Source organism: Nyctereutes procyonoides, unplaced genomic scaffold, assembly GCF_905146905.1.
Source record: "Nyctereutes procyonoides isolate TBG_1078 unplaced genomic scaffold, NYPRO_anot_genome, whole genome shotgun sequence".
NCBI lineage: Eukaryota > Metazoa > Chordata > Mammalia > Carnivora > Canidae > Nyctereutes > Nyctereutes procyonoides.
In genome coordinates this window covers 54027488-54144927 of record NW_026575146.1, presented here as the reverse complement: position 1 = coordinate 54144927, position 117440 = coordinate 54027488, and the positions used below count along the sequence as shown (strand labels likewise).

Below are 117440 nucleotides of genomic sequence, written 5' to 3'. Positions count from 1 at the left end.
CTGGAGGCCGAGCACGTCCCTCCCAACCTCTCTGTAGGCGGGTCGGTCTCCTCGTTGCATTCTGGGAAGTGTAGTTTCTAATTTGTCTTGGAAACCCGGGCAGTTAGGTTTGAGGGATCCGCCCCTCTGCTGGCCCCGCCCCCTCCATTGACCCCGCCCCAGGTTGCTCAGGAGACGAGAGACGCCGAATCCTGGTGAGTGTTGGCGTGGGGAGCCGAATAGGTTCAGAAGGAAATCCTCCGAGGTCTGAATGTGGCCGGCCTCGATGGAGGGTTTTGACAGCTCCTGCCCAGACTGGTGCAGGAGTAGGCAACACTGGTTTGAACTCGGACCCACGGACTTGCTGGAGCGCAAGGGCTCCCTCAGCCTCCGCTCCCATCACAAGAAGTACTCGAAACCCGTGTTGGTGTATTCTTGGTGAGCGAGCTCTCTGCAGTTCCCGGCTGCTGGGGGAAGGAATGGGGGAGGAGAGGAAAGGAGAGTAATAGGGAGTAAGGTGGAGAGGATGGAATAAACAGAGAAGACAGTGAAAGGAGAAGAAGAGAAGAGTGGAGAAAGGAAAAAGGAAGAGGTGAGAAAGAAAAAGATGAGACAAGTGAGAGAACTGGGAGAGGAGACAAGGGAGAAAAAAAAAAAGGGAAAGATCTTCAAAGGAGAGATAAAGAGGGTGGGAGTGAGGAAGAGCTAGGAAAGCCTCCAAGCGCAGCGCCCCAGATGCACTGCGACCTGCTACAGCCAGCTACCTGTCCACCAGGGGTCATAGAGCACCCTCATGGAGGATGGAGGTGAGAGTGTTTGCAGAGGCCTGGAAACCACATTTCTGAGATAACTCATAAAAGGAAGGGTCCATTAGGGAACAGCAGGAGGGAGATGAGTTAATTTGTCTAAATCCTCCTTGATCCCATTCATTTATGTAATATATGTGAACCCTACAGTTTCTGTCTTGCAAACTTTCTACAGCCTACCCACTTTCCTACAAGCCCTCTCCCCCTACTTTTACTTCTCATCTCTGAAACTGACTCTGTGCCTATTTTGAACTCAAAATGAGAGGCTAGATAGATTGGGAAGTAGAAAATCCTCTTTTATCCTCATACAGGGGTTACCTCATAGACCTCAAGCAAAACACTTAGCTTTTCCATGACTTTGTTACTCTATAAAGATGTAGGTCATAATATAAATTGCTATTAGAAATTACTGTTGAAGACAAAGACCTTTTTCAAGTGGGCAGTGTTTCTGCTCTCTTCTGCCCTACCATGACTTTTGGACATCGTGGACGTCAATAACAAGATCACAGAAGAACATGCATGAGAAGGAGATAAGGAATTTGGTGGGGGAGAAGTGTGGTCTAACACAGAAAGTTATTCTGGTCATTGATGAAAATGTAGAGAGTTCTTATGGTGTTGGTTTTAGAAAGAATGTTTGGGAACAGGAAGAAATAAATTCGATTCAACAAACATTCATGTGTCATGCACTTTGCTATGTGTTGGAGACACAGAGACAGATAAAGTGGACTCAATGAATTAATTTATCCAAAGCATTTAACTGCATGTCTGGACATAGTACACAGTCAATAATGTATGGTGGCTAATATTAATTTTTTAGGATAATATAATGGTTAAACATTTGGACTCTAGGATTGAATATCAGTTCTGCAGCATGTGATATGGCAAGTCACATAACTGCTCTAGGCTTCTGTTTCAGCAACTGTAAAATGGAGATGAGAGGATTATCGTAAGATTAAACATGGCATTGTATGTGAAGCCTGGCACATAGTAAGCACAATAAAGGTTGTACATGTATTAAGACATGGTAATGAACCTCAAGGAATTTCATAGATCTGTAAAGGAGAATGCCAGTAAATTCAGTGTAATTTGATCTGTGCAAAACAGAGATGAGTATAAGAAGCAAAGGTAGCATCGAGAGGAAGTTTGTGTATGTGTATGGTTTCCTGAGCAGGGTTTAGGAGGAAGAATAGGAGCTCCATAGATGAACAAAAGAGAACATTTTCCTCATAGGGAAGTGCAATGGCATAGTAAGAAGCAAACTCATAGGGAAATAGAAATAGTTCTCTAGAGTCTGTGATTATAGTTGATCCTCATTATTTGCAGATTCTGTATTTGTGAATTTGCCTGCTTGCTAACATGTATTTATAACCCCAAGTCAATACTGGTCATTTATGGATATGTGCAGAGAGGCAAAGTTTTTTAGTCACTCCTCACCCTCACACCTCCCTCAACACTCCCAGTTGAGATCAGATGAAGTGACAACTCTGCCTTCTTATTTCAGCTCTCATACTGTAACAAGTGTTTCCCCCCCATGATCTATTTAGCATTTTTATTCTTTTTGTTGGTGATTTCATTGTTAATATAGCCCTTATACTGCTGGAGTGCTATCTAGTGTTCTGCACAAGAAGGCTGTGATCTGCCTTGTGGAGAAAATATGTGTCACACAAGCTTCATTCAGTAGTTACGAGTTACAGTGCTGTTGGCTGTGACTTCAATGTGAATGAATCAGCAGAAGATATTAAATAACATATTTAAACAGAAACATACATAAAACCGGGCTATATATTGATTGGTTGATGAAAATGTGAACAGAAGCTACAGGAACCTACTCTTTTATTTCTCCTAGGAGCAATGGTTCAGTATTTGCTAGTTATTTGTGACAATTTTATAGGACGTAACAACCTAAACAATGAGAAATACTTGTATTTCTTTGAGCGGGCTGTACCGTTGGCATCCTTTCTTCCCTTCCATATCCAACCAGTCACCAAGATCTGTCTTAAAAAAAAAAAAAAACTACATAAAGTTCAATTATATACATTTCCAAATGAATAATCTGGTCAACTATTTTGTTTTTATGTATTCTGGTCATAATTGTTTGTTTTCTATTGACTTATTATATATTAAAACTCTTACTAAATTTTAATCTTTTATGAGCGATTTTTATTTAACTGATGAATACTTACTATCTATGATATACCATTCGAATGGCCTCTCAACTGAGTATTTTGATCAATTAAGTGACTGTACCTCTAGGTTTGCGAAGTAGAATATGTAACTGGGAAAAATTCTGATTTAACCTCTGCTTATAGAGTTTAAACATTTGTATGATTTCTGTGTTTCTCTTTATGTTGCAGGTAATACAAGTCTGTCTGACTTCACATAATAAAACAGTTGTATATACAAGAGACCTGATAAAGTGATATGCCCAGAATGGTTGTTAAAAGTATCTCTGGCTCATTACTAGACATTGCCTAGCCACCATATCTTCCTTGCAGCTGGAGTGATAGACACAGCCATATCACCTGCATCACACTGATGCATTTGAGTGAGAGAGGCCTTTTCTAGAAATTATTTTTCTCTGTTCCTTCCTATAGCATTTATGGAACTATGTTATTAGATGATTTCATGAGAAATTTTGAGTTTGGGGGAAATCTCTTGGGATATCTTCCCATTCATTGGAATAACGGAATACTAAGAACCAGAACAACTAGATTTGCCCTTAATAAATTTTCTGATGTGAGGCTACTTCTTATATTTTTAATGTATGTATTTTAACTCATCTCTTCATTGCCCAAATCGACATCAGGTAATAAATGATGATAATTTGAAGCCCAAAAATTCATTCAAGTCTCCATGGAGACAGTTCATGCTCTGGTCTCCATGGTGACACCTAGAGTTTTAAGAGCGCAGGTTAATTTTATGTATATTTCAATTATTTTTCTCCACTATCTAAGCCCTAATTAAAGAGCCTGGGCATTTTACTCTTCCCTTCCTCACCCCCTTCCCTTTAATAAGAAAACAGAAGGAGAAAGGAAGAAAGGAAGAAAAATAAAACGCAGTGTTAATCGTGGGGCAGGGAAGTTCAGTTTTACAGATTTCTACAGGAAAACATTTGGGTTGGAGAAAGAAATTAAAGAGCTTTCTGTGATGCTCTTCAGACTTACACTCTATTGTATTTAGACTCCACAGTCACAGGAGAACCCGCTTCCAAGGCCACAAGATAACATTAGTGTACTTACAAAGAAAATAGAGATGCGTTTTCCAATTTGCTGTATCATTCTTCCTGAATTTAATCAGAGACTTTCTCAGGGACTAACCTGGCAGTATTTGGAGTCTTTCACATGCTCCAGGCCCTGTGCTAGCGTGACACGGACCTTCTCTAGCCATCATCCTTCTCCTCATATCTCCAATACACACTCACAAAACAGGACAAAAAAGTAAACCGGAAAACCTTTAGTAACCACATAGTGCAGCCTGCCTCTTTTTTGAAATCCATAAATGCTTCCCTTCCACTAAGCCACCATCTGCCTACTTTTAACATCTCAGGCCCTCAACTGAATGCTTATTAACTCCTATTTTATGTACATTTTAAATAAGTTTGGTTATGTGGTTTCCATGCACACAACATAAACTTTGGAGAGAAGAGAGAAGAGCCCTTACTTAAAGAGGCTTTTTTTGGTTAATAATGAGAAATAAGAAGAGCAAGTCTCAGGGCAAGGGGTAAGAACACAGTGGGTACTCAATTAATGTTCATCAGAGAAATGAACAAATGAGCAGATAGAACAAACACACACAGAAACCCAAAAGGCACTGGGATGGACCCTCTGTTTAATACTTTAAAAAGGCCCAGAGTAAAAGTCTACAAGATAGCAAAAATTCGTAGTAAAACCAGAGTCGATTCTCACAGCCATGATCCTGATGTAACAGGACGACACGGAAGCATGTTTGCTCACCTCTGTATAAGTGAACTTAGAGGGGGTATAATGTACTCTTCAGATCTGAATGGTGAAGAATTTAAAATTGGGAGCTAAACTTGTCCTCTTTCTACTTGCAGTGCATAACTTACCAAGGACTGACAGATACTAAGAAGATTTTGAGTTTATATAGGGACAAATGAATTTATACTTTAAAGAGGTATTTTTATTTCTTAACTCATGCTTAAAAAAACAGTTCTAAATTATAATATCATGTGACCATTTGAGGTGATGTAATAGTAGACCAATGACATGCAAATATATTCACCATCAAGTGGTTAGCAGAATTAGAAATTTGCACACAACTCAGATGCATATATAAAATTTATTTTCTAAAATTGATCCCCATGGATTTTCAGTTGTTAGTTACCAGGAAAAAATTCAAACTTGCCAATGAAAGGGTATCTGTCTCTTCAAGTTTTAACAGCTTGTTTTAATTTAAAATAGTCTCTTTCAGAATGGCGCCCACTATTTCTGAGTCGTTTGTCCTCTATACTCTCCTTTCCCCAGCAGCATCTGTGTTGTGTGTGTGTGAGGAACTGAGATTTATGTTATTTTGGTGGTGGGGAGTGAAGCCCCCAGGTTATGTGTGGGTTCTTGTTCTTGCTCACCTCATCCTTTGTCCAATGTCTTGGACCTGCTTCTGGCGAATTCGTGACTAATCCACTTTGTTGAGGATGAACTGCTTATAGACTTAGTTCCACTTTGGCTCTTGCTAGCCCTATGGATTCCCATGTCATGCTTATCCTCCCCATGTTCCTGACTTAGGCTCATCACCCTGTAGCCACTGTGGTAGGGGCCCCTCATTCCTCAACACACCAGCCCTGTAGCTGGCACTCTCACAGGTTCCATCAAATACCCTATGCAGAGTGTGTCACACTGTGGTTTGCCCAAGAGAGTTTACTCCCATTGGCTTGGGAATTATCTAGAGCCGTTTCTTTCACTTTCTAAAGTGATTTGCTCATAAAGATAAATTGTAAGGTCACCCTATCTGAGCTATGTTTGGAAGCTTCTGGGTCTTGTGAATAGAAGTTGAAGAAATTTAGACCTTTTATTTCTCCACAATGACTTTCAAGAAAAAGATCTCACTTAGTACTTGGAAATTCCTTTTTATTAGTCAGAAGTTAATCAGCCATGCTTTATTTCCCTTCATATTCCTGTCAAAACAATCCTAAATCCTTCCAAGACAGATGTGGATGCCTCTGATTTATTAGAGCAAAGGTTATTCTACAGAGTTAAGCAAAGAAAACTGAAAAGATGAATATTTGCCAATTCAATCTCACTTTAAGTAAAAAAAAGAACCAGGATGTAATGAATTCCTTTATTAAAGGTATATATTCATATGCACTGAAAAGTGATTGAAAGGACATTCACCATATAACACAAAATACTTATTACTCCATAGGTACATTTGTGCATTATTTGTCTTTTCTTTTTTCCTCTTCACCATTTCTACATTCTCTATAATGAACATGTATTATCCTCATAATAGGAATAAAGTAAAATTACTTTTAAAAATTTGATGTCATTTGCTACAGCTCTTCCCCTGAAGCAAACATTCTCTAAATGATCAGAATGTAGACACAGTGCTTCATCTCTTTTGGAGTCTGAGTCACTCTTCATGGTTTATTATGAGTCTTTTTAAAATATCTTTTTAATTGCTAGTTTTATATTGGGTAAAAAGGATGATGTTATTCACATTCATTCGGATTAACCACCCTTTCATTCTTGTCTCTGTTCTATAATGGTAGCTTCTATGCCACAGTTATTTTTAATCTAGCCCTACATTCTTGCTCCTCAACATACGCACATACCCACAAATGATTTTGAATGTAGTAGTTTTGGGGAAAGCACCTTATTTTCTATTTTTAAGATGAAATCCAGGACACACTGCATCCTTTTGCGCTGACTGAATTTTTCTTTCAGTGCTATTCTCCTTTATGAAATTCCAATCAAATTCTCTTCCTGAAAACTAGTGGTTATAGAATTCTTGTGCCTTGACCTTTATGTGAAGTTTTGCTTAACTTAACTGATGGCCAAAATAAAACATCTTGCAAGTTTTGCTTGCAAGATGAACCCTTGTAAGGTAGAGTATTATGGGACAGATGTTTCCACATGTGCATGCACGTGGGTTAGGAAAGATCATTGCAGTATACAAGTACCTCTGCCTGAGCCTACCCTCTACTTACTCTTGGGACCATGTCCACCTGGGCCATAGAAGCCACCAAAGATCACATCATAGGTAAGGGTGTGGGGCATGGGGGAGAAGATAAGAAGATTGTGGGGCCTACTGACATTTTGATAAGATGAGGTTCAGTCTGTGGACACTGTGATACCCAGGCTCAGGGCTCAAGCTTTTGTTGTTGTTGTTGTTGTTGCTGCTGCTGTTGTTACATAAGCTCCCTGCCCAGTGTGGAGGTCAGCATGGGGCTTGAACTCACCACACTGAGATCAAGACCTGAGCTGAGATCAAGAATTGGTCACTTAGCCAGCTGGGCCATCCAGATGCCATGGGTTCAAGCTTTTTAAAGCACTACACCTAATATTATTAGATAAACTACTCTGAATTGGCCAGGGAAGCCACCTATTGGTACTATTGTCTGTGTGTACTGGTCAGACTCTTTTTTTGATTCCAAGTCACAGATACTTACCTTGCACTAGCCTGAGGAAGGAAGAGAATGAATCAGCTCGTTATATTCATAGAATGGTTGATTACGAGATGAGAAGGAAGATAAGGGTGCAGCTATACCTTAGGAATAACTGGAATAAAAAATGCTAATGCAACCAGGTCTTGTTTAATTTCTCCTCTCTCCTCCTCTTTGTGTGTTTGCTTCATCTTGTCGTGGAAAACATGGTTGCTGCAGTTCTGGTATTTGTATCATATCTTTATCCTACAAAAAAAGGAAAAAGGTTGGTTTTAAGATATTTTCAGTTCTGCATTCAAAATTTCAGGTTAGGGGATCCCTGGGTGGCGCAGCGGTTTGGCGCCTGCCTTTGGCCCAGGGCGTGATCCTGGAGACCCAGGATCAAATCCCACGTCGGGCTCCCGGTGCATGGAGCCTGCTTCTCCCTTTGCCTGTGTCTCTGCCCCTCTCTCTCTCTCTCTCTCTGTGACTATCATAAATAAATAAAAATTAATAAAAAAATTTAAAAAAACAAAAAACAAAATTTCAGGTTAGATGTGCATTCTTGGGCCAGGTATCTATTTGGGGTCATCCAAAGAGTCAAGGTTAGGTGGAAATATGTCAACTCTCCAGCAACCATGGGATAAGATAGTTATACCCAGGAGAAAGGAGTGCTGAACTCAAAATCTTATATGTATCTACTATATTCCATTCTTTCCTAAAGATATCTATCTGCTATATCCTATAGATTGCTACTTCATGGAGAATGAATTCCATGTTCCAAACACCCAATTTTATAGCAAAAGTTTAGAATATACATATTAATATATTAAGGATTTCCTGCATTGGCTGTTATTTTGACTTTAAACTTTCACCACTCCACCCAACCGGCACTTAACACAATGCACTTTAAAAAATTGATCTATGGTATAATGGACAGAAAACATAAATCTCTGTTGACATTAAATATATTTTTACAATGTTTTGAAAAAGTTCTGAGTAGATTTGAATATTGTATTACTGTTTTTGCTAGACACTGATCTTTTACTACTGTTTATCTTATTTCATTTTTAAATACAATTACATTTTAATTGTTATTAGTCACACTGTATTTTCTTTATTTTAACTTAACTAAGTTTTGATGTATTAACCATTAATTGGCAGAAGAAATATATGTTTCTTTAGTAAGATGCTAGATCCCCAATCAGATTGTTCTAGGTTCAATCAAATGGAAGAATTAACATATTATTTATTTATTGCAAAGAATTTAGCTTTCTTTTATAGAAAATGGTAGGAAGAAGGGATCTGCTTTTGGCACAAGTCATGATCCCGGAGTCCTAGAATAGAGCCCTGTATCCAGCTCCCTGCTTAGTGGGGAGCTTGCTTCTCCCTCTCCCACTGCCCCTCCCCACTGCTGGTGCTCTTTCAGTCTCTCTCTCAGCCAAATGAATAAATAAAATCTTAAAAAAAAAACACATTAAATTAAAAAAAAGAAAGTGGTAGGAAGAATATTTTGAAATTAAAATGTATGAATGACTCGTCAGATTTTTTTAAACACTTGGAAAAATACTGAGATACTCAAGCAGGAGCCAGAAGCATTAAATCAGCTTTTTAAAAAAATGACCTAAAAATATCTTTATTTCTAAATAGCTCTTTTTTTGAATAACATTTGTTTAAAAATATATATTTGTTATTAAACCACTGCTATGTTGCAGGCACTCTACTAAGTCTGGGATTTGACAGTGAGGTCAAGATTACTTATCAGATCAGAGTGGTGAAGGCTGACCAGGCAAATACCATGCACTGTGTTACATGGCAGGATTAGGGTAAACTGGATGCCCTGGGAACATCCAAGAGGAGTACTTAGGCCTACTAAAAGGGGCACATTAGTTAGTTGTCAAGTGAAAGCGTTGCTAGCCCTTCCACAGGAGTGTTTGGTAATAGGTGCGGCCATTTTTGATTGCATAATTACCAGTCCCTAGTGATGTCAAGTATGTGATTACAAGAATTGTGACTTTTAGTTCTAGGGAGGATCACATTATCTTAATAGCATTTTACCATCTGTCCAGATAATACTTAAGTTATGTATCCATAAATCTATAGCCAGATGGATGGAGACAACAGAGCTAATATATATCTAAAACCAACACATTCAGGTTGGCTAATTTACATATGGTCATTCATAGGAAGGGTATAAAAAGGAAAACTAATAGATCATCACAGAAAAGGAATTCTCTATTTATTGTTGTATAATATTTCTGAGCTTTCAGAGCTTAGTGGCACCTGTTATCATTGTAGAGGTGCATACCAACAAAGCAACCAAAATTTCATTGAAGGCAGTTTCCTATTGGTTAACATATTGTGGCCTATCTAGACCTTAAAAGAAGTATATATATATTATGTGATTTATTAGAGAAATCTAGTCTGGATAGATTGTATGTTTTTTTAATTGTTATATATGTTAAACAATTTTTTTTTTTTTTTAAAGATTTACTGATTTATATGAGAGAGAGAGCAAGGGGAGGGACAGAGGGAGAGAGAGAAAGAGAATCTCAAGCAACTCCTCACTAAGCATGGAGACTGATGTGACGCTCGATTTTGTGACCCTGAGATCATGAGCTGAAATCAAGAGTCAGTTGCTTAACTGACTAAGCCACTCAGGCTCCCCTATCTGTTAAATAACCTTATAATAAATATAAATACTTTGGAAAAGCTGCTTGTGGTTTTTTACACTTACATTGAAATGAGTGCAGTGAATGTAACGAGATTCACTCTAGATCTTATGACCCTATCCATGCCCTTCTACCTCTGACATCTGAGTAATTCAAGGCATGTCGAACATCCTGCTAGACATCAAGGTGCAAATAAGAAATCTCCTTCCACACCAAAATCATCTGGGCATGATACTGTTTGACGGATAACTCTTTTATTCTCTGACACCTTTCTCTGTTTCTTCTTTGGACATTGTTTATTTAGATTTTCTGTCTCTACCGAGGACAATTTTGGGTAAATTGCTTTTCATAGAAAGTTTTGTGTGTTACCTAGCTTTCCAAATATATTCGCATAGAGTTATGGAAAGTAGTCTTTAATGCTTTGAAAATTTTTTTTCTATTTTGGTTATTCCTGTTCTTAACCTTATTAAGATATAACTCACTCTACATATCATCATTTAAAGGTATATAATTAAATGGCTTTCGGTATATTGACCAAGTTGTATGCCTATCAACACAGTTGATTTTAGAACATTTTAATAACAGAAGAAATCCTTTTCCTTTTAGCTGTTACTCCTAAATCCCCTCAACCCTCAAGCTCTAAGAACCACTGACCCAGTTTCTGTCTCCGTGAATTTGCCTATTCTGGACATTTCATATGAATGGAATATAATAATATTATGGTCCTATGTGACTGGCTTCTTTCACTTGGCATAATGTTTTCAAGTTTCACCCATACTGTAGCAAGTATCAGTACTTTATTTCTTGTTATTGCCTAATGATATTCCACAGTGTGGATATTATATCCCTCGACTCTGTTTATATCTCTCCTGCTCCTTTTCTTGATTTTTTTAGATGTATCTATTTTGCTTTCTTATTCAGTTATTCTGTTTTCTATCTTATTTAATTCTGCATTTAGCTGCTCTTCTATCTTGAATTGCTATATTGTTCTGGATTCTTTTGGCTTGCTTGTTCTTTTAGATGTTATACTTATTTTCATTGTTTCATTTTTATTGATATAAGTACTTAAAGCTTAGAATTTTTTTCTGGGTACTACTATAGCTATATTCTATGGATTCCTGTAAGTGATATTTCAATTTATTGGTATTTTTTAGAAATTCAACAATTTAAGTTTGTATTTATTTTTGATCTTTGAAGTATTTAAGTATGTTCAGATTGAAGAAGGATATCTTTAAAAACGTGTTAATAAGTTTTCAGTTTTATTGAATTGTCATATCTTTCAAACATATTAAAAATATTTTTCTTAATTTTTATAAAAGTTCCATGTGCCCTTCAAATTGTATTTAGGCAGGTCACCAAATACTGGCTTCACACTTCATGTGCAGTATGTTCACCTATTTATCCAGGGATGATGACCAATTCTAACCACTCACTGGTCAAAATTTCAAGGTCTCCACATGTTAAGCTATTGTCTCTCTCTACTAAGTCTAGTGGTAGCTCTACTTGATTCAAAAAAACATAAAGGAAAAGAAAAAAAATTTTCTGCTCTGAATACACAATGATGGGATGGGGACAGGATAACTGTAATAAACACTCTTGCTCAAAAAAAGGAAGGATGGAAGTGGCAGGGCTGTCATTTGTCCACATTCATTCTGAAGTCCTGTCAGGTACACATTGTTAGTGAGCCCTACACTGGTGTCAGGAATGTTCTTGGTTGGACCCCAATTCTGCTTTCTGGAAGTAGCTTCCCTTTCCCATTGTTCTCTGTGGTCCTTGGCTGTGCCTTGTGTGTGATCTTTTCTATTCTTCTCCTTGGCCGCATATGCAATGGATGCTGTCGACTATGCCTTCCTATGAACTGTTTAGCTCTCTCAGTTCATTTCCTGTTTCCAAAAGTTTGGGGGCCAAAGAATATATTTATTTGGAAGATTTATTTATTTATTTTAGATGGAGAGATAGCACGAAGGGGGAGGAGCAGAAGGAGAGAGCAGAATGTCAAGCAGACCCCCACTTAGTGCAGAGCTTGACAAAGGGCTCGGTGCCACAACCCATGAGATCATGACCTAAGCCAAACCAAGAGTTGCATGCTTAACTGACAGAGCCACTGGCATTTCCCAAAGAATGTTTTAAATATTGAACATTTAAAGGATGGAATTTATTTACTTACTTATTTATTTATTTATTTATTTATTTATTCATTCATTCATTCATTCATTTAAAAGATTTTATTTATTTATTCATGAGAGAGACAGAGAGAGAGGCAGAGACACAGGCAGAGGGAGAAGCAGGTTCCTGATGTGGAATTGGTCTGCATGAGGAACATGATGCGGGACTTGATCCTAGGACCCCAGGGTCATGACCTGAGCCAAAGGCAGGTGCTCAACCACTGAGCAACTCAGGTGTCCCAGTTAAAGGATTTTAAATGCAGACTCCTGGCTTATTTGGAAGAACAGTTTTTAAGAACTTTGTAAGTTTATTTGTTTGAATCCAGTTAGTTCCAACTGATAAATAACTTCACTTTCAATTCATCGTAGACAAAATTCTGCTAGATTTCTTTATTTTTTTTCTCCTTTAATAAATACCTTGAATATCACTTTGAGACTGCTATAGTTACAGAAATCAGAAACCCTGGGAATTTCTGTTTGACTATCTCCTTAGGCAGACATTTGCTTGAATGCTACTTAATGCATTGGGAGCATCTAACAATGGGATGAACTTTGCTGCAAGGCTCAGCTTTTTTTTTTTTTTTTTTAAGATTGTATTTATTTATTTATGAGAGACACACAGAGAGGGGCAGAGACATGGGCAGAGGGGCGGGGACTCCAATGCGGGACTCGATCCTGGGATCCCAGGATCATGACCTGAGCCAAAAGCAGATGCTTAACCACTGAGCCACCCAGGTGCCCTTAGGCTCAGCTTTGATAGAACTTTGTCTGAAAAAGATTTTCTTGAGTTTTCTCTCTTACTGTTTGAGATCTAAAAGTTGCTGGCTCTTCTAACATTTCAGGCCCCAAATTTTGGGACTCTCTCATTTCCCTTGCACATGATGTGATATGGGGATTAGAACTTCTGACTTTGCCAAAAATTTAGTTTGCTTTTAATTTTTCCATTTCCTTTGTTGCATTTTGAAGGATTTCTAGGAAGGCATGGGGAAAATGCTCATTTGTATAAATATGTTCATAATGGAAGAATACTTAAACTTTAGATTCTATTTGTGAAAAAAGGCTTGTTCATTTGTTTCAAATGTGAATGAAATGAATTACTTTGAAACCAGAAAATCTTTTAATATCTAGTCAATATGCATTGCTCATGAGTTCACAGAAATGTACATTAAAATGGGCCTTTAGCTCATATAATAAAGTGTTTTGATGTTATTCTAGAATGGTTAATTGAAATTATTTAAACCAATATTTAAATATTATGACTCTAGGAAAGGAGCTCATACATGTAATCAGGTGTTTGCTTTTTGTTTTGCAGAGGGGCAAACTGGTCTTCATGCCATTCATGTGAGATATATGGTCAAGGTTTTCTTTGGACTACTGTAATTACTAATGTAGAAGACACTTAAAAAAACTCTGTCTTTCGTCTTACTCTTCCATGTCCCAGAGTGTCTTTGGCCAGTTGATATAAGTTGATTCTGAAGGGGAGGATCAAAGAAACCCTGAGAAACATTGTAAGATTTTAAGATCATAGAGGTTCAGTTGTAGAAACATGGAGTAACGGAACGTCCTGATCCTGGTTTGACCAGCACAGTCCTGGTTTTCACCACTCCCAGGGTACTTAGTACCTCATTTCCCTCTGAAAGTGTTCCAGGTAGAGTAATCAATTATAGTGTCACTCTGTCTAATACATGTTCCTTCAGCTGTTTTCAAAATCATGTGTTTGGCAGTTACTCAGACTGACAATATATATTTAACATTTAAACTGTTTAGACACAGGCTCCCACTATAATAATATTTTTTGTTTCCTCCCAATATTCTCTGTAGGGCCTCCTATTTCTGAAGATTTTCTATGATGAAAATCCATAATAATTATGGGTCTTATTTACATGCCCCTCAATATATGTCCAGTGAAGAAAATGACTTCACTTATCTTTTATCAAATGATTTTCTTTTGAGGCTTCAAATTCTGTGGTTTCAGCTTATAGATGCACAAATCATATATGGCATGAGACATTGAAAATGAAAGTCCCTCTTCATAAGTTTGAAATGTCACCATTTCTCCCAAGGACATAGGATTTTCTTTATGACTCTGCAAATATGTCTAAAAGTCTTCATTTGTCAGTTTGATGAATGTGCCACTAAATAACATTAGCTTGGCATGTAAATCATTTTCCCATGAAATCTTTAAAGAGCATTGTCAAGTGTTTCTTTGCAGTTTTTGATTCTATTCGTTTTATGCTTCTGAGGTGTCAGGAAATATAGCTGACTCTCTGGGGTAATTTTCTTTTAAAGTTCTAGATAGCAGATGTTTATAAAACCTAATAGAAAAGTTATCTTTCTCTTCTCATGAGGGTTAGATTTATATCATAAAATACAATAACTGACAGAGTAGTGAACTACTTTGATAATTCTAAAATTTAAAATTAATATATTCTTCCATCTGGAGTCTTAACTAAACATTTTCAACATCTTTGAAATCTGCAAAGAAAATGTGTCTCTTGTCAAGTAACTAGAAGCTAGAAGGGCTGGGATTTTCATTGTTCTCATGTCAGATATTGCTCTGATTCACACCCCCATTGCAATCAGTGTAATGCATATGTATGTTGAGAGCTTTCCCATTCAGCAAGTAGATTTATAATTCTTCTGGAGACACGTTTTTGTTGCAAAGGACTAGCATCTCTATACGCATAATCAATCCTTCTTCATATGTGCTTTTGCAGAGTGAGCCTAGGATGCTCTTTATTTTTATGGACACAGTTGAAAGCCTCTGCTTTCAACATTTACATTAAGGTGACAGTAACACAATGTAAGAACATTCAATCAATCAATCATTTAAGATTCAGTGAGCATTTATGTGTTAGACTAAGCTAGGCATTGAGATCACAAAGATGAATAAAGAATAATTCCTATATTTAATATACTCCTAGTGTAAGGAGAAGGCAAATTCATTAATGCATAATTATAAAGAAAAAATGTGAAAAGTGGAGCAGCAAATAGGTTTTATTGCAAACCCCTACTTCATTTCTCTCACATAGATGTGGGACCACAGAAAATGAGGGTAAACTTTAGTGTAACTTGAGTGTCACTTGGTCCACTAGAGAACACCTTGGTCCCCTTTCCTGCAAGGAGAATCCTATGGCCTATCCCACCCTGTCCTCCACTGGGAGTTGGACCACTGTGGCTTGGGGCAACCAAGGGAAGCAGGTCCTTGCCTGAGGCTGCTCTGGACTCGAGTTTGTTTAGTTCTGCAACTCACTTGAGGATTCATATGTGTTTTCTCAAGGGGGGGCTTGCAGATCCAATTTGTTGTGAAATCATCCAACTCTTATGATAGGAAACCCAAGCTCCCAAAGGACTCCAGAAACAGATTCAGAAAGTTCTTTCGACAAGGCATTACTTGGAACTACATTAGGCCTAAAAAGATAGGAAGAGCAGTATCTTGAGGGTTCAGGTGGTTGTAGAGTTGGTGGCAGGAAGTTATATACCAGCTGTATATATCAAGCATTTGTCTAGAATGGGACCTGCTCATGCTATCTTTGACCTACTAGATTCTATTGACTTCAGTCCCCTCTGAAGCAGTCTAACTGGCATTTTTGACAATAGGGTCATAATTCCTAACTCCTTTTTATACAGTTGGCAACTCTGATCCTGTCCAGTCAGTCTTTCCCCATTCCCAATTCTATTCATATTCATAGTATCTCTCCCACAACAGGGTAGAGAATGCAAGTTTCCTCTGTTGTAATTGAGGATTTCTTACATAAAGATCTCTTACATAAAGAAATAGTCATAGCACTCAGCTCTGGCCTTGATAGATGAAGATCCTAAGCAGAAGCAAGGCTGGTTGTCAAGGAAGATTCTGGTACTGATGGCAGAGAGCCCTGTGGACCCTTCTCCCAGCAAGAAGGTCAGCCAGTACCTGCATGCTTGGCATGGAAGACACAGTTCTTTGTTCAGTCAGCAGCACGGAATACCTGTATTCAAGCAGCTTTGACCTTGAACTGACTGCTGACCAGCTACTGTCAAATTTATGTCTGGACAAATTAGTATCTGCAGAAGCCAGTCAGTAGACTAGACCAGTGCTGGTCAACAATGACCATATTACTAATCCAAGGTGATAAGACTAACTGTAAAGACAGTGTAACAAGTTTTTGGTACCACTAAATTTACTTGGTTTAAAGGACTCTGAGGTTGTTTTTACTTATCTTTGGTGTTAGAGGTCTTCCTATTAAAGGCAGTAGATGATTATTTTATTTTATTTTTTATTATTTTATTTTTAGTGTTTCTGTCAAAACAAAGTTGTCGATTTTATGTTGGTTCCACAAATCTGGGGGGAATGTTTTGCTGCTTCGTTAAAGAGGTTTGAGAACCACTGATCTAAGAGTCTGGTATACACCTGCTCCCTGGAGCTTTCTTAAACTTGATGGTTTTGATATTTTGAGCCAGATCTGTCTTTGTTATTGGGGGGAGGATTATTCTGTATGTGGTGGGATGTTTAGCAGCATCACTGGCCTCTATCCACTGGATACCAGTAACAACCCACCCCACCCTGATGCAACAACTAAAAATATCTTGAGACAATGTCTCAAGATGGGTTGGGGTGGGCTGGGTTGGGGGCTGTGCTCAAAAAGTTTGAAAGTTACTGCTCCAGAGACATTGTCAATTTTATTTATTTTATTTTAATATTTTCTCATAATGGATTTCTATTACAATAAATGACAGATTATTGCCAGTTGTATGGTGACCATTAATAAATTCAGGTAGCAAGGAGAACAAGGCTATATAAAGTATATGTATATATATATGTATAAAATATAAAATATATATATTTTTTACTTTATTATATAATACCTTGATATATGTCTCATAAAGATGCTGTAGGGTTTAATTGACATTAAAAAATATTGAAGAGGGATGTCTGGGTGGCTCAGTGGTTGAGCCTCTGCCTTCAGCCCAGAGCGTGATCCTGGAGACACGGGATTGAGTCCCGCATCAGGCTCCCTGTATGGAGCCTGCTTCTCCCTCTGCCTGTGTCTCTGCCTCTTTCTCTCTCTCTGTGTCTCTTATGGATAAACAAATAAAATCTTAAAAAAATATTGAAGAACACCCAACTAAGTATACAGTAGATAGACACAATATTATTGCACTTAATATTTTGAATTTACGTCACTTTTCACTTGAGACTCTCAATCCATTGATTCATTTGTTTCTTCACTGTAGGATTCTGTTCATCTCAGGGAAACTGAGGCACAAGCCAATGTTCACCTGACAGAATCAAGGAATTAATTAAGTCTCTCATTTTCTTTATAATACCCTAATCACTTTTACTATATTTTTATACATATTAAACAGGAGTTTAGTATGTAATAAATATTTATTTTTATGTTTTACATTATATTTTATATATCTTATAATTTTTAAACATGTATACTTCTCTTTGCTAGGCTGGCAACCTCTTAGAAGTAGGGGGCAACCTCATAGATGTAGGGGCAGGTATCTCTCAGAACCTGTAGACCGTGGGCACATATGTGGGCAACTGGCAGGCATTAGGAGATGCCAGTTGTATTAGTTCAGTTCTCCCCAGAAGGTCTTTCATTATAGATTCATGTTTTCAGTGCTGGACTTTTAGTACTGATATTGCTATAAGTAAAGAAATGTATCTGCATCTTTTGTAATAATCTAGTTATAATACAACTTAAAATAGTACATTCTGACTTTCATGGACACTAATTATCTTTGCCTTCATGGGCTCCTTCCTCCATTAAAAGAAAAGTTAAAAAAAATGATAGTTTATAGTTACTTTGACATAAAGATGGATACAATCTAAGATGAATTATATTCTTTATTTGCTGATTAAAAAATACTTAAAACACTCTGTGTACCCTGGCAATGTGCCCATGGTGAATAGTAAAAAAAGTGAGCACTAAGATCACACATTGAAATGTTAACTGTGCTTTTCCTCATCATTCTTATGCTCCCAGGGAGATAGTCTGGTTTTATTGGCTCAGGAAAGAAAGACCCAGCAGTCAACAAAAACATAAAATTCTTGACTTTGAGGTTCAAAAGCTTGGGTCTTAGGATGATACCATAGATTTGGAAGAATAGATGAAGGGCAGGTTTACCTTGTCCCATGGTAGATGAAGAGTTCATGGAGGGCACCAGAGAAGTTGAGAATGTGTGGGTTTGTCTGGGACCCCAAATTGGAATGAAGGCTTTAGAAATTCTCAAGCAAATGGGACCTATCAAAAAACAACAAAAAAAAAAAAACAAAACAAAAAAACAAAAAACAAAAAACAAATGGGACCTATCACTGCCTAGCCCTCCATTCCCAGGGTAATGGTTTTGAACAGTGGGGTTTCTCTGTGTCCCCCAAGCCCAATGTGGTAGGGACATGAAACCTTCTTGATGGGCCAAACAGCTCAAGGATGACATCTGTTTTCAGGAAGCCTGAGTGGAGAGGGACAAATGAAAGTTCTTGGTGGCCTAGATAATGGCACGCTTGTGGCAGAGTGCCAGTCTAGGCAAGAGTCTGTGTGGCAGGATCAGAAGGGTGTAGCGAGATTTGCATGGATCCATAAGGAGGATGAGGAGGTTTCCATCAATGTCCACAGGGAGAGATCATGACAACAAAGATGGATTCTTGACATTGTGGCAACATACAGTCCCTTGAGAGTTGGAAGAGATCAGAACTGACCCAAGATTAAGGTTTTTCCATCTTGGCAATATGAGCACTTGGGAAAAAAATTAAGTACAGTTTGGAAAAAATAAAGTTGTAATTTTGTACACCAGAGTTTTTAAAAGCTGGATTAGTGTTCACTATACATTGTGATACTTTACAATATTTGGAAGACTTTCTGCTTTTTTTTTTTCATTTTGCAAAAATCTTATTGGTATTTTTTTTTTTTTTGTCCTCATTTTACACATGTGGAAATGGAAATGCAGAAAGGTTAAGTGACTTGCTCAAAGTTACACAGCTAGGACATGAGCAATGACTTAAACCCACAGCCTCATTTGCTCTATTTTTTTAAAATTTTTTTATTTATTTATGATAGTCACAGAGAGAGAGAGAGAGGCAGAGACACAGGCAGAGGGAGAAGCAGGCTCCATGCACCGGGAGCCCGACGTGGGACTCGATCCCGGGTCTCCAGGATCGCGCCCTGGGCCAAAGGCAGGCGCCAAACCGCTGCGCCACCCAGGGATCCCCCTCATTTGCTCTATTACTCCTGGTTCTTGATGTTGGTCAGTATTCCCCCTAAGGACTTAAGTGAGAGCTTCCTTTGAGGCTCTCAAAGAATGCTGTCATGATACCAAAATGCTTTTAGTGTTTTGCAATTTAATGCTCAGATGTGGGGAGGGTAGAGGGTTCATATGCCTGAGCTCTGCAGCTCCACCCTGGACTCCTTTGCTGCTGTGTTCTATGCAGTATTTTGCTCTCATCTCAGAGGTGGAGAGGCAAGGATGTAGCTTGAATGCAGAGCAGGAGCCCGGCCCCAGTACAGTAAGGTGAAGTGGAGGGTCAGGCCCTAAAGGGCCTCCTGACTTAGAGTAGAGTGACCCATCCAAGGTAACTGGATGCTGTTCTGCTTCCATGACCTTGTGTCCACATTGTAGAATTTTCTATTTTGTTTGTATCTCTCACCAGCGTGTGAGCTGAGGGAAGGGACTGCATCAGGCTTGGTCTCCATTGCATTCCCTGCCTGCCATGTAGTAGGTACTTGAAATATTTGCTGGATGAATGGACAGTTGGATAGGTGGCTAGATGGCTAGATGGATGGATGAATGAACTTGGGGGCACCCCAATATCCTTTACACAATCCAAGCCCTGTTTTCCTTTATAGCAAGGCCCCTTCTGAGGGATGTTTGAGTTCATCTTCCTTTATCTCGCCCAAGAAAGCTTTGTTAAAAATAGCTACTTCTGCTGCAGGTCACTCCACTTCCTTTTTCCTTCCCTCTTCCCGAATCTCTCCTTTATTATTATTTCAATACACTCTTTTAGTCAAGACATTTGGAATATTTTTCCTTCTTCTATTTACATGTTTTTCCAGCTTATGTTTAACTTTCAGCTTCCTTTAAACCTTCTTAAAAAAAAGATTTATTTATTTATTCATGAGAGACAGAGAGAGAGGCAGAGACATAGGCAGAGGGAGAAGCAGACTCCCTGTGAGGAACCCAATGCAGGACTCGATCCCAGGACCCCAGGATCATGACCTGAGCCAAAGGCATACACTCAACCACTAAGCCATCCAGGTGTCCCTAAATCTTCTTTAGAAGCAGGAAGCACATGTCATAAATCCATATGAGCAGATAGTTTGCTCTTTCTCATTTTGAAAAAAAAATTTTTAATTAAAATTCATGGTAGAAAAAATTTCTAAAGGCAAGTTGTCTTTCTAATTTATTACCATGTCTTATTTTAGAATTTACTTTTGGTAACTAATCTACATTATTGAATAAAGTTCACCTAATTGGAGTCACTGAGTAATTGCTGTGTTGGATAAGTATTGTTCTTGTGATAGTTTTATCACATGTGCTATATTGTTTTTAGGAAATAGCCTCAGTGTTACATGAAAAGAGATGAAAAATACTTTATATATCCCACATCTAGTGAATTTATAATTAAAACAATGTCACAAATATAGTAGATTTTCATTGGATAATTTAAAAAAATTTTAAAATGCAATACATGATAAATAAGCTTCATCCCTTAACAGACCCTAATTTATTTTTTAAGGCACCATAACAGAGAAGCCGATCCAAAAGATTATGATATAGAGGGTCCTGAGGAAATAAAAAAGCTGTGTAATTCAACATACTGTCGACTTGGAACTGACGAACCCTCTGTAAGTAGTTGCTACTGATTTCTTTAGATCTGGAATCTTCCTTCTGGTGAAATGTGGAAAAATAAAGGGGGGAGTGCCATTTTGGTACCAACCCTCCTATGCTGTGTTGGGTACTTAAGGCAGGTTACTTAGTCACTGCGTGCTTAAGTGACTTTACCTGTAAAATGTGCACGTCATAAGGTTATTGGAGAAATTAAATGAAATAAAGCAAATAAAATGGTTAACTCAGTGCTTGGCACATGGCAAGTGCTCAGTAAGTTATTTGTGCTGTTTTGATGGTATTGCTGCAGCCACAGCATTTTGTTCAATGTCTCCTTTAACCTTCAATAACCCTGTAAAGTAGGTGGTATTATCTCTGTTTTACAGAGGAGGCAAAACTCCTAGAGGTTACTCAAAGTCACACAGTTAGGGAGTGGAAGAGTGAGAGTTTGAGTCTAGTTCTTTGATTTGAAGACCTTTGTTTTTGTCGTAAAGTAGTAGTTGTTCGTTATTAAAGAGATTAAGAGGTATGTCCTGGAACTTAGAGGACATAGAGTCCAGTGTATGACACATGTGAAACAACAAGGCCCATCTGCTGCAGGATTCCACGCCTAAAGCAGCACCCAGCTGGGAAGGTGAGAAGCTTAAATCTAATGCAGTTAGCAGTTTTTATTATTTCACTGGACTGGAAAATTTCATAACTAAAATGAGATCCTTCTCAAGATTGAGGGGCCTAGAAAAGTTACGGGACTTGCCTAAAATTCCCATTAAGCAAAGGGAAAGAACTAGCCATCCATGTGGAATGGAAGAGGCAGCTTGATTAAAAATGAAGTTGCTTCATGATTACATCCTACTAATGTAATAGGATCAATTCAATAAGATGGTTGCATGAACACTGCCTCATTTCATCCTCTGGACAGTTCTTCAAGCTAGCACTGTAAGTGACCACACTGTATAAATGGGGAAACCCAGACCTGGTGAAGCTTGATCTCTTGTTCAAAGTCAAAAAGCAAGAAAGTGTAAGAAAAATTAAAATCTATTTTCCCCCTCTGGTTCCAGAGTCTAACATCTTAAATACTTCTCAAACTGTCTCTTGGAGTGCAAATTATTTCACTCCCAGCCCAGGGGCCTTTTTACCCCCCAGCATGCATCCTCTTTGCAGAAAATGAACCTCATTATTTTTTTTTGCTCTGGCTTGGGCATGCATATGTGTTGGGGCATTGGTATCTTTTATCTATCACCTCTGTCCTGTTTCCTGGATTATGTCAGCACACATGCTAGCTAGCTCCATTCCCATCTGTGTCCTCTCCTACATGTCTTTTGAGCATTTTTTGACATTTTGCAATATTGCTGCTGAGTGGTTGTTTTTTGTTTGTTTGTTTGTTTTTGTCCACTAGCATTTCCATTTCACTGTCTGTAGTTCTCCAGAAGCCCTTAATTGCTGCTACTGTGGCTACCGTGAGCATTGTTTATTTGTAACAGGATTTTAAACAGGCCTTTCTTTGTCTACATTCTGGCTGAGACTCCAAAAGGCCACAAACAAATCCATAGTCCCGTGTTCCAAAGTGAAATATTAGGCCACGTAGGCAAAACCCTCAAAGATGGTGTCCTTAGGCCAGTACTCACATGAAAGGATTGAAATCCAAGAAACCAAAAGAAGAGTTTGAGAGTAGAAACAGGGTTTCGAAAAGGTGTACTGTGAGTCTCACCTGCTTGATGAAGTTATAGATATAAAGCTCTGGTGATCTGTCCAAAGTAGCAGAGCAGAAAGAGGAGAACTAGCTACATTGGTGGGACAAGGATAATTGAATACTCAGGCCCAGATGTGGCTTTTGGGGATTGGATGTGGGCTATGTAGAAGAGAAAGATGACAGAGAGCCATTTTAGAACCTGCCCAAGAGCCCCTCATATAGGGATGGGAAGGACATTGATTGGATTCCCAGGGGCTGAGGTAGGACGGTTAAGTACAGACAGTGGCATCCTGTGTCATGGAACATAACCAATGAAGGTTTTCAGAAGGGATCTCAAGGTCTACAGAATACCCTAAGATAGTGAACTTTGAATATCCATCAGTTCCAGAGAGGATCAGACATCAGACATGCCCAGAGGAAACCAAAACAAGATTATACTTCCACCTTTCTTGTAGTTACCTCTCTCCTTTCTCATATCCCCACACTCACAAGTTAAACCCTCAAGAACCAGAGGGAGTTGAGGAGTTGGAAAGAAGTTTAAAGGGGACAATTGAGAAGCCAACTGTGCCTCCTGCTTCCCTACTGAGGTACGCCAGGCCAATGCTGACCCAAACTACAAGAAAGAGTCTTTCATTTCAAATACAGTTTTGACTAGTACACGGTACTGGGTATTTTACTTACTTCAATAAGACTCCTCTTGGGACAGAATTAACCAGAAAGTGTTTTATATTATCTGAGAATGGCCACAGAAATCCTGGCAGTTGTCCTAGATTTTATCAAGGAGCATAAGAAAGAATTTGCCTCTCCAAATGTCTATGGATGGGCAATGATGGCGGAAGAACAGGTTTTCTGATTGTACCTCCTTACAAGCCTCACTTGTTCAATGAGCTACTTCCATTTGTATATAAAAGAGCAGTCCATTCCCACCATCCCTACCTGTCCACTTCCCTTAATTTAGTTTTCTTCATGCTGTTTAAATCACTGGATAGATTTAAGACTTCCTAGTTGTGAATTGTCTGCATCCCTTGGCTAGAATACAAGCTCCATGAGAGGAGGGACTTTGTTTTGTTTTCTGCTGTATTTCCACTTCCTAGAATGGTGCCTGGCACAGAGCAGGTCCTCAATAAATACTTGTGGAAGGAAAGAAGAATGAAGGAAAGAAAGAAGGAAAAAGACAAGAAAAGGCAAGAAGGAAGGAAGGGAAGAAAAGATGAAAGGAGGAGGGAAGGAAGAATGACTATATTCCACAAATATATATTGAGGCCCCATTATTTTGTTAAGTGCTGGGGTAAGAAACATAATTCAGAACAAGGTCACTGTACATTAGGAACTCACAGGCTTGTGGAAAAAGTGCAAGTGTACAACCACAGTGACAAAGTGTATGATGGATGTTATGATAGAAAGAAGAAGATCAAGATGCTGAGAGGGGCACCTGAACTGGAATGGGTTGAGGGGAGGATCAGGGATGGCTTCCTAGTGGAGGTGGCCACAGCAGCCACAGCAAAGCTCTCCAGCTGAGTCTAAAGGAACCATCCTCCATGGAATCTGAAAACATACCAGTCAGGTTTCAGTAGTGGCGTAATTGAATTCCTACCCCTGTGGTCCTTAAAGCTTTAGGAGACCACATGGGGCTGTGTGCATGCAGTTTCACAAACGAGCAGTCATTCAAACCACTGACTTTCTCTGATTGTTTTACTAGTCTAAGCAATTACAGGAAATAGTATGTTAAACTATAGTATTTTGTCTTGGTATTTTGTTTAAACTTTATTCAGACACTGCTTAACTACACCAGAGTGAGTCCCATGCAAACTAAAATGTTCAGGAGCACTTCTATCATTGTTCCTTCATTTGTAAAGTCCCTCACTGAAGGGTCCTCATAACACTACCAAAGGCTCTGTCCCAATTGGCATTTAAGGCTGCTATTGAGGAAGGAAACTTCCTCAAAACTGAGAAGAAATATGTACAGGGTACATTTGATACTATGTCATAGAAGATGAGAACTTGTCAGACATAAAGCAACAAGGAAAACCATGAGTGGTTTTACCAAACAGATTTTTCTTATACAGTCAATGGATCAGTGCCAAGGCATTTTTGGAACTAACAGCAGGATGTGGAGGAGCAAATTAGGCTAAGATTAGTATTAATAGCATTACAGTCATTTTGGACTTTAAATAAATGAACAGTACAAAAGTACGCTTACATTTTTTTAATGAGTTGATAAAGAATAGCCAAGTAGGTCTCAAATATGAGCTTTGTAGTGGCTGAAAATATGACATTTAAAAATTAATGACCCTAAAAGGGATATAAAGGGATATAATTATACCAGATCTGAGAAATTCAATTATCATTTACTTAATTGGTTCAGGTTTTTTTTTCTTTGATTGACACATAGTAGAATAGTGTTTTGGCCATAAGACTGTAGTTACAGATGCTTCTTGTGTTCAGATCTAAGTACCTGAAAGAGACATATGGATCACATTTGTGTAAATGGAATAATTTTAAATGCCATTGGAGGAGAACCACTTAAACCAGAAAAAGGAAGATGTTTGGAGCTTGTGGGTAGTGGAGTCAGGGCCTCCTCTTGCTTATGGTTTCCATAATCTCTGAGCTTGGAGTTGATGCCACTGATCCCAACATCCTTTCAAGGATCTACTTTGAATCATCTTTTCCAACATCAGCACAAGTGCATCTGCCTTTCTGTTTTGGGAATTCTGTATAAATTTAGGCCAATTGAGTGTACTTTCTGTGTCTCTTGATGCAGCCATGGGCTTATTGATTCAAGCGTTTATCTGCTCTGTCATTTCTAGGGATCTGGGACAGGAATGAAAGTAGGCATCTGCCATTTTGATCCGATCACTTTCCTTCACAATTCTTTTTCTATACGAATAGTCATGCCTCATTTAACTCTTAGAGAAACTAGATTTTAATTTTTCAGTATATCAGTTTGCTGAAGCATGTTCACTGTTATGTTGAACAAATGGCACTCAAAAGACGGAATCACACAGACGCACACACACCTGTATTCTTTGTCTCCACTATCTATTCACCCTACTTTGTAGAGTGAGTTCTTTTTTGTACCTCTGGATAAACTGTTGTGCAGATTTTATAATTTTTTTTTTATTTATGATAGTCACACACACAGAGAGAGAGAGGCAGAGACACAGGCAGAGCGAGAAGCAGGCTCCATGCACCGGGAGCCCGATGTGGGACTCCATCCCGGGTCTCCAGGATCGCGTCCTGGGCCAAAGGCAGGTGCTAAACCGCTGCACCACCCAGGGATCCCAGATTTTATAATTTTTATGGTCACTCTCTGATCATAACAAGTTTATTGGTCCCATTTCAATAATTAAAGTATCTCATCAAAATGATGAATTTCACTTAAGGTGAAAGATTTTCTCTTTCTCAGCTAGTCTGCTCCAGGCTAGGGAAGTCTGTAGAGGGAAGTGTGTCTGTGTGGGGAGGGTTGGCTGGTTTTCTAGTTCTTCACTTGCTCTGTTCTTTCCTTCCTTCAGATAATAAGACAACTAAAAGGCCATCTTGTGATTATTCTACTAGTATTCATTAGTTAACTGAGACTGTTTTGGTTAAAAGAGAGTTTTGATATCTGAGATGATTATAAGAAAAGATAAAAAAACAGAATGAAATCATTTTTCTGATCATACCCTATGAGTTCCATTTGTTCAAAATAATGATAGAGAGGGAACCGAATTGATTCTCTGAGGTCCTTTAAATAATCTCTATATGGAACTACTACTGAGTTCTCCTAGACATGAAAACAGAACCAGAATTTCCAAGAGCAAAACTGCTGCTGAGAAATAACAATCATCCTTTTTTAAAGATAGACTTTCTATAAGTCTGTATATTACTTGTTGATGATTATGACCTTTTGGCAAGGGCACAAAAAAGCTACAGTTGGTAGAGGAAGTGCTATTTAACACAGTAAAATAAAATTCTTCAGTTGTGACTGAAGATCTAATAAAATAGATGCCAACTTCTTTATTCCAAAGTGAGATGCTAAATCTGTCACATAGAACAGGCAAAGCATTTGGGCAGTAACTGATTCCAAGCCTCTTGGTCTGTCATCCACCTTGAAGATTAATAAAAGAAAGAAAAGGTTGAAATTGAAGAGACCTGGCTGAGAGTATTTGGAATTTGGAGGAGTTATTTGGAGAGAATTTCCATGCTGAGCTCCACTCCCTTTCCCCAGGGGATAAGCTATTTCCTGCTGTAGTTGGGGCCTTGAGGATATTGGGCAGGGAGTTTGAGTATTACCCTGAAGTTGGGGAACATGGTTGACTGAGGTCTGATTACTCCTGAAGCAGCCCTGTGGCATCACAGAGGGAACTTGACCCAGAACATATCTGTACTTCCTTCAGTATGCAACAGAGGAGTCTGCTTTCTAGGGGTCCTATAAGCAACACCAGAAAGAAATGTTAATTAGTGGGACACCTGGGTGACTCAGTGATTGAGTGCCTGCCTTTGGCCTAAGGCATGATCCTGGAGTCTTGGGATTGAGTCCCACATTGGGCTCCCTGCACGAAGCCTGCTTCTCCCATTGCCTATGTCTCTGCCTCTCTCTCTGTGTGTCTCTCACGAATAAATAAATAAAACCTTTTTTAAAAAAAGAAATATTAATTAGTGATCAATTAAAATGAATCTTTTAGAGGTAAGTTATCCTCAGCAGAGTCTGGTTACCCTCAAATGTGGAACTTGAGGGGGAATTACAAATTTCTCTTTTCCTGCACCAGTCACTATTCCACTACTGGGATTTCTCAAATACCACACAGAGAGGAAGAGTTCATATTGAAAGATCAGAAGTTGGAACTTTAAGAAAAATTGGTACTTAGGAAAATGGGGAATAAGAATGATGTTATGAGGTGAACTTCCTAAACACACATTAGACTTTTTTTATATTACCATTTGAGTCAAGCTAGATCTTATTATGCAAATTTAATGGAAGTTTTAGTGGTTATCCGGGGAGTTTGTGCTATGTTAATTTAGCTATCTCACAAACCAAATTGCCAATCTCCAGTTTGTGATAAAAATACACACATATATGTATATATATGTACACACACGTATATATATAAAGCCCCAAAGACTTTTAAACATATGGCAGTGCTTTTATAAATTATCCACCCTTATGTCAGGTTATGAACATTTCTAGACCAAAGTGATTTTTCACATTAAAATGGTGTAGGATTAGGTTTGCCCACATGCAACAGGAACCACAAATCAACAGTGGTTCTTTACATAAGGTTTTATTCTTTCATGTAAAAAGTCTGGATGATAGTAGGTCAGGACTAGTATGAAAGTTTGTCAGAAACCTGCTCCTTCCAGCTCTCTATCCTGCCATCCCTGTGCAGAGCCCAAGATGGCTGCCAGATACTTGTCTATGTCCACATTTCATGCAGCAGGAAAAAGAAAAACAGAAGCAGGACCTTTCCTGGAGGTTGTATAAATTACTTCTATTTATGCTCATTGTTCAGAATCAGTCACTGGTCATATTTAAGTATAAAGGAGACTAGACGTGCACTTGCTGTGATAAGCACCAGGTGTCATGTGCAAGTGTTGAGTCACTATATTGTACACCTCAAGCTAATAGTACGCTGTATGTTAACTAACCGGAATTTTTTTTTAAAGATTTTATTCATTTATTCATCACACACGGAGAGAGAAAGAGAGAGAGAGAAAGAGAGAGAGAGAGAGGCAGAGACACAGGCAGAGGGAGAAGAGGCTCCACACAAGGAGCCTGACTCGGGACTTGATCCCAGGTCTCCAGGATCAGGCCCTCGGCTGAAGGTGGTGCTAAACTGCCGAGCCACCAGGGCTGCCCAACTAATTGGAATTTAAATAAAAACTTAAATTGTTTTTTTAAGTAAAAGAGACTAGAAAATGTAGTCTGAAACACCAAGTGCCCAGCTAAAATTTTGGGGTTCTATTACTGATGAAGATGGGAGATCCAATATTGAGGGACAGCATTTGCCCCTGGCACAGGAAACAGGTTAAGAGTGGGTCCTGGAGACAGATTCTTGGCTCTACCACTCACCAGGTTGCAATTTTGATCAAGAGTCTGAAACTTTCCATGTCTTTATTTCCTCAGGTGTGAAGTGGGAATAATAGAATTTTCATGAACATTTGGTATGAAGACATTTGGAATAGTGTCTAGCCGTGTGCTGTTGTTATGACCATTATCCCATGAGTTACAGCAACTCACTGAGCTATGGTCAGTCAAGCCTCTGGAGTTTGTTTACAACATTAGCCTGACACTTCACAGATACGGGTCGATGAATGAAGGAGTCAGACTTGCATGTTTTGAATTGTGGAACATCTCCTTTCTCACTGGTCTAGCTGGGTCTAGCTTATTTTGTTTCAGCCTCAGTTTTTCCTTCCTTAAAATGAAGATGAACTATTCCAAGTGTTTTTTTTTTTTTTCTTTCTCCCTTCAGATCTACTTTCCCCCCTTCTCAACTCTGCTCTGTACCATGGAGGCTGACCTTTATGGACAGCTTCAGTGAGTTTCCTTACCTTCTGCCTTTTGGTTGGGATTAGTCTGTAGAAGGTACTGCCAGGTGAACAGAGGTGGTAGGACTGTTAGTTTGGACATTTATTCCTGTGGTTTTCTCCCTGCAGGGCCATAGTTTGGCACTGGTTATATGCTATAGACTGAATGTTTGTAACCCCCCACCCCCAAATTCAAATGTTGAAATCCTAACCCTCAGGATGATGAAATTAGGAAGTAGGCATTTGGGGGATGATTAGGTCATGAGGGTGGAGTCCTCAGAAATGGGATTAGTGCCCTTATCGAAGAGACCCCAGAGAGTTTCCTCTGACCTGCCATGTGAGGGCAGATGATGGCTGTCCCTCAACCAGGAAACAGGCTCTCACCAGGCACTGCTGAGGCCTTGATCTTGGACCTCCCAGCCTCCAGAACTGTGAGAAATACATTTTTGTTGTTTATAAGTCACTCAGTCTATGGCATTTTTGTAAGGGCAATCCAAATGGACTAAGATACTATGTATCTGTTCTGAAACTCCAAGTGACCTTCTTGTTACAGTTATAGGCCTTTCTAGGTTCTAGTAACTACTCTACCCTATGGCTCTCCACAATTGCTACCCTTGAGGTGTTTCAACGTTGTTGAGTTTCTGAATGCTGAGAACACTTTATAAATAGATCCTTCATTAAACCCTACTCGGTTCCTCATTTGATTGTTCTTTTCTTTCTGTAACCGTAATTGATATACACAACACTCATAGGGTTGCTTTAAGTATTTAATGAAATAATGCATATAAAGTGCTCAATACAGTGTCTGATAAATTTAAATCCATTAATGCTATTATCTGTTTTTCTAACTCCTCATTATATCATTTGAAAATATCTTTGATTCATATAATTTTCAAAGATGTTAATTGATTATTAAAATATTTTACTGCTGAAATGATTGGAACATTATCTCAGGTTAATTTTTCAGTCAGTCTTACACATTAAAACAAAATGGTGCCTAGTAATTTGTTCCCAAAAGAAATGTCTTATTTTTTATTAAAGTATATAATATGAATCTTAATACAGTGTCCCTCACCATTGACTTGTGAACCTGGGAATCTATGAGAAAGAGTAGTTGAGCAGAGGGTATAGGAGTCAAAGCTGGGGAATTGGGTTGGGTGGCTGATGATTCAGGAGGTTGAGGTCTTAGGAGTTGTTAGAGAAGCCAAGGATCTATAGAGCCATGGAGTAGACCAGGGAACCAGGGCCAGAGACTATAGTTAAAATTGCTTTGAATAGGGTAGTTTCCTAGTTGTAGCAGAACTTTATTATACCAACCCAAAGTGGACCAAAGGTGTTTGACTACAGCTATGATACTCTTACAGCTGAAGTTTTCAAATATCTAAACAGAGATTTCTCTCTCTTTTTAAACAAAATCTGATGGGATTAATATGATCTAGGGCTTCATTGGATGTCTTAGGGAAGTTAGTCTTCAGGTTTTGGGAAGAAATGGGTTGTCTTGGTGGTGGTGAGTTCTGCTTCTCTGCTGTGAACCTCCACACTTATGATCTTCTAGAGTTTAGAATGGGAAAAATATTGAATCCACAGCATCCATTTTTGTTCATAAGATTTCCAAGATAGTACTCATGAGGCTTCTTCAATTGGTTTGAGTATATCTTAAAATTTGTAGGTCTTTCTCATAGTAATAATCACTTGATAATTTATTGAGTAATTCTCTGATAGAGATTGGATGATGTAGGTAGTGGTGGTGCTGGTATCTGAGTCCGATGTGATTTACAAAGTGATTGCTACAAAGATTTCTTACTTAGGGAAGTTAAAATATACTAACCTTGAGAAAAAAGTAAAAAGCACAGAGAGTTAGTATTTAGTTGAATGCATTTCATAGAAACAACCAATTTGATTTTTTTATTTTCCAATAACGCATAGTAATGAATGGCCATTTTCACATATTTATGATGGAATAGTTGAACTGCTATGAGAGAGTACTTTTTTTTTTTTAATGTCAACAGCATCAATAATTACAATCAGAATGTACTTCAACAAAAATATTTCAGTAACTGACCATTTTTTGGGCAATATATTTGTTTTTCTCATAATGTCATTTCTATTTTTCCAGGTTTGGATATCAGAAACACATGAACAAATGGCACAAGTTTATTTAAACAGAGAATTGGCTAACATAAAGAGAAAGGCTTTATTGAATGATGAAACAATGAGCTCTGGGATTATTGAAAGGTATCCTTGATACTTTCCTTTGCTTACAGAACATATACACGCAGGAAAGGATTTGTATGAGTGAGTAATGAGGATGCATAGTGGCCCCAGATACACATGGGAGGAACACATTGATCAAAATGAATATATCTCAAGCTTCCATGCTTTCTGTTCATGCCATTTCTTCTGTCTGGAATTCCCTTTCCCTCAATTATTTGCCAATCAGCATTACCCATTCTGGATCCAGCTAAAATGTTACTTCCTCTTTATGCATTTTTTTCTGGTCAGTGTTCTATTTAGGTTTGAACACCAACTCCACAATTTTCTTGTGAAATAGTGTCTACAGTATTCAGTTTGTCAGCTTATAGAATGGGAATTATAAAAGTATCTGCTTCATAGGTTGTTCTGAAGTTTAGGTGAAAAGAAGTATGAAATGCACATAGAAATATTACTTAATAAGCAGTAAGAATTAGGTAAGCTGTCATTGGTCAAGAGAAATTGCTCTTATATTCTTGCCCTCTGAGCATTTTGTTTATGTTCTACATAACAGTTGGATTACCTTCTAATTATTTATATGTATGTGTGTTTCCTCCAAAATAGTTCTGTGAGAGTAGGAACTGTTTCTTACTCCTATCTGTAGTCCTGCAGCATGGCGCCTTGCAATTCCATGGAAAAGTCTTACCATAAATTTTTGTCTTATGTTGTAATTGTTGGAAAATGCAGTCAAAACAATGAAAAAATGCTGATATTTTCATTTACTATTGGGACATTTTATTTTGCAAAGTGCATGAAAGTTGCAAACATGAATGTCCTTTAAAAATTATCATAAAAATTCAGCCCCAGCTGTAATCACCCATGCATTTGTAATAATTTTCTTCATGGTTATACAAGTTACAATTGGAGGGAGGATTCAGAAACTGACCAATCCCATTAATAACTGTTGCTCCTGATAGCATCTTCTCAAGTAAATAAGTTTCTGACTACTCCCACCTTCATGGTTATTCTTACTCACATAATCAACAGTTGAAGCAAGTACTTGACTTGTTACTGCTGGAGCAATTTGAATTGTACCCACCTCCAGCCAGTAATCTAGTTCATGCAGGAGCTCTGTTGACCTATTTTTTCCCCTACATTTAGCAGATATATCCTCAATTATAGGTAATATCAATTTTATTACTACAATTATTAATATAAAACCACAAGCTATTTCCCAATACCAAGTGCCATCATTTGTTTGATCAGTCCAACCTAAAGCTATATATGTACTACTGTCACTCCCTGTCTTAGCAGCCTGAACAAGATTATGAGCCAACTACAATCTAAATAGTACTTTCTTTGTACAGAACTATTGAATCACTATATTGTGTATCTGAAACTAATATGACGCTGTATGTTAACTACACTGGAATTAAAATAAAAAATAAAAAAAATTTAAAAAGGATGAAGAATTTCAAGCCCAAATTAGTTTTACATGGCTTTGAAAGTTTATAATGTCACCTGACATATTTTTTTAAAAATTTCTGTCTTGTTTCCAGGGACACTGGATTGCCTGCTACAGGCTTTGGAGCTCTCTTTACTAGACATCCACCGGATCAGTACAAAATGTTAGTAGATCCTAAACTACTGCAGACTGCACAAAACGTTTCTTTTTATTTTTTCCTTTATCCTGAGAAAATAATTTTTTGTACCTTTTTTTATTAGAGTTCGATTCGCCAACATATACTATAACACCCAGTGCTCATCCCGTCAAGTGCCCCCTCAGTGCCTGTCACCAAATGACCCCCCGCCCACCTCCCTTTCCACCACCCCTTGTTCGTTTCCCAGAGTTAGGAGACTCTCATGTTCTGTCACCCTCTCTGATATTTCCCACTTATTTTCTCTCCTTTACCCTTTATTCCCTTTCAATATTTTTTATATTCCCCGAATGAATGAAACCATATAGTGTTTGTTCTCCAATTGACTTACTTCACTCAGCATAATACTCTCCAGTTCCATCCACATTGAAGCAAATGGTGGGTATTTGTCGTTTCTAATGGCTGAGCAATATTCCGTCGTATACATAGACCACAGCTTCTTTAGCCATTCATCTTTCAATGGACACCGAGGCTCCTTCCACAGTTTGGCTATTGTGGACATTGCTGCTATAAACATTGGGGTGCAGGTGTCCCGGCATTTAACTGCATCTGAATCTTCGGGGTAAATTCCCAGTAGTGCAATTACTGGGTCATAGGGTAACTCTATTTTTAACTCTTTGAGGAACCTCCACACAGTTTTCCAGAGTGGCTGTACCATTCACATTCCCACCAATGTGCAAGAGGGTTTCCCTTTCCCTTTCTCCACATCCTCTCCAACATTTGTTGTTTCCTGTCTTGTTAATTTTCACCATTCTCACTAGTGTGAGGTGGTATCTCATTGTGGTTTTGATTTGTATTTCCCTGATGACAAAGAATGCAGAGCATTTTCTCATGTGCTTGTTGGCCATGTCTAGGTTTTCTTTGGTGAAATTTCTGTTTATGTTTTATGCCCATTTCACGATTGGTTTGTTTGTTTCTTTGCTGTTGAGTTTAAGAAGTTCTTTATAGATCTTGGATGCTAGCCCTTCATACCAATGTCATTTGCAAATATCTTCTCCCATTTTGTAGGTTGTCTTTTAGTTTTCTTGACGGTTTCTTTTGCTGTGCAGAAGCTTTTTATCTTGATGAAGTCCCAATAGTTCATTTTTGCTTTTGTTTCCCTTGCCTTCATAGAGGTACTTGCAAGAAGTTGCTGTGGCCAAGTTCAAAAAGGATATTGCCTGTGTTCTCCTCTAGGATTTTGATGGATTCTTATCTCACATTTAGATCTTTCATCCATTTTGAATTTAGGAGAATGGTCTAGTTTCCTTCTTCTGCATGTGGCAGAAGAATTTTTCCAGCACCATATATTGAAGAAACTATCCTTTTTCCAGTGGATAGTCTTTCCTGCTTTGTCAAATGTTAGTTGCCCATAGAGTTGAGGGCCCATTTCTGGGTTCTCTATTCTGTTCCATTGATCTATGTGTCTGTTTTTGTGCCACTACCACCACACTGTCTTGATGATCACAGCTTTGTAGTACAACCTGAAATCTGGCATTGTGATGCGCCTGGCTCTGGTTTTCTTTTATAATATTCCCCGGGCCAATCAGGGTCTTTTCTGATTCCACACAAATCTTTTTTTTTTAAGATTTTATTTTATTTATTCATAAGAGACACACACACACAGAGAGAGGCAGAGGCAGAGGGAGAAGCAGGCTCCATGCAGGGAGCCCAGTGTCCACACAAATCTTAAGATGATTTGTTCCAACTCTCTGAAGAAAGTCCATGGTATTTGATAGGGATTGCACTGAATGTGTAAATTGCCCTGGGTAGCATTGACATTTTCACAATATTAATTCTTCCAATTCATGAGCATGGAATCTTTTTCCATCTCTTTGTGTCTTCCTCAATTTCTTTCAGAAGTGTTCTGTAGTTTTTAGGGTATAGATCGTTTACCTCTTTGGTTAGGTTTATTTCTTGATATCTTATGCTTTTGGATGCAATTGTAAATGGAATTGACTCCTTAATTTCTTTTTTTCCAGTCTCATTGTTAGTGTATGGAAATGCCACTGACTTCTGGGCATTGATTTTGTATCCTGCCACACTGCCGAATTGCTGTATGAGTTCTAGTAATCTTGGGGTGGAGTCTTTTGGGTTTTCTATGTACAGTATCATGTCAACTGGAAAGAGGGAGAGTTTGACTTCTTCTTTGCCAATTTGAATGCCTTTTGTTTCTTTTTGCTGCCTGATTGCTGAGCCTAGGACTTCTAGTACAATGTTCTAGGACTTCTAGCAGTGGTGAGACTGGACCTCCTTGTTGTGTTCCTGATCGTAGGGGAAAGGCTCCCAGTGTTTCCCCATTGAGAATGATATTTGCTGTGGGCTTTTTGTAGATGGCTTTTAAGATGCTGAGGAATGTTCCCTCTACCCCTACACTCTGAAGAGTTTTGATCAGGAATGGATGCTGCATTTTGTCAAATCCTTTCTCTGCATCTATTGAGAGGATCATATGGTTCTTGTTTTTTTCTCTTGTTGATATGATCTATCACGTTGATTGCTTCACGAGTGTTGAACCAGCCTTGGATCCCAGGGATAAATCCCACTTGGTCATGGTGAATAACCTTCTTAATGTATTGTTGGATCCTATTGGCTAGTATCTTGTTGAGAATTTTTGCATCTGTGTTCATCAGGGAGATTGGTCTATAATTCTCCTTTTTGGTGGGGTCTTTGTCTGGTTTTGGAATTAAGGTGATGCTGGCCTCATAGAATGAGTTTGGAAGCATTCCATCCCTTTCTATCTTTTCGAACAGCTTTAGTAGAGTAGGTATTGTTTCATCTTTAAATGTTTGATAGAATTTGTCTGGGAAGCTATCTGGCCCTGGACTTTTGTGTCTTGGGAGGTTTTTGATGACTGTTTCAATTTCCTCCCTGGGTATCGGCCTGTTCAGGTTTTCTATTTCTTCCTGTTCCAAATTTGGTAGTTTGTGGTTTTCCAGAAATGCGTCCATTTCTTCTAGATTGCCTAATTTCTAACTTATTGGCGTATAGTTGCTCATAATATGTTTTTTAAATTGTTTGTATTTCCTTGGTATTGGTTGTTTGCTCTCCTTTTTCATTCATGATTTTGTTAATTAGAGTCTTTTCTCTTTTGTTTTTAATAAGGCTGGCTAATGGTTTATCTATCTTATTAATTCTTTCAAAGAACAAATTCCTGGTTTTGTTAATCTGTTCTACAGTTCTTCTGGTCTCTATTTTATTGAGTTCTGCTCAGATCATTATTAACTCTCTTCTGCTGGATGTAGGTTTCACTTGCTGTTCTTTCTCCAGTTCCTTTAGATGTGAGGTTAGCTTGTGTATTTAAGTTTTTTTCAATTTTTTGAGGGATGCTTGTATTGCGATGTATTTCCCCCCAGGACTGCTTTGCTGTATCCCAAAGATTTTGAACAGTTGTATCTTCATTTGTATCTCATTTTTATTAGTTTACATGAATCTTTTAATTCTTCTCCAATTTCCTGGTTGGCCCATTCATCTTTTAGCAGGATGGTCTTCAACCTCCACGTGTTTGAATTTCTTCCAAATTTCTTCTTGTGATTGAGTTCCAGTTTCAAAGCGTATGGTCTGAAAATATGCAGGGGACAATCCCAATCTTTTGGTATCAGTTAAGACCTGATTTGTGACCCAGTATGTGGTCTATTCTGGAGAAAGTTCCATGTGCACTTGAGTATAATGTGCATTCGGTTGTGTTCGGATGTAAAGTTCTGTAAATATCTTGAAATTCATCTGGTCCAGTGTATCTTTTAAAACTCTTGTTTCTTTGGGGATGTTGTGCTTAGAATATCTGTCATTTGCAGAAAGCACCATGTTCACCAGTATAAGTGTATTATTATCTAAGTATGTTTTAACTTTGGTTATTAATTGATTGATATACTTGGCAGCTCCCACATTCGGGGCATAAATATTCATGATTATTAGGTCTTGTTGTTGGATAGACCCTTTAAGTATGATATAGTGTCCCTCTTCATCTCTTACTATAGTTTTTGGGATACTTTAATTTATCTGATATGAGCATTGCTACCCCAACTTTCTTTTGAGGACCATTTGAATGGTAAATGGTTCTCCAACCTTTTATGGCTGTAGGCATCCTTAGGTCTAAAATGAGTCTCTTGTAGACAGCAAATAGGTGGCTCTTTCTTTTTTATTAGGGCTGAAACCTTGTGTCTTTTGATGGGATCATTAAGCCCATTCACGTTCAGAGTTACTATTGAATGATATGAATTTAGCGTCATTGTAATACCTATTCCGTCCCTGTTTTTGTGGATTATTTCTTTGGGCTTCCTCTTTCTTTTACAGAATCTTCCTTAATATTTCTTGCAGAGCTGGTTTGGTGGGCACATATTCTTTCAGTTTCTGCCTGTCTTGGAAGCTCTTTATCTCTCCTCTATTTGAATGAGAGCCTTGCTGGATAAAGTATTCTTGGCTGCATGCTTTTCTCATTTAGTACCCTGAATATATCCTGGCAGCTCTTTCTGGCCTGCCAGGTCTCTGTCGAGAGGTCTGCTGTTAATCTAATATTTCTCCCCATATAAGTTAGGGATCTCATGTCTCTCACTGCTTTAAGGATTTTCTCTTTATCTTTGGAATTTTCAAGTTTCACTATTAAATGTTGAGATGTTGAATGGTTTTTATTGATTTTTGGGGGGAGAACCTCTCTATCTCCTGGATCTGAATGCCTCTTTCCCTCTCCAAATTAGGGAAGTTCTCAGCTATGATTTATTCAAATATGCTTTCTGGCCCTCTCTCCCTCTCGGTATTCTCTGGAACCCCAATTATATGTAGATTTTTCCTTTTGAGGCTGTCATTTATTTCCCTTAACCTTTCCTCATGGCCTTTAATTGTTTTTCTCTTTTTTCCTCAGCTTCCTTCCTTTCTATCAACTTGTCTTCTATGTCACTCACTCTTTCTTTTACCTCATTAACTGTCGTTGTTAGGACCTCCAGTTTGGATTGCATCTCATTTAATTGTTTTTTAATTTAGGCCTGATTAGATCTAAATTGTGCAGTCATGAAGTCTTTTGATTCCTTTATACTTTTTTCCAGAGCCACCAGTAGCTTTATAATTGTACTTCTGAATTGGCTTTCTGACATCAAATTGTAATCCAAATTCTGTAACTCTGTGGCAGAGAGTATTGTTTCTGAATCTTTCTTTTGTGGTGAGTTCTTCTTTCTAGTCATTTTGCTCAGGCTGTATGAGGGGGCTGAGTCAAGAATATCAACCACGACCTAAGAAAATTTCACCCTAGATGATTCTGCTGAGGTCAGAGACCAGAAATTGAAAACAAAGATCAAAACGATATACAAAAAAGGACCACTAGAGTGAAAAACAAATTTTATTTTTTATTTTTTTTAATTTTTTAAAATTTATTTACGATAGTCATACAGCGAGAGAGAGAGGCAGAGACACAGGCGGAGGGAGAAGCAGGCTCCATGCACCGGGAGCCTGATGTGGGATTCGATCCTGGGTCTCTGGCAGGAGGACCAAACCGCTGCGCCACCCAGGGATCCCAAAAAACAAATTTTAAAACAAAGTAATAAAAAATAAAGGGCCAAAATCCCAGAGGAGAAGAGAGAAAAAAAAAAAAGAAAACAAAGGAGAAGAAAATAAAAGGGGGCGTCTGGGAGATGGTGGTGGTGATGAAGTTATAGTGGAGGGAGAATATACTCTACCTGAGGGGCTCTAGAGGGTGATCCTCTTGTTTCTGAGTATATTAAGTTCTGTATGTTAAAAGATGCTCAGTCCCAAATTATATAAACCAGAAATACTTGTAGAAGACCCCAACATTGACCACCAAAACATAAATGAGGTAAAAGAGGGGGACAGAATGGGAATAAGGAATCTCAGAGAATGAACCAGCACAGTATACCACTTGGTTCTGGGTGCATGCTGGTCATGTTTTAGAAGGTATTAACTTCTGCCATTGTAGAACAAAATGAGACAGAGAAAACAAAAACAGAAAACAAACAAACCAAAAAAAAAAAAAAAAACATATCTTGATATCTCCCAAAATTAAGTTGAGTATGTTGAAGGGAATCTAGAAGTGGAAAATATATCTAGGACCTGTAATTGTAGAAATATGAAAGTCAAAAAGGAAGAATCTTAAAAATGAAGAGATGGTAAAATATTGTAGTTAAGGTGGGAAAGGAGAAAAAAAATTGGAAATTTACAGTCTGATAGAAAAACGAGTTGTACTGGAAAAAGGAAGAGGAAAAAAAATAGGAGGGGTATCCTCTCGTTCTATATACTGTAAATCCCTCGACTTCCCCTGGAGCTTTCCAGCGCTGCTTGGTCAAGAACTTGCTCTTTCCCTGTCCTTCCAGCTGGCCTTCTGGGAGAGGGGCCTGCTGTGCTGATTCTCAGGTGTGTGCACCTGGGGGCGCTGCCCCGCCCCCTGCCAGGTGCACGACTCAGTGGGAGCTGTTTGTCCTGTGAGGTCTCTGTTCCCTGGCGGCCCCACCCCTCCCAGGCACAAGGTGACACAAGGAAGAATAACAACACTGGTGGCGGCCAGCTCTCCAGCTCTGGAGTCAGCTCACCCAGTAACTACCGTAGTCTCCCAGCCGCACTGGCCTGGATGCTCTGGGGGCGGGGCGCTGACCTGCACAGCAGGAGAGTCCTGGCTGTCCTGTGCCCTCCCTGCCTCTGCCTGTCCCCGGGGGGAGTGCATAATCCTGGGCCGTGTCCCCCAGCACCCTGGGATCCGGGGCCTGTGCTGCTGGAAACGTGCTCCCGGGCTGCGGCTCCCAAAGGCAGCAGGGTGCAGTGCCCTCCCCCTGGAGCCTCTGCCTGACCACCACCGGCTTCTCCGAGGCACCGCCGGGGGTGCACTCCAGCCCTTTACGGAGCTCGGCCCACAGTCTGTGGCATGCTCTCTCCCCCGGGCGCACTTCCTCTATTAGTGACCCCGGGAGACTGGAGGCTTCACTGCCCTCCTGTGATTCTGTCCAGTTTCCCTGCTGAGCGCCTTTCCATCCAGGAAGAATCCAGTGCAGATTTTTAAAGTTCCTGCTTCTCCGGGGCTGGGCTTTACTGTAACCAAGACTTTCTCTGCCTAGCCTTAGCACGACTCCTCTTCGTGGGGCCCCTCCCCCACTCGATTCTTTTTTATCCACCCCCCCCCACCCCCCACCCCCGCTTTCCTACCTTGAAGGGGAAGCAAAAACCCTTCTCTCTGTAGTGTTCTAGCTGTTCTCTCTTTAAATCTCAGGTCGAATTTGTAGGTTTTCAGGATGATTTGAAAGTTATCTAGGTAAGTTGGTGGGGCAGGTGAGTTGAGGACCCCTGCTCCTCTGCCATGGTCTCCCTCACAAAATGTCTCTTAATTAATCAAGAGATTTGTCTGTGGAGGTGGAGAGGATGAGGGGTATACCAGGGTCAACAAAATACCCTGTAACATGGCATTTTACAAACTCCTTTAATAACTAGAGTTTTTCCCCATCAGAGTGCAAGCACTAACAATATCATCAATCCTCATTACTCAATGAATTCCATATTTGCAAGTTCTCCTACTTGCTAAAATTTAGTTGTAACCCCCCAAATCAGTACTCACAGTGTCATTCACGGATACACACTGAGTGGTGAAAAATGTGAGCCACCTCATGTGCACATTTCCAGCCATGATGTAGTAAAGCACAACTCTGCCTTCTTGGTTCAGCTCTCATACTATACACATGTGTCCTTTTCACAGTCTATTTAGTACCATGATTTTTGCATTTTTGTTGGCCATGTTCATTGTTAATGAATAACAGTATATATTAAATAAAATGTCTTTAATCAGAAACACACTTAAAACCAAATATTGTGACCAGAGGCTCTCAGGAACCTTAACCCCATGTTTTCCCTAAGAACAATGGTTCAGTATTTGCTAATTCAGTGTTTGCGGCAACTTTATAGAACATTACTATGACTAATGAGAATTGACTATATAGCAATAGACTGCTATTTTTTTTACTGGTAAAATATATATTTATTTTGGGGCAGCATGACTTGTTACTATAGAAAAATTTGTCTTCCAATCATTTTCCTAAAGCAGACAAACTTTCGTAATTTCTGTAATGATGTTGTAGATAGATACGTGACACAGAAATATAGGTACTTACAAGCATGATGAAATTCTAAGTATTGAGTTGTGCATTATATAGATATGAGTACATGTCATCATTACCAGAAATTTGAATGTCTTTGCTTCCTTTGAAAAATGTCTAGCATTAGAATGAAGCTACTTTGCAGTCGGCCTGGGGTTAGGGTGGGAGGTGTCCTAAATGATAATGCCCCACCCCATTTCACTCATCACTTGTAATTCTGGCCTGGTGTTTTAACAGTGCAGGTCCTAACCTTGACTCCTCTGTGAGGCTGGACTGGCCTATGTCTTCCACAACCTGCTGTAGCATACTTAAATGGACTGGAAGGTCCATACTGAGTATCCCCAGGATGATCTCTAAGGATGGTGGACTTCTGGCTTTCATGAAGGTGTAAACATTCTGCTGATTCCCTTCCCTGCACTGAAATCTGGAAATTCCAGCAAAGACATGGAAAGGCAGAATGAATCCGGAGGCAGACTTGAAAACTGAGTCAATACTTTGAGAAACTCTAAAGAAAATGATAGGCTTGGAGGAGAAGAGGGCTGGGAGATGGGAAGGGAGAAGAGAGAAGGCAAAAATTGGCCTCTGGATGGAGCCTTGGGCTAGTCCAGAGTGGGAACTGTGATCTCAGTCGACCAGGCTTACACAGGAGCTGAATAAGACTTGTCTATTGTGTTTGCAAACTTGGAGTATATGCTCCGGTTGGATATTTCTGAATTGACTTTGCCTGTTGGTTTCAGTCCAGGACAGAAAATAAGACACTAGGGTTTTGCCTAGTAGATGATTTGATGCTAGTAGTCTACCTCCCTGAAACTGATCTCAGCACTGAAATATGTAATGCCAGCCACAGATGGCCAACGAGGCCCTGAGTTGTCTCTCCCAACTCCAATTTGAGAAAGCAGCCTTGGATATGGAGGAACTAGGCAGTGCATTAACAGAAAAAGAAATGCCAGGGAAAACAAGTGCAGTTAAGTCCCGAGACCTGCAGTAGAGGAGCTTAACTCCCCTCTCCCTCCCTCACAGTGAAGATACCAGCTGAGCCTCTCTTATTAATGGGCCACCTTTGTAGTCATCAAAGTAGAGGCAGCCGATGGTCTTAATACAGATGAAGTCCCAGTTAAAAAATATCATGACACACCTAAAGAATAAAAGTATCATGAAGAACAACAAGCCATAGGCACCCTATCCCAGAGGAAGCAGACCTGATGCAACAAATGGAACAGGAATTTAAAGCTGTATTATTTGGGGGAAATAAAGGAAAAGGTTGGCAAAAGTAAGGAAAATAATAAAAATCAAGTTGATGTTCATTTTCCAGCATCAACACTGGATGCAAGAGCCTAACATTGAAGTGTTGAAGGAAAAGAATTTTGAATCTAGAACTATTTAAATGGGAGGGTCAAATAAAGGTATCTTCAGGCACACAAGGACTGGTTTCAGACTTACTATCCTGCCATGCATAACTATAGAACCCATAAAAAGTAGTAGGCAATAGTTGTCATGTGTTGGGTAGCAACTGTGTGGCTCTGTGCTCCTTGAGAGAGAGAGGAGCCTCTCATTCTCCACTGACTTACTCTCCAAGGACACATCTTTCAACTTCAGTGCAGGGAGGTGACCTCAACTATAAAGCGGTATTCTTGTGGATCTGGGAAGGAGGAATAGGAATTTAGAGCTTCTGATGTGACTCAAATTCAGAGGCCAGGGTATTGGAAGGAAGAAAGTTGTGTATGGAGGTGGGAACAGGAGTCTACATGGGGTCTCCCCTCAGGTTTCTTGGTCAAGGATGAGGCTCTGTATGCACTATGGAAATAATAGCTAACTCTGGTTTTAAAAAATCATATAGAACTGTCTGCAGTGTATTCTGAAATTTTCCAGTGGTGCTGCCTCCTGCATGGGAGTATTGTGTAGTGGATTCCAGGGCTGTGTTACTTGCCTTCAAATCTTGGCGCTGCCACTTACCAGCTGTGTGATCTTGGGCAAGTTTCCTAGCCATTTTGTACCTCAGTTTATTCATTTGTAAAATGAAAATTATAAAGGTGTCCATGTTCTGGGGTTGCCGTGATGACTAAGTAAGTTAATATGCATAAGATAATTAAAACAGTAATTGATGTATACATGTTATATACATGTTAAGTGCTGTGCAAATTGGCCAGGCTGGACACTTAGCAAACTCTTTCAGTCTAGAAACCCCTATCAATTCAACAAAGTCTTCTTAATTTATTTCATTGATAATTTATACCTTCTATTTTTGCTATTCTTTGTTTTTGGAAATCCTTTGTTTGGATGTTGAATTGCTTGGCCTGGTCTTCTAATTTTCTTGTCTGTCTTATTTTTGGCTTCTACTATCTACTCTCTGTTTCTTCAACCCTACTGTTGAGTATTTTTGGTTTTGTTTTTATAGAATCATTTTTTAAATTTTATGGCTGTAATATCATCTATCTAGGAATGTTAATGATAGCTTGTTTTTCTTAAATTTTTTCTCCATGTATAGTCTTTATTTCCTCTAAAATGATTTGTTGTTTCTGTTTTTGTTTTTTTTTTTTGTTTTTTTTTATTGTATGGTATCTATCTTCCATGCTATAGGCTTTCTTGAGATGTCTGATAATTTTTGCCTTTCTGCTCATGATTAAGAGCCTGAGAGTGAAGCTTACTGACTTGGAGCTTTACTGGAGTGATCTAGATGAGTCTTTTTTTTTTTTTTTTTTTCCCACCAGAACCCCTGATGTCAGTAGGGGCTGATCAGATTCCCCAGAGGAAGCACCGTTACTTGACCATCTGACAGGTAAAAGTCTTGGAGCGAGCAAGATATTTTGCTGGAACATCGCTATTCATCTTTCATTATGTATGGGCACTGAACCATGTTGTTGATCAATGACTTTCTCTTTTACCCTTTCTAGTGAATAAATTTCCAGCTTTTTGCTGGAAGAGAGGAGGGTCAGTTACCCAGCAGTGGGGAATGGCAGAGGGGCCTGGAGCTCTAACTGCTTCTCAAGTAGTGCTAACCCAATCCTTCCTTCCTGGTTTAGGATTTATTTAGGTTTCTGCTAAGTCATAGACTACTTGTTCATTTTCTCTTAAGCTTCTAAAATGTGGTTCTCTTTTCCCTTTTCCTGTTTTCCTTATTCTTATAGGTTTATTTTTTAAAGCCTCTTTGATACGGTTTTAGTGGAGCTTTTTGAAGAAGCAAAATGCAATGTGTACATTTAATCTTAACTCTGAAGTTGTCAAGTCTCATCTGAAATGTCATCTCCTCCAGAGGACCTTCCCTTCCTACTGCCACTTCCAGCCCCCACGATTTGGTAGGTCCCTTGTGGGTGTCCATAACACTCTGTGCTCCTTTCATCCTAACACTGTTCATCTTGATTGCAATTACTTGCATTCCTGTTTACCTTTCTTGCTAAACTCAATGCTCTAAAGGGCAAGGCTGTCACAGCTCTATCCTCAGTGCCTCACAGAGAACTTGACCTATAGCCACTGCACAGTAATCATTTCTTGAATGAATAAATTATTTCTGATGTTGAACAGAAAATTCTAATGAAGAGAGGTATTGCTGTTTCTTATCTTATTTGATTTAGGGCTTCGAGGCCTGTAGAACCAAAAGTTGTTCCAGTTCTATTTCTGATAAATGCATTAGAAGACATAATCTTTTAGAAAATCAGTCCTTATTAGTTGAATTGCTAAATTACCTGTTTGCCTTATTTGATTATTATCAAGGAAATAAATACATGAGCACCTTCAACTGTCCTTCACTAATTCCATATGTAATTTCTCCTTTAAGTTAACATACACTAATTGCAGGGTGTTCCATACCATAGAATGCTGTTATGTTTTAGAATCTTCTCTCTTTAATATTAAATATTCCTTTGCTTCTTGCCAACTGTACAGCTGTGGAAGTTAAATGTCAACTTTAAAAGGCAATGAATAAGAATGAGTTTGCTTAATGGACCAAAGTAATGTGCTTCAACTTATAAAAGAAAGGCTGTAATCATAATGTAAATTTAAACTTCTAGTTACCTCTTAACAAAAAAATCAGAATATAGGAATAGCTTTGTTAAGGAGACATTAGTCAGATGCATTTACCTTAGGTTTTAGATAACATCTATTATATTGTGATGGCATATGACAGTCTGTTTCTTTTCTCGTAACTCAACTGATAGCCAGCCCACTTTATTTTGGACCAGTGTGAAGAAGACACACATCTTTCCTCCTTAAATTGCCAGCAAACATCTCTGGAACATACTGAAAATCAGAAGAACTAGAATGTTTGGACACCACTCCTGACTCTGTGGATATATCCTTCTATGTCACAGACTGAGATAATTTTTTTTTTCTTTTAGAGAGACAAAGAGAAAGAGTGCAAATTGTGAGGGAAGGGGGACCTCGGAGGGTCAGGGAGAGAGGAAGAGAGAGATTCCAACAGGCTCCATGCCTAGCACATGGAGTGTGACACGGGGCCCAATTCCACAACTCTGAGACAATGACCTGATCCAAAATCAAGAGTCAGACACTTAAACATACTGAGCTACCCAGGCACCCCAAATGAGAAATTTTTAAAAATTATAGTATAGAGAGCAATAAGGTCGAGACTAAAAGTGGTATCAATGATATAACTTTAAAAATGAGATGTATATACATTGAGGGTAGATTGAACTTGTCTAGAACTAGAGTTGTTGTTACTCTTGAGAGTTGGTTACATTTCTCTCAGTAAGTTTCCAAGGAATTTACACCGACCAGGGACGGAAGGGGTGAGAGTCAGGAAGGTTTGAAGACCTCAGCCATCAACAGTGTTCTTCTGGTCTCAGATGGGGACAGTTGTATGTGTAGAGTGTCTCTGACATACACTTCTTTTATTACATGGGCGGAGATATTAAAAGCACAGAAACGTAACGAGAGACACATTTCCTTTAAGGCACATAGAAAATATGGATAAGAGCATGAATATAATAGTTAAGAGGCCTTTTTTGTGCTCCTATTTTGTTCTCAAGAATTCTGAAGCAACTCATTTAATTTGAAAGCTCTCTACAGCAGGCTAGTTCACTGATTATCTTATACAAAATCATCTTATGGTTGCCCATAGGAACCGACAGTTGTAGCTGCATCATTCTAAGGAGCAAAGTTTTCCATATATAATGTTTGGACTGCATCTGTGACCATTAAACAACCAACCAACCAGAAACCAAAACAACAAAACAGACAAACGAAACAACGACAAAAGCTGTATCAAGCAGATCCAATATTGCAAATGAGATTTAGTATAAATATAATTTTAAGACCTTATTCCTCAGAAGCCCTTATTTAAATATGCATATGTAACCATGCATGGTCCTGGAATAATGGTTCATAGGAAAAGCTAGTTTTTTTTTTTTTTTGACAGGGAAAGGCCAACTCTGGCATAGAATACATGCTGCGTGAGAAGCATGCCCATAGGAGCCTGTGTCAGTTTGAGGGCAGCCAAGAAGTACTGACTACCTACTGGAGGATGGAGAAGTATGAAAAGTAGACCTCTTACAAAGACAGCTGCAACTACTGTGTCTTATCATTTTTACCAAATTTCATTGTCTCCCGGTGGTAGTGATTAGTGTATACTGTCAAAATTTTATAATAAATGTGTCTTGTTTCCAGAAATTATCCAAATGTTTATGTGATTCACATGACTGGAGAAGAAAGAAATTAATAGTGTTTTGGACCACTGGGTAGCTATTGGATTTAGCGTGGTTTTTCAGAAAAGGCCTGGTATGGGAAAATAGGAGATGTGTTCTACTTCTAGACCTGCACTAAACCTGCTATGTGACCTTGTGCTGGCTAATAAACCTCTCTGAGTTCCAGTTGTTTCCATCTGTAAAATGAGGGGATTGAACCAAATGATCTGTAAAGTCCTTTCCTGCTCTAAAATGTTATGGTTCCAAGGAGAAAAGCATCTGTAGTCACATAAATGGACAAGTTAAATGAGGCCAAAAAGTAGTTCAGGCAGTTAAGTTTTCATTGTTGGCATAGAGCACTTATCCATATGTGTGTGGAGTGAATACTTCACAGTAGCCATAGTGAGCTCAGGCCGCAGCTTAAACTCTTTCAATTTATTTCTCTCACTGGGGCATTTAGCATCTGTAAAACCTTTGGCATTCTTCAGAAGAAAGGAACTTAATATGAATAGTAAGAGGTGTTTTTTTTCTTTTCTTTTTTTCTCTTAAAGTACAGTTCAAGGCATTTGCTTTCTTTTCTAGTCAGGCACTTATGTGGTGGGGCCTGTCTCTTGGTAGATATCATCAAGATGTTGAACATTTTTCTAGAAGGAAAAAAGTTTTTTTAAAAATGCCCTATGATGATGGTGATGAAGATAACAACAAAGAAAATGTGAAGTGGAGAGTGATAGGGTGAAAATACCAGGAGTGAGACAGACCAGAATCCCATGCTTGATTCCCCATCTTACTCATTGTAGGACCTTTTGTTTCCCATTCAGTGTAGTTTTGCTAGGCTGTACGCTAATGGGCTAATTCTCCTTACTCTCACCTCCCACAAGCCCACATGTGAGCCATAGGTCCCAGGCCAAGCCACTCAGAAACCATTCTAGAATAGTAATTGAAGTTTGGGGCAAAATGCCCTAACATTTTCCAGGTGGCAAGTTACAGAGGGCATCTTTCTGCTGGGGGATCATCTATCTATAAATGAAGCTAAGCAGAGGTATGGAAAAAGCTCTGATGGTATTTTTATTATATGTGCTGTTAATTTCCCTCTTTTTTTTTTCTTGAGTTTGGGTTCTGTAACTTATAACTTTAATATTAATAATAGAAAATACTTCTATGGTACGTATCATATGCCAGGCACCATTCTAAGGGTGCTAACTCATTTATTTCCTACAAAACTCTGTGACTTTGTTCCATCTTCATTATCTACATTCTATGGTGGGAAAAACAAAAGCATAGAGTAGTCAAGTAACATGCTCGAACTCAGAGCAGGTAATGGAGGAGCCAGGTTTTGGACTGAGATTGTCTAAAGACAAGGCTCATGGTTTTACCCACTCTTCTATGCTGCATGTCTGAGTGATAGGCTAACTAAGAGAACTCTGAACATGGAGATGTTAATTGCTGCATTTAGGCAGGCCAGGCCTTGAGCACCAAGCCATTAAAGGAAATACTGGTTCTTCTCTTGGAATATTTGAATTAAAAATTTCCATTTTTCAAATAATGTGGCTGCTGGTTCCTAAGACATGCCTTGGTCTTGGCTTGGTACTTTTCCCCTGTGAGGCAGGAATCCTGTCTGAGTGCATGTCACCTTGCCTGGACTCCCTAGACTGGGTGGCTTGGTTGGTGCTGAGTGATGCTGGCTTTTCTAGTTGGCCATATTTGCTGAAATGATTTCAAAGTCAACCTAAATGCTATTACTTTTTGCAGAATTCCTGCATTTAAGGTTTCTTCCTTTAGCTGATGTACATTGAAACCAAATGGTGAAATAGGTAGGATGCTTTCCATTTGTTAATATTTGGGGGTATGGCTCAGATCCTACTTGGCTTGTGTGCCTTGGCACAGGAGTGTTTTAATGGTGGATAACAATAACCTTTTCTATTGCTATCCTTGCAAAGTAACTCAAGTAATTTGATACAAAAATTTATGTGAGGGATCCCTGGGTGGCGCAGCGGTTTGGTGCCTGCCTTTGGCCCAGGGCGCGATCCTGGAGACCCGAGATCGAATCCCACGTCGGGCTCCCATGCATGGAGCCTGCTTCTCCCTCTGCCTGTGTCTCTGCCTCTCTCTCTCTCTCTGTATGACTATCGTAAATTTAAAAAAAAATTTTTTTATGTGAAAGTACTTGGTATAGTATTTACTAGAGTTTTGGTATCATGGCAGATTAATGGCTGACTTTAGATCATCCCTATAAGTTATTATAGACTCTAATTTCATTAGAATAGTCCTTTTTTTTATTGGAGTTTAATTTGCCAACATACAGCATAACATCCAGTGCTCATCCCATCAAGTGACCCCCTCAGTGCCCATCACCCAGTCACCCCAACCCCCTGTCCACCTCCCATTCCACCACCCCTTCTTCCTTTCCCAGAGTTAGGTGTCTCTCATGTTCTGTCACCTTCACTGATATTTCCCACTCATTTTCTCTCCTTTCCCCTTTATTCCCTTTCACTATTTTTTTATATTACCCAAATGAATGAGACCATATAATGTTTGTCCTTCTCCAACTGACGAATTTCACTCAGCATAATACCCTCCAGTTCCATCCATGTTGAAGCAAAAGGTGGGTATTTGTCATTTCTAATGGCTGAGTAATATTCCATTGTATACATAGACCACAGCCTCTTTATCCATTCATCTTTCGATGGACACCAAGGCTCCTTCCACAGTTTGGCTATTGTGGACATTAGTGCTATAAACATTGGGGTGCAGGTGTCCCAGCGTTTAACTGCATCTGAATCTTCGGGGTAATTCTCCAGCAGTGCAACTGCTGGGTCGTAAGGCAGTTCTATTTTTAACTCTTTGAGGAACCTCCACACAGTTTTCCAGAGTGGCCGTATCAGTTCACATTCCCACCAACAGTGCAAGAGGGTTCCCCTTTCTCCACATCCTCTCCAACATTTGTTGTTTCCTGTCTTGTTACTTTTCACCATTCTCACTGGTGTGAGGTGGTATCTCACTGTGGTTTTGATTTGTATTTCCCTGATGACAAGTGATGCAGAACATTTTCTCATGTGCTTGTTGGCCATGTCTAGGTTTTCTTTGGTGAAATTTCTGTTCATGTTTTATGCCCATTTCATGATTGGATTGTTTGTTTCTTTGCTGTTGAGTTTAAGAAGTTCTTTATAGATCTTGGATATTAGCCCTTTATGTGATATGCCATTTGCAAATATCTTCTCCCATTTTGTAGGTTGTCTTTTAGTTTTTTTGATGGTTTCTTTTGCTGTGCAGAAGCTTTTTATCTTGATGAAGTCCCAATAGTTCATTTTTGCTTTTGTTTCCCTTGCCTTCATGGATGTATCTTGCCAGAAGTCGCTGTGGCCAAGTTTAAAAAGGATGTTGCCTGTGTTCTCCTCTAGGATTTTGATGGATTCTTGTCTCACATTTAGATCTTTCATCCATTTTGAGTTAATCTTTGTGTCTGGTGTAAGAGAATGATACAGTTTCATTCTTCTGCATGTGGCTGTCCAATTTTCCCAGCACCGTTTATTGAAGAGACTGCCCTTTTTCCAGTGGATGGTCTTTCCTGCTTTGTCAAATATTAGTTGCCCATAGAGTTGAGGGCCCATTTCTGGGTTCTCTATTCTGTTCCATTGATCTATGTGTCTGTTTTTTTTTTTCTGTGTCTGTTTTTGTACCACTACCACCACCCTGTCCTGATGATCACAACTTTATAGTACAACCTGAAATCTGGCATTGTGATGCCCCCGGCTCTGGTTTTCTTCTTTAATATTCCCCTGGCTATTCAGGGTCTTTTCTGATTCCACACAAATCTTAAGATGATTTGTTCCAACTCTCTGAAGAAAGTCCATGGTATTTGATAGGGATTGCACTGAATGTGTAAATTGCCCTGGGTAGCATTGACATTTTCACAATATTAATTCTTCCAATCCATGAGCACGGAATCTTTGTCCATCTCTTTGTGTCTTCCTCAATTTCTTTCAGAAGTGTTCTATAGTGTTTAGGGTATAGGTCCTTTACCTCTTTGGTTAGGTTTATTCCTCGATATCTTATGCTTTTGGGTGCAATTGTAAATGGAATTGACTCCTTAATTTCTTTTTCTCCAGTCTCATTGTTAGTGTACAGAAATTCCACTGACTTCTGGGCATTAATTTTGTATCCTGCCACACTGCCGAATTGCTGTATGAGTTCTAGCAATCTTGGAGTGGAGTCTTTTGGGTTTTCTATGTACAGTATCATGTCAACTGCAAAGAGGGAGAATTTGACTTCTTCTTTGCCAATTTGAATGCCTTTTATTTCTTTTTGCTGCCTGATTGCTGAGCCTAGGACTTCTAGTACAATGTTCTAGGACTTCTAGCAGTGGTGAGACTGGACCTCCTTGTTGTGTTCCTGATCGTAGGGGAAAGGCTCCCAGTGTTTCCCCATTGAGAATGATATTTGCTGTGGGCTTTTTGTAGATGGCTTTTAAGATGCTGAGGAATGTTCCCTCTACCCCTACACTCTGAAGAGTTTTGATCAGGAATGGATGCTGTATTTTGTCAAATCCTTTCTCTGCATCTATTGAGAGGATCATATGGCTCTTGTTTTTTCTCTTGTTGATATGATCTATCACGTTGATTGCTTCATGAGTGTTGAACCAGCCTTGGATCCCAGGGATAAATCCCACTTGGTCATGATGAATAACCTTTTTAATGTACTGTTGGATCCTATTGGCTAGTATCTTGTTGAGAATTTTTGCATCTGTGTTCATCAGGGAGATTGGTCTATAATTCTCCTTTTTGGTGGGGTCTTTGTCTGGTTTTGGAATTAAGGTGATGCTGGCCTCATAGAATGAGTTTGGCAGTATTCCATCCCTTTCTATCTTTTCGAACAGCTTTAGTAGAGTAGGTATTGTTTCATCTTTAAATGTTTGATAGAATTTGTCTGGGAAGCTATCTGGCCCTGGACTTTTGTGTCTTGGGAGGTTTTTGATGACTGTTTCAATTTCCTCCCTGGGTATCGGCCTGTTCAGGTTTTCTATTTCTTCCTGTTCCAAATTTGGTAGTTTGTGGTTTTCCAGAAATGCGTCCATTTCTTCTAGATTGCCTAATTTCTAACTTATTGGCGTATAGTTGCTCATAATATGTTTTTTAAATTGTTTGTATTTCCTTGGTATTGGTTGTTTGCTCTCCTTTTTCATTCATGATTTTGTTAATTAGAGTCTTTTCTCTTTTGTTTTTAATAAGGCTGGCAAATGGTTTATCTATCTTATTAATTTTTTCAAAGAACCAACTCCTGGTTTTGTTAATCTGTTCTACAGTTCTTCTGGTCTCTATTTCATTGAGTTCTGCTCGGATCTTTATTACCTCTCTTCTTTTGCTGGATGTAGGTTTCACTTGCTGTTCTTTCTCCAGTTCCTTTATGTGCAAGGTTAGCTTGTGTATTTGATTTTTTTCCAGTTTTTTGAGAGATGCTTGTATTGCGATGTATTTCCCTTTCAGGACTGCTTTTGCCATATCCCAAAGATTTTGGGATCTTCATTCTCATTAGTTTCCATGAATCTTTTTAATTCTTCTCCAATTTCCTGGTTGACTCATTCATCTTTTAGCAGCATAGTCTTCAACCTCCACGTGTTTGAATTTCTTCCAAATTTCTTCTTGTGATTGAGTTCCAGTTTCAAAGCGTATGGTCTGAAAATATGCAGGGGACAATCCCAATCTTTTGGTATCAGTTAAGACCTGATTTGTAACCCAGTATGTGGTCTATTCTGGAGAAAGTTCCATGTGCACTTGAGCATAATGTGTATTCGGTTGCGTTCGGATGTAAAGTTCTGTAAATGTCTGTGAAACCCATCTGGTCCAGTGTATCTTTTAAAGCTCTTATTTCTTTGGAGATGTTGTGCTTAGAGATTCTGTCATTTGCAGAAAGCGCCGTGTTCAAGTCTCCCAGTATAAGTGTATTATTATCTAAGTATGTCTTAACTTTGGTTATTAATTGATTGATATACTTGGCAGCTCCCACATTCGGGGCATAAATATTCATGATTATTAGTTCTTCTTGTTGGATAGATCCTTTAAGTATGATATAGTGTCCCTCTTCATCTCTTACTACGGTCTTTGGGATAAACTTTAATTTATCTGATATGAGGATTGCTACCCCAGCTTACTTTTGAGGACCATTTGGTTCTCCAACCTTTTATTTTCAGTCTGTAGGCATCCTTAGGTCTAAAATGAGTCTCTTGTAGACAGCAAATAGATGGGTCTTATTTTTTTTTTTTATCCAGTCTGAAACCCTGTATCTTTTGATGGGATCATTAAGGCCATTCACGTTCAGAGTTACTAATGAATTTAGTGTCATCATAATACCTATTTAGAATAGCCTTTCAAGTTACATCCACAAAACTGAAGTTCAGATATATTTGCATATTCAGGTGTACTCAGTGCTCAAGTTAAAATTATGAAGATAGCTTTATTCAACTTACTTATTTGGTTTCTAGTCTCCAGAAGTAGCCATCAACTATCTTTTCTTTCTCTGTACATGCATTCCACAGCTCCCATGAAGAGGCAGAGGTTATCTGTCTGTCTTATAAATCTGGGCTGGCCATGTGACTCATTGTGATCAATAGAATAGCAGAAGTGATGCTCTGGGACATATGAGTACAGACCTTATGAGACTAGTAGTTCCTATTTTCTGAATCTTGGAATCTAGCCAACATGCTATGAGAAGCCCAAGATACATGGAGGAGAACCAAGGCATTGTGTTTGACAGCTCCAACTGAGCTCCCACACTACAGACAAAACCGACTGCCTGCCATGAAAATGAATAATCTTGGATATTCTAGACTAGTCAAGCACCTGGATGACTGTAGCTCTAATTGACATCACATGGAGCAAAAAACCCTACCCAGCTGAGACCAGTCATCCCACAGAATAACCAGAGATAATAAAATGGTGGTTATTTTAAGCAAGTAAGTTTTACACAACAGCAATAGATAATTGAAGCAACCTTCATGACTCTAACAACAGAGATTCTATGACTACTTCTACCATTATTTGGCCTATGGGTGAATTTTTGTCATTGCTACTCCACTGGGGATATAAGCAGTTCAAACTTTTGGGACTGATGAGAGCTAATATAACAAGTGAGTGGCAAAGATTTTCAAAATGTCAATATCATGGAATTTCTATTTGATCCTGACACTTCCTTTTATTCCATGTATATTAATGATGAGCCTGTGTTACTAATATTACTCTTTATGATGTTGGAAGATTATGTGATTGTCATAATGTTATAATTACTAAAATCTTCAGCAGGTCTCAATGGATAGTGCTATATTATGCATCGTTGAGCTATAGAAATGGTTTCACAGTAACAGGAACTTTCTAGCATTACAAAATCTTTGCTGCTATCTGTATTTAATTTGATTCTGTATTTGGCACTTATATAGTTAAATTATTACCTTAATGTATAAACCTTATATTGTTCATCCAAATGGCTTGCAATAGTTATTAGGCCTGAGAAAATTATGTTTGTCCCCTATATCTGAATGTATTCTTTCAACATAATGAGTGCCTCCTGTGAATTAGGAACAGTTAGGTATTCGGAACATAGAGATAAGACACCTCATTCCTGAAGTAGCTCATTGTCCAATACATGAGCAGAAAAATAACTAGGCAATACATATCAGTAAGAAATACACTTGGCTAAAAGTAACAGGAAACCTACCTAATAGCAACTTGAATAATTAAGAAATTTGTTCAGCTGGCATGAAATGTAAGGGAGTCATGATTGGTGTGGCACCTACTGATGTCATCAAAAATGCAGTATCTTCTTGTCTCTTTTCCCTGCAAATTTTACTAGTAACTTTAATTCTCATAATGTCAAGAGGGTTGCTATGCATCCTAACATCAGTCTGTTCTATGAGGGAAGAAGTGAGATAGTGAAGACGTAGAGAAAGGTGAGGGAGAAGGAAGATTGGAACAGATGTTGAATGAGCCAGCCTACACCCTGCATGCTATGATGAACAGAGGATACAAGAAAAGCACATAACTCAGATTTGGAAGGTTGGGAATGAATTCCAAATAGATGTGAAACCTTAGTTGAGTGATGAAGTTGGAGTGGGAGTTAACCAAATCAGCAGGAGAGAAGGACACCCAAGACAGGATTAATATTGGACATATGAAGGCAGGGGAAGGTGGCACCCATGTTGGGCATTCCTGGTTCACAGAGTACAAGTGTTCAGTGATAGCAGCTAAAGTTGGAGGGAGATGTTTAGGACAAAGCAGGCAGGGCCTAAAAGCTATATTAAGGAGTTTGGACTTTATCATGAAGGCAAGAGTGAATGTTTTGAATGTTTTTCAAGTATGGGATAGAACAATCAGATTGTGTTTAGAAAGTAGAAGGCAGGGACACCTGGGTGGCTCAGTGGTTGAGCGTCTGTCTTTGGCTCAGGGTGTGATCCCAGGGTCCTGGGATTGAGTCCCACATCAGGCTCCCAGCATGGAGCCTGCTTCTCTCTCTGCCTAGGTCTCTGCCTCTCTCGCTCTGTGTGTCTCTCATGAATAAATAAAATCTTAAAAAAAAAAAGCAGAAGGCAGATTGGTAGGTGACTGGAATTGCAGTCAGAAGGCTGTTGAACTAATCAAGACATCTTTAGTGATGGCGATGTAGAGGAAAAGGTTTCATATTTTAGATATTTTAAGAGAGAAGAATAGACATTTACTTGATAACTGATTCATCTTAAGGATAGAGAAGGTTTAACATTGATTCCAAGGCTTCTGGTTTAGGCACCTGAGGGTTAATGGGGCCATTCATTGAGGCAATGAAGGTAAGAGGAGGAGCAAATGCCAGATAACAGGTGGATAGTTGAGACTTGAGCATGAGCAGGGTCACTGACCCAGATCCAATTGCTAATATATGTCCTAACTAGTTCCTCTGCCTCCAGGCTTGTCCCTTTCAATCCATTCACCACACTGCCCCTTGAATATTTTAATTAAAATGCAAAGACAATGAAGTTCTTCCACTGTTTAATTAGTTTCATTGCAATATTATTATTATTATTATTATTATTATTATTTTAAGATTTTATTTATTTATTCATGAGAACACACAGAGAGGATTGAGAGAGAGAGGCAGAGACACAGGCAGAGGGAGAAGCAGGCTCCATGCAGGGAGCCCGACGTTGGACTTGATCCCTGGTCTCCAGGATCACGACCTGGGCTGAAGGCGGCGCTAAACTGCTGAGCCACCCGGGCTGCCCGCAATATTATTTTTTCTTCATGTGTTAATGAGCACATATTATGTGTCTGGTACTGAGCCAGGGGCTTTACGTGATGTATTTCATTTAATTCTCTTTCTTTGAGATAGACACTACAGCTATCTCCATTAAAAAGGGACTCGGAGAGGTAAAGTAACTTCCCAAAAGTTCCTTACCTTTAAGCACCAGAGCTGGGTTTTAAACTCATGTCTGGTTTGACTGCAGAGCTTGTGTTGTTAATCACTATAATACATTTTCTTTCATGCTTAAATGTGTGGAGTGCTCCATCCCTTCAAAGTACTCTTACAATGCATGATCTACTATCTATTTCCTCCTAACATTTATACAAGGTCATATGAATAGGTATCTTTGTAATTGTATAGGTAAGGAAATCAAAACACAGAGATAATCAAAGATTCCAATTTCTCATTAATTAATCTACCCATCTAGTCTGTAAGTATTTATGGTAGAGATACTGATGAGGGTAATTAAAGTGTAAAGGGTTTAAATGACTTACTCAAGGCTCCCTGACCACTTAACCATAACAGCAGAGACTAGACCAGAACCTCTGGGTTTCCAGGTCTGTGTTCTTGAGGGAAGGGGAGAATTACTTTCAAACTTCTGGAGAACTTAGCAAGAGCTTGGCTTGGATCAGGACTAAAAACAGACTCAAATTGTACACCTCTTGCCCCCTAGCCTCCTTAAGGTTGATTTTTAGGATGGACGTCAAGGACCTAATGCTAAGTAAAATATCAGTCAGAGAAGGACAAATATGGTATGATTTCATTCATATGCAGAATTTCAGAAACAAAACAAATGAACAAAGAAAACAAGAGACAAGTAAAAAGCCAGACTCTTAAACACAGAGAACAAGTTAGTGGTTGCCATAGCAGAGAGGTAGGTGGGAGGATGAGTGAAATAGATAAAGGGGATGAAGAGTACACTTGATGAGCACTGAACCATTACAGAGTTGTATCATTGTATTGTACACTTTAAACTAATCTAACACACACACACACACAAAAAAGAAACTAATCTAACACGTATGTTAATTTTTTTTTAAAAAATGAAGGAGTAAACAAAGATAAAGATAAGAGACCCTCCCCCAGAATAGAAAATCCATCTTAGGAGAGCAGGGGAAGTTATCCCCAGGACTAAGGCTTCCCAATGTGCCCGTTGTGCAGCAGGTTGGGAGAGCAATCTCTTGAGACCAGAGCAGAAGTCTCCAAGAGAAATTTTCTAAGAAGTAAAATTAACTGAATATATTGAGATGAGAATTACACAGCTAGGGAAGTTTGAGGGTAGATTAGTGGTACATTAAAAACAGTTCTGCATTCAGAAGATGTTCAACTATCAGATTTGCTCTGTGTGGCTTCATTCTGTAGGTAGAAGGAAGAGGAATCTCTGCTCAATATGAGATTTAAAAAGAATGATGATTTCTGTTAAGAATGAGACAGAATTTCCCAGAGAGGTTGTAAGCTCCTCTTTCCCCTTACCATACAGTCAAATAGGATCCATAGCCATAGGGGCTATGCCCATCCTAAATAATGGGTGCTGCCTCCCCTGCTGCCAGCAATGGAATGAATTAACTCTTTGCTTTTTTGAGTCTTTGCATCACTTACTCAGATTCAGACTCTTAAGAGGGCCATCTGATTTGCTGAGTATATGTCACATGCCCTTGTTCTTGTTGCTGGGAAGCTGGGTAAGAAAATAGCTGCACCTCCTTCAGACAACACAGAAAAGAAGCAGTTGACCTTTAAAGTTTTTCCAAGTCTAAGAAACTATGATTCCATGGGTTTTGGTGTATCATTTTGTCACGGATCCACACATTACCACAGGGGTTAGTGCAGTTGTAAACATTTTAACTAATACCATGGCTTTAATAATAACTTCAAATTCAGACTTCTTTTCCTTTTTCATCTTGCAGAACACCATTAGTTATTTTCTAACTTACAACCATTAAAGGTGGAAGAGGGCATATGTGGCAAACTGTGACTGGTGCTGGGCAAAAGCCAACTGTCCACCTTCCAAGCTTTCTTACAGCATAGCATTATACTGGTAAATTTACCAGCATCTGGTCTTCAGTTTTACATTTCCGGAAAGACCATTTTATCTGTGCTACAGAATTAATCTGAGTCATGGAGATTGACTTTCACTCATTAAACTCACAAGAAAAGCCAATATTCTAATTAGTTAATATATAATGAGAAATAAAATGTTCAAGCACACCAGTCGTATCAGCCTAACAGAAGCATTCTTGCTTGGTAAAAAGAAGGCAAATTATAATCAGAATGTTGTTCAGAGTGTTTGGAATCAGAACAAGGTGAGTTAGTTATAAGATTACAATGATCGATGGACTTAGACTCTGATTACCTGATAATAGGACTCTTTCAGTTAAGTAAAAAATGTACAATTAAAATTTTGAGCCAAAAGGAGGTTTTATTAAAAGAGTTTTTTTTTAATATTTTATTTATTCATGAGAGACACAGAGGGAGAGGCAGAGACACAGGCAGAGGGAGAAGAAGCAGGTTCTACATAGGGAGCCTGACATGGGACTCGATCCCAGGTCTCCAGGATTAGGCCCTGGGCTGAAGCAGCACTAAACCGCTGAGTCACCAGGACTACCCAAGTTAAAAGAGTTTGAATTACCACATGGAACTCTGGAAAAGTCCCTGGAAGAACTGAACTTTGGAAACTACTGGAATTGGGACCAGGATCCTCTTTCCTTTGGCTTTCTTTTCTCCCTTTGAGGAGAGGGACTTTACATCCCAGGGTTCTTAACACAAGACAATGACTGACCCTTTCTCATTCAACTGTAGTAAGAAATTCCATGGTAGAACCCTGATGGAATCTGAGCTGGACCTATCAGCTGTGGGTAGTGATGGAGTGGTACAGCAGGGTACGGACATTTGGCACAGGCTTGTTTAAGATGATTTCAGACAGGGAAGCCCTGGTGGCTCAGTGGTTTAGTGGTGCCTTCAGCCCGGGGTGTGATCCTGGAGACCCAGGATCGAATCCCATGTCGGGCTCCCTTCATGGGGCCTGCTTCTCCCTCTGCCTGTGTCTCTGCCTCTATCTCTCTCTCTGTGTCTCTCGTGAATAAATAAATAAAATCTTTAAAAAAAAAAAGATTTCAGACAATGAGCTAACGTAATAGTTGGCTCTGGTAAATCCGATTGGAACACTGACTTTGGTATATTGCCGCTCTGCTCCCAGAATCTCCCAGAGGGGTCTGTTTATGAGCCAGAGCACTTCTTCCTCATGCCTAGAACCCATATCATACCTTCCTTAATTTTCTCATCTCTGGCTTTCATGAGTTTCTCTGAAGGCCATTTCTCTTCTAATGAATTTATTCTTTCATTATATAGCCTTCAGCTGATATCTAAAAGGAAGATACCTATGTTGATTTTCCATAGCTTTATTTTCAAAAGACCATCTTGTTTCAAATTGGATGAAATATATCACTTGAAGATTTTTGCCCTGGGGTGCCTGGGTGGTTCAATTGGGTAACCATCTACCTTTGGCTCGGGTCCTGATCCCAGGTCCCTGGGATCAAGCCCTGCTTTGAGTAGGGGGCTCCCTGCTCACCAGGGGAGTCTGCTTCTCCCTCTCTTGTTGCCCTTCCTTCTGCTTGTGCACTCTCTCTCTCTCTCAAATAAGTAAAATCTTAAAAAAAAAAAAAAAAGATTTTTGCCATCTGAATTTAATCTTATTTAGATTTAATCTGAATTATTATTCAGATTAAAAAGTGGAAGTGGGAGGGGTGATTACAAATGGTTTATAACTGACTGTCATTCAGTATTGTAAAAGTTTCCATTTTGTTGAACCACATTGCATTTTCAGAAAGATCACTGAATATTTTAACCTTCCACCTTTATTTACTTTGAGTTCTTGTAGTAAATCTATATATTTTTATATTCTGATTTTATTTTTATTGCTTTATGCATTTGATTAATTTCTCAGGGCCTTCCTTGTATCAGACTCTGTGCTGGGAGATGATAATAAAGAGAGGGAGAATGGCTTGAGCTTGGGTAGAATGGGTTTCTGCCTGCTTTAAGTGCATTGAGAGACGCCCAATGCCACCTTGCAAATTTGTCTGCCGAGAGCAACACTCTATTTGACGGGTATAATGATAATTATACCATTTGAGTCATAACTTTGGAGGAGAATAGGGTAGGGAAACAAGTTCACTGTCACCTATTAACACAAACATTTTAAGATTATGGGATATTTCCATATAAAATACTCTTCAGACATCCATCTACTTATTACCCAGTTATAATGTAAGTTAATATTTTTGCCATATTAGCTTATTTTTTTAGAAAGACAATTTATAAAAAAAAAAAAAAGAAAGACAATTTATGATGACTTACAGAGTCATCCAATATATCCACCATCTTGATGGACATTAACTCCCAATTTTTCACTGTTACCAATAAAGCTACATTGAATATCTTTATATATGTCTCCTTAAGTATATATACAAGGATTTCTTAATACACAGAAATATAATTGCTGGTTATTAAGATATATGCACCTTCAATTTTGTAAGATATTGCCATGAGTGGTGTATGAATATGCTTATGCTTTCGTACCCTTATAAACATTGTAGAAATTTTTAATTTTCACCAAATGGATATAAAATGGTACCTTGTTTAACTTTGCATTTTCTACTGAATTTAAGACAATTTTCAGACTGAATTTGCTTTCAAGTATTTGATGGCCATTTCAATTTCTTCTACTGTGAACTGACTATAGCCTTAGGCCATTGTCCCATAGGCTTTTATTGATTTCTAAGAATTTTTTGTTTATTCTGGATACTAATATTATTTCACTTAATTTTATAATAAATATCTTCTTTTTGTCTATGACTTCTCTTGTAACACTGTTTATGGTGTCTTTTGATCAATAGAAATTTTAAATTGTAATTTAATCAACAGTCATACATAAAATTCAGATTGTAAACCTTTTAGAAACTATACATATACACACATGTATGTATATGTAGCATATATTGAGTTGTCATCCATAAATAAAAGGCTATTTTATATCCTTCAGCAAATATTGTAATTTTTGTCATAAATATCTTTTAAATCTTCTGTTAGACGTATTCCTACAGGAACATTAGAGATTTTATTGCAGTTATAAATGGGACATTTCACTTTAATTATACTTTCTAATTTCTTGTTGCTGGTATTTGGTTATGCTATTTTTGTATATTGATCTTGTATCCAACAACCTTCATGAAACTTGCCTGTTGCTATGATTTGTAGAGTCTCTTGGATTATTTTTAATATAGACAATCTTATCATCTGTGGAAGATGAAAATTTTGTTTCTTCCATTCCAGTTATTACACTTATGCGTCTCCTTGTTTTACTACATTTTCTCAAATCTCCAGTATATAGAATAGAATCCAGTTCATTGAATAGAAACACTGGTGAAGGATTTCTGTGATTATTTAGGAATGTTTCTGGAGATGGTTTTCATCAGCTTAGTTTTGATTCTCATTTACTGTTTTCTTCTTATAGTAATGTTGCACTTCTCTGTTCATTTTAAGTATGTTGAATTTTCCTGGACTAGCAGCAATCAGGTAATTCTGAGGAGGGGCAATGAGATGTTTAAGCAGTTTTCTCAAACTCTTAGTTCAAGAGTGCCCTCTACTGTTGGAACAGTGAAGTGAACTTTATTTCATTAACGGTTTCTTTTTTGAAAGTGTGATGCTTCTAGGACCCTTAATTTTGGAACTTGAGTTTTTATTTTTCTTTACCTTGCTAGTTGCCTCCCAATTTCCAAGGGACAGCACCTTCCAAGACTGCCACTGTGATCTTGAATACTATCCAGGCCTCTTTCTTGAAAAGCCAACCTTCAGATCCTCTAGTCTCAAACTTCTCTCAGTATTGTCTCATCAGGGAAGGATGCCTTGCTTTCTGGGGGTGATGCACCTCTGTGTTCCATCCCCATTATGAACTTGCCACCTTCCCTCTCGTGTAATCCCCACCTGATTTTGCTCCAGAATGGGCTCTGGATCAGGTGTTACTGATTCTGAATTGTTCTCTCACCTACATATAAACTGAAATTTGTAGTGTTCTCTAGCCTCTGTTATACTCCGGGCATGGGCATTATATGATTTTTATTTGCTTTTGCTGTTGATCTATATGGTTTGGAAGGATATATGTAGGTATGGGTTAAAGGAACCAAAGGACCTAGGAATGTATAGCATCTTGTCCTGACTATGGATTTATCATTTTATCTTTGTGATTCTGACATTTTTTAACATATATTCTACATGTTGTTAGGTTTATTGACTGATACTTGTTCCTTTAATCAGTAGGTAATCTTATAACTAATAACTTTTGACTCAAAGTCAATTACATTTTAATATAAGAACACTAACTTAATTTGGGTTAATATTTTCTGGATATGTCTTTTTATATGCTTCTACTTTCAAACTTCCTTTGAAAATAATTTTATTCTAGTTATAGAAGCATAGAGTTGTACTATATAATACATATTGACATTCAGTTTAAGTCTGAGAAATACTTTCACTGGTGAGTTTAACCCCTTTACTTTCATTGTGATTGCAAATTTTTATTTTATGATTGTCTTATGAGCAGAAATTATTTTTCTTTCTTCCCTTTATTCTCCTTTCCTTTTTTTTATTAGATTGATCCTTCAAAAAAATATTTGCTAGTTTGAAAATTACACTTCTAACTTTTGTTCTCCTAGTACGCAGTGCTTATTTTTTTTAAAAAAGACCTTCTTCATTCATGAGAGACAGAAGCAGGCTCCATGCAGGGAGCCTGATGTAAGACTCAATCCCAGGACTCCAGGATCACACCCCCAGCCAAAGACAGACGCTAAACCACCGAGCTACCCAGGGATCTCTGAGTAGCTGGTGCTTAAACTTGAGTCTACTTCAGCATCACCTAGTGGTCTTGTTAAAACACAGACTCCTGGGCCCTACCCCCAGTTTTCTAATTCAGCAGATTGGGGATAGGTCCCAGTTGTTTGTATTACTAACAAGTTTCCAGGTAATGCTAATACTATTACTCTGGAAACCACACTTCAAAAGCTTAACAGGAACGGTGGTTACCACTAGGTAAAATATTAGCACCTGTACCCAATGAATTTGACTTCCTTGTTATTTTGGAATTCTTTTACTTGCTGAATTCTCTTTCCCAGTAGCATAGCCATGAATTAAAATGTTTAAATTTCCTTGTGCCCAATATTTTTAGGTGTGCAGTTCTCAGACAAATTTCTTTGATTGTCCCATAATATTGCCAGAAACAGAGCTGTATTTATTTTGTTTAATTATTTCTCATAGAAAACAATTTCTCTCCCACCCTGAGTTCCAAACAGAGAAGCTTTCTTGCAAGTTTCTCTGGATTGGTAGCTGGAGTTTCTTTGGTTTCTTCTGTTTGAGAGTACAGACTTTATAGGCTTCTGGCTGTAAGTAGTAGTTCTTTGTCTTCTGTGAAACTAAGGCTATGTCTCTAGCCCTTCATATGCAGTTCAAACTCTAGCTTCTCACTGTGGCACATCATCTATGGCTTCCCATTCTACTGTGTATTCTCTTCATTTCTAGCACGATAGGGTTTCCCTTTGGAGCTTAGCTGTGCTTGTAGACTTGGGTGAGGGAGGATTTATTTATTCAGTACTGCTATGTGTTTAATGGGGTGGAAGTTGGGAAAGATATATAATCTCAGTCTACCTGGTTATCTTCTGTTATCTTTTTCATATGTCATCTAGCAGAGAACATGGAGCATAGAGTCAAAAAGATTTGAAGGACAGAAAGTAGATGGTAAAGAGAATCCCAAAAGTCTGGAATGCACTTACTCTCAGGGACTTGGCATCGGTAGCATATCATTAGTAAGAAGAGTAGTGAGTGGTACTGAATTGGAAGTAATTGAAGGATGGGCATCCTGTGGTGGTAGGTAATGCTATGAACAAGGTCTGGGACATTGCAGGTTTTAAGAATTTTATTAGGGCCAATTGTCCTTTAATTTTTTTAATTTCATGTAAAGTATATAAGACTAAACATTTTAAGTGTCATTCTTCTCTCAAATACTGACTTATCCTTCATAGGTATGCATTGACAACATATGCTGAAGAATATGCTCCACCATATGCCTATCAGCCACTTGTGAGTATAAAATGGCTGAAAAGCCTTATTCTAATACTTACTTATGTACTTAAAATGATTCTTTACATCTAGTGTAAAGACTGGTACAATAGTCGAGCTTGGGAAGAAAGGACAAATTGCTGAGATTTATGATATTTTATATTTATTTAGAGATATTAGCTATTTGTGGGAGTCAATGGAATGTTTTATGGTTATGATTTATTTTTGGAAGTTTATAGATTTCAGAAAGGAAATATTGCAGTGTCCAGAATATGTTATTTTCTTCTTCGTCTTGTTTTATTCTCTCTTTCCTTGAATTCGATTTATGTGGAATAAAACCCTACCTTTCTAGTCGTTTGTATTGCACTGACACATAAAAGTAAGTGGTTTAATTTAGCTCTGGGAGATGCATGTGTTGATAAAATATGTCCAGTTTATATCTTCATTTCACTTGTACTTAAAAAAATTATACAACAGAAACAAAATAAGGCTGCTTCCTCTTAATCTCGACTGGTACAATGGGTAAGAGATTTAACTATTGAAAAAGAGGAGGAAATAGTCATCTTTATTTCAAGAGCATATGATTATCTTCCTAGGAGAACTAAGATATTAAACTGAGAAGTAGCCCGGCTAGCTCAGTCAGTAGAGCATGAGACTCTTAAACTTGGAAGTAATTAGAAGAAATAAGACCATTTAGTTAGGCAATTGAATACAAAATAAGTATATCAAAAACAATCTTTGCTTCCTATCAGCACTAACTGTTTAGTAAACTATAAAAGAAAAAACACGAATTACTATAGCAACAGAAATTTCAAATACTTTTGTGAAGAAAATTCTAAACCAAATAAAGATCAATGAAGAAGATGTGGTAGTTTGTCTCCAAAGATGATGGCCTTTCCACAAGCCCCTTCCCCGGGACAAGGCGACTGAAGCTCCACCTTTTGAATCTGAGCTGTCAGGTAACTGTTTTGATCAATAGAACATGACAATAGTGACACTATGGCAGGTCTAGGCTAGATTGAAAAAGACTGCTTCCAAGTCTTGGAGCCCTGAGCTACCATGTAAGAAATCCAGGCTACTCTACTGGGAGGAGAGGCCATGAGGAGGAACACTGATGAGCCTGGTTCATGAATGAGGAAGCCTTGAGCATCCAGCCTCGATGAGCCTGAACTATAGCTCCAGCTGCTATCTGACCACAACCCATGAGAGATTCCAAGAAGATAACAATAAATTCTTGTTTGAAGCCATTAAGTTTATTTTTAAAAATGTACTCTTAAAGATAACTGAGACAGAAATCTTGACTGCAAGGAAATAACCATTTTAGAAGACTGGAAAAGTAAATTAATTATGAATTAAATTCATAAATGTAATTATATTAAAAATCCCAATGGATTTTGTTTTCTATTAGAACTCTAATTATAAGAGTTACTTGAAAGAATAAACTGTTGAGAGTAATCAAAAGTTTTTGAAATCATCATAAAACCAACTTAGTGAAGTATAAGATTCATGACACTATACTAAATTTTGTGTTCTTATTTATTTTTTCTCATTAAGAAGAACATTTAAATCATAAAGAAAGCAACTATGATAAATTATGGATTAATGCCTTATAGGTAAAGAATTTATACATATTGGCAGGAAAATTGTTAAGACACTAGAGAAAGAGCAAAGGACAATATATAGATAATTTACAAAATAAGAAATGTAACTAGCTAATAAATATAGGGAAAACCCCAACTGACAAATTAATAAAAAATGTGAATTAAAACAATAAAAAATGTTCTGCTAATAAAATTGGCAATATTTTTAAAAATAATATTATTTAAAGAGTAAAGATGGGATGAAATGAGTACTTTTATTTGTTGCCAGGAAGACTGTAAATTGCTTTAATCCTTCTGGAAAGGAATCTGGCAATACGTATCAAGATACTATTTGATATAATTTTCCTTCTAAGAGACTTCCTCAGAGAAAAATAACTACGAATAAAATTTATATCCAAGGATACTCATCACTGAATTATTTGTAATGGCAAAACTTGGAAAGTATCTAATGTTTTAGCATTAGCAGTAGTACTATTAAATATGTTATAATTGCATGATGAGATATTTTGTAGCCTTTATAATGTTCATTGATGTGTTCTGATAAATCCTGATTTAAGGTTAAGAAAAACATTAGGATACAAAATTGTATACATATAAAATGTATTGTATTAGTATAATATATAAATATCATATATGTATAAACTAGGTAAAAATATAGAAGAAAAAAACCTGAAGAAACTGTCAAATGCTAGTAAGGTTGGCCAATGGAACACATTTTAGAATTTTCCACATACAACAAGCATGATTGCTTATATTCTGAAAAACCACAAGGAAACAAATATTTTTTTAAAAAATGCAATTCAGGCCCATTTCCTTACATACATGGGATCTGGCTGCATCCCTAAGCAAAAGGTAGTTGCAAGACACGTAATTAAAAACCCACAATATGTCAAAGGACTAATTTCTCCACAGACGTAAAGGCAAAGAATGTGAGATATATTCTCAAGCTTTGGCCATTGTGTTGTATATTCATGCTTTTATTTTTTTTTAGCAATACTTGTAACGTTTCTCATGTTGCTTGTTTCCACATTAATAGCACAACACACCATGGCAGTTATTTGGCTTTATTTAGAGTTTTGTTCATTCACCTTCAAGTTCTTTGCCAAAGTAATTGATATTGAGGCATGTTTTTAGCACTACTCCTAGGGCCCCCATTCAATGAATGCTTATGCTGTTACATTGTTATAGGATACCAAAAAAATTAAATCATAATAGCAGCAAATGGTTAAATAATAGTAGAATAGTGACTGAACTCTAACATAAAAGTTACTGTGCACATAAATAAGTGTATGATTCATAAAATACTGACAAAAGAAAGAGAATACTTTTTTCTTGCTAGAGACTTCACCATGTGGACTTAGCATAAATACAGTACACCATTTTCAGGCTATCATGTTTGCAATTATGCAGTTCCTGAAGAAATCTCAAAATATTTGGGCTCATATTTCAAATATTTTGCATGAATTGAAACTATTATTTTTTATATTATCATTTTTAATATTTTTAAATTAATATTTGCACGAAGTGGGATAGCGTTATAGGAATTCTAAAGTGAATGCAAGTTATCATCCCATAGCTCTAGACATGAGTAAATAAATGGAGTATTAGAAAGCTATGGTATCATTTTTAAGGAGAGAAATGAATTATAAGCTATTTCCTTGAAACTCCACCTCTTAAGTTGGATATTTATTATGGCTCACCTCAATTTCAGCAAGATACCTTCTCTTTTTTTTTAATAAATTTATTTTTTATTGGTGTTCAATTTACCAACATACAGAATAACACTCAGTGCTCATCCTGTCATGTGCCCTCCCCAGTGCCCATCACCCATTCACCCCCAACCCCCGCCCTCCTCCCCTTCCACCACCCCTAGTTCGTTTCCCAGAGTTAGGAGTCTTTATGTTCTGTCTCCCTTTCTGATATTTCCCACACATTTCTTCTCCCTTCCCTTATATTCCCTTTCACTATTATTTATATTCCCCAAATGAATGAGAACATACACTGTTTGTCCTTCTCCGATTGAATTGCTTCACTCAGCATAATACCCTCCAGTTCCATACAGGTCGAAGCAAATGGTGGGTATTTGTCATTTCTAATGGCTGAGGAATATTCCATTGTATACATAGACCACATCTTCTTTATCCATTCATCTTTCGATGGACACCGAGGCTCCTTCCACAGTTTGGCTATGGTGGACATTGCTGCTATAAACATTGGGGTGCAGGTGTCCCGGCGTTTCATTGCATCTGTATCTTTGGGGTAAATCCCCAACAGTGCAAGTGCTGGGTCGTAGGGCAGTTTTCCAGAGTGGCTGCACCAGTTCACATTCCCACCAACAGTGTAAGAGCATTCCCTTTTCTCTGCATCCTCTCCAACATTTATTGTTTCCTGCCTTGTTAATTTTCCCCATTCTCACTGGTGTGAGGTGGTATCTCATTGTGGTTTTGATTTGTATTTCCCTGATGGCAAGTGATGCGGAGCATTTTCTCATGTGCATGTTGCCCATGTCTATGTCTTCCTCTGTGAGATTTCTCTTCATGTCTTTTGTTCATTTCATGATTGGATTGTTTGTTTCTTTGGTGTTGAGTTTAATAAGTTCTTTATAGATCTTGGAAACTAGCCCTTTATCTGATATGTCATTTGCAAATATCTTCTCCCATTCTGTATGTTGTCTTTAACCTTTCCTGTGCAAAAGCTTCTTATCTTGATGAAGTCCCAATAGTTCATTTTTGCTTTTGTTTCTTTTGCCTTCATGGATGTATCTTGCAAGAAGTTACTGTGGCTGAGTTCAAAAAGGGTGTTGCCTGTGTTCTCCTCTAGGATTTTGATGGAATCTTTTTTTTTTTTTTAATTTTTTTTAGTTTATTTATGATAGTCACAGAGAGAGAGAGAGAGAGAGGCAGAGACACAGGCAGAGGGAGAAGCAGGCTCCATGTACCAGGAGCCTGATGTGGGATTCGATCCTGGGTCTCCAGGATCGCGCCCTGGGCCAAAGGCAGGCGCTAAACCACTGCGCCACCCAGGGATCCCTTTTTTTTTTTTTTAATTTTTTTTAGTTTATGGATTTTGATGGAATCTTGTCTCACATTTAAATCTTTCATCCATTTTGAGTTTATCTTTGTGTATGGTGTATGGTGAAAGAGAGTGGTCTAGTTTCATTCTGCTGCATGTGGATGTCTAATTTTCCCAGCACCATTTATTGAAGAGACTGTCTTTCTTCCAGTGGATAGTCTTTCCTCCTTTATCGAATATTAGTTGACCATAAAGTTAAGGGTCAACTTCTGGGTTCTCTATTCTGTTCCATTGATCTATGTGTCTGTTTTTGTGCCAGTATCATACTGTCTTGATGACCACAGCTTTGTAGTACAACCTGAAATCTGCATGTGGTTTTCTTTTTTAAAATTGCCCTGGCTATTCGGGGTCTTTTCTGATTCCACACAAATCTTAAAATAATTTGTTCTAACTCTCTGAAGAAAGTCCATGGTATTTTGATAGGGATTGCATTAAATGTGTAAATTGCCCTGGGTAACATTGACATTTTCACAATATTAATTCTGCCAATCCATGAGCATGGAATATTTTTCCATCTCTTTGTGTCTTCCTCAATTTCTTTCAGAAGTGTTCTATAGTTTTTAGGGTATAGATCCTTTACCTCTTTGGTTAGGTTTATTCCTAGGTATCTTATGCTTTTGGGTGCAATTGTAAATGGGATTGACTCCTTAATTTCTCTTTCTTCAGTCTCATTGTTAGTGTATAGAAATGCCACTGACTTCTGGGCATTGATTTTGTATCCTGCCACACTGCCAAATTGCTGTATGAGTTCTAGCAATCTTGGGGTGGAGGCTTTTGGGTTTTCTATGTAGAGTATCATGTCATCGGCGAAGAGGGAGAGTTTGACTTCTTCTTCGCCAATTTGAATGCCTTTAATGTCTTTTTGTTGTCTGATTGCTGAGGCTAGGACTTCCAGTACCATGTTGAATAGCAGTGGTGAGACTGGACCTCCTTGTTGTGTTCCTGATCTTAGGGGAAAGGCTCCCAGTGCTTCCCCATTGAGAATGATATTTGCTGTGGGCTTTTCGTAGATAGCTTTTAAGATGTTGTGGAATTTTCCCTCTATCCCTACACTCTGAAGAGTTTTGATCAGGAATGGATGCTGTATTTTGTCAAATGCTTTCTCTGCATCTAATGAGAGGATCATATGGTTCTCGGTTTTTCTCTTGCTGATATGATGAATCACATTGATTGTTTTACCAGTGTTGAGCCAGCCTTGTGTACTGGGGATAAATCCTACTTGGTCATGGTGAATAATTTTCTTAATGTACTGTTGATCCTATTGGCTACTATCTTGTTGAGAATTTTTGCATCCATGTTCATCAGGGATATTGGTCTGTAATTCTCCTTTTTGGTGGGGTCTTTGTCTGGCTTTGGAATTAAGGTGATGCTGGCCTCATAGAATGAATTTGGAAGTACTCCATCTCTTTCTATCTTTCCAAACAGCTTTAGTAGAATAGGTATGGTTTCTTCTTTAAACGTTTGATAGAATTCCCCTGGGAAGCCATCTGGCCCTGGACTTTTGTGTCTTGGGAGGTTTTTGATGACTGCTTCAATTTCCTCCCTGGTTATTGGCCTGTTGAGGTTTTCTATTTCTTCCTGTTCCAGTTTTGGTAGTTTGTGGCTTTCCAGGAATGCGTCCACTTCTTCTAGATTGCCTAATTTATTGGTGTAGAGCTGTTCATAATATGTTTTTAAAATCGTTTGTATTTCCTTGGTGTTGGTAATGATCTCTCCTTTCTCATTCATGATTTTCTTAATTTGAGTCTTCTCTCTCCTCTTATTAATAACGCTGGCTAATGGTTTATCTATCTTATTAATTCTTTCAAAGAACCAACTCCTGGTTCTGTTGATCTGTTCCACAGTTCTTCTGGTCTCGATTTCGTTGAGTTCTGCTCGAATCTTTATTAACTCTCTTCTTCTGCTGGGTGTAGGATCTATTTGCTGTTTTTTCTCTAGCTCCTTTATGTGTAAGGTTAGCTTTTGTATTTGAGTTCTTTCCAGTTTTTGAATGGATGCTTGTATTGCGATGTATTTCCCCCTTAGGACTGCTTTTGCTGCATCCCAAAGATTTTGAACGGTTGTATCTTCATTCTCATTAGTTTCCATGAATCTTTTTAATTCTTCCGTAATTTCCTGGTTGACCCTTTCATCTTTTAGCAGGATGGTCCTTAACCACGTGTTTGAGGTCCTTCCAAACTTCTTATTGTGATTTAGTTCTAATTTCAAGGCATTATGGTCTGAGAATATGCAGGGGACGATCCCAATCTTTTGCTATTGGTTCAGACCCGATTTGTGACCCAGTATGTGGTCTATTCTAGAGAAAGTTCCATGTGCACTTAAGAAGAATGTGTATTCAGTTGAGTTTGGATGTAAAGTTCTGTAGATATCTCTGAAATCCATCTGGTCCAGTGTATCATTTAAAGCTCTCGTTTCTTTGAAGATGTTGTGCTTAGAAGACCTATCGAGGGTAGAAAGATCTAGATTGAAGTCACCAAGTATAAGTATATTATTATCTAAGTATTTCTTCACTTTGGTTATTAATTGATTGATATATTTGGCAGCTCCCACATTTGGGGCATATATATTGAGGATTTAAGTCCTCTTGTTGGATAGATCCTTTAAGTATGATATAGTGTCCCTCTTCATCTCTCACTACAGTCTTCGGGGTAAATTTTAGTTTATCTGATATAGGGATGGCTACCCCTGCTTTCTTTTGAGGACCATTTGAATGGTAAATGGTTCTCCAACCTTTTATTTTCAGGCTGTAGGTGTCCTTCTGTCTAAAATGAGTTTCTTGTAGACAGCAAATAGATGGGTCCTGCTTTTTATCCAGTCTGAAACCCTGCGCCTTTTGATGGGGTCATTAAGCCCGTTCACGTTCAGAGTTACTATTGAGAGATATAAGTTTAGTGTCACCATGATATCTATTCAGTCCTTGTTTTTGTGGATTGTTCGACTGAACTTCTTCTTAAAGGGGAATTTTAAGAGTCCCCCTTAAAATTTCTTGCAGAGCTGGTTTGGAGGTCACATATTCTTTCAGTTCCTGCCTGTCTTGGAAGCTCTTTATCTCTCCTTCCATTTTGAATGAGATCCTTGCTGGATAAAGTATTCTTGGTTGCATGTTCTTCTCATTTAGGACCCTGAATGTATCCTGCCAGCACTTTATGGCCTGCCAGGTCTCTGTGGAGAGGTCTGCTGTTACTCTAATACTCCTCCCCATAAAAGTCAGGGATTTCTTGTGTCTTGCTGCTTTAAGGATCTTCTCTTTATCTTTGGAATTTGCAAGCTTCACTATTAAATATCGAGGTGTTGAATGGTTTTTATTGATTTTAGGGGGGATCTCTCTACTTCCTGGATCTGAATGCCTGTTTCCCTTCCCAGATTAGGAAAGTTTTCAGCTGGGATTTGTTCAAATACATATTCTGGCCCTTTGTCCCTTTCGGCGCCCTCGGGAACCCCAATTAAACGTAGGTTTTTCTTCCTCAGGCTGTTGTTTATTTCCCTTAATCTGTCTTCATGGTCTTTTAATTGTTTGTCTCTTTTTTCCTCAGTTTCCCTGTTGGCCATCAACTTGTCTTCTATGTCACTCACTCGTTCTTCCACCTCGTTAACCCTCGTTGTTAGGACTTCTAGTTTGGATTGCATCTCATTCAACTGATTTTTAATTTCTTCCTGATTAGCTCTAAATTCTGCAGTCAAGCAGTCTCTTGAGTCCTTTATGCTTTTTTCTAGAGCCACCAGTAGCTGTATAATAGTGCTTCTGAATTGGCTTTCTGACATTGAATTGTAATCCAGATTTTGTAAGTCTGTGGGAGAGAGGACTGTTTCTGATTCTTTCTTTTGAGGTGAGGTTTTCCTTCTAGTCATTTTGCTCAGTGCAGAGTGGCCAAAAGCAAGTTGTATTGGGAAAAGGAGAAAAAGAGAGGAGAGAAAGAAGGAAAGAAAAGAGAAAAAAAAAAGAAAAAAAGGAAGAAAAAAAGAAAAGAAAGAGAAGAAAAAGAAAGAAAGGGAAAAAAAGGGTGTGGGAAGGAAACAAATCAAAAAGCAAAAAAACAAAACAACAACAACAACAACAAAAAAAAAAAAAAAAAAAAACACGGGCGAGTATCTTCTGATTCTGTATACTTTAAGTCCCTTGACTTCCCCTGGAACTTGCCCGTCTAGTTGGTCTTCTGGGGGAGGGGCCTGTTGTGCTGATTTTCAGGTGTTAGCACTTGGGGGAGCTGCTCTACCCCCTGCCTGGCGTGAGGCCCCACGAGGAACAACCCCAGTGGCGGGGCCAGCTCTGGAAGCCTGGAGTCAGCCCCCGCAGTAACTACGGGGCTGTCCATCTGCAGGGCCTGGAGGCTCCGGGGCGGGGCCGCTGATGTGCTCAGCTCGGGGCAGGTGCGTCCTTGCTGTCCTGGGCCCTCCCGGCCTCTGCCTGTCCCGGGGGAGGCCGGATCCTGGGCTGTGTCCCGGCGCCCTGTGCTCCGGGGCCTGCGCTGTGGGATTCGCGCTCCCGCCCCGCAGCCCCCTCCCTGGAGCCGCTCCCGAGCCCCTCCGAGCTGCTCCGGCCCCGCCGTGCGCGCTGCAGCCCTTAGGGAGCTCGGCGCACTCTCCTGCGCACGCAGGTGTTTGTTAGTGTCCCAGGGAGCCCGAGGGCATCCCCCGCTCTCCTGGGTCCTGCTCTAACTCCCTGTGAGCCCCTTTCCGCCCGGGAAGGTTGGTGCAGCTCCTGCTCCTCCGGGACGGGGCTCTCCTGTCCTGGGGACACTCGCCCCGGCCTCAGCCCGGCTCCTCGCGGGGCCCCTCCCCCTCGGAGGCCTTTTGTGTCTTTATTTCTTTTTCCCCGTCTTCCTACCTTGATAGAAGCGCGGACTCTTCTCACTGTAGCATTCCAGCTGGTCTCTCTTTACATCTCAGGCCGAATTCGTAGATTTTCAGGATGATTTGAAGGTTATCTAGGTAATTTGGTGGGGACAGGTGATTTGGAGACCCTACTCTTCCGCCATCTTGCCCCTCCTCAAGATACCTTCTCTTAAAAGCTTCCCCATCCTTATCTCAAATAACCAAAATGAGGAAAAGTTAGAGAGAGGGTACATTAGACAATTGGTCCAAGGCTGCCTGTTTAAAGGATACATAAACTTTTGGGAGAAGGGACAAGTGAGCTGAGTTTAATGATGGAGACTTGAATGACACACTCAGGATGAGTAAGGAAAAGAATTAATTCAGGCAGAAAGCAAACTCAGGAAGTTGAAGAGTCAAAGGTATGAGAATGTTGAGAAAAAAAAAAAAAAACCCAAGCATGGCAATAGTAAAGAGGTGTGAGAGCTGGAAGAATTAGATGTAATGAGCAAAGGAGATATATGGGAATTTATTGGAATTTCAGATGTAGAACAATTCTGGGGAATGATAGAACCCAGGATGTGGACATGGGACTGAATTTCTATAATGGAATCAAAGCCATTGACTTGAGAGGATGAAAAAAAATGGTAAGCCAGAGTGTTGGCTGGATTGTAAATAAGGCTGTTGGAAATCAACCTACAGGACAGCAGGAAAGAAAGGTAATGCCAAGGACTGAATCAATCAAATGACCAAGCTCTCAGTGGGAGCATTTTGGAGTTAACCAGCTCTTCCCAGTCATGCAGCTGCCATTTGGGTACATCTGATGGGTCATTATCAAGAGTGAGGTACCATTGTATTTTCCTAAGTAGAGCAGCCTGTTGAATTATCTTTCCAGACATAGGGGTAGCTTGAACCCCAAAATGTTCTATATCTTAGTTCACTCAGAGACAGAAAGCTGAGGAAGTTTTTAATAGAGAATTATGTTTTAAAGTTGGCATGCATTCCAAACTAACTTTGAGGAATCCCTGCCATGTTGCACAGTAGGTATGATGAGGGGCTGTATGTATTTAACATTATTCTCTGCAAAAGCAGGATTGACCTGTCCTAGCACTGGGGCTCAAGGCACTGGTACAGTTATAGTATTTTTAAAATACTATATTTCTGTGCTGATGGGAAATTTTCTCTCACTTTGAGTTCCCCAGAATCCTGCTTCCTGAGTGGCCCTGGCCCCTTGCCTGGTCTCCTAGGACCCAGGACTGCATTGTGACTTCCTGGCCCCTGGGATTTTTGCCATCATGGGCTCCTTCTTCCATTAAAACAAAACAATATAGGTTGTACAACTGCATTGGTCAAAAGACCAATATAATCCAAGTTGGATCATATTTACTTTTGGTGGCAGGGAGTGGACTTAAAAGCGTATTAAAGAAATATATTTCTTAGGCCATTTGTTTTCTTGCCTATTTATTACTGTATTATTGTATTTTATGGCCGTGTTCTATGACCATGTTATTATTAACCCTTTTGAAATTATTATCAATGTACGAATGGGTGTTTTTAAAAATTTTATTTAAATTCAATTAGCCAACATAGAGTATATCATTCGTTTCAGATGTAGTATTCAACAATGGGTGTTATTACACAAAATTAAAGCATACAATACTCATTTTTTTTTCCTGGGAAGTACTTTTGGAGTTTTGTATGTACCTTATTTTAAGCAAAACTTTCTGTATAATAGCTACCATCAGTTCCTGCCCTAAGATGTCTATAAATATTAAATGGCTCACAACATTTCCTGGCTTAGCTATGAGTTGCTACCATTTAATAGAGTTAGTTTTTCAAAACGGCATCTGCATTTTTTATTATGGTTAAATATACATAATATAAATTTACAATTCAGCCCTTGTTTAGTGTAGAATTTAGTGGCACTAAGTACTTTCACACTAGATGCATCCTGAAAATTCTGATTTTAAAAGCAATGAAAGCATTTTTGTGAGTCCCCAAAAGTACTGTGGGCTCTATGCCCTAGGCTTCCTGTGCTTCATGGTTGAGTGGGCCCAATCTGGACCTTCTGGAAGTTTAATACTTGCCTGATAAGTTGCCTCTAGGACTTGCTCAGTCTGAGTGACTGTACTGATTGGTAAATACTTTGAATATCATTCAAGACCAGAATGCACCTTGGCTAGGAGTCAGAGGTGGACAGCATCTTTAAGAGCTTTTTATTGTTTAGTTAGGCTCATTCACATGCAGGAATACCCCAAAGGCTGGAATTGCCTTTAGTTTTTTGCTTCCTGGGAAGGGATGTCGACCAGGGCCCTTAAAAAGAAGAGGAGGGAAAGAAGGACTTGCAGAAAACATCCCAAAACTGAGACAGAAAGTGAATCTAAAACAGGTTGGGAACTAGGGATGGTGGAAGGGGAGGAGAGTGGGGGTGACTGGGTGGCAGGCACTGAGGGGGGCACTTGACAGGATGAGCACTGGGTGTTATTCTGTATGTTGGCAAATTGAACACCAATAAAAAATACATTTATTATTACAAAAAATAAAATAAAAAAATAAAAATAAAACAGGTTGGGGGTTCTGTAGGAAGTATCATTTCTCTGAACTGAATTAGCTTTGGTTCCCTCTTCAAAATCTTCTCTTTGTATCTTTGCTCCATTCTGTACCCCCATGACCTTCCATAATTTCACTCCGTATACAGTCCTTTTCTTTTTCAGGTTCTCTTTTAAAAACATAACAACAACAACAACAACAACAACCACAACAACAAAATAATAACATGCAAAGCTGTACCATCTAAATTGGCCACATGGAATAATCTCATAGAAGCGTTTAGTCCAGAACAAGAGTGTAGCGTTTTAACTAGATAATGTCCCAGGTTCAATGATGTGTTTTTTATGACTTTTATTTTAGAATTTGCCTTGAATCTTAACATATCTATTGTTTAATTTTCTCTTTTTTGTCCTATTAATGTTCTAATTCAGTATCTACTGAACAAAGAATAATGGCCGTTTGCTGAATATCCTTGTTTATCTTATTATATTGACTGTTGACCAAAATAAGAAAGAGTTTTAGATTATTCTGCAAATGAAGTAGGGGTGGGAGGTGAATTTAGAGAAGAGAGAAGGGCTCATGGGGCTCTCCCTAATATTTTTTTGGTTTATGTCAGGGTGTTCTAATATATAGCTGTTAGCCAACCACAGGAAAAGCCCTCTATTACTTGGGCTCAGAAAGAAATGGTGGCTTTCTTCAATCTAAAACAAGGCCTGAAAGATTGCATTTTGTGTTATATGTGTGTGCTGACTTTATACATATACACATAGAATGATTTTGTACCTTATGGGCAAAACAGTTCAGGTTCTGAGTCTTATGGTGTTCTGCCAGCATTAAGGGACTACATTTCCTAGGCCCCAATGGCAATTTTAGGACATGCTGGCATTTGCTTATATAGCTCCACACGGCTTCACAGCTTTTCACATCCCACAGGTTGGGATACAAGAGCATTTGCTTATTGAGGGGAATATATAGTTGCTAGTAGGTAAGAGAAAGGAAGGAAGGAAGGAAGGAAGGAAGGAAGGAAGGAAGGAAGGAAGGATCTCTTTCTCTCTGTCAACACACACACACACACACACACACACACACACATATACTCATATATACAGAGTTCATCCTTGAATAATGTGGGAATTAGGGGCACTGACCCCCGCCCCACGCAGTCAAAAATCCACATACAATTTTTGACTCACCTAAAATTTAACTACTACTGTTGAACAGAAGCCTCAATGATAACATAAACAGTTGTTTGACACACATTTTGTTATGTGTATTATATACTGTATTATTATAATAAAGTAAGCTAGAAAAAAGAGAATGTAATTAAGAAAATCATAAGGAAGAGAAAATATATTTACAGTACTGTACTATATTTATTTTTTAAAAATCTGTCTATAAATAGACCTGCACAGTTCAGACCCATATTGTTCAAGGGTCAACTCTTGTCCCAAACATATAGAAAATAGAATAGGAGATAGATATGATAGATAGATAAGTAGATATTCTTTGTATGTATGTATCTATCTATCTCTCTATGTTTTTTTTAAAATTTTATTTATTTATTTCTGAGAGAGGCAGAGACACAGGCAGAGGGAGAAGCAGGCTCCCAGTGGGAAGCCTGATGTAGGACTCAATCCCAGGACCCTGGGATCACGCCCTGAGCCGAAGACAGACACTCAACCACTGAGCCACTCAAGTGTCTCTATCTATCTATCTGTCTATCTATCTATCTATCTATCTATCTATCTATCTATCATCTATCCATGTATCCATGTATCCCATGTATCCATTTGTCTATCTATCTCCTGTTGGTTCTGTCTCTCTGGAGAACTCTCAACAATATAGAAATATTCATCTTTATGAGCATTCTGGCTCTCAGATTTTACTATTAAGTATTTGAGGTGATTTGATTCTTTCTCATTGATCCTGTCCCATCCTACTAGTATTTATTTATGATTGCATAATGTTTTTGATGAAGGACTTTAGCAAACATTTAATTTGAGTCTACTTAAAAATTAGGGAATGTATTTTAACTCCTGATAACCTCATATATCACCAACAGTTGAGAAATTGTGATCTTAATTCTTAGGAAACTCAGATTTTCAAGTATTGTTCTGTGTTGTGTCCTTTTAGTAGAAAGCACTCTGTTTTCTCTAAAACTATGCTTTCATTTTATATTGCCTTCTGAAGCTAAGTAACTATGATATTCTTTTGTTTGTGGGTCAAGCCATAAAAGCTTAGTTCTAATTTCTTTCTTTTAATTAGGTTTAACTTCTACAGCGAACATATAAGACTTCTGTAGAGAATAAAAAAATGTAAAAATTGAGAACCTTGGGCCTCAAATTTATAACTAACAATGCCATTATAAGTATGAAATAGTGGCAATTGCCCTTGCATAATGTAGACTAAGGAATAAGAAAAATGATATTTATTTTTTCTATGATTAAAGTGATAGGACCAATCAAAATTCATGTATAAAAAAGAAAAATGTGTCAGTAGCTAAAGTTTAATACTGTATTGTGTAGTTTGTCTGATATTGTTTAAATTCAGCTTGGTTTGTGATATGGTTATTCATATACATCTCCATATTTTTCTTTATGATGACCAAACATATTAATGATATATATTTATATTTATACCCACAGCCTAACCTTCCTTGTTACTTCCTATGACTATGTTTCTTTAGTTGAATACCTCTACTGGTTACAAATACTTTTCCTTTGTAAAATTTTATCAAATAAAAAGGGAGTGTAAATGTTTTGTAGATACCTAACAAAAATATATCCCACTAGTAATATGTTTGTTATAGCTACATTTGCCAGTTACTCTTAAGTCTGTAATGCAATCACTGAGAGAAGAAAATATCTAATAGAAATGAAATCATTTTTAAAGTAGGGAGGAAGTGAATGTCTGAGATGCCTATCCTCCATGATCCCTAGGGTTGGTAAAGTAGATTTGGCTGTATAGAAATTGTTCTTTTCCTCCCACATCATTCTGCATATGTGTATGAGAGGCAGCCTTATTAGGAGATGACAGGTCTTCAGTCAAGTGCATGTAACAGCTAAAGATTTTTATACATTATGTATACTGAAAATAATGAAATATCACAGTAATCTGCCTCTATATTTATTTACTTCTACTCCATCCAATGTGACATTCACATAAATAAGCTTTGCTGCCTCATATACCTTTTTAAGACTATATGGAGTATCCCAAATGAGCTACTTACAGCCATGCTAGGGAAGAATGGTCTTTGCTGTATAAATGCCAGGTGGCTAATAGTTATCTATAATAATGGACACAAGGTTAGTTCACAGTGACTGATCTGGCCAGGAAACCTAACACATTATGCATTTTTATGGATGATCTGGATGAAGAAATTGAGATGATGTTTTCAAATTATTATATGATATTAAATTAGGCAGAGTTACTGATGTTCCAGAAAGCAGGCTGAAAGCTGAAAATGACCTTGAAAAATAAAACTATAAAGAACAAAAGATCCCAAAGAAATTAGATGAAATCAAATAAGACTAAGTATAACCAAAACTGGGTGAGGACTGAGTATCCAGTTGACTAAGAAACAGTAATGCTATTTTATTCCAAAGAAACTTCTGGAGATAAGAGTGCTCAGAGTAAGAATATAGTACTCAGGGGGTGAGGGGGGTGGGGAGGGGATTGGGGTCTAGGAATAAGATATCTGCTTCTTAAAGATATGCTGATAGATTTTATTGATCTAGGTGGCAAAACCACATGCAGTTTGTCCTTCCATAATGAGAGAAGGTCAAGTGGGAGGGGGGCCCCAGTCACCAAGAGGACCTTTCTGTAACATCCTGAACATGTCTTTCCATGATTTGTTTTAAAAGAAGAAAGAAAAAGAAGAAAAGAAAGAAAGCTTTCTTCATCTTAAGGCAGATTTTTCCCATGGTGATTCTCTTGCTGCATCTTCAGTGCTTCATATTTCTACAGGGCCTGTTTTCCCTCAGCGTATCTTTCTCTGACACTCTTTTTCTATCTTTAGCAGGATGTTTCATTCGACTTCCTCTATGTTTCTCTGAAACAGCATTATTGTTTGTGTTTTATGAGTTCTTGCCCTCTATGATGTTTCTCTGGAAGTGGACACTTGTTGGCTACCTCTGCATTCCTCCTTGTCCCTCTACCTTCAGAATCTATGACATTGCCCACTTCATATCTCTCCTTCTCTGTCCTCCATGACTTCTTTATGGACCCAACTATGAGTGTCCACAAGACTTAGGATCTAGAACTCTGTGCACTTCTTATTTTATGCAATCTCTGAGAATTCATCCACTCCCATGGCTCCTCAACCATCACCTTTTGAGGGTAACTTATTTCATGTAATTTCAAACTTACAAGAAAGTTGCAAGAATGGCACAAGGAGCTCCCATATAATCTTTACCCAGATTCACAAATTGTTTACCATTTGAGAGTAGGCTAGAGACATTGAGCCCCTTTGCCTATAAACAATTCAGTATGTATTTCCTAAGAACAAGGATACATAGCTATGGTAATGTTTTCAACCTTAGGTATAATTGAGGCAGTATAATTTTATAATTCACAGTTTGTATTCAAATATCATCCATGATGCCAATACTGTTCTTTTTTTTTAACATTTTTTTTTAATTGGAGCTCAATTTGCCAACATATAGCATAACACCCAGTGCTCATCCCATCAAGTGCCCCACTCAGTGCCCGTCACCCAGTCACCCCCCCCACCTCCCTTTCCACCACCCCTTGTTCGTTTCCCAGAGTTAGGAGTCTCTCATATTCTGTCTCCCTTTCTGATATTTCCCACTTATTTTTTCTCCTTTCCCCTTTATTCCCTTTCACTATTTTTTATATTCCCCAAATGAATGAGACCATATAATGTTTGTTCTTCTCTGATTGACTTATTTCACTCAGCATGGTGCCCTCCAGTTCCATCCACGTCGAAGCAAATGGTGGGTATTTGTCGTTTCTAATGGCTGAGTAATATTCCATTGTATACATAGACCACATCTTCTTTATCCATTCATCTTTTTTTTTTTTTTTTATCCATTCATCTTTTAATGGACACCGAAGCTCTTTCCACAGTTTGGCTATTGTGGACATTGCTGCTATAAACATCGGGGTGCAGGCATGGCCAACAAGCACATGAGAAAATGCTCCGCATCACTGGCCATCAGGGAAATACAAATCAAAACCACAATGAGACACCACCTCATACCAGTGAGAATGGTGAAAATTAACAAGACAGGAAACAACAAATGTTGGAGAGGATGTGGAGAAAGGGGAACCCTCTTGCACTGTTGGTGGGAATGTGAACTGGTGTAGTTACTCTGGAAAACTTTGTGAAGGTTCCTCAAAGAGCTAAAAATAGATCTGCCCTATGACCCAGCAATTGCACTGCTGGGGATTTACCCCAAAGATACATATGCAGTGAAACGCCAATACTGTTCTTTATAGATATTTTTCCCCTGTTAATGACTACCATTGTGCAAAGGGCACTGACCTCTCTCTAGATCATCTATACCACAGTACCACCTTACAAATAATAATTTTGTACTGATGTCATCTCACATTAAAAATGTCTAAAATGTGACTCATCATTTCTCTCCTAAAACAAATCCTCTCCCATCTCCATGTCTTATTCCTTTTTGTGGTTTTAGAACTCTCCCAGCCATCCAGATTTGAATCTGTGGATCATCTTTGCTTCTTTATCCCCAGTTGGCCTGCTCAGTACTCAAAGTTCTTTCTGTGAAATGTCTCTTTCAGTCTGGCTCTACGTAAGCCATTGTATACTGATACCCAACCATTCCACACCTCAGACAATTTTTTTCCTGTGATCCTCATCTACCTGAATGGCTCAGAGAAAGCTCATAGTGATTATTCTATCTTAAATAAAGGTTGTCAGCACTCAGGGTCTGTGTAGTACCAGAACAGTAAGCTAGCCAACAACATGTGGTGATTTACATATCTGTTTCTATAGACAATTTCCAAACATTTCTTCCCACTCCCACTAAATAAATATTGAACAGACATGTAAATATTATGTTAGGGTATGGGAATACAACAACTGTCTGCAACTCATGTATGCAGAGGAAAATTGTCCGATAACCGGCCTTCTTCCTGAGCCTATCAGCAGTAGAAAAACACTAACCTCTCCATCCATTTACAGCTTAGTCTGATTCCATAATTTAAATAGTTCCTATAGGAGGTATTCAATCTCCCTTTAAAAACACTTTCTCAGAGATCTTCCATTCTTTGAAGAAAAGAACTAACATAGTAGAACTGAAACTGTTACCTGTTAAAAAGCCTGCTAGCAAAGTTGGCCCTTGGCTGGCATCTAGAAACTTGACTTTTGGGGAATTAGAGGAATGAGACTTTTAGTTTTAGGGAGTCACTCTCATTAGGGAGAGTGGCTCACTGTACCTAAACCATTTGTGCAAACAATATGGTTCATTTAAACTTCTGGGAGTCTGGATATTGCAAGGCAAAGAGTGCCTCTGAGACCAGCCCCCAAGATAAACCTTGGCCGCTGAGGTTCTAATGAGGTTCCCCAGTAAACAGCATTTCACAGTTCTTTGCTGGAGAATTTTAGTGCATTCTGTGTGACTCACTGGGAGAGGACTCTTGGAAGTTTGCATCTGGTTTCCTCTGGACTTTAGCCCATGTGCCTTTTCTCTTTGCTGATTTTGCTTAGTATTCATTTGCTGTAGTAAATCAGAGCCACAAATACAACTATATGTTGAATTCTGTGAGTCCACCCAGCAAATCACTGAATCTAGTGGTAGTCTTAAGAACCCCAACACAGCCTGCCTTCATGTGGCAGATTGTTGTTTTCCCCAAATGGGTACAGCATGTGTGATCATCCCACATGCTCTTGCAATGTTATTTTGAAACTCTTCTCATTGAGAGGCAGAGTCCTTATCATCTCCATTAGAGCTGGGTGAACTGGGACTGTAGTAGAAGTATGCTATGTGACTTCAGAGGCCAGGTGATAAAAAGCAGTGTAGCTTCCTCCTGGTTCTCTCTGTGCCATCGTTATTCTCAGAACCCAGTCACCATGATGTGAGAAAGCCCAAGCAGGCCCACGGAGGGGACCTATATAGTTGTTCCAGTCAACAGCCCCACTGAGGTCTCAGCAGACAGCTGATATTAACCACCAACTGGAGTGAGGGATGTTTTTAACCCCAACCCTCAAGTCACTAACAGCTTTCAAGTCTTCTCCACTGAAGCCTCAATGTTCAGCAGAGGGATGCTGTCTTTGTTATACCATTCCAAATTCCTGACCCAAAATCTAATATGGGTATTGTTTTATACTGCTCTCCATAAGTTGACCTGTTACACAGTAATAATAACTATGACTCTCTCTAAGATGACGTCCAGGTATATGGAAAGGGGGATGTGACGTAGCATTCTGATGCCAAAGGGCAAGGTTAGGATTTTTGAGTGTGCTGTTGTCTGCTTCTTCTGGTCTCTAGAATGATGTCCCTAGTTTACCTGACTGCCCTGTTCCTTGTTAGTATTGGTGGCTATAGTCTGTTGACATTGAACTGTAGGTCTTTTTCTATTTTCTTCTTTTTCTCTGGGTTAGATTGAAGCCTAGATGGCTTGCTTGGGATAACAGCCTTGTTTCTACTCCTATAGATATTGTAGACCCCACAGAAGATTTCTGTGGCTCCCATCCAGTCCCAGTTCCAGTGTTCGGCTTTGAAGCTCCTGTTAGTAACCCCCTTGCAAACTTGCCACAGGATGCCAGAAGTGACCCAGGGTCTCCCTCTGCCTGAGGATGCTGCCCCACCAGCCTGGGTATGATTGTACTCCAGGCAAATGAAAGGGCAGCTTGAGATGCTTAATTTCGAGTTCTCATGAGGGATGGGGACTTCTTATGCCTTTCCACTATTACTCTCATTTATCTCATGCACTTCTCTCTGGCCAGGTCAGAGGGACTCCGAAAGATTAAAGTCTTAAAAAGGGAAAATTGGGAAATATGTTGGCTCTTTTTGCTGTTCTGCTTTTCCCTTTTCCCTTATTTTCTCATTCCTCTAATTCCCCTAAAAGGCTCCTCTTTGTATTATTACTATCCATTCCAACTTTTGGCTAAGCCTTAATACAGAGGATATTTTTCCTCCATATTGGAAGAACTCTATGATCTGAGGTCTTCCAGTTGGACATTGATTTTCTAAAGTTCTCAAGATTGTGAGTTGGATTGCAAGGTATTATTTTGCTGAAAAATCCTATTTTGCATGTTAGAAGCTAATATTACGATGCTTTCTTGTTGCCATTTTTTTTTTTGAAAGAAACTGTGATCTCACTTTGGGCAAATGAATGGTTACACACAGAAAGGGCAAAACTACTTATCATTTTGAAATGATTACCCCCTGTATACTTGGTTTGAGTGGCACACCAAATTACTTAGCTTTTCAAGACTCCCACCATCTCAATTTGGCCTTGGGTCTGAGCTGCAGTCAATATTAAGGTCCTTGAAGGCGAATCATGGAGTAACTGTTTTATTCTATTTTGTGCCATTTGTATTAAACTTTGAAAAACATACTTGCTCTGCTTCTTATAATAATTATGCCTTTCAGGTTCCTATTAGTTAGATATTGTCCTGTTTTGTTTGTTCATCTATCTCATATTTGTGTCCTCCTAATTCCTGATTATATGATTAGTCACAAATATATTGTTTTCCCTTTATTCCTACTATATATATATTTGTCCTGCTTCCTAGTTTTGACCCATTTTTTTTCTCTGATTCTTAGTGCCTCAGTGTTCCAACATTGCAGATTATTAAAATATGCATTAGTTGGGATACTTTTAGTAGGTTGTACAAAACCCAACTCAAGTCAGGCTGGACAATAAAAGCAATTTATTGGTTCATGTTTTTTGAAAAGTCAGGTTTCAGGAAAGGATTGATACAGCAAATGTCATCATGCTTCTTACCAACTCTCAAATTTGCTTTTTATGGTGTTGGTTTCATGCTAAACTGGTTGTAAGAGGGTCGCCAATAACAATCTGGGCTACATACTTCCTCATTTGTGTCCAATAATGGAAAAAGAGTTTCTTTCCTCCAAATCACTGAACAAGTCTTGAGCTTTACTTTGTTTGGACAAACTCAAAACACATGCCCAACACTGTGTCAATCACTGTCACTGACGAAGGAGTGGGATTATTGTGATTGTCATAGGTCAATTAGATTCTGTCCCTACAGTTTGGAATGAGTTCAGTCTACCCAAATTACATGGCTGTCACACAATGAGAAAAGGGAGAATTAAATTTAGGGTGGTTTGGAGTCATGTCTTAAAGTTTGCATGTGTTGATTATGTTCATGTCTTCCCAACTCTGTTCACTGACCTCACTTTGGTAGCTTGAAGTCAACCATATTTCCACCACAGAAATTGGCAAATATTGCAAATAAATTGTATGGGATATTTTGACAGGGAGCTGGTTTACCAATGCACCTCTGATAATGGGACAGTTTCAATTTTCTGTGTATTAATAGGAAACAGTCTCTTAACTAGTTTTCAGGATTGTTCACCTCTGCTATCTACTTTTTAAAAGTAACAACTTTACTGAGATAATTCACATGCCATAAAATTCATCATTTTAAAGTGTACAATTCAGTGATATTTGTATATCCATAGTCACAATCATCAGCACAATCAATTTCACATTTTCATCACCCCTACAAAGAAACCCCGTATGTATTAATAAAGTTTCTCTACAGAAAGAAATATCTGGATCTTGTCTGAATTTGTCTGGATCTTGAAGGGTGGTGGTAGGGGGTGTGGAGGGAAAGAAAAAGAACGTTCCAAGTGAAGGCAACAATGTGAGCAATAATGCAAAGTGAAAAGTGTGAGGGCACTTTTAAAAAACAGTATATATTTCCATTTGGCTAGAATAAAACATTTTGATAGAGTAGATAGGATGAAGTCTGAAAAGAAAAGTAGAAGAGAATTTTGGAGCACTTTGAATGTCAGACTAAAATTTGGGACATCAACCTAGAATTTGATATCCTGTAAAGTTATCCTTCAGAAGTAAAGGAGAAAGACTTTCTCAGATAAACAAAAAATGAAGGAATTTGTCACCAGTACACCTATCTTGCGGGAAATGTTAAAAGAAGTTCTTCAGAGAGAAGGCAAATCACACAGGTCAGAAATTCAGATCAAATTAATTGATACAGTAAACCAGAAAGTAAACACAGACACCATCCTCTCAGAAACTGTACTTAGGACAAGGTAGCACATACTTCTGCCTTTCATACTTTCTTTGTCTTTATTTATTTTAATTCAGTAAAACAAGCCAAACCTGCCTCTCTTTTTTTTTTTCCAGAATGATCTAAGAATGATGTCAGTAAGTGATAAAGGTTAAGAAAACTAGTTTACTTTTCCCAATTCATGAAAAACCTGTAGAAACAGGCAGTTGTTTTTCATCAAAGTATCTGTAAAATGTCTGAATATTGTATAAGATTTCATACAAAGTTAATTAGAAATAAATTATTTCCTTTAAGAATTATAAAAGAAATATATTTTTGTATATATATGTATAGAGAGATATATATTTATATATTATAAATTATATACATATTATTAAATTATAAAATTTATAAATTTTATAATAAATTTTATAATTTTATAATATTATAAATATATAATACAATATATATTATATTAACATATAATATATAATATAAATTTTATAATAATTTTATAAGATTATAAAAAATATATATTTTATATATATATATATATATATATATATATATAGAGAGAGAGAGAGAGAGAGAGAGAGAGAGAGAGAGATTTCTTATAAGGAATTGGCTAATGCAATATGGAGGCTGAGAAGTTCCACAATCTGCTGTCTATAAGCTGGAAACCCAGGAAAGCTGGTGGTGGAATTCAGTCCCTGTCTGAAGGCCTGAGAAACATGAGAATAGGATAAGATTAATGTTGGAGCTCAAGCAATCAGGCAGGAAGGGACTGAGTTCTTATTTCCTCTGCCTTTTTCTTCCATTCAGGCCCTCAATGGATTGGAAGGTACCCACCTACCTACATTGGGGAGAGCAAACTGCTTTACTGAGTCCACGGACTCAAATGCTAATTTCATCTGGACACACTAGACATAACTCAGAAATAATGTTTAGTCAAATGGTTGATGATTTAGCCGTGATCTAGTCAACTTGACACATAAAATTGGCCACTGTACCCATTAACAGGCTCTCCTTGTTTTCCTCCTCCCCCTAGTCTCCTGCAAAGTTACTTTCTGTGTCTGTGGATGCACCTATTTTGGACATTCTATAGAAGGAATAGCACAATGTGTGTCTCTGTTTAGTTTCTTTCACTTAGCACATTTTCGTGGTTCACCTATGCTACAGCATCTGTCAGTATTTTATTCCTTGTGTTGCCGAATAATATTTCACTGTGAGGACAGACCACATTTTGTTTATCCACATTAGTTGATGACATGTGAGTTCTTATTCTAATTCTAATCAGAGTTAGGAATCCAATCCTTTCCACCTCTGTCTTCAGTACCTTCTTTCTGCCAGAATCCTTTTCTTAAAAAACATCACATTTAATCTTGTCACTCACCTGATCAAAAAATAAATCATCCTGTCTGCCTAGGAGATGCTAGAGGAACACACCAAACCTGCATTTGAAGCTCCCTTCATTTTGACGGAAGCTGGTTTAGGAATGGGCAGATCCTGCCTCCCTGTGAGCAGGTGGGTTTGGCCAGTAACGCTCAAATCTCATTGAAAGAGCCTCTACTGGACCAAAACTCAACAGATGAGCCCTAAAGAAATGAGACCCTGACTATGAAAAATAAAAGCCCAAACTATAGAAAGTTACATGGATATAACATATTTGTAGGATTTTGTCATTTCTATGTCTTTTCATCTCTTAATTATTGAAAATTTGATGAGGGTCCTGGAGGGATAATGGATCTTACAAGTAGTTAGTTGGAAGTCCTGGCTGAGTTGCTTAATATTGACATTCTTTAAATCCTCTTTTTCTGAGATTTTAAGCAAATTGTCTTTTCTTATATTCAAAGTGGGAGTAATAATTCCTATGGTGGAGTTCTGCTATGGATTAACAAATATAAACACTCAACTACTGTGCCCAACCCATAATAGACACTCAGTAAATCCATTGCCTCTATAATTATTGTTGTGGTTGAATATATGGTTAAAAATTTCAATTATTTTCAATAAGGCCAATCTAAGATTAGAACTGTTTTGGTGTTCTTTCATTGTTTTATAGCTCTGGTGATTTAATTTCAATATTGTGTTAGTACTTTAAAATTAGTACCAATCTGAAGCAGAAATTAAATAATCAGCTCAAGGGCTTTAATGTTCCTTGTCTACCATTACTCTTGATGTAATCTGAGAGAATCAATATTTTCTTTGGGAAATGGTCAATGAGAATATCTTGCTTTATCAACAGAAGCTTCTGTGAAGTGCTTTAAAGGATAAATACCTTAAACATTATTCTGGGTTATCCTGGGGTAAATTTCTCAGAAGAATGAATCTTTGAGTTCGGCATTTATGACTTGATAGCAACTATTGATTGCAACTAATGATACAGCCCAACATATTATTCTTTGGAATGATTATAATTTGTATTAACTTTTAAAAGGTGTTGAGTGACTATTAAATTATAAGTGTTTTGGTCTTAATGTAGGTGATCATAACATTAAAATTGTTCTTTGTGTCATGTATTTATGGTTTACAAAAATTTAAAATGTGAAACAATTTATCTTTTTAGTTTTATAAAAAAACAACTATGAACTAGTGTTTTCTTTTAGAATTAAAGTATTTATAAATGCAATAGCCATTTCTTCATTGAGGCATTTGTAATTTGATATATTAAATTAATTGTGTGAAAATTAAACTTGGATCAAATAAGATTAATATATTGAAGATCATCTTTTAAAAAAATCTCTTGTTTTTATATATTTTGGTCACTCAATATTATTTCTTTTTCTCCCCTCCCCAATAGGATTATCCTTGTCAAGATGATTATTCAATAGTCCACAGAAAATGCCGTTCTCAGTTCACTGATCTAGATGGTTCCAAAAGATTTGGCATCAACACTTGGCATGACGAGAGTGGGATTTATGCTAATTTATATGTAAAACAAAAACTCTACCCGTTAACTGGTGGTCCTATGGTCCCCTTTTAAAAATAATCTACAGAATCAGATTCTCTAGCTAATGAAAGAAAAATGGATATAACATTTGATTTTCTATGCTAATAAATGCAATGGGAATGTTACTATCATAGGTTCCTTTAGAAACAAAATCTTACATATTCTAGGCCAGCATATATATGTCCTTCTTTTCATAGGCTGCTCTGGTATTTTCCAAAGTTTACTATGTATACTACCTAGGGTGTACAACAGAATTTGAGGTGGAACTTGGTGGAATTTTCTTCTATTTATAGAATATGTATTTATTTCAAGTTTTATTAGAAATATGCATAAAGCTAGAACAATCAAGCTTATGATTGCTTAGTATATGGCTAATTTTTTAAAACATAAGCTAACTTAAATTCAATTTTTAAATGAATAAAAATATAGGTGGTGCTCAGATTTGACATGAAACTCAAATGACTGAAGTTTGGGCAACACTGGTCCTATGGTCATGTTGGGAAGGAGAGAGAGGTAGGTGGGGGAGGGGTAGATGTAATAGAGTGAGGAATGTTCCTATTTACAGACTTTGATTTATCTGTAGTAGTGAAATGCAGCATAATACCCACTAGGTCCATCCATATTGTTACAAGTGGCAAGATTTCATTCTCTTTTATGGCTGAGTGTGTGTATGTGTGTGTGTGTGTGTGCGTGTGCCACATCTTCTTTATCCATTCATCTATCAGTGGACACTTAGGTTGCTTCCATGTCTTGGCTATTATCAATAATATTGCAATAAACGGAGGGGTGCATATATCTTTTTGAATTGGTGTTTTCATTTTCTTTAGGCAAATACCCAGAAGTAGGATTACTGGATTATATAGTAATTCTAATATTTTTATTTTAATTTTTTGAGGATCCTTGACGCTCTTTTCCATAGTAGCTGTACCAATTTCCATTCCCACTAACAGTACACAAGGGTTCCCTTTCTCCACATCCCCATCAACACTTATTATTTCTTATTTTTTTGATGCCATTCTGACCAGTGTGAGGTAATAAATACCTGTGGATTTGCTTTGCATTTCCTTGATGATTAGTGATGTTGAGCATCTTTCCATGTTTCTGTTGGCCATCTGTTTATCTTCCTTTGGAAAAATGTGTATTCAGCTTCTCTGCCCATTTTGCAATCAGATTGTTTGTTTTTTATAGGAGTTGTATAAGATCTTTATATATTTTTGATGTTAATCCCTTATTGGATATATCATTTGCAAGTATCTTCTCTGATTTACTAGACTGCCTTTTTGTTTTGTTGATGGTTTCATTGTACAAAAGCTTTTTTTAGTCTGATATAGTCTCAAATGTTTATTTATTTATTTTGTTTCCCTGATCTGAGAAGACAGAATCAGAAAAATATTACTAGGGTTGTTGTCTAGCAGTTTATATATACCTATGTTTTCTTTTAGCAGTATTATGGTTTCAGGTCTTACATGTAAATCCTTAATCCATTTTGAGTTTATTTTTGTGTATGGTGTACTAAAGTGGTCCAATTTCACTCTTTGGTATTATAATGTTAAATCTTTATATAATATTGCCTATTCTTGTGGATACCTACCTAGGATTACCTTTCCTTCTACAAACTGTAAATTCAAGTTTAATCATCCCTAACACTCAGTAACATAACTAGAGTATACAGCTGTTTGAAGTATGCAAACCTTAATGGCAAGTTACTCATCATAATGACTAACATTACATTTTGCATAATTGACCTGGGTGTGCCATGAGGAATCAATTTAGAAATCCACTTTGGTTTGGTTTAGAAGGAGAGTGAAATAAGAGATTGTATTTGAACTAGTCAAGTAAAATGGTGCATTGAAATAAAGATTACAGCAGAGATTTAGCCCATTCCAAGTATTCAGTTGCCATTTATTAGTGAATGGGTGAATGTTGGATTGAATGAACTCTACAATATTACTCTGAAACCTAGACCTTTTAGCTGTAAGTATTTTGTATTGCTTTGGATTTATTTAGATAACTGTTTCAGTGGTTCATCTTATCAGTGTCAAAGACCATCTCAAATAAAAATTGTAACTTTGATTTCATCATTCATCATTTTATCATTCACTTCCTAAAGAAGAGAATGACTTCTTTAGGAAGTGACCTTGCACCCTTCTTATGGGGTCCACATATATACTTTATAGGATTTCACCTGAGACACCAAAATAACACTATCTCTTGTATGTTATAAAATTAGCATTCTATATATTTATATCTATACAAATTTGTTCCATGTATTTCTTTTGGCCTTTGTGAACCATTTTGTCAAAACTGTTGGTGTAAGCCCACTGTGGCAGAATGCAGACTGCTATTGGGAAAATGGGACGTTGGTTAGAAAGATCCTAAGTAGATCTATCACAATGGTGGTTCTTGCATTAAATTTGGCCTACAGATACATTGTATGTGGTCTTCACAGTGTTTTTTTCATTAATTAACTATAGAAAACAAACTGTTGCTGGAGAGGTGGTGGGGGAGATGGGATAAATAGGTAATGGGCATTAGGGAGAGCACTTGTTGGGATGAGCATAATACCCACTAGGTCCATCCATATTGTTATAAGTGGCAAGATCTCATTCTCTTTTATGGCTGAATAATATTTCAATGTGTAAGTATTGTATGTAAATGATAAATCACTAGATTCTACTCCTGAAACCAACACTACACTATATGTTAACTAACTTTAATTTAAATATAAATAAATAAATAAATAAATAAATAATGAAATTCAGCCACGTTTTATAAATTAGAACATTTTACTTAAATATCTGGATTTCTGTATCCTTGACAAACTAGCAGATCTGGCAAAAATAGGCCTCCTTTTGATACAGTAGCAATCAACAGGGGTAAAGCTCTCTTCAAGTGGCAGCTGAGATTATCATTTTGCTGCATTCTTACCTGGTATACTTCACTCATTTTTGGAGGCCTTGTGACCTTTTACCTAAGGAGAGGGGGGACAAACATGAAATAATAAATTGTGTGGTGGAGGAGAATGGGTGGTAGAAAAGTGGCAAAATGAGCAGCTTCTTGGTGACTTAAGATTAGAACAGTAAAGGTGGAGACTGAATCCCAGTAGCAAGGACATAGCAAATCTGGTTGAGTTCAGTAGAAGCCAAGAAGTAGAAGTCAAGAGCCCAGGGTATGTGACAAAGAAAATAGAGAGGAAGAATGGGCCAGGGGCTTCACTTTTGAAGTACAGAAAAATCAGGCCCATTGGATTATATGGGAAATCCATTTGGTGATGAGGGAGGAAGTAAGCATACTTGACCCAAACCCCAGGATATGAAGCTGGCAGATGAAGATAAGCAAGGCCTAGCCAGCTTACTGGTTTGTTTACAAAGGAAAGCACTGGATACCAGTGTTCCAGAAGAATATGGAAACTCCAGATTCACTAAGACCCTAGGTAGGAATGGTAAAATCCTTCTTGTGGGATCTAGCATAGGTGGTGGGCTGGGAGAGGCCACAGAAGCGCCTAGCATTGCCACCATCAAGAATAGAGCAGTAGAATAATTCTTTCTTAAAGCTATGCTGATCAGCAGTTAACTTTATTTCAATGATAAATGGCAGGACAATGATAAGTGGCAGGACAATTTGCCAATAGCTGGAAGCCCACTCCCAAATAGTTGAGGCAGGGCAAACATGAAGCAACCATTGTATATGGAAAACTCAAAAAGTGGAAACTCAAAATCTCACCTAATTAATTAGTGTTCCTAATTAAGATCATAAACTTAATAAAATTTTTAACAGCTTTATTGAGATATGATTGCCACTATTAACCTCACCCTTTTAAATTGTATGATTCAGTGCTTTTTAGTATTTTCAAAGAGTTGTGCTACCATCACCACAATCAATTTTAGACATGTTCATCACACCTAGAAGAAATTTCATATCTATTAGCTGTCATTCCCCACTCCTTCCCAATTTCTCAGTCCTAAGTAACTAATCTACTTTCTTTTCTAGTACAATCTATCCAGATTTGGCCATTCTGGGTATTTTATATAAGTGGAGTTGTATTCTCTGTGGTCTTTTGTGACTGATTTCTTTCACTTAACATGATGTTTTCAAGCTTCATCCACGTTGAATTAAGTGACAGTACTTCATTTTTTTTTTTGGCTGAATAATCCCAGTATAGTATAGATATACTACAATTTATCCATTCATGAGTTGATAGACATTGGGTTATTTCTATGTTATGAATAATGTTGCTATGAATATTCATGTATGAGTTTTTGGGTGAGTGTATGTTTTCATTTCTCATGGGTAAATATACCTTGGAGAGGAACTGCTGGATCATATGGTAACTCTGTGTTTAACCTTTTGAGGAACTGCCAAATTATTTTCTAGAGTAGCTTCACCATTTTACATTTTCATTAGCAATGCATGAGGGTTCTAATTTCTCATATCCTTGCCAACATCTATTATTTTCCACTGTTTTTATTATAGCCATCCTAGTGGGTGTGAGTGGTGTCTCATTGTGGTTTTCATTTGTATTTCCCTAATGGTTAAAGCTGTTGAATATCTTTCCATGTGCTTATTGGCGATTGTATATCTTCTTTGGAGAAATCTTTATTCAGATCCATTTTCCATTTTCAATTGGGTTATTTATATTTCAAGATCATAACCTTTTGGAACATAATTTTTTAAAACATTGGGACACATAACCTAAAAAGAAAAAAGATTTTTGTTCTGGACTTGAGAAGCAGCCTGGAAGATCTCATTTAGAATCAAATATTGGAATTTCTGTTACAAAGCAACAGTATTAGAAAATGAAGAAAATCCTGGAAAATTTTGGAGGCAGCCACTGTCATGTGAAAATTCAGAATGCACACATGTGTCTTTCATCAATTTTTTTATAAGCTTGATATAGTAAGTCAAAGTAATAATGAGATTATTCATGAAATGCCGGGGAAATGTAGTCTTTAATTTTCCCCACATAGTTCCACTTTTCATCCATCAGGATAGTAACTTAGGCATGTCCTCTAGAAGTCAAACTCATCTCATTTTTCAAAATTCTTCCATCATACTAAAATCTAGCCTTTAAGCAATAGATCTTAACCTGTTGTGTTCATGAGCACTTTTGGCAGTCTAATGAAATCTAGACCTTTTACCCTGGAAAAGTTACAAATATTTCTGTGAAGAGAAGAACATTGGGAAACACTCTGACATCACCGAGTAATAAAGTTTTCCTTCCCTTGGAAGATGATGAAATAAACTGTGAATATTTATCCAGTTAATATTAAGGTCTATGTGCTCATTTCTGGAAGACAAAGTATATACATGGACACACACACACACACAATGTATTTATATTAGGGAAACAAAAAAATAATATGTAATTTTATCAGTTAGCTTTTGCTAACTACCTGAAAACATACTGACTTAAAACAACAAGTGTTATTTCTATTGTTCTATGGTCTACTGGGTGGTTTCTCTTGTCTGGGTTGCTTCTACTGCGGCTGGTGGTTTGGGTTGGTCTCACCTGGTTGGCACTTGGCTCAAAGTCAGCTGGAGGATGCCCTGCAAATTGTTCATTATGTGTAGCAGAATTGTTCTGGGTTTGTTCACATGGTTGTGGCAAGGTTCCTAAGAGCAGCAAGTGTGGAGGAGCCTCTGTGCACAAGGGCTTGGCAAACATCTGCCTGTGTCACATTTACTAAAGCCCAGCTGGAGCAAGTATTGGGCCAACCGAATTGCAGGTTGGTTCTACCAAAGAATATGAATAGGAGGGGATGGTTTGTGTTCATTTTTATAGTCTACCATAGCACTGTTGTACACTTATGAGAAGCCCCGTTTTTGTACAGAAATTATGCCTCTTCTTGTGTAGTATTTCTGTTAGAGAATACAAAGAGACCTTTTCCATTTGTTTTTTTTTTTTAAGATTTTATTTATTCATGAGAGACACAGAGAGAGGCAGAGACACAGGCAGAGGGAGAAGCAGGCTCCATGCAGGGAGCCCGATGTGGGACTTGATCCAGGGACTCCAGGATCACGCCCTGAGTCAAAGGCAGATGCTCAACCGCTGAGCCACCCAGGCATCCCTCCATTTGTCTTATATTGGTAACATTGATAACATAATTCGGTCCTTTTTTTTTTTTTCTTGTCACTTCAGGCCCTTGCTCCTGTCATTGACCATCCTCATGGAGTGTAGTTATGGATTGGGATAGTTCCTCTGGGACTCCTCCACACAGGGAACCTGGATAGCTGAGAATTTTGAAATCCTTTCTTTCATAGAAAGCTGGAAATAGTACAAACAGAGAATAAAGTATCAAGAAAAAATACCTGTTGACTTCTATCACTGGCTGTCCTAGAACTATCTCGTTGCAGTTGAAGGATCAATGCAGTCGGTACATTGTAGGATAGTACCATCCACTCAAAATGCAGCATACCTTTTGAGTTTTAGAGACACTCTGAAGCCAAGTCATTCAGGGTTGGAAGTTGGAGAAGGCAACATTACATGGGTGAGGAGCCTGACCTGAGTTTTCTAGAGATTAAGGTCAGGGGCCAGAGTATAAAGTTTCCAGGTCTAGAGTCAGCTAACAGAGCAGAGGACTAGCATGTGCCAGTGCTTTTAGTTTATTACAAATGTTCTATCATCACAACAACCTAATGGATGTTGTAAACATGTTTGTTCTGGTGCATACATTTGTGTGTGTGTGTGTGTGTGTGTGTGTGCGATTATTATTACCTCTCTTTGGCATTTAAGCCTCCAATTAGTGAAGTGACTGTTGGAATTAGAACCAAGAGCCCTGAAAATAAGCCCAGAACTTTATCTCCTCATTGTTTTGTTGTTGTTGTTGTTATTGTTTTTTTTTTTTTTTAAGATTTTATTTATTTGAGAGAGAGAAAGAGAGAGAGCATCAGGGAGAAGCAGAAGGAGAGGGAGAAGCAAGTTCCTCCACTGAGCAGGGAGCCTGACATGGGACTCATTCCCAGGACCCTGGGACCACAACCTGAGCCATAGGCAGATGCTTGACCAACTGAGTCACCCAGGTGCCCCTATATATCCTCACTGTTAAGTATGATTCAACTCTTAGTGATGAAGGAGATACTGTCTGTCTAGCCCATGGCTTTTCAGTGCTCCACATTGTGGGCATTTTGCGAGGTGGTCACACAATCTGTGTCCCACTGGTTCTCCCAATAGAATGTCAGCTCTGTACTTCTCCCATATCCCACTTTCTGTTTGATGTTATTTGTATGTGGAAGCCCTGTTTTCCCATGTTATTTATTGGCTATTGTTTTTATGACCCAGAGTTAAAGTCTGAAAGATGTAAGCATCTTATGGATTCAAAAACTCTCAAAACATAAAATGTGACCATTTTTTACTGTTTTGAGAAATATTCTCCATCCTCAGTAAAATAGTCACTAATTCTCTGAAGTCTGGAATTAATTGCTTCCAGTATGTATCTTTTATGACACTCACCTATTTGTCTCATAGGCATTTCACAGGAGTTCTTGGAGAGCAAGGATTATTTTAGGGGCCACCTAAAACACAGTGGATACTCAAGAAATGCTGAAGGAATTAGCATAAAGACCTCTGTTTGTGACCATCTGCTGTTATGAATGAGTGCATAGGTAATTGATCATTGTAATCCATAGAATCAGAATGGCTTTGGTTAAAAATATGCAGATAATTAGCATGTTTGTATTACCAAGAGCTTCAGTGATAGTCTTGGGAAATGGAAGAGCTGGCAAAATTGACCTATGAACATTTTATGTACTATATGGCAGGATGGTTTACTAGAGCTTCCATCCATCTGACTGAAATCATCCTTACAGTAAAATAATGTTTGCTAGCAAGCCAGAGCACCAATCAGAACAAATGCGGCTCCTGCCCTAGGTCAGAGTTGAATGCTACAGCATAACAGGTGTGATCTATCTAGGCCGCTGGTGAGCCTGATGACTGAAAAGATGGCATGGATAAAGGGCTGAGAGGAAAATTCTTTTGAGGAAATGCTGCATCAAAGATAAAGCAGTGCACACTGCCTTTTTCAGGTCCACAGCCATTGTACATATTTGGCTTACCTAAAGCCGAACTGCCCATGGAAGCTATAAACTTGGAGAAAAATGGTGCTGAATTGGATGTTTGAGGCTAAATGTTTAAAGTGGTATTAATTGCCTCTTTGTGTTTGTCTCAAGCCCTCCTCACTTAAATTTCTTATTATGGAAAATGAATTTGTTCTATAAGTTCTCTGAAGGTCACTGGTGATAACTCATTATACCCCTGCTCATGGTGCCTTCTTTTTATTTTATGGACTTGAAAAATATTTATCAATAAATGACAGAATTTTGTCATTTTTGTAGTCCTCTGAATACAAACTCCACATGATTCTTTTTTTAAAAGATTTTATTTATTTATTCATGGGAGACACAGAGAGAGAGAGAGAGAGAGAGACAGAGGCAGAGGGAGAAGCAGGCTCGACGTGGGACTTGATCCCCGGTCTCCAGGATCAGGCCCTGGGCTGAAGGTGGCGCTAAACCGCTGAACCACCCGGGCTACCCAAACTCCACATGATTCTTACAAGTCACTTTTATATCACAGACTGGGAATGGACAGCAGCTGTCTCAGTGAAGTAAAACAAGCTCTCTCTTGCCAAAAAGCTGCAATAAATAATGAAAATGGGGTGCAGGAATGACATTCACATTTGGCTTCATGGCGTACCTACTTACAGCACATGGATAACCAAGAATTAACCATGGAAGTAGGTACTCTACAGAGCTGCAAGTAATGATAGGTACCAATTCCCATCCTCCAGGCAAAATGGTTATATTAAAATTCATATTCTCTTTATGAAAGCTTCATTTATGTTAATAATACCAGGATCTTAGAAAATACAGAAGCTGGCCAAATAGTGAAATTTTAACAGAAAAGGTATGCAGTCTGCAGTCTCAGTGTATAGCAATGCCAGGAAGAGGTGTATTTATAGAAAAAAATGATAATTCAACTCTGAAGATTCTAGAGAGAAGGTGGGTCATTCTGGTCTCCTGAGTTCATTAATACTAATGAGCAATCTGGTTAAAACTTACATATGAAATCTCAAAAGTATTGCCTGTCTACAAATTTCATTTCCTAGATCTTTATCCCTCTTGAGTGCTTTCTAGAGAACATCCAGGGTGCTGTCTAGAGAAAAATAGATTACTTATATTGGAAGGGAAGCATTAAAGCAACCCACAATTTGGGAGGAAGAGGGTCTGGTCTCTCTAAACGTGCTCTTGAGTAATCCCGTCTGGATTTAGCCATGTCAGTGATTCACCTCACCCCTTAATCCCACTATTCTTTCAAACCCCTGTTGCCTTCTAAAACAGTGGACTATGCTTATTTGCACTTTCTGCCCATCCACTCCTTCCTGTCTGGCTTCTGCATTCATCTGTATGACATAATGCCTTGAATATGCCCAGAGTGTGATGAAGTCCCAAGAAACTGGTTAGGAACTAAAATGATAGTTGTGATATTGAATTTTATTTGTCAACTCAGCTGGGCTGTGGTCCCCTATTATTTTGTCAAACATTATTCTGCATGTGTTCTGTGGGGATGTTTTTAAATGAGATTTACATTTAAATCAGCGGACTTTGAGTAAACAAATTGCCCTACATCATAACGTGAGTGAACCTCATCCAGTCAGTTGAAGGCCTGGATGGAACAAAAATGCTGACCTCCCCCAAGCAAGAAGGAATATTTCAGTAGGCTTCCTTCAGACTTCAACTGTAACATCAGCTCTCCCCTAGATCTTTACTCTGCATTTTGGACTTGCCAACCTCCATAATCACATGAGATAATTCCTTAAAATAAATCTATCATTCTTCTATGTATCTACACATGCACACACATACTATTGGTTCTGTTTTTCTGAAGAACATTGAGTGATACAACAGTGCATAGAATGCTTTCGGAGGGGGACAGAGGGTGGGCATAGCAGTTACAAAAGCATTTTTAAAAAGTGTATGACATAGATTAGATGGCTGCAGATTATGAACTATTTAGGTCGGACTGGGTTTAATTGCACTGCTTTCTCTCCTACTTGGGAAAGCTTTTTCAGACTGAAATTAGACTGATGTTATTATAAGCATATATTAGTTCACATAAGTTTTGCCTGCCAGAAACAAAATTCTTAAACTGCTTTAAATAATAAGCACATTTATGATATCACATGACAGCAGGAGTAGGGCAGGCCCTTAGTCTACCAATGCCCAGGCTCTGCAGATACCTTGCCTCTGCCTTCCTCAGACTGGCTGCATTATGGTTGAAGTTGTTATAGCTGTCATGTCCAGATATGGAAGTGTCCAGGAGAAAAAGAATGATTCTCTCTTCTTGAGTGCATTTCTCAGGAGTTGGGAAAACTTCCCCAAAAGTCTCCATCACGCAGTCTCAGTGGCCAGAATTGGATCACATGTACATTCCTAAAACCTGGCAAGGGGAATGCCATGACTGGATTAGACAAACCAGAACCTCCTCCTGGGCTGCATGCAAATGGGGTTAGCTTCTTCTGGAGCCTGTTGTTTGGTTACATGAGGCAAAGCAGGGTCCTGTCAGGCAGCCAGAAGGAGGGAAACAGATGTTGGGCAGGTAGCCAACAAAGTCCACCAATGGAGTCACCTGGACCTTGACTGGCCCTTTTCTTTTCATACAAATAGATGTTGTCTTGGTACTCTGCCAAAGAAAAATTTGTTTCTTAAAAAAAAATCAAACTACATTAAGCAAATTATTTTTAACTTATTTCAGTTACTGGGGCATGAGGATGAATTATATTATACAGCATGTGACACTATACTTGAAAATCTTCAGTGTCCCTGCTCTCACATCTCTTCCTCTTCCCCCGTTTCTGTGTCCTTCCTTTTACCCAGACCTCATGAGGTTTCTCTCCCCTTTTATATTTGAAGAATTAAACTCACACTCACATGTGAGGAAAGGTCTGCCTACTACTGTTGATTTGAGGACTGGATGCCCAGTCTCCACCATCAGATTTATCAGAATATTCACTTACTCACCCAATTGCTGAGAAAATAAATTGTCTTTACGTTATTACATACAGAAAAGTCTTTAACACTCTTCATTTTCTTTGAAAGCGTAAATCTTTTGTAGAGTTGGTGTTTTAACTAACATTAGTAAAAGGCTACTTTGATCTCACGAGTGATTGGAATGGATCAGAGTGCTAAGACTGTGTAGTGGAGGAATTTTAATTGATAATAATCCATAACCACAGCCCTGACTTTTCTCCTGAGCTTGACTCTCATATATACTGCTAGTCTCTGCCAGACAGTGAAGGAACCTCACTCTGTTCAGAATGAATCTTCCATTGCACACTTGTCTCTCCTGTTTCCTAGTGCTATTAACAGCACCATCATCCTGCCAAACACTCGTTTTAAATTTCTTTCTCCCCTGCTCTTCAGATTAATGTAGCATTTCCCGAAACTGGTCTGGGAGTATTGGATCCCTTGAAGAAAGTGGTACAAACAACAACATTAAAACATTGAGAAACAGACTCATAAATACAGAGAACAAACTGGTGATTGCCAGAAGGGAGGAGGGTAGAGGGATGGGCAAAGTGGAGGAAGAGGACTAAGAGGTACAAAATCCCGTTATAAAATAAGTCACGAGGGGTGTGTGGGTGGTACAGTCAGTTAAGCATGTGACTCTTGATTTCAGCTCAGGTCATGATGTCAGGGTCATGACTTTGAGCCCCACTTGGGGCTCTGTGCACAGAGCAGAATCTGCTTGAGATCCTCCCTCTCCCTCTGCCCCTTCCCCCTTCGTGTTCACACACATTCTCTCTAAATAAATGAGTAAATAAATAAAATCTTTAATAAGTAAATAAGTCACAAAGATGAAAAGTACAGCATAGAGTATGTAGTCAATAACATAGTAATACCATATGGTGACACATGGTGACTACACTTACCCTGGTGAATGAACATTGAGTAATGTATAGAATTGTCAAACCAATATGTTGTGCACCTGGAACTAATATAATATTGTAGGTCAGTTATACTTCAATAATAATAAGATAAGGAAAATAAGTTAAGCAAGAAAGTGTTCTGTAGTCAAATGTCTTTGGGGAATGTGGTATATACCATATCCTTACTTTAGTGCATTATGATGCACATTCAAATATTAAAGACCCTGCCAATCTAGAAGAAATGGACGCATTCCTGGAAAGCCACAAACTACCAAAACTGGAGCAGGAAGAAATAGAAAACCTGAACAGGCCAATAACCAGGGAGGAAATTGAAGCAGTCATCAAAAACCTCCCAAGACACAAGAGTCCAGGGCCAGATGGCTTCCCAGGGGAATTCTATCAAACGTTTAAAGAAGAAATCATACCTATTCTACTAAAGCTGTTTGGAAAGATAGAAAGAGATGGAGTACCTCCAAACTCATTCTATGAGGCCAGCATCACCTTAATTCCAAAACCAGACAAAGACCCCACCAAAAAGGAGAATTACAGACCAATATCCCTGATGAACATGGATGCAAAAATTCTCAACAAGATACTAGCCAATAGGATCCAACAACACATTAAGAAAATTATTCACCATGACCAAGTAGGATTTATCCCCGGGATGCAAGGCTGGTTCAACACTCGTAAAACAATCAATGTGATTCATCATATCAGCAAGAGAAAAACCAAGAACCATATGATCCTCTCATTAGATGCAGAGAAAGCATTTGACAAAATACAGCATCCATTCCTGATCAAAACTCTTCAGAGTGTAGGGATAGAGGGAACTTTCCTCGATATCTTAAAAGCCATCTACGAAAAGCCCACAGCAAATATCATTCTCAATGGGGAAGCACTGGGAGCCTTTCCCCTAAGATCAGGAACCAGACAGGGATGTCCACTCTCACCACTGCTATTCAACATAGTATTGGAAGTCCTAACCTCAGCAATCAGACAACAAAAAGACATTAAAGGCATTCAAATTGGCAAAGAAGAAGTCAAACTCTCCCTCTTCGCCGATGACATGATACTCTACATAGAAAACCCAAAAGCCTCCACCCCAAGATTGCTAGAACTCATACAGCAATTTGGTAGCGTGGCAGGATACAAAATCAATGCCCAGAAATCAATGGCATTCCTATACACTAACAATGAGACTGAAGAAAGAGAAATTAAGGAGTCAATCCCATTTACAATTGCACCCAAAAGCATAAGATACCTAGGAATAAACCTAACCAAAGAGGTAAAGGATCTATACCCTAAAAACTATAGAACACTTCTGAAAGAAATTGAGGAAGACACAAAGAGATGGAAAAATATTCCATGCTCATGGATTGGCAGAATTAATATTGTGAAAATGTCAATGCTACCCAGGGCAATTTACACGTTCAATGCAATCCCTATCAAAATACCATGGACTTTTTTCAGAGACTTAAAGACCCTGCCAAATTCTGTAGAACAGAAGAAAGTTAAGCCCTGTTTAATCTGGCATTTCCCAGACTTATTTCATCACAGAATCATTTTTGCAGGGAGTATCTCTTCATATATTGCGGGATATTACTATTTTACGGAAAAAAAGGAAAACATTGATCTAAGTAATTTTTAAATAAAAATGAGGGACAAAGTTAATATTTATTTAGTACTTAGTAAGTACCATATACTTCATGTAGGTGAAGCAGATTTTTTATTATATCCCAATGCTAATAATAAGAAAAAAAATTCCTAAAAATAAGGAAAAAAATATGGTACTTAGTAGTACCATATACTTCATGTAGGTGAAGCAGATTTTTTATTATATCCCAATGCTAATAATAAGAAAAAAAGCCCAATGCTAATAATAAGGAAAAAAATAATAAGGAAAAAAAAAGTTCACTACTTCTTTTAGTGAACAAACTTAGCCAGAAATCCAACTTCATGATGAACTAAAGTATAGATGTACCTTAAATGTTAATGGTAACTTGTATGTACATGTGTTACATTTTTCCCCTCATTTTAAAAAATATACTGATTTATTTGAGAGAGAGAGCATGAGAAGGGGGAGGGATAGAGGGAGAAGCAGAGCAGGGAGCCTTACCTGGGGCTTCATCCGAGGACCCTGGGGACCTGAGCTGAAGGCAGCTGCTTAACCAACTGAGCCACCCAGGTGCCCCTCCCTCATTTTTCTTAACAAAGGGTGATGGCTAATTCCTTTGTTGGTTCATAATCCTCCCGGGAGCTTCCCTGGTGTAATCTGAAACTGGCCTGGAAAAAAGCAGAGGGCAGAGAGGGCAGGGTGAGACCAAAGAGGCAGGCCACTCCAGTTTGGTAGATGACAGTTTTATTAACAGCAAATGGAACTTGAATACAAGCTTGTCTTGGATGGTAGCAATGGATCTCCACACCCACCCTCCAAATCTTAAACATTTATAAAGAGACCCTATCTGGGCTCAGTTACATATACCATGCAGGTATTCTCAATACCATATCACCATCTCAAGGCGATGGAGCAGCCTCTGGGAGTGGGAAAGGCAAGCAGAACCCACATTCCAAGGGCAGGAGAGGGATTGAGAAGCCTCTGAGTGCCTGAGTCCAGTTTATGGGTCAATCAGCAGCCATCTTTTTGATACATTCCCCAAAGTCCAGCTTTATAGTCTAAAAACTATTTATGCCACATTTCACTCATTTTCACTAAATACCAATAGAACGTGTGGTCTGTGGCTTCAATAATCACCTTAATAAAGGTGGAATTGAGGTTATAATTCTTTTATTCTATATTATACCACTAGACTAAGGACTTAATGTGTCTTTTTACCTTAATGCACTGAATTCATATAGGTGCCTAATAAGTGTTCATTTATGAGAATGTAAGATTCTATAGATTCTTAGCCTACCCTCAAGAACTATCAGAAAAGAATTTGCATTTTAATTAATAAACTTAAGTTTGTATAAATGAGTAGAATCCCCAAGTAGGAAAATAGATTGAAAGTGATAATCTCAAGCAAATTTGGCAATATTTGGGAGAGGAGAAATTCGAGTTGTAAATGGGGAGAGATAAAGAATGAATTAAAGGTAGAGTATTTTTCAATATTGTATGTTTTACTGCTGTTTAACTCACATTTTTATTAAAAATTTATACAAACTCCCAGTAGATTGAATTCAGGTATTATACTGATAAGATAGATATAATACTGGCAAAGTTGTTGGGCTTTGTTGTTGTTGTTGTTGTTGTTAATGAGACCCAAGAGTTGTCCAGAGAAAAGCCCTGAGTTATGATTTAAAAAAAAACAAACTGTACAGTGTACTTAGTGGCTTTTTAAAAGTTGAGGTACATCAAGCAAAGAAATATTTTGAAAATACTCAGGCAAATACAGGAATCAGAAAATGCTTTTCTTCTGTTCAAGCTAGCTGAAGAAAAGAACATAGGAAAATCATAAAATGAAGAGCATTTCTTTTCAGGATGCCTTTTTCTCATAAGCAGTTTAAAGTCCAGTGGAGTGTGCTAAAAGCTCTTTCATAATAGGGGAAAATAGAAAAAGAAGCTCTTGGCATTTCTGATGTTATTGAATAACTGCAAAACAGTGGCTTTGAAAGAGAAGAAAAAGCTCAAGGAAATGGGTAGTTGAGTGTCATGATAAGACGATAAAAAAAAACAGATGAAACGGGTATGGAGGCAAATGTAATGCCTCTCACTTCAGAGAAATCAGGCAGAGAAAATTATCTCAAGAGATTGCCAAACAGATGGCATGTTAAAGAATCTTGGATCTCTCTGAAGATAGGTTTGCCTCAATTGAAGTCCTGGAGTAATGGAATGAGGTTTTTTGAGGAGAGGATAAGTGGATTGTCTTAGCTTTCAAATGCAGCTAGTGCAAGGAACAAGTGATGATTATTCATGGAAAAATATTATCAATGATGAAAATCTTAAGCATTTCTAAACTTTTAGGACTAAATAGTAGAAAATGTACATTTGCAAAAAAATAGAAAATGTACATTTGCTACTTAGCTTGAGGTGACATTTGTGTGGCACTAGGACTCCTTGATTGATACAAGAGAAGTCTGGAGCATTTTGAAGTTCCAGAAAGTAAGAAAGTATTAAACACACACACACACACACACACACACACACACACACACACACATGCAATGATAAAGATATGTCAAAAGGAGATAGGAATCAACTGAAAGAACTCCAAATGATCATAACTGGAACATAATTTAAAAGCAACACAAGAAATAGAATTATATTGGATTATAAACCAAAGTATTAAATAAATAAATAAGAATAGAGAAATCTGGGGCAGCCCGAGTGGCTCAGTGGTTTAGCGCCGCCTTCAGCTCAGGGCCTGGCCTGATCCTGGAGTCCCAGGATCGAGTCCCACGTCAGGCTCTCTCCATGGAGCCTGCTTCTCTGCCTCTCTCTCTCTCTCTCTCTCATGAATAAATGAATAAAATCTTAAAAAAAAAAAAAAAATAGAGAAATCTCCCTCACAGGAGAATACCAAACAATTTATGTAGATGTTCTACCCTTTGAGGTCATGAGCATAACTTCCAATTTGTTAAGTGTGGGCTTTGCAGTGACTTTCTTCCAAATTATATCATACGGAAATGGGGAAATAGGAATAATTGTAGTGGAGAATCATGATAAACATTACCTCAGCCAGACCAGTGTTACCATCAGCAGTGATAAGTGATGTTGATAGTACATATGCTCAATTGATGTGATGAAAATGGTACTTGATCTTTGTGGTCTTCCTCTAAAACCCCATAACTCCAGTCTAACTATGAGAAAAGCATCAGATAAATCCCCAATGAAGGACATTCTACAAAATATCTGACCAGTATTCATCAAAACTTTCAAGGTCATCACAAATAAGGAAAGCCTGGGAAACGGAGAACTAAGGACAAATGATTACTAAATGTGTAACATCCTGCATGGGATCATGGAACAGGAAAAAAAAAAGGACATTAGGTTAAACTCCAAAGAGATTTGAATAAAGTATGGACTTTAGTTAACAAGAATGTATCCACATTGTTTAATTGTGGCAAATGTACTGTACTAATGCTAATAATAGGGGAAACTGAGTGAATTGTATATGAAAACTCTTTGTACTATGCTCACAATTTTTCTGTAAATCTAAAACTATTCTAAAATGAAATTTTTATTTCAACATTTAGAAAAGTATTTTTGATGAATACTGGCACCTGAATATATGTTGGCTAAGAAATTGTTAATGGGATGTGATATTTGATATTTGATAGCCAAGCCTTGTGATGTTAAATTTGTTTTTTCCCTAAGTTCATTTGCTTGGATTAAATACCTTATTTTTAAATGGTCAAAATATTTCTATACCAACTCAACAAAACTAGTTCCAAGGATGCCTGAGAGGTTCAGTTGGTTGAGTGTCCAACTTTTGATTTCACCTCAGTTTCTGATCTCATGGTTGTGGGATTGAGCCCTGAGGTGAGCTCCATTCTTTTGACAGGGTATCTGCTTGAGATTTTCCCTCTCCCCCTGCCCCTCCCCCACCATTGCTCTCTCACCCTCTCTCTCTCTAAAATAAATAAATAAAACTTTAAAAACTAGTTCCAAAAAGGTCTGGTAGGCAAAAGAAAGAAAGAAAAAGAAAAAGATTAACTTAATCTTGAGAAGTTTGCCAACTTGTTTTTGACATCTATTTAAATAGAACTGTAAATAGTTTCTATTCAGAAACTCTCCTTTCAAAGTGGAAGACCTAATAGTGCTGCTGTTGTTAGAAATTTATATTGTCCACTTACTTATTCACTCATTCTACATATATTTCTTAAACACCTAGGACCACCTTGTCTCTAAAACCATAGATTATATGGGAAGTAGACCTATAAACAGACAGTAATATGATAATTGCAATAATGCATATGTGTACAAATGTAATGGGATTCTAGAGATGTTCTTTTGTGTATCAGAGGAAGTCAGAGGTGGCTTGGCAATATGGAGGGACATGTGAATTGGTACATGATGAAAGAGTACACATTTGCCTAAAAGGAAGTAGGTGTCATTTCATGAAACAAAATGAGATAAGGAGAGAATTTTAAGTGGACATAACGCTGGGGAAAGGTCACGGAGGCAAGATGAAGTTTGGAAAATTTCTATAGTTTGGGAGAATGGCAGGAAGTGGCAGCAACTGAGTGTTAATGATTGAATGTTTGTATCCTCCTAAAATTCTTAAGTTGAAGTCCTCACCCCCAAGTGGTAGTGATACTAGGAGGTGTGGCCTTTGGGAGGTGATTAGATTTAAATGAGGGAATGACAATGGGGTCCTTCTGATGCAATTAGGACCCCATGAAGAAGAGACCAAAGAGCTGGCTTTCTCTCTCCACTCTGTGAAGATCATAATAAAATGGCTGCTTGTAAGCCAGGAACAGTGCTCTCACCAGACACTGAATCTTGATTCTGGATTTCCAGTTTCCAGAACTGTGAGAAATAAATGTTTATTGTTTAAGCCACCCAGTCTGTGATATTTTGTTATAGTAGCCAGAACTAAGACACTGAAGCAATAGAAGAAAACAGGAGTCAAATCATAAAAGGCCATGTATGTCATGCAGAAGAAAATATTTTATCCAGGAGGTGATGAACTTTAAATGGTGAGTAATATGGTAAGAAATAAAATTAGAAGGATAACTCAAAGGCAGTGTTAAGGAATACTTGGAGGGCAATAGCTAGAAGCAGAAGGACCAGTAAAGATGTTACCACAAGAGAGATGATGTCTGTGTGGAGAGCTGCGGACAGAAAAGTTGAAAATTTAGAGTTGGCAGGTCTTAGTGATTAATTAGATGGGGAGGAGGACATGTAGGAGTCCAAGGTGACATCAGTGGTGCCATTAATGAAGATAGAGAACATTAAAGGGAAAGTGAGAATGTGGAGAAAAATGACTTCTGTCTGGGATATGTTGAACTTGGGACACCCAGGTACAGACATTTAGCAGGTGGTTGGATATAATGGGAATGGGGCCCAGAAGAATAGTTTGGAGTTAAGAGGATTTTCTACGGTGAATATATAATTAGTAATTGAAACTAGGGGAAGTCCAAGTTCACTTACAAAGATTAAGTAAATCATCCCAGATAATAGTGTGTAGCTAGGAATTGGGCTGTTAGAGAGTCTCTGAAGTGCTCCACCTGGCATGGGTCTGAACTCAAGAAGGAAAGTGTGGTCAGGTGTAGGTGTGTGGAGTGGCTAGGAGACTGGAGGTCTTATGAAGTGAAATTGTGAGATTTGGAGTAGTGACGGAATGAGAATATGGGAAGGATACGAGCTTGTGGTAAGAGAGCACAGCACTGGAGTTAAAACTTTTCAGGCTGAGATAGTTCTAAGGTATGAATAGAATATAAGTTCCATGAGGGCAGGAGTATTTCACCTCTGTATCCCCAGTAGTCAGGGAAGAATATGGGTTGTGATGGGTGCTCCGTAAATGTTTGTTGAACAGATGAGGGGGGGTTACTGAAGTAGAATTGGATGAGATCAAGGAAGTCTGTTGAAATTCTTAGAAAAGTTGAATAGATGTCTGATTTGTGTTTAAGAGTTCATGTCTCATACATTCCTTTGTAGCAAGCAAATTAATAGTTATAGTTGGGAGGTTTCTATTTCCTGGGATATGATCATAATCAGAAAAGATCTTTATTGTTTTCTGCTTTAGAGAAAATGAATTTCTATAATGTATAAGTATCTATATTATATTCAAGTCAACACATTCTATTTTGAAGATTTCATCAGACCACCAGTTAGAAATGTTTGATACTGAATAGGTAATACCACCTATGTAGTCTAATTAAATGTTTAGCTTTGAATACATTAAGCTATTAATTCTCTTATTTTATAGGAAGTACAAAGACTAGAAGAGCAAGCTAAATGTCATAATGAGGAAATAACCAGACTAATCTAGAAGATAGGACACTGTAGGACTATTGGCCCAATTTATTCAACATGTCAGGAAGATTTAAAATAAATGAAAAAAAAAGAGGAGACTGTCAGATTGATTTGAGTCATAATGTCAGGGTTGTCAGACTGAGCCCTGTATTGGGCTCCATGCTCAGCACGGAATCTACTTGGGATTCTCTCTTCCTCGCCCTCTGTGCCTCCCCCCAGCACTGACGTGCTCTCTTTCTCAAATAAATAAATCCTTTTTTTTTAAAGGCAAGAAATAACAAGTGTTGATAAAGATGTGGAGAAGAGAACCCTTCTGTACCATAGGTAGGGATGTAAAATTGTGCAGCCACTATGGAAAACAGCATGGAGGTTCCAAAAAAAAAAAAAAAAAGCTACCATATTTTCCAGCATCCCACTTCTGGATATATATATATATATATATATATATATATATAAATGAAATCACTATCTCAGAGATATCTGCACCCCCATGTTAATTCCAAAAATATTTATAATAGCCAAGATGTGGAAACAACCTAAGTGCCTGTCAATGGATGAATGCATCCAGAGAATATAGTATGTATATATGCAATAGAATATTATTCAGCCATAAAAAGGAAATCCTACCATTTGTGATAACATGAATAGACCTTGAGGACATTATGTTAAGTGAAATAAGCCCTCACATTTATATGTGAGATCATTTTTAAAAAGATGAAATCATAGAAACAGTAGAATGATGGTTGCCAGGAGCTGAGGGGTGTGGGATATAGGGAGGTGTTGTTAAAGGATACAAATTTCTAGTTATGAGTAATTTCAAGGGAGCTAGTATACAGCATGGTGACTATAGTTAACAGTACTATTGTATATTTGAAAGTTGTGAAAAATGTAAATCTTAAAACTTGTCATCACAAGAAAAAAAATGTAACTGTCAGATGATGGATGTTAACTAAATTAATGAGGTAACCATTTTTGCAGTATGTGTCCTTATGTTGTATATTAAAATTAATAGTGTTATATGTCAATTATATCTTGATAAAAAAGAAAACGACTTTTCCCTTTACCTATAAACAAGTCTCCACTTAAAGGAAATGACCAAGCTGTAGTGACTCCTTTGTAGATCTATAAATTTTATTTGAATTTCAGATATCCACAGGCTCAGTAAATGTTTGTAAAAATCCTACCACTTCTGATAAAACTAATAGATAATTTGTTGGTTTTTTTTTTAAAGAAGAAGAAACGTTTATTACTAGGAAAAATCTTGTCTTTTGGAAAATTAGTGTTGGTCTCTGTGATACAGTTTTTAATGTTGTATGTGAGGCCCAGAAAGGAGGATTTCGAATCAAAATACTTCTCTCTTTCTAGATCAGGTAAATAGTGCCATGGAATTAATTGAGGTCTGGTTAACGCTTAAAATCTGGCTCCCTCTACTGGAAGACATGATACCTCCTCTCCTTTTAATCTGCATCTAAGCTTGTACAGGATGGAGTTCTCAGCTCAGGGTTTTCTGATCTTCATGCATATATGACAATTGTCTCATTGACCAACTTGTAGTTTATAATGGAGAAAAACTTGTAAATTTCACTGTTTATGAATCAGCCACCAACTATCCCCCACTCTCCATTTCAGACAGAACTAATGTTTAATTTAGGGCCTAAAGAAAATGAGAAGATGCCCCTGACACTTAATCTTCCCTTCTTGGGTCATACGCTGTTGGTCCACATTTAGGTTTTCAGAGCTTGGAAGGAGCCCAATTCTACTATTCATTTTCCTGATAGGAAAGTATAGATGCAGAGAGATGAGGTGATTTCCCAAAGTCATACACCTAGGGCAACCGCAATGTGCATATATGACAGTTTACATATGACGCACTTCTCTAACTTTTTATAATTACTAGTGCATCAAATCAAATTAATATATATTTCTTGATTGCCTTCTGTATGTCAGACACCAAAAGATATGTGCAAAGATGTAAGAGACATGATTTTTGCTCCTAAAAGAATTTATAGTTAAATTTTATCAGTGATGATTCCAGATTAGACACAGTTGTCAGGTTTGCAAATCCAAATGGCCAATTAAATAAACTTTTTAGTTTAAAAAGCACCAATTCCTACAGATGATTGATAGTTTTTTTTTTTGCATAGCCAGTTAATTCCCTGATTAGGTGTTGATTCCTATACAACTAGCTTTGGGGTTTGACTGGCTTTCTGAACTGGAAATTAGTAACTTTAATGGAGGAGGGATATATTTGTGTTGAAGAGAAATTAAAAATTTTTGGTTTTGTTGTTAACATAAAAAATGACATTGGATTATCCTAGTGAATTATCTAAAGTTGCTTTTGCATGGAAATGTCAGAATTTCCATAAGTTTATTGATTCCTGGGAAAGCACATTTGCATATCTGGTTCTATTTGGCTGTGTCACATTGGAAAAACTATTTAACCTCTTTGTGCCTTACATGCTTCATGAGGTTGTTGTGATGATTAATGAGTTAATATACATGATGCCATTAGAGCAGATCCTGGTACATAGTGAGCACGTATATGTGTTTGTTTACATTATTATTACTTGAGTTATGTGCATAGAAAGCTAACATGGTGTTTATAAATTCTAAGAAAGGATTCAGAAGATGATTTACAAAATAAGACCCAACTAAATAAATACCATTTATGATGGCTCTGGATACACAGATGTACAAGAAGTTATTCTCTGGGAGAGTGAATCTCTTCAGTAACCATAGGCACCGGGATGAGAAATCTCAGTTCCAACCTAATGAACTAAATGTCAATCCCCTGCTGTTCCCATATTTTATGTTTAGACGATATAAAAGCATTGTGAAAATTATTTTTTAAGTCCATAGACAGAGGGAAAAACCCCTTAGAGGCAAAAGTCAAACAGAGTGTATTTGAGCATACCATCTCTCTTTTCCTGATGAAACATCTTTAGAAAACATGGGTTCTTGTATTTCAACCTCATTGGTAGTTCTTGGGTACTAGGTGTTAGCATCAAAGAAAAGGCAACAGAAGGACTCTGTGTTCTTAATAGTCACAATGTAACAGCAGGTGCTTCTTGCTCAGCACCTCTCTGAAGACTTGAGACAATATGAAATACTTTCCAGAGCTGAGAATCATTCTGAGGCTTAGCAGCACCTCATTTTCATCAAGGTTGATGTAAATGTGATTATTGCAAATGACTAGAGCTTTTCACAGCATTCAGCCTTTAAAACTCAGATAAGACTTAATCAATTGTTTCCTGTTTTATGTCACTGACATCTTTTATTCTCCATAGCCCAGAAATCAAGCTGAGCTTGAATTAAGATCCTGTTTTCCAGGCTGTTCCTGAAAGATAAAAAGACTAATTGGTTTGTAGCCTCTTCAAAGCCCATCCAACAGGTTGAGCTTTAGATGTTTAATCATTCGTGTTACTGTATAGCATTTATCCAATCACTGACAAACCCGCATCTTCCATGAGCTGCTCTTAGTGCCTGTGATCTCACCAGAGCAAAGCATGGTTCCCCATAAACACCTTGTCACTATTCATTAGGGATCTCAAACCATGTCACTAGTTGCTGCAAATGTAATAATAAGTGGACAGCATATATTCCACAGCCATTCTGCTGTAAGTTAGCAATGAATGACTGCATTAAAATGAATGGTTGCTGCACTTCCTGTGTTAGTGTAAGGAGTTTTGCTGACTCAATTCACAGAGAAACTGGTGAAAGTAGTTTTCAAAAATGTAAAGCTCCTTGGAATGGTTCTAAGGGCAAACAAAATGAAAAACCATCTATTCCAGAAAATTCACAAAAATTTGGAAAGAAATATGAGAGTCTGTAGTATCTGAACAAAGACTACTCTCTCCTTCTCCTCTTCCAGCTCCCAGTGGAAGAGCTTTCTTGCCAGGAGGTGCAGGACTTCAGTGTTTCTCATTCCATCCCCAGCTATATGTTGCTGAGGCTAAGTTCTGAGTGAATGCAATCAATAAATAAGTGTGTCCCTTCCCTCAGCCTCACTCATGAAATGGAGAGTCTACCTTGGGCATGACATGCTGAGTGTCCTGGAGTACCCCACCTCATGAAGTTATGGCTCCATGCCAGGGGAGGCAAGCTCAGGCTTCTGCCTCCCCCATCTACCCAAGTCCTCAACTCCTAGAGCACAGGTGTCATTCTGAGAGAAATTTACCTTTGTCCGCATCTCCAGCTCCAAAACCCTGGTTCAGAAACTGCCTGAGGGAGAAGCAGCCATAAACCGATAGTTCTCAATCTCTTCCCAAGAGTACTGACTTCATTTGCAACAGACCTTGGAGAAGTACACAAGCCAAAGGACACTCTTGAGATTAGTGGGGCTAGGGTTAAAATGAAATTTGGAGGCAAATAGGTGGATTTAATGAAGATAGAGCCTACATTGTAGGTAGACTACTTTGCAGGAGAGAACCAGAATAATGCCGTTGGGAGGAGCCCTCCTGGGGGTGAGAACAAATATCTAACATGACATCAGAAATCACTCTCAAAGGAACCACAGTCTGATTGGAGTAATTTGTAGAGCTATTTATGACCCAGGAATTGTTAAAAACAACAACAACAACAACAAAACAAAACAGTCATCAGCTGACAGTTAATAGAGCTTAACAGCTGAGTTGTAGTTGGGGGAAAGAAAGGAGAGCCCTACCAATAGAACCACCATCTCTGGGTTACTGAGAGCATACTCAAAGGCGTGCTTTGCTAAGGAGTAACATTCAAGGTTTAACACTATGGAAGGAGAAAGAAATAGATTTCAATAAAATAATCCAGCAAGGTAATAAAGAAAAAAATAACCAATAACAGTAGCCTCAAAGAGGGGTATCTAGTGCCCAGAACTGCTACAATAGACCATCTAAAATATCCATTTCCAACAAATTTATGAGGCATGCAAAGAAACAGGAAAGTATGACCTCTGCATGGGGGAAAAAAAGGAGACATCGCATACTGCCTATGAAAGCGACCAGATGTGAAGTTTCACAGAAAAATGCTTTAAAACAGCCATTAGAAATATGTTCACAGAGCTACACAAAAGCATGATAAAAGAAGTAAAGGAAGCTATGACAATGTTGAATCAGATAGAGAGTATCAATAAAAAGATAGTAACTATTATATGAAAGAACAAAATGGAAATTCTGAAGTTGAGAAGTTCTATAATTGAAATTAAAAACCTCACTAGAGGTGCTCAACAATAGATTTCAACTGGTAGAAGAAAGAATTAGCAAACTTGACAACATAAATAGAGATTAGGCAAGCCAAAGAACAGAGAGAACTAATTCATTTTATGAGACCACTATTACCCTGATATCAAAACCAGGCAAAGACATCACCAGAAAACCACAGATCAATTTTTTATAACTATAGATGCAAAAAATTCTCAATATTACAATCCCAGTGATGTAAGATTGGATCAGCACCTGAAAATCAATGTAATGTATTAACAGAATTTCAAAAAACGGAAATCACACAACCATCCCAATTGATACAGAAAAACAATTGACCCTTTCATGATAAAAACATTCAACAAATAAGATAAAGAAGGACAATTCCTCAACCTGAAATAGGGCATCTACAAAAACCTCACAGCTAGCATCATACTTATGGTGAAAGAGTGGATATTTTCTACTTAAGACTACTTAAGACTACTTAAGATCAGGAACAAGACAAGGATGTCTGTTTTCACCACTTCTGTTCAACTTGTAATGGAGATTCCAGCCAGGGCAATTAGACAAATAATTAATAATAATAATAATAATAATAATAATACAAAAGGCATTCATATAGGAAAGGAAGAAGTAAAACTATCTCTATTTGCAGATAACATAATCTTGTATACAAAAAACCCAAAAGAATCCACTAAAAACTATTAGAGCTCCTAAACAAGTTTGCAGAATACAAATCAGTTGTATATTTATACATTTTACAATAAATAATCCAAAAACAAAACTAATGAAACAATCATTTTCACAGTAGCATCAAAAATAATAAAATCTTAGGAACAAATTTAATGAAAGAAGGGCAGGACTATACTCTGAAAACTATAAAACATTGTTCAAAGAAATTAAAGGAGATATAAATAAATGGAAAACCATCCCATGTTTATAGATTGGAAAAATTAAGATGGCAGTACTTGCCAGATTGATTTACAGATTCAACACAATTCCTGTCAGAATCTGAGCTGATTTCTTTGTAGAAATTGGCAAGCTGATCCTAACATTCATATGGAACTGAAGGGACCAAAAATAGCCAAAACAATCCTGAAAATGAAGAGCAGACTAAAAGGACACACACTTGCTGACTTCAGAAGTTTCAACTAAATAGTATTCCAACCAGTGTTCTAGGTACAGTTTTTCTCAGGGAACAAACACAAAATTCATGTCCTTGTAGAATTTATATTGTTAGAACAGGACAGACAATAATCAATAACCTTAACAAATAAGTAAAGCATAGGGTGTATTTGAAGGTGGCCAGTCCTGTGGAGAAAATGGACCATTAGAACAATGGTTTAATGTGTTTTCACATGAAAATCCCAGTGCCCAGAACACCTGACTCAGGGAGACACAAAGAATATTGAATAAAATGAATAAGATAGATGCAGTTCAACTTGTATGTTTGACTTCTCAAGGTTTGCAGTTTGCACTTTTGCACTGTTTGGACTCTGTTCTTTTCTCTTCTCTTCCCTTCTCTTCTCTTCCCTTCCCTTCCCTTCCCTTCCCTTCCCTTCCCTTCCCTTCCCTTCCTTCTCTTCTCTTCTCTTCTCTTCTCTTCTCTTCTCTTCTTTTCTTTTTCTTTTTTTACTTTGTGTCAGTTGTTTGCCAGAAACTGTTCTGAATTCTAAGGGAATTATCTAACAATGTGCCCATTGTAGGTGGATGTTAATGATCCTTTTCTAATATTTATTTTTTTTTAAATTTTTATTTATTTATGATAGGCACACAGTGAGAGAGAGAAAGAGAGGCAGAGACACAGGCAGAGGGAGAAGCAGGCTCCATGCACTGGGAGCCTGACGTGGGATTCGATCCCGGGTCTCCAGGATCGCGCCCTGGGCCAAAGGCAGGCGCTAAACTGCTGCGCCACCCAGGGATCCCCTTTTCTAATATTTAAAGGACATATGATATATCTTGATTCATACTAGATGTGAACTTCTGGATAGCTGGGACTCTCTCATTCACATCTAACATCCTCAGAACTTTACACAGTGACTGGCACATTTAGATATGCAGCAAACGTTTGATGAATGAATAAAAAGTTACTATCTATAACAACAGTGATATATGCAAAAGGCGCACATTTGCCACTCGTTGAGCATTCTGTTTTGAACATCTTTAGGCTTTTTGAGAGTGGTCTGCGTAGGTCTGGACTCCCTTTCAAATGACAGGGTTTGCATGGATGGAGGACCAGGTGACCTGTGGCTTGGCAGAAGCCCAGAAAAATGCTTTTCTACCTTGGACATTGGCTAGGAGCCAAGTTTAGAGAGGAACTCCTTCCCTCCTTGGATGTGCTTCACAACTCTCCTTTGTAAGCTGATTTTTCATTCCTGAATTTGGGTAGCATGTTCTTATTTCTTCTTTTTTTGGGGGGTAGGGGAATGTTTCTGTTTCAAAAGTATAACAGCAGTAGGGTTTGTTAAGATGTCTCAGTCAAATAATAACTTATTAGCTATGATATAGTGATATCAGGAAATGGCAAGCTCTTTGGCTGTTTATTTCCCCCATTATGGATGGAAAGAGTAAGTATAGAGATGTCTCAGTTGCTATGGATACCAAGTCTTTGAGGTAATAGAATTCTTTTTAACATAATCCATTTCAGTTAGATTAGCTTTTCTCTTGAATACTATGTCTACCAAACACAGTCTTTTTTTTTCAATACAAAAAATTATATTCCTTTCTCCTAACATCAGGAAGTATGATATTTAAAATTTTTTCCCCAATTGTGCCTTGAAGTTTTTCTTTTTTTCTATATCTCTTTTTTTCCTATACTAGAAAAGATGATATGGAAAGATAAATTCTATCTCTGGCTTTCCTCCTGTCTAAGCAAGAAAACTGATCTATGTGGTTCCACATAATCAAACTCAAACATCACAACATGATTGACGCAGGTGTGATGTTTATATTTTTTTAACTTAATGTTCAGAAACCAGCTTGATTATAAAAATATATATAGTGATCTCCTCAAAATACCATTAGTTCATGGAGTCAGAATTCTTTATAATAGAATGTCTTTAGGATAGACAGTTGAACACAGTTCAGTTACTTTATTGTCACAGAGGGAAAAAAAATCACCAAGTCTTCAAA

General features: G+C 38.1%; 1 protein-coding gene across 1 annotated transcript; it reads left to right on the top strand.

Moving 5' to 3' along the window:
- The first annotated feature begins 265 nt into the window (after nucleotides 1–265).
- CFAP95 (cilia and flagella associated protein 95) lies at nucleotides 266–116586 on the top strand. Its single transcript, XM_055309583.1, has 6 exons — nucleotides 266–417; nucleotides 20943–21051; nucleotides 31342–31460; nucleotides 32975–33043; nucleotides 64085–64142; nucleotides 116476–116586. Exons 1-6 carry the CDS (start codon nucleotides 266–268, stop codon nucleotides 116482–116484), a joined length of 516 nt encoding a protein of 171 aa, XP_055165558.1. The 3' UTR covers nucleotides 116485–116586.
- The last annotated feature ends 854 nt before the right edge of the window (nucleotides 116587–117440 follow it).

What these genes read in the sequence shown, in the direction of transcription:
- CFAP95 (XM_055309583.1), top strand. Translation starts at nt 266, where the DNA reads ATGGAGGGTTTTGACAGCTCCTGCCCAGACTGGTGCAGGAGTAGGCAA. An exon ending in CCCGTGTTGGTGTATTCTTG is followed by an intron (nt 418 to 20,942) that starts GTGAGCGAGCTC and finishes TTATTTTTTAAG; the next exon opens with GCACCATAACAGAGAAGCCG. An exon ending in CCACCGGATCAGTACAAAAT is followed by an intron (nt 33,044 to 64,084) that starts GTTAGTAGATCC and finishes TATCCTTCATAG; the next exon opens with GTATGCATTGACAACATATG.